Source organism: Schistocerca piceifrons, chromosome 6 (genome assembly GCF_021461385.2).
Source record: "Schistocerca piceifrons isolate TAMUIC-IGC-003096 chromosome 6, iqSchPice1.1, whole genome shotgun sequence".
NCBI classification, from domain to species: Eukaryota; Metazoa; Arthropoda; class Insecta; order Orthoptera; family Acrididae; genus Schistocerca; species Schistocerca piceifrons.
Genome location: NC_060143.1, coordinates 514,715,474 through 514,859,652, shown reverse-complemented (window position 1 = coordinate 514,859,652; position 144,179 = coordinate 514,715,474). Strand labels below are relative to the sequence as shown.

The following is a 144,179-nucleotide window of genomic DNA, read 5'->3' as shown; positions in this document are numbered from 1 at the left end:
TTTAATTTGATTGTTTTGACTGATGTACGGTACCTTATTATAATGTACTTTTTCAGCCGTGAAAAACTAAGGCTCGAAACAAACACATGTGACATCACTGAAAACGCAATTGTGTCAGGAAAAAATATTTTAAAAGGTCTATTTTACTGCATACAGTTAACTACAATAAGGCCGAGAGCAAAATAAATAATTAAAGACTGACTGTGGTGAGATGGGATGAGGAATAGTTAGAGTGGTGGCCTGAACAATTAGTTTAGCATTTCAATAGGTGATTACTGGCTGTGGTCAGGTAGTGCAAATGAGGCTTTTTGTACAAGGAAAATTCATTGGATGTACATGCCCAATTACACAGCGCAGCCTGTAGTAATACATGAAACCGCAATATACATGAAATACTGAAAAGTTTAGTTAAATAAATAGATTTTTTTAATTTCATAAATTGGATTGACAGTGTTGGTAGACCGCTGCTACCACAATTGTCACAAAAGTTGCAATGAATTTAAAAAAGCTGTGTGATTGACGGAAAACACGGACTTCATGTTTTTTTTAGAGCCGTTTATTTTATTCTTCATTACGCGTTACAGACTCTTCCTCTTTTCAGAAGAGGTGCGACGAATACAGCAACGAACAAAGTTATATCGTGTAGATGAAACACACGTGTCTAATACAAGCTATGCAGCTGTTACATATCTGCACAGGAGTTATTTTTGACAGACGAATAATACCATTTTACATAAATGTTAAATGTAACTTTGACAAATATGACGAAAATCGTCGGGGAAACGAAGACGTTAATCTAAATAGCAGTAGTGACTAAATACGATGACCTAACATGGGCAAAACTTACAATGGAATGATAGGAACGGCCTCTTGAGCCTGCTATGCAAGCAGCCGATTAACGGATGGCGGGACTGTAGCGGCGCTGCATTGCAACATTATTTCATCGTTACCATTAGTTAGATATTTGCCCATAGTAAAAGCTAGTGTTAAAAATGATACATCAAATAAAATATGTACTCACAAATTTTTTAATATCAACCTATATTTAGTATAGAATAGAAACAGACGAAAACTGTACATAACGTGAATCATGCAAAGTAACATGACAAGCCCAGAACTATAATCTCTTACAGTCCTCTAAGAACAAAACAGAAGTGCAGGTAACAGGTTCAGGATAGAAAAGGATTAAACAGAAACACGTGGAAGGGAACCCATCAGATAGTTTTCACCAAATTAACGTGTAAGAAAATCGTACTGATCAGTTAAATTCCAGATTAATAACAACATGGAGCCCATTAGAATTAGAGTGACATATAAGTGACAAACTACTGAAATTTACCAATACAAACAAAAGGAAACAGGATTCAATAAACACAAAGCATCTGAGTTTACGAACAGTAAGAATGAAATTTAAATTGTTCAATAAATGGAAACTACCTTTGCCATATACAGAGCACATCCGATTTTATGAAGGTTAGTAGAGAATTAGAACACTCTTCTTTAATGAACAGTAAGAAGATCAACAGCTTGATTATAATTTACAAAAGTTCGTGAAATAATCCAGCTAAACTCCACAGCCTACAACACTGGCGGCAGTCGCTCAACTCAGGTATAGCTCCAAGGAACGAGACAAGTACTTAACTTTTGTTAGGTATGACAGACGACGCGGCAAAGTGCTCCTGCGGCAAGAACTTAGACCTCGGGCATAGGGCAGGATGCTGCCAAGGTAGCGGTCCGTAAGTCACGGTTGCTGCAAACAGCAAGATAGACTCCCGCGTTTCGCAATCGATTGAACATAAATCACACGCGAGGCAGTACCCTCAAACAATAATAGAATGTACACTAAAAAATGATGCGACTCGCTTTAACAACATAAATACAACTCGTAACCTCAGATAAAACAATTAACGGCAACCTTAAATAATCTAATACACACGCACACACACACACACACACACACACACACACACACACACACATATATATATATATATATATATATATATATATATATATATATATATATATGTGTGTGTGTGTGTGTGTGTGTGTGTGTGTGTGTGTATCGGATTAGGGGAAACTCGCTAAGATTGACAGAGATAATTAGAATGGAGTTTGTTGTACACAATAAATATATGCGCCTCTGTCTAGGTAAGGTGATAAGCGAGTACGTGTAACTGACAACATGCAGGTACAAACTGAGCAGTTGCAGTTAAACCCCCTGAGGCATGAATAAGCATCGCTAAAACACCTTAAGGAACACTAGTTAAGGTGAGCTTAATCAAAGCAGAAAATCTCACTCATTACTAGCCATACGTAATTCAATTATGACTAAAACACATCATTGTAGGTTACAATAAATATACTTTACTAAATCACAATTAGATTTCAGATTCATACCCAATACCTGATACAGTACCACGACATTGCCACCGGGTACAGTGCCTCTCACCGGTGTTACCACTTCATAACATCGCACCTCAAGTGGGTGTACACAAGTTGTTTACCAATTAACAGAATCACGTGGCTTCAAGGAAGACGCACTAGCTACTACTGGCCACTCTCAAGTCTAGGCACACTGCAGAACCAACAAATACACATCATTCACTGAACAAGACGATAACATTACGCCGGGTTTCCTTTAAACAGTAAAACTACAGGGTCAGAGTACCAATAGGCGGTGTGTAACGGTGCACTCTCCCCACCGACAATTATTATCCTTTTAACTTCTTCTCAAATAACAGAAGGAGGCCCCCGTCACCAGAGCTGCAAAGCATGACCTACGTCACCTTCTCTAGCGGCTGCTGAACATTCGACAAGTGGCTCGGCGATCCAGATTGGTACGTGCGTTGCCAAACCCAAAACAGCCCAACCAAACACCGCCGCCAGGTACTGCTGCTCCAGCCCTCCTCCTTCTGTCACAGGCCCTTCATAACTCACTCCGCCGCGCCGAGCATCCAAACTCAACCAGGGAAAACCAAAGATAAGGCAAAACGGAGGTGATTATCCATACCTGTTCCAGAGGTAGTTAAGCCAGCAAACCGAGCCGCCACGGTTCAAAAACAATAAAACATGTAACTAAAGCAGGCAGTTTCTTGCCCTAATTATGACAGAAGCAGCGTGCAGCAGTGAGCTATAGCAAACTTAGAGACAGGTGTAGTTCGCACCTGCGGACTGTTCCAGGATACACGTTGTTTAGCCGCGCGGGATTAGCAGAGCGGTCACAGGCGCTTCAGTTATGGACTGTGCGGCTGGACCCGGCGGAGGTTCGAGCCCTCCCTCGGGCTTTGGTGTGTGTGTTTGCCCTTAGGATACTTTAGATTAACTAGTGTCTAAGGATAGGGGCTGATGACCAAAGCAGTTAAGTCCCGTAAGATTTCACACACATTTGATTTTTTACATGTTGTTTAGAAGCGGGGTAGACCTTGATGGACGGTCACGCACTATCGCCATGGCGTCAGTGATGAGGAAGTGGTACTTTACTTCGTCTGATTTGTGAGTGTATAAGGAAACTTCTGAACATGGACACAAACAGTAATTCTGAAGTATCTGATAACGATACAGGCGATAATTTGGCAGAGAGTATATTTCCAAGTAATGGTGTAAGTGATGAATTTTATTTTCATATGTCAGGATCAGGTAATATTCTTATCTAAACTCACTGTCGTTTAATTCTGGATTGACAAGTGAACAAGATATGGTGGAACCTGATGGTAAAATTTACACCAATTCTTGTTCGAAAAATACAATGAGATCTGACATGTAAAAGTTACTCCGTTTGCTGTGGAAGAAATAAAAAGAGAGCCACTATGAGAGACTGATGAACAAATCAATAGTACTCCAGCTACGTTACAAAGTATTATGCAGCAGATTGGGGACAATAAAAGCAGAATTGTGAAAATGAAAAGGGGAAATAACAGTAGCGTTATGAATGGAATGAACTGTGGTGTAAATACGTTTAGTTCTTATGTTAGCAGTAAAATGAATGTACTGAGTTCTGAGATGAATGGTCTACATTATGAAACGAATGGCTTTGGTTTCTGGGATTAATGATGGTTTAGTAAACAGTCAGCGGAATTTCATACTAAGTTAAATGAATTTAAATACGAAATTAAGAGGTAAATGGAAAACAGATTTTCAGTTCCAAGAGAGTCAACGAAAAATGATATGGCACATCTCAGCGATAGTTCTAAATGAGAAAAGGTAGAGTTAAAAAGATTGTGGTGGTACTATTGCAATAGTGGAATCTGAATTAACAAACATTATAAAGCAAGTTGCCGAAGATGGCAAGCAGTTTCGGGAACAGTTACTTGCTAATCTAAAGAAAGCAAATAAAGCTGAAGAACAATGCAATAATGATATCAAATTTTGGAAACTAAAATTATGCAAGGAAAAGGTAAATGCGAACTGAATGATGTGCAAGTTAGAGCAAGAGTTACCAATTTGGAAACAAGCTTAACCCAGTTTTGTACAGCAATAAGTAACAACTTGGAAGAATATGATAGTAAACTAAAACGATTAGAAACGAGTGCAACTAATGGTAACGGTCAAGTTGTATATAGTGGTGTAGCTGAATCATCTGAAGTGGCATATGTTCACCACAGGCAGTTTTTGGGATTTGACCATAAGGAGTTCTGGAGTGATTTTGAGGATGTATTGCATTGATCATGGAGCAATAAGCAGAAGGCAGGATTTTTAGTGTTACATTTTCTGGCAAGACGTAGCAGTGGATAAATACGACGGCACGGAAAGTTTAAAATTGTCTTTCTTTGTGGAATATTTGGACAAATGGAAACAAATGGAAGTGCTTAATAAGTTTTGATCAGGCGAAAAATACAGTTCTAAGATAGTTTCCACAAAGAGGTTTGTGTAAAAGTGGAAACAACCTTTTACTACTTGGGTACTAAATTAGGAACAGAGCAAATTATTATGGGGATAGTAAACAGCTACCTTCATACCGCAGAAATAAAATAATATCTGCACCTAGGAATGATATCAGAATCGAATGCCTCAGAAGAAATTACCAACATCGACAATCAACTAGTGAACAGAGCAACATTCTGGACAACTAACAGATCGTAATGCGAGGTTTAATGGCAGATTATATGAGGAAAACTGGTATCAGCCGATAAGGGATTGCTGAAACGTACTTTACATGAGCTAGCAAAACCCTTTGTAAGTCAGCAGCAAGCTAACCATCATAGTAATGGCACAGCAAGAACAAGTACACAAAAAGAGCTGGAGGAAGTAATGATTTAGCACTTTTCAGAGAATTGTGGTAAATTTATGTGGAACTAGGCTATCAAGGAACAGACATTGATAAATAAATTTTAGAGCAGGATCATAATGTAAATGAGCAATGCCATGATACTTAGGATGTTATAGAGAATTGTGGAGAAAAGACTCTAAACGAGGAGACTGTAACAGAAACGGAATCTTTATATACAAGACAAAAACTTTTTCTGGTGGTGTAGAAGTTGGGACACATGTAGAATAAGCTGTTTTTCAAAACGGAAGTAGTTGGTCTGATAGTGATGAAGTAATAGAAGTAGACGAAGCTGGGCGTCTTTTGAAAATTCTGACAGCTTTAAAGCAATGGCTGCAGAATATGATAGGTTTAGACAGGGAGTATTTTTGATCATGATGTGGGATTCAACAGAATGGATGACAAGATTCATTGGACTAATCTGGTCCTCAAACTTTGGAAGAAATAGCAGGACAACCCAGAACTTAGGCTACATTTTTGATGAAAGTTTCCTTTACTAGGTAGTGGTTCGGATTTACATACGGTATCGAAAGATTTTGTGGATGTCTGATAGGAAATAAGAGGTTATTATGCCAGTTTCTAGGAAAGACATCATGTTAGTTACAGGAAAAGTAAGAAAATCGTCAACATGGAGTTATATTAACTGTAAAGATCCAAGATGTTTCCTAACAACTTCTGTACAGATCCAAGATGTTTCCTAATAACTTCTGTAAGGATCCAAGATGTTTCCTAATAACTTCTGGCTCAAATGTGCAGATGTGTTAAGAGCAGATTGTTTAAGAAATGCAAAGAACAAATGAATTTTTAATGTAACGAGGGTGTAAGTGCAGTGAGTGGGAAATATATAACTATTCCTATATCCAAAAATATGTGTAATGAAGCAGAAGAAAAATGGGATACACATGTATGATACTGATAGAAAGAAGAAGGTTAAGTAGTAATTAATTGGCCTCAGGCTACATGTGATCTTCAAAACGTCAGGTGTTTGACGAACACCAGGCAACCTGAGTTGTTGACAATATTATTTCAATTTTCGTTTCATATTGTCAGTATACCTTTTCTTCATTCAGAAGTTTCATTATCGTCTTTCATTTTTCCCTGGGTAAACTTTTTGTAATGAAACATGAATCAGGAAAAAGATGTGAATGTAGATATATAACTATTTGAAATTTCAGTACTTAAATACCTATTCATCTACTTACTAACGGATGAGTTTGGAGAAAGAGTGTATGAGTATGTAACAGTTATGCAGAATGAGATAATTACAATGGAAATGAAGTACAATGCGCTACAGTATATTTGTGTGTAAGTTCCAGAACAAAAGTAGTGATGTGTAATTGTTAGGTGTACAAATCCAAAAGAAATGTAGAGAAAAGGGTAAAAAAGGTTTTGTATTCTATATTTAGTGCAAGCTAAAGAGGTGATTGCAAATGCTTTTAGCATTTTACAGTCATTGCGGATTGGTATATGTTATGTAGTGTTTACGAAACAAGACCGTTTAGGTTTTTTTATTGGTAACGCCGCATAGCGCTCTATATGAAAATCACTGACTGTGCTATGGGCTGTATGTGGCTGGTTTGCATTGTTGTAACATTGTTATTGTAGTGTTGGGCACTTAGCTGTTAACAGCGCGTAGCATTCCACAGTTGGAGGTGAACCGCCAGCAGTGGGGGACGTGGCGAGAGAGATGGCGGAGTTTTGAGAGCGGATGATCTGGACGTGTGTCCATCAGATACAGTAAATTTGTATTATTGGATATCATGAACTGATACATATATATGATGTCCTTTGAACATTATTAAGGTAAATACATTGTTTGTTCTCTATCAAAATCTTTCATTTGCTAACTATGCCTATCAATAGTTAGTCCCTTCAGTAGTTAGAATCTTTTATTTAGCTGACAGTAGTGGCCCTCGCTGTATTGCAGTAGTTCGAGTAACGAAGATTTTTGTGAGGTAAGTGATTCATGAAAAGTATAGGTTAGTGTTAGTCAGGGCCATACTTTTGTAGGGATTTTTGAAAGTCAGATTGTGTTGCGCTAAAAATATTATGTGTCAGTTTAGTGTTGATCAGAATAAGTAAAAAGCGAAATGTCTGAGTACGTTCAGTTCTGCTCAGCTGTTTGAAAATCAAATAACGTAAGGGGTTTATCAGCACAGTAATTCATTAGCTTTTATAAGGGGAAGTTTCAGAATGTGTAATTTTATGATTTAAAGTTTCTGTGATGTTGAGAAAGAAAGTAGAAAGAGGAGATGACTAAAAAGTAAATGATTTGCAAATAAATAAGAAATTTGTTCCACCAGTAATTTGCTAGAGGTAGAGGCTGAGGTTAAAGTGCAGACGTATATATGAGTAATATGGGAATAGGGCTACTAATGTACTATTTTCCTTTTATTGGTGGCTATTATTCACTTTTTGCTGAAAAACATCAATACTAATCAATGCTTCTGTGGAATAACGTTAATACTGGCTGTATAATTCAAGTGCATCTATCTGAATGTCTGTGAAAAATTACTGATTGTGACAGAAAAGAAAGTAACTGCATGTAGGAAATGATATAACCTTCGTTCTTTGCAGTATACAAAGCTATGATTGATTGTCTATGACCTATTGTGTTTTGCTGGTACACACCTTTTCGTAAACCTGGTAAGAGGCTCACTGATACCTAATTGATGACAGAGGGCTGGACACTGCAACCAATAAAATGCTCCCATTGTAAGCGATGTTTAAGAGTGAGAAGGAGACAATCCTCATTGGGCTTCACAATAAAATATGTGTATAACTTAAGATTTTTCATAGGAAAAGCGAGTTTTTGAAATAGCTGCTTTGTTTAAATAGTGTGTTCATTTTAAAAGTGAGACTTCATCCATATTGCCTCTTCATATTGTAGATGACGTAATCTTCTAAACTTTGCTCATAAATGCTCACCACACCGATTGTTGTGAGTAGTTTATTTTGATATAGGAAAATATTCGTTGTCATAAAAAAGATACCATCGATAGTGGCTTACGTAAAATAAGCGTTACAAGTATTTGTTATGTTCCAATATGATAGAATGTGCGTAATAGAAACAGATAAAAAAGAAATTTAAGGTGGAAGAAATGCAGAATTTAAAATGTAATCTTTTGTTAAGTGTATATCCCTCATCTGAAAAAATGTATCACAACTTTCCAGACTACTGCAATTTTATCTCTGCCTCATTACACTGTGTGGAGCTGTCTACATCCAGTAGGAACCATAGTGCCTTACGTAAATTAAAGGTTATGATAGAATGTGTATAATGGAAACAGATTAAAAGGGAATTTAACGTGGAAATGTACAATTTTAAAAGTAATTATTTTGTTAAGTGTGTACTGGTACCCTTCTTTAAAGGAAACGGCAGAAAGTGATCATTTTGTAGAAAAAAAAAGTTTCGTTAAATGATTTCGATGTATCGCTATCAAGTCCAAGCTCTCAGAAATTTGATGTACTGTAACCTTTTAGTAGCTAAATTTCGTTAAAAATCCACAATAAATTGGTTTAGTTTCGTTTAGTTAAAAGAAGTATTTCCCCATAACCGTGTCATTTTATGTACCTCAAGTCTATTTGAAAGTAATCTTCTGTTTAGGAAGGGTGTGTCAAGTAGCAGATTATCCCAAGCAGTTATACCTTGCACTGAAGTATGCTGTCTCATAGTGAGTCGTCTTCTGTAGCAAGGAGAGAGAGTAGTTTTTCTTGGCTTCGTATCTGCGAAGCTGACACTGTGCGAACTAGGGCAGTCAGCCGGCTTGGCATACACCTGATATGTCATGCAACGTGCTATTGCACTTAAAGAAACAGTATTTGATATCATCGTTTTTCGTCATACTCTGTATGCATTCTCGTACTTATATTACAACTGCACTGTAAAAATGTTAGCCCATTATGCATATACAATATTTTACCTGAAACCCATAATATGGCCGGCCGGTGTGGCCATGCGGTTCTAGGCGCTTCAGTCTGGAACCGCGTGACCGCTACGGTCGCAGGTTCGAATCCTGCCTCGGGCATGGATGTGTGTGATGTCCTTAGGTTGGTTAGGTTTAAGTAGTTCTAAGTTCTAGGGGACTGATGCCCACAGATGTTAAGTCCCATAGTGCTCAGAGCCATTAGAACCATTTTGAAACCCATAATAAGTTTTCTGGTACTACAAAACTGAGCTAGTGGCCATAATTTATTCAATTATAAACTTACCTGATACTGTAACTAAAAATAGTTGGATTATACAATTTGTTTTTCTAGAATTGTGTTTGCTTTTATTACAAAAGCTTTTGGCTGTAAAAGTACGAGTTTCAAAATTATTATTTAATTATGTTTTATTGTGCAAATGATGCAGAAAGAGTGAGAGATAGTATGGAGAAAATATATGAATTGTGGACAGCTTACTTTAATGAAAATTCTGTGGAAGTATTCGTGGGAAAATACTTGTGCAGTCATAAATCGTAGCCGACCGAAGTGGCCGTGCGGTTAAAGGCGCTGCAGTCTGGAACCGCAAGACCGCTACGGTCGCAGGTTCGAATCCTGCCTCGGGCATGGATGTTTGTGATGTCCTTAGGTTAGTTAGGTTTAACTAGTTCTAAGTTCTAGGGGACTAATGACCTCAGCAGTTGAGTCCCATAGTGCTCAGAGCCATTTGAACCATTTCATAAATCGTATCTTATGTCCAGTGTGCATTCTTACAGTACAAGAACAGTAAGAAGAAAATTTGGATGTTAAATCAAATCCTCATCATTTAAGACTGATTATGCCTTTCAGCGTTCAGTCTGGAGCATAGTCTCCCTCATAAAATTCCTCCATGATCCCCTATTCAATGCTAACATCGGTGCCTCCTCTGATATTAAGCCTAGTGCTTCAAAATCATTCTTAGCCGAATCCAGGTACCTTCTCCTTAGCCTACCCCGCCTCCTTCTACCCCCTACTGCTGAACCCATGAGTCTCTTGGATAACCTTGCTTCTCCCATGCGTGTAACATGACCCCACCATCTAAGCCTGTTCGTCCTGATTGCTACATCTATAGAGTTCATTCCCAGTTTTTCTTTGATTGCCTCATTGTGGACACCCTCCAGCCATTGTTCCCATCTACTAGTACCTGCAATCATCCTAGCTACTTTCATATCCGTAACCTCAACCTTATTGATAAGGTAGCCTGAATCCACCCAGCTTTCACTCCCATACAACAAAGTTGGTCGAAAGATTGAACGGTGCACAGATAACTTAGTCTTGGTACTGACTTCCTTCTTGCAGAAGAGAGTAGATCATAGCTGAGCGCTCACTGCATTAGCTTTGCTACACCTCGCTTCCAGTTCTTTCACTATGTTGCCATCCTGTGAGAATATGCATCCTAAGTACTTGAAACGGTCCACCTGTTCTAACTTTGTTCCTCCTATTTGGCTCTCAATCCGTTTATATCTGTTTCACACTGACATTACTTTCGTTTTGGAAATGCTAATCTTCATACCATATTCCGTACATTTCTGATCTAGCTCTGAAATACTACTTTGCAAACTTTCAATCGAATCTGCCATCACAGCTAAGCCATCCGCATATGCGAGACTGCTTATTTTATGTTCACATATCTTAATCTCACCCAGCCAATCTATTGTTTTCAACATATGATCCATAAATAATGTGAACAACAGTGGAGACAGGTTGCAGCCTTGTCTTACCCCTGAAACTACTCTCAACCATGAACTCAATTTACCATCAACTCTGCTCCCTGACTATCTATGTAAAGACCTTTAATTGCTTGCAAAAGTTTGCCTCCCATTTCATAATCTCGTAGAACAGACAATAACTTCCTCCTATGAACCCGGTCATATGCCTTTTCTAGATCTATAAAGCATAGATACAATTCCCTGTTCCACTAGTAACACTTCTCCATTATTTTCCATAAGCTAAAGATCTGGTCCTGACAAGCTCTAAGAGGCCTAAACCCACACTGATTTTCATCCAATTGGTCCTCAACTAATACTCGCACTTTCCTTTCAACAATACCTGAGAAGATTTTACGCACAACGCTGATTAAAGAGATACCTCTGTAGTTGTTACAAACTTTTCTGTTTCCATCTTTAAAGATTGGTGTGATTACTGCTTTCGTCCAGTCTGATGGAACCTGTCCCGACTCCCACGCCATATCAATTATCCCGTGTAGCCATTTAAGACCTGACATTCCACTGTATTTGATAAGTTCCGACTTAATTTCATCCACCCCAGCCGCTTTATTGCACTGCAATCTATTGACCATTTTATCCATTTCCACAAATGTGATCCTATTTCCATCATCATTCCTATCCCATTGTACATCGAAATCTGAAACATTACTAGTCGTATTTTCACCTACATTGAGCAACTCTTCAAAATATTCCCTCCATCTGCCCAAGGCATCAACAGGCATCAACAGGATTCACCAGCAGTTTTCCTGACCTGTCCAAATTACTTGTCGTTTCCTTCTTACTTCCCTTTCGAAGACTGCTAATTACACTCCAGAATGGTTTTCCAGCAGCTTGACCTAAAGTTCCCAACCTGTTTCCAAAATCTTCCCAAGATTTCTTCTTGGATGCTGCAATTATCTGTTTGGCTTCGTTTCTTTAACATAACTTTCTCTGCCTACCTGAGTTCTAGTACGTAGCCATTTTTGATACGCCTTCTTTTTCCTTTTACAGGCTTCCTTGACTGTGTCATTTCACCAAGCTGTTTGCTTCATCCTACCTTTACACACTACTGTTCCAAGACATTCTTTAGCCACTTCTAGTACTGTGTCTCTGTACCTTGTCCATTCATTTTCCAATGACTGTAATTGACTACATTCAACTAACTGGTACCTTTCTGAGATCACTGTTATGTACTTGTGCCTGATTTCCTTATCCTGAAGTTTCTCCACTCTAATCCTCCTACATATGGACCTGGCCTCCTGAACTTTCGGCCTCACAATAACAATTTCACTGCAGATTAAATAGTGATCAGTGTCATCAAAGAATCCCATGAATACACGTGTGTCCCTCACAGCCTTCATAAATTCCTGATCTGTTATTATATAGTCAATGACAGATCTGGTTCCCCTGCCTTCCCAAGTATACCGGTGAATGTTCCTGTGTTTAAAAAAGGGTTTGTGATTACTAAGCCCATACTAGCACAGAAATCCAAGAGTTGTTTCCTGTTCCTGTTGGCCTCCATATCCTCTCCAAATCTACCCATAACTTTTTCATACCCTTCTGTTCGCTTTCCAATCCTGGCATTAAAATCACCCAAGAGCAGAACACTGTCCCTGTCCTTTACTCTAACAACTACATCACTGAGTGCGTCATGAAAACTATCCATCTTATCTAGATCTGTCCCTTCACAATGCGAATATACTGACACAATCCGAATTTTCTTGCTAGACACTGTCAAATCTATCCACATCAGTCGTTCGTTTACATACCTTATTGCAACTACGCTGGGTTGCATTTCTTTCCTGATGTAAAGCCCTACACCCCATTGTGCTATTCCTGCTTTGACTCCTGACAGGTAGACCTTGTATTCTCCCACTTCCTCTTCTTTCTCACCCCTTACCCGAATGTCACTAACGGCTAAAACGTCCAACCCCATCGTAAACCAAACAGAATATTATTTTTGGGGATAATTCGTATTTGTTTTAATTTATTCAAATATTGTTTCGTAAATTCAGCAGTTTCAACAGACTTTGTTTTCTGTAACCCTAATTTATTAATTATCAAGAGCGCTGGAGGGATGGTGGTGTTCTGACTGTCTGTCCATATCATGAGTCAATAGGAATTAAATAGGTTCTGCGATTAGTGTATCAGTTGATGAGGCACTTCCGTGTGTGGAAGAGTCACTTGTGAGCCGACTTACGATACAGAACATGTGGAATTAAGACTACGATTACGACAATCTTCTTTTATTTATGTTCTTTTGCCGTAAATACTACGCTACTATAGTTTTAAAACTCTCAGAGAAGATCTGAGAATTTTAAATGAGTATATTTGAAAGTTATCTGCATGCGAACTCTTATCGTACAACAGTTCCATGTGATGTGTTTCGTGAACATTCTTGGAACATTATGGCGAGCACTACTTATTCAGACTACCAGTGAACGACCCTATGAAGTGACTCGCAAACAGCTGTGTGTCGATGGCTGTGTACGACGTAGAAATTATTCGGGCTGACGTGTAAAATTCTGGCTGCTTTTGTGTGATGCCTTGCATTAAAAGGGTAATTAATTGAAATGATAATAATTGTGGACAGTAAATGTGGACTGATACCTACTTGAAACTTTTTCAGAGGCAACGAAGCCTAATTAATTGAACTTTAAAGCTTTTTGCGCGGATTGTTAGAATCCCGAGCGTTCTTAATTTTCGTACTAAAATACAAATGCTGTTTGCAAGCTTGAGCTAGGCGGCCTTCGTTTGGTAGGCTTCAACAAGCCAGTCAAGCTACTTGGGCTGAAGTTGCCGGATACAAAACACAAATGCTAACTTTTGGTTCGAACTATGATAAGAAGTAGGTGTAGAAGGCAAACGGAGGTAAGGATTCCCATTCCCACACCGCACATTGTCCACGTATATGGTTACAAGCTGATATTTAGGAGATCACCACGTAAAACAATGGCTTAAATTTAATTATTTATTCTTTTGCGTAGCGTTACAGCAGTCATGAACAACTTTAAAAATGAAGAATTGCAAGTTACAGACCAACATACTGGACGCCAAATGGCATCATTGGTACAGAGAAAATATGTTGCGATGAAGCCAACTGTGAAAACGTCACATACCACTTTGCCGCTGTCGGTAACACAGGAGTATATGAGCTGCCGTATATTGGAAAGTGGAAAGAAGGGAAATTGTCTTTCACGTCCGTCAAGAGAAACTTTATACATTTTTAAAAGACCGAGCAGAATTCAATGCAGTTTCGGTATTACCGATACCACCGAATGAAACAAGATACCGTGAAGCGTTGGATGCATTTGGTTTCCTTGTATTCTAGGGTTTTGTCCGCAGTTTTAACAGCTCGGCGCTATTTCTGGAAGTCAATCTAACCTCACAACTGAAAAATATTCCTAATGTTGTCTCTTCTTTATGGGCAGTTATGGGCACCAGTATCTCGACCTATCTTCCTGCATACACAGTTTCGAAGCAGCGGCACCAGTGACTGGCTACATAACTTTAAACTTGTCTTTGGCAAAGCTCTTTGTTCACTGCGGAAACGTGTGACATTTCTAAGCTGTTACTGGTGCCAGAGATCAATCTGAAAATCTCTTATGTAGTAACTCATAAATGCACAGTAAAGAATGAAATGACTGAGTGTGTCATTAAAGACATAGCATAACGCTACTTAATTACTAACATCACTTTTATGCATTCTTTTCTTTGGACTGTGTAGCTCTCCTGCGAACCTTGCAGAACACCTTGCAGAACACTCCTGAAAGCCCCAGGCTCTGGCTAAGCCATGTCTCCGCAATATCCTTTCTTTCAGGAGTGCTAGTTCTGCAAGGTTCGCAGGAGAGCTTCTGTTAAGTTTGGAAGGTAGGAGAAGAGGTACTGGCAGAAGTACAGCTCTGAGGAAGGGGCATGAGTCGTGCTTGGGTAGCTCAGTCGGTAGAGCACTTTCTCGCGAAGGGCAAAGGTCCCGAGATCGAGTCTCGGTCCGGCACACAGTTTTAATCTGCCAGGAAGGTTCATATCAGCGCACACTCCGCTGCAGAGTAAAAATCTCATTCAATGTGAACCATATTTGCAGGAACTGTGATATTCCTCAACGTTATTGGCCCGATTATATACTGAAATACTGAACATTTACCGGGCGTCTCTCCTAAGTGGCGTCAGGTGAATTTACTCAAGTGTTTCTGCATATATTTGCGATGTGTAGCTCAATTCAGCCAAACAATTATTCTTCGCCACATTTTTCATGGGACGCCCATTTTCAGCAGAAAGTTACGGCTTGTTTACCATTACAAACAAATTGATTTTTAAAGAAGGAAATTTTCGTGCTCATTCGACAGAGCGATACCATATTAGTTTCGTGAGATATTTCTTTTATCTGTATGTATTAACAGGGTGAGTAAATCACGAAGAATAAACGGCTACCTATCAGCGACTCTGTAGCCCTTATGTTTGGCTGTAGTAGTCAGCGTGATCCAACATAGTGCTGGTTGTTCTTCGAGTTTTACTGTTCATGTTAATACGTATGACAGAACAGATATCGCTCTAGACTGATGTGGGTCACGTGTAATCCCAGTTTAAAAATAATTTTGTTTGTAACTGGAAACAAACCGATGCTTTCCGTTAACGCTAGGCGTCGCACGAAAGACGTGAGAAGCACTGTCTCTTTGGATTGAATCCAGCTACACAATGCAAAAACTAAACTGCAAATCCGTGCTGTAACACGAGTGACAATGTGGCTGCCGAGTCTTAAGAGAAACACCATGCACTTGTTTGAGGTTCATTCAGTACATTTTCATCTCACTTACCTCTTTTTTTCCGTAAAGTAACGCATGTTCTAGAACAAAATTTCGAAACACGTTCGGCAGACGTGATCCCTTTCCCTGTCATTTCCCTCGCCCTCGACATCCCGGGAATAGAAGGGCTCTGGTTGTCAGTCAGCTGTACTGCACACCCGGGCAATAGGCGACTGCAACGGGGCAGGACAGTCACGAACAACCGGTGAGCTCGAAGTTTAAAACCTGTACATTCAGGGGATCACAACTACATACTATCAGCCCAAATTTTCGCACTACATCCATTGCTGGAGCTGATATCTTGCAAGTATTCTTTTTTTCAATAAATATGATATCAAGTTGGTGATTCCTTCAGGTATGTCTGCGTGCAGTCCTACGACGCAAGTAATTTTGGAAGACGGAAGTGCCCACAGCACACTCATCATGAGGTGTGTAAATGACCTAGAAAGTGAAAGTAAACGTTCTTGATCATTTTTCACGGTCAACTGAGTAAGAGGGCACAAGTCATCGTACGAAGAACACTAGAGAAACATCACAGAACCATCACCTACCTGAACTACTCCATCTACACACTACGAGATAACCACGTCATTGGTATGTACTCGACGCCTTCCTTCATTTGAAGAGAGGCTGGATCGCAAAACGTTGGACCACGCTTCGCGTCTCCATCCACCAATTGCCCAGTTTCTGTGTTCTTTGTCCCTCTGCAGACATGCCACAACATGGGCCATTGCGAGCCTTGGACTGCTGAGGGGTACCCAACTATAAACATTCGTTGCATGTATTTCCCTTCACACTGTGCTCTCGGGAATTTTGTTGAAATGAACGTTCATTCATCGAGAGGAGCAGTTTTTGTCGTGTTTGAAACTTAAACTCACTGAGAAGGCCCCATGCTCGTTTCTGGTCATTGTCACTTAGCATCATTTTACGCCCACCATTGTTATTCCATGTTATGTAGCTGTGAATTGTAGACTGTTCCATGTAGACACGATGAACAGTCTATGTTGATATACCTACAAATCGGGCAACTTTACTCACACTGCTGGACGTACTGTCACGTGGAAAGATGTGGGAACACGTAGTACACCGAGGAAAATTGTCAAACGTGACTGTTTCGGTGGTCTGGGAGTTATAGTGTGGGATAGCACAATGTAGCATGAGCGTACTGACCTCTAAATCTCTGAAAAAGGTACACTCATCTCTCAGCGTTATTGAGACACTATACCCTTTCCCCATATGTGTATGGCGTACTGCATTCCACCGTGACTTCACTGTTACGGATAAATGTGTCCGACCGGATCGAACAGTGCTGGTGCAGGAGCTTTCATAACTAGAAGATATTCGGCAAATGGACTAGCCTGCCCTTTCCCACCCCCAACCCCCCACCCAGCAAACTCCGATTTAAATATATAAATCCCATCGAGTACATGTGGTTTGCATTGGGGAGACTTACAGCAGGACCGCCGAGTGCACCAAAGAACGTACAGTCCACAGCTCGTGGTCTCGCTGTCGCGTTCTCACTTCCCCAGCATGGCGTCCCGGGTTCGATTCCCGGCGGTGTCAGGGATTTTAACTGTTTTGGTTGGCAGGAGAGCCAACACCGTGTTACTAGAAGGAGGCCGAAAGGCACGCGTTTTAGCACACGCAGGCTGGCGTGAGGTCTGGAACAGGACAAGGAAATTAGAATTTAGAAAAACGGACGTAGCTGGTGGAATACTTAACTTTAATCCATTAATGGTGAACGTCGGTCTGACGGGCCATGATTCACAAGATCCATAGTAACTGATAATGGCGCCTTGCTAGGTCGTAGCAAATGACATAGCTGAAGGCTATGTTAAACTATCGTCTCGGCAAATGAGAGCGTAATTTGTCAGTGAACCATCGCTAGCAAAGTCGGTTGTTCAACTGGGGCGAGTGCTAGGAAGTCTCTCTAGACCTGCCGTGTGGCGGCGCTCGGTCTGCAATCACTGATAGTGGCGACACGCGGGCCCGACGTATACTAACGGACCGCGGCCGATTTAAAGGCTACCATCTAGCAAGTGTGGTGTCTGGCGGTGACACCACATTCACCTGCCACGAGATGACTGGGTGTTTGTGTTGTCCTCATCATTTCATCATTATTCATGCGAGTGTCGAAATTGGGCTGAGTAAAGGTTAGGAATTTGTACAGGCGCTGATAACCGTGCAGTTGAGCGCCCCACAATCTAAACATTACAATAATCATCATCATCATCAAAGAACATACAGGGGTTGTCTTCGGCCGGGCGATGTGACCGAGCGGTTCTAGCGCTTCAGTCCGGAACTGGACTACTGCTGCTGTTCCATGTTCGAATACTGCCTCGGGCATGGATGTGTGTGATGTCAGGTGAGTTAGGTTTAAGTAGTTCTAAGTCTAGGGGACTGATGACCTCAGATGTTAAGTCCCATTGTGCTTAGAGCCCTTTGAACCATTTGGTTGTCTGCTGGAGGAGAAATGGAATGCCATACCACAAGACCTCCTTACCAACGATGTGGACAGCATGGGAAGTGGTTACCGAGGATGCATTACTGTCCGTGATGATCATACAAAGTACCACGTCCCGCCTTTTGTGACATCTTTGGGACTACAATAATAGCGATGACTTCAGTGTAATTACTGTCTTTGAATGAACGTTTCATTTCTGTTCGTCTCACTGCGTACTTCTTTCAGTTATCTTCTGTACTATGCTGCAGTAGTTCTTTCTCTGTAGGGTCCAATTTTCATCGAGCTATGTTACTTAACAGTGACACATCATGTTTTTTTTTGTGTGAAATGGGACTTAACTGCTACGGTCATCAGTCCCTACGCTTACAGACTACTTAACCTAAATTATCCTAATTACAAACACACACATCCATGCCCGAGGGAGGACGCGAACCTCTGCCGGGACCAGCCGACACATCACGCGAAAGTTACTTACATGCTTATGTTTTTCCCACGAGCCTAGTTTCGGACTTCAGACCTGTCGTTGCGTTTGGTAATGGAATGAACACGTAAGAAAATTTATGTACGTTCATAGGGGTGTCAATATAAGAAGCTGTAAAAAGATGCAGAATTCACGAATTATGTGCAACATATACAAGAACCAACAGCAAACAATAAGAATGGAAGAAAGAACTGCTCAGTTTAAGAATGAGCTAGGACAGGGATGTTATCTCTCGTTTCCACTGGACTATACATAGAAGAAGGAATAACGAATATAAAGTTTCGACATTGGAATTAAAGTTCAGGGCGAAGATTCCGGAGACATTGCTGTTATCAGAGAAAGCAACGAAGAAATACAGGACCTGTTGAATAGAATGAACAGTTCAGCGATTACAGATTATGGACTGACAACAAAGGGAACAAAGATGAAAGTAACAAGTATCACAAATGAGATTAGAGCTAAACTGAACTTCGAAACTAGGAATCACGAAGTAGGCGAAGTGAAGATGTTTTGCTGCATTTGGACCAAAATAACTCATTGGGACGTCTACTGCCAAGACATTCACAAAATCGTTGTAATAGATGAAAAAAAGTAACGTTTATCTCTATTACTATTATTATTTCATTTCAGTATACACGGTTGTCGAAATTGTAGACTCTCTAAAAAAGAAATAATCTTTTTTTCATTTTAATGTTTGTACAATAATTATGTATCTATATTTTGCAATTAACATCTGTGGTCGACGAGTATAGAAATCGAAGCAGACAATGATAATTAAAAAAGATAACATTAAATTGCCTTGAAATAGTGGAGGTTAAAACATTACTCTGTCTTTCTTCCTGTAGCCATGAAATTTGTAAGAGCCTGTAACGCTCGAATGAATGTTTGGTTAGCTTTCTTTTGTTCCCTGTTCGAGAAAGACGCCATTGGAGGCAGAGGAGTGTAAAAGGTGTGTACTTTAAATTTATGTTGATTTTAGAATGTAGAGATTTTTAAAAACACTTGTAATAATTTATTGCTAGGTTGCCCAGTATTTCATATCACATTTTAGCCGTTTACAGCTTATTTAGAAATTTTCATGAAGCAGAGCTGTGCAGCGATCCCGGGAGCCGCTTCTGCGGCAAATTCAAATTAAATTGAATGAACGCAGTTTTCCCGCAATTACGTGGGCAGCGAACGGTAGATTAAAATTATTTCTTTCAGCTTCCCGGAGACCTCAGAGGTGAATGGTGGATTTTATTATGTCATTGTCTGGTGCACATGAGCAACTCTATTACAATATCAGTGACGTAAGTAATTTAAGTAAATCTGTGGAATAAAATTTTACTTGTGTGATATCAAAGGCTGTTGGGATGAAACCTGTTCTGGATAATAATACAAAAACCAAATTTAATTTTTAGTCTCATGCTCTCGTGTTAGTCATGGCAACCGATAGTGTTCATATATTAAAAAATCCACTGCAACCATTGCGTTTAGCGAACATAGCATACTGTAACTGCTGTACGCATAATAAGAGTAATTTCCGGTGCATTTCAGAGATGAAAGTAGAGAAGGACATGTTTAATTTCATAATTAGTTACGGAACTGATACCGTGATCCGTTTCCAAGAAGCCAGATCAGGGTTATATTAAAATAGTTTGCAAGACATTTTTGGGAATTAACGCTTGTTGCATAGCATTATGTAGTAGTGAATCACGGATTGTGGCAACATTGGAAAATATATGAATCGAAGCGTTTGAAATATCGTGCCACAGAAGGAAGTTGAGATGCACTGATAATAAAAGCAATGATGAGGTTCTCCGCAGAAATGATAAAAGAAAACTTCATAGGGACAACCCTTACCATGCAGTTGTGGAGGATGAAGGGACACACGATAAGACATCAAAGAATTACGTGTACGGTACCAGGAGGAGCGGTATACGGAAGACAGAGATAAATAACATGAAAGAAATAACTGGGGACGTAGGATGCAAATTTGCTGATGAAGAGTTTGGCTCAAAAACTCTTGGTCGGCCGCAGCAAACTGGTCAGAAGACTAATGACCTTCCAGCTTTACCCTTTGCCAAAGAAACTTAACCTGCTATGAAAACGTTTTTCGGAGTCCTCTGCCGGTTACAGAAATTGTTGATAACTTAAATTATTAAATGAATCAACATGTTATGATGTACAAACGTGACATTCAGACGATAGCAATGCTAAATCATTTAAAAAAAGTACTACAGATATTAAAATAATTTTTCAGAAACATTGCAACCTGAAATGACGTTTATTCCTTGCGATTTCAGCATTCAACGAGTTTTGTGACGGGTAGCGGTCTCTGAGACACAGTCACGGTCAATTAATAGCCAATGTGTCTTTAAATAGTTGTAACCAACTAGCCTTACCTGACCATAGAATATACCCAGACGTTTGTTTCCCCGCCAGCCTCAACGGAACACTCCTAATCCCTGGTAAACTCATCCCCACTCCCCACATTCCTATCTCTTTTCCAAAAGCTTGGCTCGAGTTCTACTCTTCTCTTTTTCCATACCATATTCTTTCCAAAACCGTATATCCAGCAAACTTCCCTCCCTACTAGTCATGCTCAGTAGTGTAATCAAAATGCTCCGTTTTATAAATAAAATATTCAGTTGGCTATATTTCCAAAAATTCTGTATAATTTACGATATCTCCGATGTGCCAGCGATTGTGTTAATAATGTAGAAAACATACCACATACATATTATATATTTTCAATTTATATACAAAATGTTTGCATATTTGTGTATTCTGTCGGCTGAAAAGTGGCAATTAACAGTTCCCAGCTAAATATGCAAACAGCGGCGATGGAATGAAATAGCAATAAAAACAAACATTCTACCGTTGGGGTTTATTCAGCACTTTCGTGAAGCTCTCAAAATTTTGGAACCCTTCCGCCACTTACAAATGAAAAACTGTTTTCACATAAAGATCACGAGGCAACATGATTTGTGAAATTCGAGCGCATATAAATCCTACGTACAATCTGCTTTTCTCTGTAGAAAGACAGGAAAGTGATACATGTACAGCACTCAACAAACCAATTTGTCATTTGATGAAAATTAAAAGTACACTTCGAAAAATATTGATTTTCACACTCAGTGAGCGAGAAACTTTTTATGAATGGCCTTATAACACGAAAGTAAAGGGAAGATTGATTGGTACAAAAGGAATAAGCGTTGCAGGAGAAACCTGTTCTACCACTGCTAACCCACAGTTTTTTCACGCAGACACGAAATGAAACAATCGCGTATGTAGGGGGCACTTTTCACTCCTCTGAAATCATTTTATGCCCGCGTAGATTTTTACTGCTGTGGCGGTGCTGCGTGCTTTTATTATCAAAGCGCAGGTGCTATTCCTCCCGTGCTCTCCCATACCTGTATCGTCTGCCATCATTGCGTCATGCGCCGTTAAGCCGCGTGGCCGCTGCCAGCGATAACTGAACGACGCACCAGGGAATTCTGGGATCCAGCGAGTCGTGTTGCATATCGTCGAATTTCGCACCGCCAGAATGAGCCGGCCACAATTGTGCAACAAATGTCGTTAAAAGTAATGCACGATAAAGCTTTCTCATTACTGCGAACAAAAAGCGATTAATTTATACTGGCGGGCGGATTTTGTATACGTCGAATGAAATGAAACAGTTATATGTGATTCTACTTTATTTCAGTGCTGCGTTCAGAAAAAAAAGAGAGGAACGAAAGAGGCTATCGATTGCTCGCTCGGCGGTCCGTAGAGAAAACGTTGGCCTACAGGAAAAGACATGTTGTTTGCGACTGTGTGAAACTCCAGGGCATTGTTGTGAAAGGGCTTCTGAAAGTAGCAAAATAATTTATTCAGGAAACAACTGTAAGAAACGATCTCTGACCTGGTAGGGAATCCATCATTTCCTTCATTTCTTTATTTGTCCTTCACCGGCTAACGGCCATTTAGCCAAGGAAATCCAACTCAATCGTGATCACTAAAATGTCATTGAAACAATCCCTAATATGACTCCCTCAAATTCGTGTGACCACTGTTATATGCAGTTTTGACATCTTTTTCTGGCTGAGACTATAATTTGGTCCCCAATCACTATCGTTTATCCTTCGTGAGCCAGTCGGCAAATTATTTTCCTTGGATGTCTTCTGGTAGCTATGCTCCAACAATATACGATGTCACCAGACCTTTTTGATCCGTAAAAATTGGAATAGCTTCAAGCAAATCATTGTTACTGGAAACTGGGAATTCTATTACCAGATCAAGACTCTATCCTCCAAGTGTTTCGCAGTGGCATTCCTCAACAGAATTTTCTGTTTTCATCATTTTATTCGGAATTAAAAGGCTTGAAGCCCTAGAATTTTTCTTGAAATCAGTTCTACTGGATAATCAGAGGAAACTCAAGAAATATTGTTGCAACCGACATGTGGAACGTTTAAGTATAAGGGTGATACAATGGAACATTTTGACGATGAGGAACGCACTGCAGCATGCAGATCATACGTGAGATATTGTGAGCTCTGGAAGAGAATGGTTTAGTTCATGCCAGCCACATTGGATTCAGAAAACCTCAGTAGTACGAAATCCCACTCTCACATTTCTCAATGAAGACTCTGAAAGCCATGGATGTATCAAGTCAATCAACTGCATGCAATATTTCATGACACCCGATAACGTTTTGAGACAGTATAACGTCCCTTATTGATGACGGTAGTATATACGATATCAAAGAAATGTTCGACTGGATTAAGGATTTCTTGGCACGGAGGAAAAACCGGATCCTCATTGACTGAGAGTCATTGAAAGATGTAAAAGTGAAATCAGGTATTCTGAAGGGAAGTGTATTCGGACCCTTTCAGTTCGTTTTGTATATCAGTCATTTGGCAGACAATGTCAACATTAAAATCAGATTTTTTGAAATTGCTGAAGATTTGAATATTGAAGTACACCTGAAACAAGTTGCGCAAAGAGTCAAGTAAATCTTAATATGTGGTGCAAAGATGAATAAATTACTTCAGATTTTCAGAAATGTGAAACTGTGCGCGTAATGTATCCCTAAAACATCCAAGGAGGCACGCTAGGTATGAATCAGTATATGCAAATACCTGAGTATCAGTTTCTGGGGGAAATACACACGCCTACGTTGTAGGTTAAGATGGTGGCAGATATTGGCTCATAGTTAGGACACAGGGAATATGCAGTCAGTCTACAAATCAGATCGTCGTTGGCTCCTTTCTGCTACTCCCCATTTCTTTCATCTATTTTCGGTTCACCCTCAACTGATATTCTGTATTCACCGAACTGTTCGTTCAAATGAACAAGTCATGTAATTTTTCTTCACTTTCACTGTGGATAACACTGCCATCGGAGAATCTCATCATTGTCATCATTAATACTGAATTTTTATCCCATTCTTGCAACTTTTTTTTCATCACCGCTTCCTCCATATAAACACTGAACATTAGGGCCGAAAGACTGCAGCTCTGTTTTACTCCGTTTTTAATTCTATCAGTTCCATCCTGGTTTGTGAAAACATTTTGTACTAGCTAAAAAACACGGCGTCTCCCAGGTATTTATTTATAGCCATGCCAGAGAATTCATACAAGTGAATTTGTCGTTGACTTGTAAAGCTTGCCGCGCTGGATTAGCCGAGCGGTTTGGGACACTGCATGGACTGTGCGGCTGGTCCCGGCGGAGGTTCGAATCCTCCCTTGGGCATGGGTGTATGTACACTCCTGGAAATTGAAATAAGAACACCGTGAATTTATTGTCCCAGGAAGGGGAAACTTTATTGACACATTCCTGGGGTCAGATACATCACATATCACACTGACAGAACCACAGGCACATAGACACAGGCAACAGAGCATGCACAATGTCGGCACTAGTGCAGTGTATATCCACCTTTCGCAGCAATGCAGGCTGCTATTCTCCCATGGAGACGATCGTAGAGATGCTGGATGTAGTCCTGTGGAACGGCTTGCCATGCCATTTCCACCTGGCGCCTCAGTTGGACCAGCGTTCGTGCTGGACGTGCAGACCGCGTGAGACGACGCTTCATCCAGTCCCAAACATGCTCAATGGGGGACAGATCCGGAGATCTTGCTGGCCAGGGTAGTTGACTTACACCTTCTAGAGCACGTTGGGTGGCACGGGATACATGCGGACGTGCATTGTCCTGTTGGAACAGCAAGTTCCCTTGCCGGTCTAGGAATGGTAGAACGATGGGTTCGATGACGGTTTGGATGTACCGTGCACTATTCAGTGTCCCCTCGACGATTACCAGTGGTGTACGGCCAGTGTAGGAGATCGCTCCCCACACCATGATGCCGGGTGTTGGCCCTGTGTGCCTCGGTCGTATGCAGTCCTGATTGTGGCGCTCACCTGCACGGCGCCAAACAAGCATACGACCATCATTGGCACCAAGGCAGAAGCGACTCTCATCGCTGAAGACGACACGTCTCCATTCGTCCCTCCATTCACGCCTGTCGCGACACCATTGGAGGCGGGCTGCACGATGTTGGGGCGTGAGCGGAAGACGGCCTAACGGTGTGCGGGACCGTAGCCCAGCTTCATGGAGACGGTTGCGAATGGTCCTCGCCGATACCCCAGGAGCAACAGTGTCCCTAATTTGCTGGGAAGTGGCGGTGCGGTCCCCTACGGCACTGCGTAGGATCCTACGGTCTTGGCGTGCATCCGTGCGTCGCTGCGGTCCGGTCCCAGGTCGACGGGCACGTGCACCTTCCGCCGACCACTGGCGACAACATCGATGTACTGTGGAGACCTCACGCCCCACGCGTTGAGCAATTCGGCGGTACGTCCACCCGGCCTCCCGCATGCCCACTATACGCCCTCGCTCAAAGTCCGTCAACTGCACATACGGTTCACGTCCACGCTGTCGCGGCAAGCTACCAGTGTTAAAGACTGCGATGGAGCTCCGTATGCCGCGGCAGACTGGCTGACACTGACGGCGGCGGTGCACAAATGCTGCGCAGCTAGCGCCATTCGACGGCCAACACCGCGGTTCCTGGTGTGTCCGCTGTGCCGTGCGTGTGATCATTGCTTGAACAGCCCTCTCGCAGTGTCCGGAGCAAGTATGGTGGGTCTGACACACCGGTGTCAATGTGTTCTTTTTTCCATTTCCAGGAGTGTATTTGTCCTTAGGATAATTTAGGTTAAGTAAAGCTTAGGGACTGATGACCTTAGCAGTTAAGTCCCATCAGATTTCACACACATCTGAACATTCGTAAAGCTTGTTTATAAATAACTTCTCAAGGAATATGACTCTGAAATGAACAAAGAGCTTGTCTGCTCCACTAACACGGGAGAGAGCGACGAGGATTTGACGGTGCAAAAACCAAAACCAACTGACACTTAGGTGCACGTCTGTAACATGTAACGGCGGACATCACGTTTTGTTTATGGTGATGGCATAACATAAGCTCACCGAGAGTACTACACTTCTAAAGCGAAATGGTAAATGTAAGAAATAAACGGGATTCGGGTTATAAAAACTTGATCGCCTGCCCCACTTCTATGAAGCTACATTGGAAAGAAGTAACTTTAACCCTCTTTGAGCGTATCTGCGGAGCGAAATGTTGCGTGACGCTTTTAATCAGAGTTACATCGCTCCTCCCTTTCAGAAGCAGTTTCCAGAGAGCGAGTTAAGGTTGGAGGTTGTACTGACACAGCAAGTCGTACGATTTGCACTGGATTTCAGAGACAGCAAGGTCCTCAGTTACATAGCCGTTCCTTCTGACACGACACGAGCGTTATCAGGCATTTTTCTTTGTAAACAAATCGAAATAAAATTATCTTAATTTCAAGGAGAATGTTGAAGTGCGCTGTACACCAACCTCAGAGATATAATTTGTGTAGATACTCTAACATGCTTCAAACTGTACTCCGGTAACAGAGGTGTGCGACATAGAAATTGTTTCAAATTTATTAAGTGATTTGTATTGTGTTTTCAACGCTTATTTCGGGAAAAGTAGTGAAAAAATTCCATCACGTACACTTATTTCACAAACTTCTTGTCTATTTTTAGCTATTTCGATATTTCAGCTCTCTAGTGAGGCTGAATTTTGGTTTTAAGGATCTACATAATCTGTTATTTTGCTGTTTTATGCTAGATATAAGTAAAATAAAGAGTATTTAGGAGAAAAAAAGCAGTATTTTCATGTCAGTGCTTGTCTGTTGCGCTGCCCCTTCCCCCACCATCACCAAGGACCGAGCTTCTGCTATTGTCCTTCAGTTCACAGTACCTCGTCACTCTGTGTTGTTCATGTGTTGCTGTTACTAAAGCTTTAAAGTAGTCACTGTTTTCATGCGTTGTGAAGTTGTTTTATGGACAATGGACAATGGCTACCAGAGGATGTATAAACTAGCCAGAGTGCTTCTGCTACATTTGTGGTAACTATACAGTTAAAAAGCAACAAAGAAACATTTCCGATTTTGTTGAAAAAGTATATTTCGCCTATTTTGGTATAAAGTTAGGCGATCAAGATAAGCCTTGGTCCCCACACAAAGTTTCTTCAGTGAGTGTTGAACAACTGAGGCAATGGTTTCAACGTAAAAAGCAGTCCTTACGTTTTGAAATACCAATGGTTTGGAGGGAGCCCAAAAACCATAGTGATTACTTGCAACGTACGAGGTTTCAATTTGAAAAAGAAAAAGGATATTTCTTACCATAACACACAATCAGGCACTCGCCCTCTTCCTCATGGACCTGAAGTACCAATACCCTCTCCTCCAGATTCTTTGGATGACGCAGATGAAATGAAATTATCGTATGGCATTGTTGGCCGGGAGGCCCCATGTGATGAAGTTCGGCCGCCGTATTGCAAGTCTTTTTTAGTTGACGCCACTTCGGCGACTTGCGAGTCAGTGATGATGAAATGATGATAAGGACACACAACATCCAGTCATCACGAGGCAGAGAAAATGCCTGACCCCGCCGGGAATCGAACCCGGCACCCCATGTGCGGGAAGCGAGAACGCTACCGCAAGACCACGAGCTGCGGATGGATTGTGTATGATCAAGAGCCGTTGGCTCAGCAAGGTGATAGTGAAGAAGACAGAGATTGCTACGATCCTGGCACAACCGATCCCATTATATTCTCACAATATGAACGATTTAGTTAGAGACCTAGCCCTTACTAAAGAAGCGCAGAAGTTTTAGGATCCAAACTGAAACATAAACATATGTTGGCTCTGGGTACATCCTATGCTTGGTATCGATCGAGGGAAAAGGAGTTTGTATCTTTCTTCACTCAAGAAGGTAACCTGGTGGTTTGCAGTAATGTTCCTGGACTTACGGTACGTTTCAAAATAGAATATGTTCCTGATGAGTGGAAACTTTTTCTTGCGTCTTCAAAAAGAAGCCTTAAAGTACTACTTCTACACAATGACAATAGGTGTGCTTGTATACCAGTTGAAAGCGCGTTTCACTTAAAAGGATGTTACGAAAACCTTGAACTGGTTTTAAGCAAACTCTGCTATTCCGACCACAAATGGACACTATCTGGTGATGGAAAACTGATTTCACTGCTGCTTGGTCAACAAAGTGGCTATACAAAGTTCCCTCGCTTTGTCTGTGAATGGGACAGTAGAGACAGAAAGCAGCACTACATAAAAAAAGCTTGGCCCTTGAGAACAACCCTACAGGTACGGGTTAAAGATGTTGAGAGGAAAAGCCTTGTGGATCCGAAAAAGGTGTTACTTCTACCACTTCACATTAATTTGGGGCTGATGAAACAATTTGTTAAGGCATTGCCAAAAAAAGGGGAGTGTTTCAGATATCTTTGTAGAAAGTTTCCTGGTTTATCCGAGGCAAAGCTAAAGGAAGGAATCTTTGTCGGACCAGACATTAGGAAACTAATGACACATCCCAACTTTGTGGACAAAATGGGAACAAAAGAAAAGGCAGTATGGACATCTCTTAGATTAGTTGTTACCGGTTTCGTAGGAAACAAAAGAGATCCAAACTACAAGACAATAGTCGCAGACATGCGCGGCAACTTTAAGAAGCTGGGCTGTTAAATGAGCATTAAAATTCATTTTCTCCACTCATCACATCTTCACTACTTCCCTGCAAACCTTGGTGATGTAAGTGAAGAGCAGGGTGAAAGATTCCACCAAGACATCAAAGAAATGGAAAAAATTAAATTTTGTTATTATGCCCAAAAATACTCCCTTTTTTGTGAGAAAAGCCTGACGTGATAGAAAAAAGATTGATTCCATTTTTGAAATCAGTGCTGAAAAGTACATAAAAGTTATCAAATTTCAAACAACTTTCAAAAAATACTTTTTTGCAGACCTGAGTAATTAATGTGAAAAGCTTGGTAGGGTACAAAGCACACTCAAAAAATACTAACACATCTTATCGACATATGTACAGCAGTGTATTAATACACAAAGAGTATATCCTAGCCAAGTAAATTCAATCATTGTTTGTGTTCGTAAAGATAAGATTGGAACACATAATTCTGTCAGTGTTGTAAACTTTCGATAATTCTTCTGTCATTCATCAGAAAAAAAAATCCTAGCGAATAGATCAAATATGAATCAGAGCTATCAAAATAAACAAAGCAATGTCGCTAACCTTTCAGTAGACAAAGCAAAATCAGTAATTCCGTATATCCTAGCCAAATAAATTTATTCTGATTTGTATTCGTAAAGATAAAATTTCGGTGATTACTTCTTCCATGACGTAAACTTCCGAAAGTACGTTTGTTACTTAATTTAAAAAAGCTAACAGCGCTATCTATTGGCTCATTTGTGTACCAAGACAGTAACAGCACTGTCTATTTGATCTTTGGTGCACCACGCCGTGATCATTAAATATCCAGACTAATGAGCTAAGCAGAAGATTTTATATCGAACTCCAATTTAAAATATGTTTTACATCCGTGTTCCGAGTTTAATGAAATAAAGCCAATATATTGCCTCAAGCTACGCTCAAGTTACCTTTGAATACCCCCCATGAAAATTAGTCTAGTAGTTATGGACAAAGGCGTATTCAAACAGATAATCAGGCAACAGTTTTAGATAGATTTTAATCCATTACTGGCCATTGTCCCTTTTTTGGGACGCGTGTATTTTACTTATTTCTACGTAAGCAATGGAGCTTTTAGCATTCATTGTTGCACCTGTAGGTTCAACTAACTGCTATAATGTCTGTAAATGTAAAATCAATAACCTGTTTTCTAAGTACTTCACGCAATGAAAATTATAAAGTTGCTGATTTTTTGTTCTCGCACTTGGCAGCACTGTATGTTGTCTGGTAGTTCCTGGACGACAATGAGCTGTGATTTAGTTGTGTGGGCGTGTTTGTTATGAACATATGGATGTCCGTGTAAGATCAAGTATACTTCAGATTTTTTCAAGTAAGTGCAATATCGATTATTTTATGCGTCCCAATAATGGGACAATGGCACGTTACACTACCATTTTTTGTTGATGTGCCCTATTCTTGTATACATGTATTATACAAAGAAGAATTGCATTTTACGTTCTTTATATCTCCTTTTTTCATATTCTATTCAAATTTTACGATTCCAGCAGGATAAAAACATGCCGCGTGGACTTGTACTTGAAGAAATTCTAGCAGAACTAGAAAACCGTCAAGAGAGTGACGATGAAGATAATGACGTAGAATTGGCGATTATTCCACCCGATGCAGATGTAATAACAGATGAAGAAGACATTGACGAAAATGTACTGAACAATGAGTCTGTTGTACAAGATGTAGCCGGTACTTTAGAGCTCATAACCAGCTCAGATGAAGCTAATGCTACAGTTGTACCTCCAGAAGCCAAAAGAAGGAAAGCATTAGGAGATGGAGCAGAAAGTGGTACGTTAGCTACAAAAAAATATAAATGTAATTGGTATAAATGTCAACCAACGTACGCAAACGCTAGTGAACCAGGGAAGAGCAACGAATATTATGTTGCGGAATGTCTAGCAAATAAGACAGTGCCCCAGGTGTTTGAGGATTTTTTTTCTGAGAAAGTAATGGATACTATTATTGAAAAAAGTGAAATCTATGCTCGCCAACATAACACAATAAATTTTCTGCTAACCAAAGAAAAACTAAAATCAGTTATTGGCATACTACTTCTAAATGGTTATCATAAGCTTCCGCATGAGAATATGTACTGGGAACAGGCTTCTGATGTCGGTGTTCCTTTAGTCTTCAACTCCATGTCAAGAAATAGGTTTCGGGAAATAAAGAGATTCATTCATCTCAATGACAACTCCAGAATAGATAGAAACGACAAGATGCACAAACTGAGGTTGTAATTTGAAATGCTGAAAAAGGACTTTGGTAAATTTGGCGTATTTCATTCAGAACTCTCAGCTGATGAAATGATGGTACGTTATTATTGCATACATTCAGCTAAAATGTTTCTGAGGGGAAAGCCTATCAAATTTGGATATAAAATTTGGTGTCTTACAAGTTCCAATGGCTTTCTTTATAATTTTTCGCCATACTGTGGCAAGACTGACAACAAACAGGAGCCTTTAGGTGCAAGGGTATTAAATGAACTAACCAGCATGATTCCAGAATCAGAGTATCCGAATTAGAAGCTTTTCTTTGACAACTTTTTCACCAGTGTTGACACACTGATCACACTCGGAAAGAGTAAAATGAAAGCTACGGGAACAATAAGAGAGATCCGGACTAACACATGTCCTTTGATTGACTCGAAAAGAATGGCAAAAGAAAAGGAACGAGGATTCTATGACTACATGTTTGACAAAGAGAACGAGGTTCTGGTTGTGAAATGGAGTGGCAACAAAGCAGCATGTGTAGCGACAAATTACAGTACTATTACTCCTCTGAGTTCTACTAAAAGATACTCACGGGCAAAGAAAAAGGAAATATCTGTTACAATGCCACATCTCATTGAAGAATACAATGCCCATATGGGTGGCGTAGATCTACTGGACAAGCAGATGTCACTTTATAGGATGAGGATAAGGTGAAAGAAATGGTGGTGACCATTATTCACACAGATGATAGATATCTGAGTAGTAAACACATGGCGCGCATACCAAATTGCTAACTCTAATGAGAAGCTCTCACTTTTGGATGTCCGACGGAGAATAGTGATGTTTTACCTATCGAAGAAAACAGGATCAGTACCAAAACGCAGAGGACCACAAGGAAGCAAATTGATGGGAGGACGGGTGAGCACAGATGTACGACTAGATCCAGGAAATCATTTCATTGTGCCAAGTAAAACACAGAAGAGATGTGCTTACTGCAAGAAAAAAATAACAAAAATTTGTGGTAGGTGCAATGTTGGTATACACGACAAGTGTTTTGCTTGATTTCATACTGAATAGACATTCAGTAATATTGAAACATTCTTTATTTATTTTTTGTGTTGTTTCTTACAATATTATGCATGGAGAATAAGGTTGTGAATTTGGATAGCGCATTTGGCCAATGTCCCAAAAATGGGACGGTCTGTAGTTTTTGTTCTAATAAACTGAAAAATTTCAGAACAACATTTTATTCAATTAATCACTCAATGTAACGTATTTATGTATAAAAGTTTGCAAAAAAAGATCAGATAGAGTTTTCGCCAGTAATGGGTTAAGTCACGATATGTTTCTTGTGATGCGAGTTATATCAAATGAGGCATATGTGTCGTCCCAAGCTACGCTCAAGTGACCAAAGAAAACCCCATGGAAATTCGTACAGTAGTTTTGACGAGTAGCGTGTTCAAACACGCAATGATTTCTGAAATTCTTTCACGTTATTTCATCGCGAGTTCTCCACACCTCCGTTAAACAGTGACCACGTATTTCACATTATTTAGCAGAGTGCAGTTTGAAGCATGTAAGAGTATCTACACAAATAATATTTCTGTGGCTTGTGTGCAACACACTTCAACATTCTCCTTAAAATTAAGAAAATAATGAGCATTCTCTTCTCAATAAAGTCAAATTTTCACGTGATAGCTAATCACACACACACACACACACACACACACACACACACACACACACACACAAACACACCTTATCTGGTATCCCGACAGGACTGTAATTATAATACACAATGCACCGTCTCCTGCAATACTTCTCATCACTTTGGGAGATGCGAGACTTTAGAATGATTTTCTTTCAAGAATTAATTTTTACCGCATGTTTCTGTACCAATGAGTGAGGCAACTTTTTAAAATCATTTGTCCATATGGTCATAAAAGTGTGGCGTGAATTGACCCAGCAGACAGTATCAATCTCTTCTTTGTCTGATGTGAGATGAGCCAATCTTATTCTTAAACAATCTTTAGTGCAGTGATTCACTCTTTATGGACCGATAAGAAACGAAGAAAGGAAGTGAGTATACTTTAAGGGGTACTGTTACCTGCTGTACTCTACCTCTTTCCGACGTGTGATCGTCGTTCAACGGTGTGACGTCTCCTTCCCAAGTACTTTTGGCACTGGTAAGGACAAAAATGTTTCGCTAAACTCAAAGCCGCTGCTGGTTCTACTGCTGAGAGATGTTTTGATGCTGATGAACAGTTACTGTCGTTCGGGGAGAAAATATCCTGATTACCATGTCGTTGTTTTGGCGTTCAGTTCGAAAACTGATTTGCTGGAACCCTCCACGCTGATCCGTCCCATGTTGAAAACAATATCTTCGTCTACAATTTGTAAAACCGTTCCATCAACGCACACTTTCATCTATTACCAAAATACTTCCCGATGGATCATAATAGGTCCTATCAACCAATTCCTTCTACTAGAGAATTTATCTCACAAATTTCTTACGCCACCGATTGCATTCAGAACCCTCTCATTAGTTATTCGACCTGCTCTCCTCATCTTCTGCATTTTTCTGTATAACCACATTTCAAAAGTTTGTATTCTCTTTCTGTCTGTATTGTTTCCGTATAGGGTTAAATTTCAGACAAATACTTTTTCCACAGCAACTTTCTAACAAATAAATTAATATTAGATGTTAAACTATTTTTCAGAAATTTTTTCCCGCTATTGTAAGTGTTCATGATTTATCTGTTTCTGCCCCCGTCAGTTACTTTGCTCCCTAAATAGGAAAATTTCTCTGCCACTGATTTTAATACTCTCACTTGATCACGATCAATTGATTTATTACGTATGTGTGTGAGCACAGCTGGTCTGGGGGAAGCGTCTGATAGTTAATCAAAACGTCCTCAGTCCCACATTAGAGCCCCGCCACTGTTTCAGTTTAGATTAATATGGATCAGCAATTGCGGACGAAGACCTCCGACGTACGAAGTTACCCTCATCCTGCCAAAAGCCTTGTCAAAGCCGCGGTGGAGTGGACAGTCAGGGCACTCTTGCCACTGGGTTCGGAAACTGCCCCTAAAAGGAGAAAGAATCAGCAAAGATCAATGGCATGAGGATGACGAAGGCAATGGAAACCATCACGTTAAAGTTACATAAGGTTTGTCCACAGGACATGTGGCCTGTAGTTGAAAAAGTGTCGTGGTGATCTCTCCACTGGCAAAAGATTCCAGATTAGTCCACCATTTCGATATCTTGTGGGGGGTGCCAAGTGGAAGGTAATCAACAGGAAAAGATAAACAACGAAAGGATGACGTTCTATGAGTCGGGGCGTGGAATGTCAGAGTTTTTAACATTTTAGGAAGCTAAAAAATTGAAAAGGGAAATGATAAAGTTCAATCCAGATATAACGGGTGTAAGTGAAGGAAAATGGGAAGAAGACAAGCATTTCCGGCAACATGAATAAGGGGTAGCATAAACAGCAGCGGAAGATGATATAAATGGAGTGGGATTCATTAGAGTAGAGAGAGTTACTGTGAACAGTCAAGTGATTTCAGAACAGCGTACCAAAATGACACAGTAGTTCAGATATACATACCAACGTCGCAAACAGAAGATGAAGAGAGTGATAGAGAAAATACAATTCAGTACATAAAGAGTCATGAAAATCTAATGGTTATGGGGGACTGGAGTCCGGTTGTAGGAGAAGGAGTAGAAAAGAGTTAGAGGAGGATATCGGCTTCGTAGTAGGAATGAGAGAGAAGAATAAGTTCTGCAATGAATTTCAGTTAGTAATAGCGAATACTGTGTTCAAGACTCAGAAGGGGGAAGGTGTACTTGGAGAAGGCCAGGAGATATGGGAAGAGCCTAGTTAGCTTACACCATGGTAAGGCAGAGATTAAGAAATCAAATGTTGGGCTGTAGGGAGTACCAGGAGCAGATACAGTCTCAGATGAGAATTGAGTAGTGATGAAGAGTAGTCTGACACTTAAGAGAGTCGTCCATAAAATTCCGAGGGAAAGAGGATGCAGAGGGATGATGAGACATGTTTGAATGACGGTGTGGATGTGAACTCTTAGATAAGGAAGGTAATCAACAGGAAGAGATAAACAACGAAAGGATGACGTTCTACGAGTCGGGGCGTGGAATGTCAGAGTTTTTAACATTTTAGGAAGCTAAAAATTGAAAAGGGAAATGATAAAGTTCAATCCAGATATAACGGGTGTAAGTGAAGGAAAATGGGAAGAAGACAAGCATTTCCGGCAACATGAATAAGGGGTAGCATAAACAGCAGCGGAAAATGATATAAATGGAGTGGGATTCATTAGAGTAGAGAGAGTTACTGTGAACAGTCAAGTGATAGAATTGTTCCATCAGAACAGGAAGAAGAAAGGACGCCCCTAAGAACAACAGTCGAGGTAGAGCCTACTCCAACTAGCCTGTTACTGTAGGGAAGAAAGTGAGTAGCACAGAAGAGTATATCAGCGATTGTGAGAACTGCCGCTGTCCCCCACTAAATAGTTCTCCTACAAAAATGCTGGATTCACTTCCTGTCTTTCATATTTTTTTAAGCGCAAATGCTGCACACACACACACACACACACACACACACACACACACACACGACTAAAAGGCCTGTCACGGAATTAGACCCTTCCCCATTCCTGCAACCTACAGACGCTAATCGCTGTGATGCGTTCACCTCACAGCTCTGTTGCCGCATATACACTATTAACAGTTGTGAGGTAACGGGCGAGTTGTGGTGCCCTGAAAATATTTTAAGTTCAGAGTTGGCGTGGCCGCACAGGCCGTTCGGTAAACCGGAGCTTGTCAGCAACTGTGTGGTGCTAAACATGAGCCAGAGCACGACGGGTTGCCCCAGCACGCTGTCCAGGCCGACCGCGTGGCTGGGAATTCCATGGGAATGGCCTTTGTGTCGATGAAGTAGATTTTTATGCCGGGAGTGCCAAAGATGGCGGACTTCGTGAAACCATAATGGCAGACATTTCACAGTTCATGCAGAAATTAATAATAGCCAGAGGAATCATGTTACCTTAAAAGCAAACACGTACACAACCATTATTTGCACGTCAATTCTGAAGGTCTAATCAGATTTTCAATATCTTTATTAGTTTGAAGTTTAGTATCTGACTGTAAATTATGCAAATAACACCCAGCAACGAATTTACAAAATCTAAATGTTTGATCCGATTGTGTCGATCGACGTGTCCTTAGAAAGCTGTTAGTGTAAACCTAAATTGGCATGAATTACAGGCATGTAACGTGAATAGTACATGAGTTATTGGAGGTCGAAGTTGCCGATTACTATTGATCGCATCAGGCCATAAGTACTCCACAGTTACACGATAAAACGGTAGCAGCATGCTTAAAAATATATTTATTCGTCTATGTGTTTGTTTATATCCGATATACACTATTCACGAAGAATTTGGTCACATATTTAGGAATATTTATTTCATATTTAAGAATATTTAGGAATATTAATTTAATTTCAAGTTATTTAAATGTAAATCCAGTATTTCGTATGTGTTTCAATATTTTTGTGAGTGTGCGTTGATTTGGAGACATGGCGGAAGCACTCTAGTCAGTCACAGCACTCGTTACTATGGTAGGCGACTACCGAAGTCAGTGGAGACACTATATGGAAGTGCGGGAGGAGCATCGGTTCGCGCAGGATACAGTTCTGTACGGGAAGGCGCGACAGATGATCGCATGAAATACGTGGAGAGTGTTGAGCAGTTTGGGCGTGGTCGCGGTATATAGAAATGTTTCGTAGTGCCGACTTGTGCACATATGAGATTTCCGTGGCATCTGCAGTGAAGACGTAGTACGCGTTTAGAAGTGAATACCTTGCGCGCTGTGTTGTTGTTCATAACTAATTATGTCATGTGTTTCCCCGTTATGCAAATTATATTATATTTTTTTGCTGGACCATCGACACCAATAAATGTTTTGCAGTAATAATCAGCATTCTTAAAGGTACTTCTGCTATCGTACTCATAATTTAAAGTTGTTAAAAATAGTACCTGCATATTTTATTCAATTTCAAGCTTTCATTTATAAATTTCTATCTGGCACTTTAGATTCGCAATGGCTCAGTGATAGGAACCTTCAAGCAATCAAGTCATGGGTATATTCATATTGTGTAGTGTAGACTCAGCAGTATTTGGCTTGTAATGCGGCAACTACGTATCCCAGCCCCTAGACAACGGAACGAAACAAAACTTTTAATATTTCAACTATGAGTCTGAGGGTATGTGGTTGAGGGCCACATTTTTTTGAAAGCCCGCATTTGGAAGTTTCTCATCCAGGATTTGTGTCCTGCAATGTGGTAATTCCTTTGCTCTCTGTTATTCAGCGTACTATACGAAGTGTAAACAACCGTTGCAAAACCAGTAGAGATTTCTGTAGAGTGAACCTCTCACAAAACACAGTGTGAGATCGGTTTTTTTTTTTCCGGAAGTAGGTTTCTGGAAATAGTTAAATTACACAGTAATTTCCACAACTAACATATGCTATCGATAGAGGTCCTAATCTATCACGTTAAAGGCAATTTTCATAGATCCTCAGAGTTTAAATAACATGAGTGCAGGGAACAGTACTGGTTAGCGCATTTAACTGACAGCGTCATCGGATATGGTTGGAACATGCGGTAACCGGCAGCAGTACAACGGGAGCGTCTTCGGATACTCCATGGCAGTCTTCAGTGTCGACTTCCACTACAACCGACAGCATCGCTATGGCAGAGGGAACCATCTCAGATCAGATAAGTGTCTGCGCAAATAGTGAGATAGTGTTTAACTCTGATGTTATAGCTCCACTTATTGATCTCCCGAATATAAGACAGTCAACCAGTATGTATAATTGTGAAAACGGAAGTGAGCCAGTTAGTCTGAAATCAGAGCGCGAAAGTGTAACTAGTAGGAATTCAGGCAAGGGGGAGATATGACATCTCAGCTACTGCAAATGATCCAGAGATTGGGAAATAATATGAATACAATGGCAAATAATATCAGTAGAATTCGAAGTGATATAGGTACATTGCGAACAGATATGGGCACATTGCAAACAGTTACGGATACAGTTCGGACTGATATGAGTACAATGTGAAATGAAATAGGTTCTGCTATGAAAGAGGAAGTTGAAAGAAATACGGGTAACCTTGAAAAAGAAATGGATGATAAATTAAAATGTGCCCAAGTTGATATGGGGAAAGTTACAGACGAAGTTGTAATAGTAAAATCTAAAATCCAGTGGAAAAAGATCTTGGGGAAAAATGGATAAGATACAGATGGAACTTGGGGACAAAATAAGTGACTGTATAATAGCGCAAGATGCTCATAAAAACAATATAAATTTAGCAATTAGTGACATTGCCAATCGTGTAGGTGAGGTAGAGAAAGAAGTGGGCAAAATTAAAGATAAAATAGAGTCCAGTATTACTAGTGAAAATGAACTTAAAAACAAATGCAATAGATAAAATGTTATTTAAATTAGTTAGCCGCCCAGCATGTCACAACGGTTATAAATATCCCTTGGGCAAATACCGGATCTGTGGAATCCTACACAGATGACCGAAGATATCACCCAGTACATTTACTGGCTGTGTGTAGAGATGCTTTTGTTCACGGCATGTTGGACGAAGCGGTAATAAAATACGTTAAATGGTATTTGGAGGGAGACCCACAGTCTTGAGTAAATGTTAAATGTAGTTTGTGCGAATCGTATGAAGAGTTCGAAAAGTGTTTTTTGAATAAAATTTGGGGTGAGGCAAAACAGATGCGGATCCAAAATGAATTTTTAAACGGACCGAGTTACAGGTACGGTAATGGGACGCTGAGAGATTTTTGCAAGCGTGAACTTGGCAAGCTTATGCATGTGAAACATTCGTTGGGGGTTTTAACGGAAATCACCATATTAAAAAGGCGATTATCCGATAATTTGCTGTAGGATCTTGTCCATAGTCTATGTGACTCCGTGGGCGAATTTCTAGAATTTGTAGAAAAATTAGAGAGGGCTTTGAAGTTCAAACCTCAGAGCAAAACAGGTGATTGGAACTTATCAAGAGGGGAATCCAAATAATCATCACCAAAATAATAATCGTGAGAGAAATCAAAGGAATTATCAGGGAGATAGTAGCTGGAATGAGCAGAATGGTCTGAGAACGAACGGGAGTGTTAACTTCTGTGAACGGGACCCAAGTAAAGAACGAAGATTTGACGGGGAAATTCGCGCGAAGTTCAATTGCATAACAACCGGTCGGGAAACTCATGTTAGCCACGTCTCAGGTTCGGGGATGGCGATCTGAACAGGCGATTAAAACGGCTCGAGATAACATTAATGGCAGAAATGTTGATAGCTTTGGAGAAAGGCAACAAATATGTAACATCGAGTATGTTAAAGAGGAAGGCTATATAGGTGGCTCTTTTAATAAAAGCAGGCGCGAATGGCGGAAGCATAGATTTGTGAGAGATTTAAGTAAAAGTAATGGGAATAAATTTGCCGGGAATGATGTAAGTAATGGATGTGTAATGAATGAGTCGGCAAAGGATGATGAATGGAAAGATTCAGTGGTTCAAAAAGAAGTTAAAGAGGATATGAATTCTGTGACAGCAAATTGTGTGGAGAATTCTGAAGAGGTATTAGCAATATTGGCAAATAGCAGCAACTGCAGTAAGGAAGGCGTTGTAGTAGCAAGTATTTGTGAGTCGACGAAAAGCGTTGATGTTAGTAAAGGCGGCGTAGCTTTGGTCTCTCCAGCTGCAAGAGAGGGTGATTGTGTTTCGGCAGAAAGCGTCAATGTTACTAAGGGAGGCTTAGCAATGGTCTCGCCAGCAGTTGAAGTTAAAAATGTATCCGCAGAGGTAGATAATTTCTGCGTAAAAGATCAGAGTAATGGTAATTCATGTAAAGATGTAAAAGCTACTGGTATTGATACTTCGGAGGAAGGAATTTACACATTTCTTGTCACGAATGAAGGCGAAAAGGAACTTACTGATGAATAAGTGGATCTAAAACGTTTGTCAGAGTGCGAATGTGAGAATGTATGTGAAGTAGGCTCGGGGGTTAATCTGTATGAAAAGTGTGTAGAAATGGCAGTGTGTGCAGATTTTTGTCCCATCACAGCGGAATGTAGCAAGTCTGGAAGTCCCAAATTGTACAACAAGATAGCAGCAATTTGTGTAATGTTGCAGCAGACGATAAAGTTGTGTACAATTCATGTAAAGTTAGTTTGTCGACGAAAGAAAGTAAGGTTTCTGATGTGAAATTATGTAGTGATTTAAATGGTGTATCAGCAGATAAGGTTGCTGAGATGAATATTTATGGTGATGGTGGTTTAGGTATCGATGTACTATTTCAGGAAGAAAAAGTGTTTAACAGTGAATTGGTGTGTAATTACGTTGAAGCTGCAAGTGTCGATAGTTTGGAGGGGAAAAACAATAAAGTTGTGCATGCTGTGGCTAGTGAATTGGCGAAAGGTGTGGAAGAACTAACAGAAAATTTAGAGAGTGCTGAAGTAAATAGGGTGGATGGGAGTAGTTTGTGGAATGAAGTTCGTACGAATTGGAATATGGAGTGTGATTTTAGTGTGACTGATTCGCGTTGGTACGGTAGAGCACTACGGTCGTTACTGTCACACATGTGGAAATGAGAGTTTAAAACTGCTAAAGGTTTAGAAACTGGAAGGAAAGATTTTGTGGCGAAGGGAACATTTAATGAATTATTTTGGGATGAACATGAGATTGAGGGATGGATAGAACAGAATGTGTGTATGCTAGAATTGGAAGAGAAGGGACAAGACGTAGAAAATGATTTATTAAGGGAGAAATGTCTAGAACGAAAGGAAATGGTAAATTTGCAGCTGATTACTGAAATTAAAGTTGACAAAGAATTGGTAAATGCACTTCTAGATTCAGGTAGTAATGTGTTAGCGGTGTCGGAAAGTTTTATGAACGTGATCAAAAATAGGAAACCAGTAATCTTCCCAGTCACTAGCGTTCAGATTAAAACGCCAGTTGGTGGTATGAGTAAGCCAATAAGACAATAAATACTTTTAGAATTTATATATGGAGAAAATAAATTCGAGATAGGATGTTTTGTACTGAGTGGGCTAGTAAAGGAGGTAATGTTAGGAACTGACTTCCTGTGCAAGTACAATACTTCGCTTAATTGTGTAGAGAAATACCTAGAATTTGAATTTCAGAATGAAAAAGGGCAAGTAAAATTTAAAAGACTTTTAACAGGTGAAAATCAGATTGTTCATGCCATAGTTACTGAGGGTTGGAGTGATGAAGTCGATATGCGTAACAGAATTAAGGAAATGATTGATGCGGTCAAGGTTATATCAGAAGGGGAAAAGAAAGAAATTCATGCGGTGTGCAAAGATGTGCGGGGAGCACAAAACGACGATCCTGAGCTGAAACACTTTAAGGTGAATTTCGACAGCAAGGGATGCAAGAAAGTACCAAAATATTTTAAGATACACAGGGGAGTGTTATTCCGGCAGAAAGATGAAGAGACAGACAAATGGAGACTGTGTTTCCCCGATAGGTATGTGGAACAGTTAATAGACTATGTCCATTTAAGTTACGGACATTATGGGGCCGAAAAGTACACTGAACTCATCGAGGAATACACCCAGGTAAATAACCTGGGCAGACGAGTCCACGGTCAGCTGGCGGCATGTGACCATTGCCAACAGGTTAAATACTGCACGACCGCGCAACAGAGGGAAATGCAAAGCATTATATCTACTAAAGTGGGCGAGTTACTGGCTTTGGACACTTTTGCCCACTACCCACAGGCCATGGTGTCATGAAGTACATCTTTGTTGAGGTGGACGTGTTCTCTAAGTTTACTGAACTGTATCCGACACGGAAAGTGATTACAAAAACTTTGATCACCAAACTGGAGAAGGATGTCTTAAAGGATATTGGAAAACCAGTAAGGTTGTTGTCTGACAATGGATCAGAGTTTACTTCGAACGACTGGAACACGTTCATGACGACCAGGGTGTGCTACATATCCGTATATCCATCTACCAACCAGCGAGCAACCCGTGTGAACGGTATATGCAGGAAAGAGGACGCTTATGTAGAACATATGCCAGCAATCGTAATTCCAAGTAGGTGGAGTATGTGAGCGTGTTTGAGGATGCACTCAACAGCGTAAAAAGTAAGGCTATAGGATACTCACCTTTTGAGGTCATGATCAAGATGAAACCAAAGTTCCTACTCACAAATAGGGTAGAATTTTCGTCGCGAAAAGCTGAATCTGCTGCTGAAAGAGAGCAGGCAATATCGGCCCACATGAAAAAGTTAGCCACTGAAAGGAAAAGGCGACACGATGGACGATACCAACTTATGAAATACGAAGTGGGGGACAAAGTGCTTGTACGCACCAAAGAGCTTTCCAGCAAAGTGGACGGGGAGATTAAGAAATAATTCGAATTATACTATGGACCATTTGTTGTGGCAGAGTGCCCTCACCCAAATGCATACCATTTAAAATACCCTGTCTAAGGGAAACCTTTGGGACTAAGAAATGTGAAGGAGTTGAGGCTGTATATAGAGAAAGGGGAGAAATGAAAAGCTGTTCTAATTTATAATTAGTGGTAGTAATTTTGGAGTGGTAACTTTATATGTTTTACTTGGTGATTCATTAGTAATTTGTTAGTTTATTTGGCACTCTACGTGAGCAAGAGGGGAAAGTATAGGCACTGAGGGTACATTGAGGTCAGAGAGCTCATGGATTTATGTAAAATATTTATTGATTTATGCTTTCATAAGAGTGTGGCAAAGAATTTAGTGGTCAATTTGAACGGTATTAAAATTCTAATTGTATGTACACTATATTTTTGGTGCGTGGAGGTAGAAAGGAATTATTAAAGTCAATTAAATAGAACTTGTGAGAATCTGAGCTTACTGTGATTCAGTCGTTTGCCTTGTGACTTTGTTTCCTAAAGTATCGTTTTCCGCTGGAGGGAATCTTTAGCGAGGATCCTGGTTGGGTTTGGGAAATGGTTTGTTGACAGGTTTCTACTTTTGGCTTTCGTTGTAGACGGACTTCTCACGATAAACGGTAGAGCTCGGAACTCAGAGGCAGACACGATTTCTGCAAAGCATTTGGTCGAAAGACTGGTGTGAGTTGATCAATACTTTGTGCTAAGATCCGTGTGAGTGTGTGTAGTGCGACGGAAATCTGTTGCAAGAAGCCGCCTTAGCGCTGAGTGAGTGGCACAAGAAGTGCTTACAAAATCGCACAAAAGTGAAAGTGCATTTAATAAATTTTATTTCTTGTCCAAAAAATTGTTATTCGTAACTGAAATCCAGGCGTTTGTTTAATATGCCGGTTCGTTCATAATTTGTGTTAGTTTAAGTTTATTTCGAAATTCACGCTGCTCCCACACCATTACAAAAGTTTTCTAAACACTGTTGGCCTGGTTCTTTAAACATTTAATTCTGTTCTTTGTAATTTGTTTTATATGTAATTGTATGAACTGAAGGGTGCTACTTCTGAACATTCTGGCAAGTTAATAAGTGGAGGTGTGTAAGGTGACGGGCGAGCTGCGTCGCCCTGAAAATATTCTAAGTTCGGAGTTGGCGTGGCCACACAGGCCGCTCGACAAGCCAGTGATCCTCAGCAACCATGTGGAGCATAAAATTAGCCGATGCTAGAGGGGTAGCCCCAGCGCATAGTCCAGGTCAACCGCTTGGCTGGAAATTCCATGTTGACGCTCTGTCGAGGAATGGGATTTATGTCGATAAAGGAGATTTGTATGCAGGGAGTGCCAAAGATGGCGGACTTTGTGAAACCATAGTGGCAGACATTTCACAGTTCATGTTGAAATTAATAATACCCAGAAAAATCATGATATCTTAAAAAGAAACATGTACGTTACCATTATTTGCACGACAATTCTGATGATCTAATCAGATTTTCAATGTCTTTATTAGTTTAAAGTTTAGTATCTGACTTTAAATTATAATAGTAACACCCAGCAACGAATTTACAAAATCTAAAGGGTTCATCGATTTTGTCAATCGACGTGTCTTTACAAGGCTGTTAGTGTAAACCTAAATTGGCATGAATTCAAGGCGAGTAACTTGAATAGTACACGAGTTATTGGAGTTCAAAGTCGCTGATTGCTACTGATCGTGTCAGGCCGTAAGTACTCCACAGTTACACGAAAAAATGGTAGCAGCATGCATATAAATACATTTACTTGTCTCTATCTTTGTGTATATCCGATATATACTATTCATGAAGAAATTAGTAAAATATCTACTGTGTTTTAGGAAGCACAGAGACATTAAGCTGCTGGCTTTCTTTGTTTCTATTCCTTTGATATATGATTATTTGCTTTGTTTATGTATTTAATAATGTGTGGTGGTGGTGGTTAGTGTTTAACGTCCCGTCGACAACGAGGTCATTAGAGACGGAGCGCAAGCTCGGGTTAGGGAAGGATTGGGAAGGAAATCGGCCGTGCCCTTTCAAAGGAACCATCCCGGCATTTGCCTGAAACGAATTAGGGAAATCACGGAAAACCTAAATCAGGATGGCCGGAGACGGGATTGAACCGTCGTCCTCCCGAATGCGAGTCCAGTGTGCTAACCACTGCGCCACCTCGCTCGGTAAATAATGTGTGTTAGAGCGTGTTTATGGCCAGCCATAGGCATATTTACTTAATTTCAAGCTATTTAAGCGTAAATCCAGTATTTTGCATGTGTTTCAATATGTTTGTGAGGGTGCGTTGGTTTGGTGACATGGCGGGAGTGCTCTAGCCAATCACAGCGCTTGTTACTACGGTAGGCGACTACCGAAGTCCATGAAGAGACTGGAAGTGATTGAGGAACATCAGGTAACACAGGACACGGGGGTGTTCTGGACGGGTAGGTGCGATGGATGGTCGCGTGAAATACTTGGAGAGTGTTAAGCAGTTTGGGCGTGGTCACGGGAGATACATATATTTCGTAGTGCTAACTTGTGCACTTGTGAAATTTCCGTGGCATCTGCAGCGAAGACGTGGTATGCGTTTAGAAGTCAATATCTCCTGAGTTGTTGTTCGCAACTAATTACGTGAAGTAGGAATCTATTGTTTCCCTGTTATTCTACTTAATTGCTGGACCATCGACACCAATAAGTGTTTTACAGTAATAAACGACATTCTTAAAGGTACTTCTGCTGTCGTACTATTCATTTAAAGTCTTCAAAAATAGTACCTGCAGATTTTATTCAATTGTAATCTTTCATATATAAATTTCTATGTTACATTCTAAAGTCGCAATTGCTGAGTGATAGGAAGTAGGACCCACATATTTGTCATTTGTTTCACATAATACACTTTTACCTTACCACAACATTAACATTACAATTTAAAACTCCTTAAAAGAATCAGAATTGTTACCAATGCTTGAACAGGCTTAAATCTTGAAAAACAACCGTAACAATTGCACCATTAAGAGCAGGACATGAATATCGGAAGTACAGAGTTTGTAACGTTCGCGCGTGGGGCACACGATACTCCTTAAAGCCTGTACTATGGTGACGGGTTTCACCTTATGAGAAAGCATTTTTGTGTAGATATTGACCGCGTGTACCTGAATGGTGGCAAATCAGACTTACACCCACTCTGTAATAACAATGATACGTCAAGCAAGTCCGAAATGCAACTACACGTCAGGACGGAAAAGAAACAACACAGAAGATGCTACCAATTTGTTATTTATACGGTCGCCAGCCTAATTAGGCATTAACTGAGTTTCTTCCCTGTACAAGTTGATGTACGTTCATGCAAAACAACACGTAATAACACTGCATAATATGGTAAATTTTAGAACCAGAAAATCTACTGAACTGATAAATTCACTTTCTATACTGATATGAATAAACCATAAATACATAACACCACACTACAATGTTTACTACAAAACTTCGTGGTGGCTATTGATCTGATTAAAATCGGGCATAGGTTACACTAGAAATAGCACTTTCGAAACACACACACGATGTCAATTTTGATAAAGGTAAAACACTTATATATTTTGGTTTCTATTTTGACTTTGACTTTGCTGGTCAAATCAGTTTAGAACACTTCAGAATTCAAATGTATAAAAACGGGGTGGGGGGAGGGGGGACCCTGAAACTGTTATGATCACTGTATTAAAACAATTAATTACTGAAATCATTATGCCCTCAAGATTTCCAATATATGAGTTACAACTCTTTTTATCTTATTTTCTGCTCATTTAAATACCATTATATCTGTCTCGAAATAATTAAACTTCATTATTAAACCAATTTCAAAATTATCTTCGAACTTTGTCAGACCTTTGTTATTCGTCTATTAGTTCATTAACAAAAAAAGTTCTTTAAACATCATTGTAACATAGCTAGGTTTGCAGGTAATTATTATTAACATAAACTTTAATTCTTCATTTCGGGACACTCGGATTGCACAACATTTGGAAAGGACCGTGTCTAGGTTAGTTGTGAGGATAATTAAATGATAGGACAGTTCTGGTAAAATTTAAGTTGTTATTGAACAGTATGGAATAAAAGTGACACTGGTCCACATGAATACAGTACTAAAAGTTTCAACCTGTTTGTATCGATGTGGCGGTTGGCGGGGAGCGAGATGCCGAAGCACAGGGCACACATACGACAACAGCAATGGCTCTTGATGTATCGGCACTTTACTTTTTCATAGCGTCGCAATACTTTTCCATTTAGTGCCTATGGAATTTTGCCATGCTGTATAGGCGTCGGAACGGCATATCCGAGGTTCAATGAAACTACGTCTTCCAGGAAAGCCTTCTCGATCCAGAACGTGTTGCTCAGACCAATGTCCAACTCCGACTACAACTGCTGAGCCCGTTATACCGTGCAGCGCCCGAGTACATTTTCCCGCGCTCGCCTGCCATCCACCTTTTACCGCTCCCTTACAGACAGGGTATTCACCCGAGGTTTTGCATTCTACATATTCTAATACATTGCCTACGGATGGACCAGACGCACAATTACAATTTTAACATCTTACAACAGTTTCAACATTTGTTACATTTGTTACACTCCAATTCTATTACAATATTGCTTGAAATTTGACGTAAACATTAATATTCACATCGAAAATTGTTTACAGTTTCTCTAACATAATGGCATGAAACAAAACAGAAATGAAATCAGAACATCGATTACACTAATTTATCGAAAATCAGAAGAAAAATTATTATATGTACAATAGTACAGCGTTGTTTTTGTTACAAGTTCTCGAAACAGGAAGTGTACACCAACTGGCCGTGGATGCAAGCAGGTTCAATAAACAATTTCATCACCGAAATGAACTTTCAATAACAGCTGTTAAATATACTAACAATCTGGAAGCTTACATAACCGTTACACAATCGTACAACATTCATCCAAATATGGGTACGATCGCAAGACACGTTACTGATTGTAGCTGTTGGAAATTTCCTTAGCGGTGCATAAGCCTCAATAAGAAAATCCCTTAAGGGGGGGGGGGGGGGGGGACGTCAAACGGGCCGACTTGGAGCAGGAGAGGCACCACAGGACATTTTATTTTCTACTGTCTATACTTTTACAAATAAATTCATACAACTTTGTCAGCATGACCAGCGAATTAATAAGTTGAAGCACATTCAATTATAATTTACCTCAACTGGTACACACCAGCAGCAACTTTGATACAACCTTTAATAACTATACAACTACCCAGAATTCAAAGTAGGCTGAGAGCTACGGCAAACGCATATCACAGCCAACAAGGAACGAGCAGCCAAATTGCACAGTAAGTTTAGTAATTGACGACTGTGGTTCAAAGTAAAGTTCGGTAGTTTATATTGATAAGTAACAGGTCTTAAACCTAACGTGCCGGGAACTAGTAACCAGAATGCGAGCTTTAAAAGTAAAGTTACAGAGATATAATGAGGAAGAACCCCAAGCTTGGAAAACACGCCTTCACCTCCTGAGCTCTTTAAATTCAACAAACAGATCCAACTACTGCTTGCCGAATAAACGGCGACACTTCACCGAGGCACGCATGAAACTATCAACTTTACTTAACTTGAGCCTCCAAGACGCGAGTGCCACAACACCAACAAACACGCCTCTGCTCCACCCCAGGGAACAAGAAAGCGTCGTTTTCCACCAAAGCCGTCCTGCCAACACGCATGAAAAGGGAAAATTAACCTGCGGAAATAAAGCATCACACGAACATGGCGGAAAAAGGTAAATGGGAAAGTGGGTTGGTTCAAATGGCTCTGAGCACTATGGGGCTTAGCATCTGTGGTCATCAGTCCCCTAGAACTTAGAACTACTTAAACCTAACTAACGTAAGGACATCACACACATCCATGCCCGAGGCAGGATTCGAACCTGCGACCATAGCGGTCACGTGGTTCCGGACTGAAGCGCCTAGAACCGCACGGCCACACCGGCCGGCTGGGAAAGTGGATACCAATATAGTTAAACTTAACACCCCTTAAGAATTACTAGGATTCACGAGTGATCATATCAGCGGTTGCTGGTACAGTAACACAAACATACGCCTGTACCACCTTGCCTCCTATGCAGAACCAGCCACAACTTATTCTCTTCACGACACACATCACAGAGAATACTGTTGCACGACGTCCGCGCCCGGTATCTGAGTGGTAAAAAAAAAAAAATAAAAAATAAAAAAAATAAAAAAAATGTCAATCCTCAGGGCCCGGGTTCGATTCCCGGCTGGATCGGAGATTTGCTCCGCTCAGGGACTGGGTGTTGTGCTGTCCTAATCATAATCATTTCATCCTCATCGACGCATTAGTCGTCTAAGTGGTGTCAAATCGAAAAACTTGCACCCGGCGAACGGTCTACCCGACGGGCGGCTCTAGTCACACGATATTTCTTTATTTACTTGCACGACATATGGCCTAGAACACAAATTGCAATTACTAAAAGTGACTGATGGTCATGTGCGCAAACATTGGTAGGCGTTTTGAAATAACAGGCCCAATTCCATATAACACAGGCATGGCCTGGCAATACAAGACTCAAAATAAGAAAACATCACTTAACTCCATTCAGTTGTGAAGGAGCCGCGACATGTAGGACTCCAGCCAGAGCGTCATTGCCTCCAACCCACACAGGCGATCGTCGAGGTGGCGTAAACCTCCAGTTTGCATTGTAAATTGGGAACTTGCCGACCAGCTTGCACAAGACGTCCGTCTTTGTTCGCGCCGCCCACCCTTACCAAGTCTTCTCGAGACCTGCCCCGGACAGCCAGAGTCCTCCAAAAGCCACGTGCCCCTCAGCCAACTGACCACTCTGCAGGCCTCGCCAAAACACATACACAAGCACACACACACACACACACACACACACACACACACACACACACACACACACACACACACACACTCATACACACTCACACACACACACACACTTCGCCCAAAGATCTAGCTCGCGACACACGATCGATTCGATATCGGCAACCTAAGTAGTTGGTAGCGCCAGTGGAATGACGTACCGCAGAGATTATGTTTTTCGCACTTGTAACATGACAGACAGTTCCAGTAATGCTTTGTGTTTTCAAGTAAATTGTATCTTACGTACTCACATGTGTTGTGTTGTCTGAGATATTGTGCATGAAGGAAATTTCGTTCCGAGATGATTTATGGACTTCATTTAGATGTAAGTTCACATGGCTCTGAGCACTATGCGACTTAATTTTTGAGGTCATCAGTCGCCTAGAACTTAGAACTAATTAAACCTAACTAACCTAATGACATCACACACTTTCATGCCCGAGGCAGGATTCGAACCTGCGACCGTAGCGGTCGCTCGGTTCCGGACTGTAGCGCCTAGAACCGCACGGCCACTCCGGCCGGCTTAGATTAAGTACCGGGTGATCAAAAAGCCACTATAAATTTGAAAACTTAATAAACCACGGAATAATGTAGATAGAGAGGTAAAAATTGACACACATGCTTGGAACGGCATGGAGTTTTATTGGAACCAAAAAAAAACAAAGTTCACAAAATGGCCGACAGACGCGTGAAAGATCTCTTGCGCTCGTCGTTTGGTGATGATCGTGTGCTCAGTCGCCACTTTCGTCATGTTTGGCCTCCCAGGTCCCCAGACCTCAGTCCGTGCCATTATTGACATTGGGGTTACCTGAAGTCGCAAGCGTATCGTGATCGACCGACATCTCTAGGGATGTTGAAAGACAACATCCGACACCAGTGCCTCACCATAACCCCGGACATGCTTTTCAGTGCTGTTCACAACATTATTCCTCGACTACAGCTGTTGTTGAGGAATGATGGTGGACATATTGAGCATTTCCTGTAAAGAACATCATCTTTGTTTTGTCTTACTTTGTTATTGCTATTCTGACAGATGTAGCACCATCTGTCGGACATTTTTTGAACTTTTGTATTTTTTGTTTCTAATAAAAGCCCATGTCATTCCAAGCATGTGTGTCAAATGGCTCTGAGCACTATGGGACTCAACTGCTGTGGTCATCAGTCCCTAGAACTTAGAACTACTTAAACCTAACTAACCTAAGGACATCACACACACACATGCCCGGGGCAGGATTCGAACCTGCGACCGTAGCAGCAGCGCGGCTCCGACTGGAGCGCCTAGAACCGCACGGCCACCGCGGCCGGCAAGTATGTGTGTCAATTTGTACCTCTCTATCTACATTATTCCGTGATTTATTCAGTTTTCAAATTTATACTGAATTTTTGATCACCCAGTATAATAAAAGTTAAAATCTTATAGTACTATTACATGGGCGTAGTAAAATATGATATACAGGCCGAATCACCTAAAACTTGCACCTCATGTATTGCGAAAATGAAAAGTGCTATTGATGTGCAGTTTTCACAGTATGGATTGATAGTCAGGGGCTCGTATTGTTAACAAGTAAACAGATTATAATAACACTTAGGAAGTGTCTTTTGTGCAAACATTCAGTTCTTTTAAGTGGAACACTGTCCATTGACATATACAAAGAGTAGGGTAAATTAGAAGACGTAGGAACGTTGTAAAACACGGTATCTAATAAATAACTCGCACTAGAATCCTGCAACAAACACCACTGACATTATAATTTACCCTACTTTTAGTCTGTCAACGACAACAGGCTTTAGTCCAATTAAAAATATGTTTACACACTTCCTCAGTGTTATTACAATATGTATATTGGCTAACAATACCAGCCCGTGACTACCAATCTATTCTTGAAAACCACACATTAATAGCATTTTTCATGTATGTTATATTTGCGGCGCAAGTTAAGGTGATTCGCCCTGTAAAAATGCAACTTCAGCGGAACACTTGATAATGGCACCTACACCGAAACAAGCTTGCCTTTAACACTTTTAACGTACAAGATGTGAATAATTTGCAGATTAGTTTGTCAAAAATATGAAGGAGACGTTATATTTTTGACTTGTTGGAAGCCGTGGGCGTAGCAGAGAGGAAACTGAAATGTAGTTGTGACCCTTGTTTCTGATACTCACGATTGAAATTGTCTGTGGGAACTAATTTCGTATGACAACCAATCTGTGGCACTTCAAAACATTAACAGCTTTCTGTTACGTTTTAGCTATCTGAAGAAAATAATAAATGATATTACAGTGTTGTTCACTCTGAATGGCTTGTCGAACGCCATTGTCAAGCTGTCAGTCAAATACTTCACTCTTTAATATTTACGTTATGTACCCTTCTCCAATAGACGAATTAATTTCTTTTAGCTTCAACTACAAATACATTCTTTCTGCGCAGTTTAACTTTTTAATACTTTTAATGCTGAATCTATGTTAGGATTCGTAAGGTTCGTTCTCATAAATAGGCTTTCTCAATAACTGCACTCTCTTTTCTCGTCACCAGTGAGTTGGTTAAAATAGAGACAGATGTCAGAGAAGACATTCCTTGGGATTACGTAGCCCGGCTGATATTGCAGTAAAATCTGTCACCGAAAGACATTTTTCCATCAAAACGGCCGACGGAAGTGTCATTCACTTGCTGCAATCCCATTTAAAATGATCGTTTCAACAACTTTTTGGGTTATTTTCAAAAAGTACCCATATCCGAGGCTGTGGTTAAAAAGCAACCTAAGCGTACAGCGCAAATGTTACCGAACATTCTGTTTTTTATGACAGCCTTACGCACAACTGTATTTTCACACGAGCACACGGCTACGTCATTTTTTCATCACTTCCTTTGGCTGTTCGGCTGGAAACAAAATTTCCGTCAGCAACCGCTGGTAACCAACACAAAATGGACGATCTTGTCATTTTGATATTTCCTATGTTTAATACCCTAAACAGGAGACTAGAATTCAGCGAGATATGGTTTTTGCTCTGAGACCACTGTTCGACAGTTTGCTATGTGTTGAAATTCAGAATAATGATGGATGGACACTACGAGGGAATTTTGTGTACTGTTAGTGCAAAACGCTGTTAATTGTCTTCAGTATACGTTTCCGTTCCAAGCCTATTTATCGCAGTGCGCTCTATTATTTTATTTCACGCACAAAAAGCGGAAAATGTGCGAGTGGCCCATAAAATCGATCAGATTCTGCCTCATTAAGCATCAGTCATTTGAGCATTTTACTGTGCCCTGAACACATACCTGCCGAACAAATCACAGTTCCATACACATTGGTATTTAACTATCACAATTCGCAGTTCTCATGAGAAAGTTTCGCTTTAAATTCCCACCTCCCACACATTTCAGTTTTTTTTAATCTATGGGTTTAACACAGCACTAACATGCATTTGCATAATAATACGGTAGGCAAAATTACTATTCCACACCATGCACGTCGTCTTCACTTAGCCACGTACAACCAAAGCGGTCTCCATGAAACCACTTCCGAATCCAAACACAGTCTAAGCTCATCTCCGATATCAAAGATTCTCACGATCACATTAAATTATCTAATCATCGCATCCATCTCGCACCACAGCAACTCAACTTCTCTTCTTTTAACAAGAAAATGTCAATCTTGACAACAATTACCACAGATAAAGAACATCCCTAACAGGGCCATTGCACTACCTCAAATGGTTCTTTTTGCAATGGCGATTTTCACTAAGTTTTAGGCATAAATGTGAATGAAGTTGTGAATTTGATATCTGGATATGTCTGGATATGTACTCGGTTTGAAAAGGATGGAAGCTGGCCTGCTGTGCAGTGGAGGCAGCATTATTTAAGAAGGATTTTGTACTAACATGTTTTGAGCAAAAAATGAGTGACGTCAGTAGTAGAATATGTGGTGTCACCGCCAGACACCACACTTGCTAGGTGGTAGCCTTTAAATCGGCCGCGGTCCGTTAGTAAACGTCGGACCCACGTGTCGCCACTGTCAGTGATTGCAGACCGAGCCCCGCCACACGGCAGGTCTAGAGAGACTTCCTAGCACTGGCCCCAGTTGTACAGCCGACTTTGCTAGCGATGGTTCACTGACAAATTACGCTCTCAATTGCCGAGACGATAGTTAGTATAGCCTTCACCTACGTCATTTGCTACGACCTAGCAAGGCGCCATTATCAATTGCTATTTATCTTGTGATGCATGTACCGTCAGACCGATGTTCACCAATTATGAATTAAAATTAAGTATTCCAGCAGCTATGTACCTTTTTTGCTAGTCTCAATTCCTTGTCATTTTCCAGACCTCACGCCATCCTGCGTGAGCTTAAACGCGTGCCTTTCGGCTTCCTCTCATAGTGACTTGGCTGTCTTGCCAAGTCACTACAGAATATACACAGTGAAATTATTAAGAAATACGTCGCTTTACTAGTTTTATGTATTTTGTGAAAGGACTTATCGCCGTTATGGCTTAATGAAGTACATAGTTGTACTTGGAGTTTTTGTTCTCATTTACGAGTAGTTATGTTTAGCTCCTCATTTGTCATTCTTTACCTTTATAAGGGTATACTCACATTGCACATCGTGAGTTGTGTATTGCAGGTGCATTTTGTGAAATATGGTAAGATACCGTCTTGCATCGTACATCGCAAGTACAGTATATGATATTTGATTTTTGTCAGTCATCATTATCTTAATTGTAAGACGCTGCAGAACAGACGAGCTTTTCCTGCGCACAGGTAGGCCAATAAATTTAATTACTATCAAGCTTCATGTCCATCGTAAGACACGCTGACTGTGAAATAAACTTGTGAGAATAATGTCGTATCATTTCAGAGCCTTAATACCACAAGAATATTTCGGTAAAATGTTACCTTGGGAAATTTAAAGATTTTTTTTTTTTCAGAACGCCAGATGCGTTAAATTTTACGTTCTTTTGTCGTGTAATTACTATAGCAATTCTGATACAGTAATTGTTTGCAAGACTAAAGATTAACAATATTTAGGGCCAACATTTGGGTCTGTATCATTTTGTTTTACAGTCAGATACCATATGTAAGTTTCACTGAAAATGTATTGCTTTCTCGCCGGTGATTGTTTAATGTACTGACGTCTGGATTTCGCATTGTGTATCGTGAGATTGATATATTTTCGTTCATAATTTAATTTTAACCCAGTAATTTGCCCTGCACTGAGGTCTTCGTATTTCGATGTCAAAATACACTCCTGGAAATTGAAATAAGAACACCGTGAATTCATTGTCGCAGGAAGGGGAAACTTTATTGACACATTCCTGGGGTGAGATACATCACATGATCACACTGACAGAACCACAGGCACATAGACACAGGCAACAGAGCATGCACAATGTCGGCACTAGTACAGTGTATATCCACATCCAGCTTTCGCAGCATTGCAGGCTGCTATTCTCCCATGGAGACGATCGTAGAGATGCTGGATGTAGTCCTGTGGAACGGCTTGCCATGCCATTTCCACCTGGCGCCTCAGTTGGACCAGCGTTCGTGCTGCACGTGCAGACCGCGTGAGACGACGCTTCATCCAGTCCCAAACATGCTCAAGATCCGGAGATCTTGCTGGCCAGGGTAGTTGACTTACACCTTCTAGAGCACGTTGGGTGGCACGGGATACATGCGGACGTGCATTGTCCTGTTGGAACAGCAAGTTCCCTTGCCGGTGTAGGAATGGTAGAACGATGGGTTCGATGACGGTTTGGATGTACCGTGCACTATTCAGTGTCCCCTCGACGATCACCAGTGGTGTACGGCCAGTGTAGGAGATCGCTCCCCACACCATGATGCCGGGTGTTGGCCCTGTGTGCCTCGGTCGTATGCAGTCCTGATTGTGGCGCTCACCTGCACGGCGCCAAACACGCATACGACCATCATTGGCACCAAGGCAGAAGCGACTCTCATCGCTGAAGACGACACGTCTCCATTCGTCCCTCCATTCACGCCTGTCGCGACACCACTGGAGGCGGGCTGCACGATGTTGGGGCGTGAGCGGAAGACGGCCTAACGCTGTGCGGGACCGTAGCCCAGCTTCATGGAGACGGTTGCGAATGGTCCTCGCCGATACCCCAGGAGCAACAGTGTCCCTAATTTGCTGGGAAGTGGCGGTGCGGTCCCCTACGGCACTGCGTAGGATCCTACGGTCTTGGCGTGCATCCGTGCGTCGCTGCGGTCCGGTCCCAGGTCGACGGGCACGTGCACCTTCCGCCGACCTCTGGCGACAACATCGATGTACTGTGGAGACCTCACGCCCCACGTGTTGAGCAATTCGGCGGTACGTCCACCCGGCCTCCCGCATGCCCACTATGCGCCCTCGCTCAAAGTCCGTCAACTGCACATACGGTTCACGTCCACGCTGTCGCGGCATGCTACCAGTGTTAAAGACTGCGATGGAGCTCCGTATGCCACGGCAAACTGGCTGACACTGACGGCGGCGGTGCACAAATGCTGCGCAGCTAGCGCCATTCGACGGCCAGCACCGCGGTTCCTGGTGTGTCCGCTGTGCCGTGCGTGTGATCATTGCTTGTACAGCCCTCTCGCAGTGTCCGGAGCAAGTATGGTGGGTCTGACACACCGGTGTCAATGTGTTCTTTTTTTCCATTTCCAGGAGTGTAAGTGTTATACATTTCTCAGATGCCAACCGGACAGTTATGAACACGAGTTTAAGTATTAACAAAAAACGTTTCGTAGCCTATAAACAAAATAATATTTTCAGATCAAATTATAATTACAAGCTAAATAATACTTGCGCATTTGAAAAATAACCTACAGTCTGTCACAAAGTATACATTAACAGTTAGGCCCTGGAATCGTATTTCTGCTGTGTAACAGCTCGCATCAGTTCCTTTTATGTTCGGCTCACCTGGTACGTTCGTGGGCCAGATTTACGATGTTTCAAACGACCTACGGCTAATAAACGTGTCATAAACTTCCTTCTTCATGCGGGGCATACCCCAGTGTCCCGAAGTATGAAGCACCACCACGATTACAGAATGATCATTCTATAGTCGTTGCGAACTGTGTCCAGAAGTATAACTCCACCAACAACCGAAAGGCAATCTTTCAACTGTGGCACGATTTGCAATGATGATCTTGCGGAGCCAGTATTGACGATAACACCACAGATTATGCGCGGGTTGTTTTGGAGGCTATTATGGGAAAGTTTTGCATAGCATCCTTAACTGTTATGTCGATCTGGAAGCAGACCTCTGCTCTTGGTTGGGACACCTGAGCATGCGAAATAACACATCGACAGTAGCGTGTTTAGCTGTGGTCTTGTAGCCTATTTCGCAGTTTTAGCTATATTGTCCGATCTGGTCTTTTACTATGTGCGATCGGAATGCGGACAGTAGTGGCTAATGATAAGTGATTAGGTGGAACTATTCTCCATAGAGATACGTGCGGAATATCATGGTGTCGTACATGGTCGCTAACGCTTCCATTTCTGTCTAGGAGGAAACCCACCGAAACATGTCAGCCTTTTTGCAGCAGGTCTGATAGGCTGTTCTTTGGGTGATGAATCAGCTGCAAGATGAGTGCTCACGCGGGTTTAAATGACAACAGACTAGTTGAATCGGAGAATTTCTTAAATTTTATATTGTCCCTATGAATGGGAACTGACCGTCTGAACTGTGCACTTTCTTTAGTTGCTGGTTGAAGCAATGAGCATTGGTAGCAGCTAGTGACTTAAATTTCGCATTAAAGTTTATTTTGTTCACCTTATATTAAAACTCTTTTACTTTGGTGCTGTTGGTGACTTCTTGATTGCCTTTAAATTATCCTTCGTTGCATGAATTCTGTATCTGTTTAGTGTCTCAAGGATTCCACATCTGTCTGGACGAGCCTGGTCTTGCTCAACGTCGCGTAGGCCAGGTGCCTATAGTCTCTTGAACAGAATGTATAGTTTGGATAGGTTTTCTCATTGATTCTCTGGTGACGACGATATCGTCCAAGAAGTTTACACATGATGGTGTGTCGCTTGACAGTTCTACGTATCGTTGAAACTGGGCAGATGTTCTGGCGACGCTGAAATGCAGGTGCCGAAACTGGTAGAAAGGCATCCGTAGTTGTGTTAATCAGAGGTCAAACTTTGAGGAGCACCGGCCCCCAAATACGTGGGGAAAGAGGTCTTCCATGGCTAGAACTGAGTAAATATTAATAACTGCTTGCAAACTGTTACTCTGAACTCGCGGTAAGGACATAATATCCAACTGCTTTAAAATTACATGGGCGACAGTTCTATGGTCCAGTCCTGGTGAAAGTATGGCAAGAGATTCATTAAAAGTACCTCTAGCAACTGAAATGGAATCGTAAAGAACTCCAGGATTGCTGTGTGGCGACCGCTGTGGCTGAGCGGTTCTAGGCGCTTCAGTCCAGAACCGCGCTGCTGCTACGGTTGCAGGTTCGAATCCTGCGTCGGGCATGGATGTGTGTGATACCCTTAGGTTAGTTAGGTTTAAATAGATCAAAGTCTAGGGGACTGATGACCTCAGATGTTAAGTCAGGTTGTTTGGATGTCTTATGAAGTCTGCTGGCAGTGTAACCTCGTGATATTCGGCCACGACGTAATGAACCGGTAATAATATATGTCTATTAATACAGCTGTGTTGGTTTCTTGTTAATATTAATTCTTATTCCGGCAACAGCTGAGGAGACCCCGCTGATCGTCATTTGGTGGTTGCCATATTTGTCTAGTTTCCTTGTAGGTTGCAACAGTATTGGTAACCCTACACGCTGGGCCGGCCGGGGTGGCCGAGCGGTTCAAGGTGCTACAGTCTGGTGCCGCGCGACCGCTACGGTCGCAGGTTCGAATCCTGCCTCGGGCATGGATGTGTGTGATGTCCTTAGTTTAGTTAGGTTTTAGTAGTTCTAAGTCCTGGGGGACTGATGACCTCAGCAGTTAAGTCGCATAGTGCTCAGAACCATTTGAACCATTTTTGAACCTACACGCTGGAACGCTTTTCAAGTGGCTAGTGCTGGATGCACCTATGTCAACCTAAAAAGTCTTCTTTGGCTGTCAGTTCTGACTGTGTGGAACTCTCAAACGAAGAGCTGGAACGAGACAGGTGCGAAGTCATCACCTCGTACACTTCAGAGGGTGACAGTAATTGTTACTTAGCTGTTTACGAAACTCTGAATGATGCGTAGGACATCTTCCAATTTTGGATCCTGGAGTTCTCAGAGACTAAATAACAATTTCGCCTGATACCGAGAAGATCGGCTGCCGATGTTGTGTATGACTGGTGTAGCATTTGTTGGTGATCAATCAGCAAGGGAAGACAGTTCATGTCTTCGTTGACTGTAATAAGTAGCCAATAAGCTACACATAAGGCACATAGGACAGAGCTGTTACTGACGTTGACTTTTGCTGCAACTGAAACAACTCGGACTTATAACAGGTAGCCTTAAATATCGAAGATATGGGACTCAATCCTCTTTTGATTCCTCATTCGGTGGGAACGGCGAAAGTGTCGCTCACGGGGATGGGCCACGAGAAATTGTCTTCCAGCGAAAGCTGGCCGCCCGAAATGCTTACACAGTGGGTCCATCTGACAATTGGTGCGCTCCTTGAACCACTGTCATTCTTGCAGGGTCGGTTTGAGCCGTTGTTCCTGTAACAGATTGGCCGAAACCGGGTCCATCTTGGGGTCACTTTCTCCTCATCGCTGGTATTTATTGCAAGCTCATTACTCTACGCAGCACAACAACCTTTAGTTTCCGAAAGTGTTCAAATGTTCAAATGTGTGTGAAATCTTATGTGACTTAACTGCTAAGGTCATCAGTCCTTAAGCTTACACACTACTTAACCTAAATTATCCTAAGGACAAACACACACACCTATGCCCGAGGGAGGACTGGAACATCCGCCGGGACCAGCCGCACAGTCCATGCCTCCAGCGCCGTAGACCGCTCGGGTAATCCCGCGCGGCCCGAAAGTGTAAAACGCTCACCGTTAGTTAGGCAGTTTGTACATAAGCAGACTCCGTAAAGCTCTCCGGGCTAGAGGTTCACTCACAGTAATCTCTATTTACCTTGGAGTTTAACCCGTAAGCAGAGTCTAGGTCACAGTAATGCCAAGAACGGCGTGCGAAAGTTGAAGCGGACGGAGCACGGCGTGAAACAAACAGAAACTCACTCTTCTTATGTGTGCAGGAAAAGTCGCTTATTGTGCATGTGTGATATGCAAGACAAGCTCTCCAAAAAAAAAAAAAATGGTTCAAATGGCTCTGAGCACTATGCGACTTAACTTCTGAGGTCATCAGTCGCCTAGAACTTAAAACTAATTAAACCTGTTATATAGCTAGGGAAGGCCGAAATGCACGCTATAAGCTCACGCAGGATGGCGTGAGGTCTGAAACAGGATACGTAATGAATGCTATAAAGAAAAGTACGTAGCTGCTGGAATACTTAACTTTAATCCATCATTTGTATACATCGTTCTTGATGAGACATGCTTCATACGATAACTATCAATTGCTATGGCGCCTTGCTAAGTCGTAGCCTTTGACTTCGCTGAAGGCTATTCTATCTTCTCTGCAAATAAACGAGGCTTCGTCAGTGTTGCATCGCTAGCTAAGTCGTCCGTACAACTGGGGCGAGTGCTAGTAAGTCTCTCTAGACCTGCCGTGTGGCGGCGCTCGGTCTGCAGTTACTGATAGTGGCGACACGCGGGTCCGGCATGTACTAATGGACCGCGGCCGATTTAAAGCTACCACCTAGCAAGGGTGGTGTCTGGCGGTGACACCACAAAACCTAACTGACCTAAGGACATCACACACATCCATGCCCGAGGCAGGATTCGAACCTGCGACTGGAGCGGTCGCTCGGCTCCAGACTGTACAAGCGCTCTGATAGAATTGTTTCAGAATAGCGATTTTTAAAATTCTCTCTACTTTATTCACTTTGTTGAGTTCCTATTCGCCTTATTTTGTTGCGGTTCTTCACCAATCGGTTTTTTAAGGTGCCAAATAATGACAATAAAACAGAAGCAATATAAAAATCTTGATAGGTGAGGAATAAAAGACTTCTTTTCTCATTTGATCATGTACTGTGTGTTTCTTCCACTTTGTTAATCCTCTGTGGTAAGACACGAGTGACCCGTTGAAATGGCATTTGTTCGTTTAGTTCTTGCAGTAAGATTACTGTATCCTGTATGACGGTAATCGAAATGAATAATCTGCGGCTATATCCTGGGTGATTGTTTAATACACTCCCATTTGTGTAGTAACTTCATGGATAGCCGATGCGCGTTCCTGTGGCGGGGGTTGGGCATCCACTTTAAAACTTAGGTTTGCACAACCAGTTGCGATTTCTAGGCGACTCCTCAGCCACACAACAGCACTATGGCTATATAATGTCAATATTTGCTTTCCATTTGTGGCTAGGATTTTAAGAAGGCGTTAAGCCTTTTAAAATTTTTTGTCTCTTTTAAGTTATGTAACAGTTTAAAGACAGTTGTCTATATAAGTCGTCGCTCCAAGGTATATAACTATCTGAGACTACTCTGTATTTCCACTGAGAGTGCGAAGTTTTTGCAGTAGATTTAAATTTTTGCAGGAGAAGCATAATGCGCAACAGAACTGAACAATCTTTCTTTCAAATCTGTATTTCCCACCCATTGCGACCCTTAAGAGGAGGTTTACTATCTTTGGCCCGAAAAAGCATGTTTTTGAGAATTTTTTTCTCGGTATGTGTTATAGATATCAGTGTCAAATTTGGTTAAAATGTTTATTGATACACTCCTGAAAATTGAAATAAGAACACCGTGAATTCATTGTCCCAGGAAGGGGAAACTTTATTGACACATTCCTGGGGTCAGATACATCACATGATCACACTGACAGAACCACAGGCACATAGACACAGGCAACAGAGCATGCACAATGTCGGCACTAGTACAGTGTATATCCACCTTTCGCAGCAATGCAGGCTGCTATTCTCCCATGGAGACGCTCGTAGAGATGCTGGATGTAGTCCTGTGGAACAGCTTGCCACGCCATTTCCACCTGGCGCCTCAGTTGGACCAGCGTTCGTGCTGGACGTGCAGACCGCGTGAGACGACGCTTCATCCAGTCCCAAACATGCTCAATGGGGGACAGATCCGGAGATCTTCCTGGCCAGGGTAGTTGACTTACACCTTCTAGAGCACGTTGGGTGGCACGGGATACATGCGGACGTGCATTGTCCTGTTGTAACAGCAAGTTCCCTTGCCGGTGTAGGAATGGTAGAACGATGGGTTCGATGACGGTTTGGATGTACCGTGCACTATTCAGTGTCCCCTCGACGATCACCAGTGGTGTACGGCCAGTGTAGGAGATCGCTCCCCACACCATGACGCCGGGTGTTGGCCCTGTGTGCCTCGGTCGTATGCAGTCCTGATTGTGGCGCTCACCTGCACGGCGCCAAACACGCATACGACCATCATTGGCACCAAGGCAGAAGCGACTCTCATCGCTGAAGACGACACGTCTCCATTCGTCCCTCCATTCACGCCTGTCGCGACACCACTGGAGGCGGGCTGCACGATGTTGGGGCGTGAGCGGAAGACGGCCTAACGGTGTGCGGGACCGTAGCCCAGCTTCATGGAGACGGTTGCGAGTGGTCCTCGCCGATACCCCAGGAGCAACAGTGTCCCTAATTTGCTGGGAAGTGGCGGTGCGGTCCCCTACGGCACTGCGTAGGATCCTACGGTCTTGGCGGGCATCCGTGCGTCGCTGCGGTCCGGTCCCAGGTCGACGGGCACGTGCACCTTCCGCCGACCACTGGCGACAACATCGATGTACTGTGGAGACCTCACGCCCCACGTGTTGAGCAATTCGGCGGTACGTCCACCCGGCCTCCCGCATGCCCACTATACGCCCTCGCTCAATGTCCGTCAACTGCACATACGGTTCACGTCCACGCTGTCGCGGCATGCTACCAGTGTTAAAGACTGCGATGGAGCTCCGTATGCCACGGCAAACTGGCTGACACTGACGGCGGCGGTGCACAAATGCTGCGCAGCTAGCGCCATTCGACGGCCAACACCGCGGTTCCTGGAGTGTCCGCTGTGCCGTGCGTGTGATCATTGCTTGTACAGCCCTCTCGCAGTGTCCGGAGCAAGTATGGTGGGTCTGAGACACCGGTGTCAATGTGTTCTTTTTTCCATTTCCAGGAGTGTATTTCCTCTACAAACTGGAATTTTTTCGACCGGAAATGTCGAAGACAAAAGGCGGAAGTGCCGTCGGAGAGAAACCAAATTTCGATGTAGACCTCCACGCGCAGTATGTTACAGGTCAGACGGCTCGTCCGAAATCAAAATTGGGTTGACGTTAGCGAAGCATATAATATTCTTTAGGAGTTGTACCTCGCTTAAGTTATTTGGACCATAGGAAACAAAATGGCGGCCATTAAAAGAAAACCGGGTTTTTTCATCGATTATTCGACTTCGTCGGCCAAGTAAAAATATTTATAGTTGATGGATCGGTAAAACTCCCAGACAATTAAATTAGCTTAGTCGGAAACAAAGTATCATTCCAATCGGTTCGGTAGATTTGAAGTTACCATACCACGCGATAAAGAAAACGTCATTTCGAGAAAAACGAGTTTGAAGTTTTCACTACATAAAAATGCAATATTATGCAATGTACGTTCGATCTGCTATTCCAGGTCCATAAAATAGTCCTTTCTCTTCCTCATAGAGGGCATTCTGCTCGATCTGGGCCATCCTGCGCTGTTCCAGAGCCGCTCGTACGGCCGGTGGCAAGCTATTTTCGCCCGCTTGAATCCGGTGCTCATCCGAATGCTTGACGAACTGCGTCGAATAGAGTCCCAGGGTTATGTCCATCTTTGTCATGGTCTTCTGAATTGCTGAATGCCCTTCATTTAAGCTGCTCACTGCCAGGAATGTCACAAACTCCACAGTTTTCGCTTGAGAATGCAAATGCTTGGGGGCTAACATCCAAACACACGCATTCAAATTTTCATTTGAATTTTGTGTGTTCCCTCCCAAGCACCGGTACAACAACTAGTCCTCCGAAAGAAAAAACTGGTGCGTGAAAGTGGCCGATTTCAGGAAGGTGCATTTTTTTGTTCAACCGCGAATAACAAACATTTCCGTTCCGTATTCTAAAAACCGTTTCAGGGTGAATTCTGAGCACTTTTATGGATCCAAAAATGCAAGTTAAAAAATCGATTTTTTAACCAAAAGATAGAAACGTCCCCTTGAGTTTCATATTTGACTCAAAGGTGCCTACAATCTGTCTCTGTAATTGTTCGAAAGCGTGGCACCATGGTAAGTCACACAATGGCACATGACGCTTCCAACAGCAATGCAGCGACACCTGCGAAAAACGGCCAGATCTCAGAGGTTCATGTGACGTGTAAGGTGGGTTAGTGATGTCGCATTGACAACGTCACGCCACTTTCTTACTTACTTTTCATCCCTTCTTTTGACGCCTCTAGATGGAGGGAGAAGCGCCCCGCCCCATATCGAATTCACGTGATCATGGAAAACATACCAGGCACGTCGTCGTTTAGGATCGGAACGGAAAGGTCGCGGGGTGGAGGCATAAAGGGCGTCAGTGATACCACCCATTCCTGTGCAGCGTTGATTCCCCCTCTGCAGTGAGCAACAGGAAGTAGTCGTTCACTACTTTTGACACTGCTGACACACTCGACCGCTTAAACCCTTCTGTAAGGACATTATGGGGCTACATCAACATGAAATGCGATCGTACCAACTTCGAGAGCAGCGCAAGCAAAGCTTTTGTTCTTGTGTACAGGTTGGAACCAATAGATAGCGTTAAAAACCATTCAACGAATCCGCAAAGTGGTCCGAGGCAGCTAAGGGTACTTGGCTTCTTTAGCGCTCTGTCTGTACTGGTATATTTTTCAAATTCTCAGTAAATGAGGATGGATGGCACCGAGGGCTTTGCCGATCAGCCGTTCTTAGAGGGACTGTTTGCCGTTACGTCCCAGGGCTCCATCCTTTTGTACCCTTATTGAGAAAGGATGTACGCGCTTTTGAGCCAAATTTCAAACTTAACTGCCGCAAGGGGTTTCGAAAAAGTTCTCTTGTAGTTTTACAGTACAGTGCGTATTGCTCTAGTCTACACGGGTTTGCTGTACCATTCTTTTTACATCGTCAATAGACTGTCAGATATAGCTGGCGTTTCAGTCTTGTGATTTTTCTTACTTACTTTTCATCCCTTTCTTACTTACTTTTCATCCCTTCTTTTGACGCCTCTAGATGGAGGGAGAAGCGCCCCGCCCCATATCGAATTCACGTGATCATGGAAAACATACCAGGCACGTCGTCGTTTAGGATCGGAACGGAAAGGTCGCGGGGTGGAGGCATAAAGGGCGTCAGTGATACCACCCATTCCTGTGCAGCGTTGATTCCCCCTCTGCAGTGAGCAACAGGAAGTAGTCGTTCACTACTTTTGACACTGCTGACACACTCGACCGCTTAAACCCTTCTGTAAGGACATTATGGGGCTACATCAACATGAAATGCGATCGTACCAACTTCGAGAGCAGCGCAAGCAAAGCTTTTGTTCTTGTGTACAGGTTGGAACCAATAGATAGCGTTAAAAACCATTCAACGAATCCGCAAAGTGGTCCGAGGCAGCTAAGGGTACTTGGCTTCTTTAGCGCTCTGTCTGTACTGGTATATTTTTCAAATTCTCAGTAAATGAGGATGGATGGCACCGAGGGCTTTGCCGATCAGCCGTTCTTAGAGGGACTGTTTGCCGTTACGTCCCAGGGCTCCATCCTTTTGTACCCTTATTGAGAAAGGATGTACGCGCTTTTGAGCCAAATTTCAAACTTAACTGCCGCAAGGGGTTTCGAAAAAGTTCTCTTGTAGTTTTACAGTACAGTGCGTATTGCTCTAGTCTACACGGGTTTGCTGTACCATTCTTTTTACATCGTCAATAGACTGTCAGATATAGCTGGCGTTTCAGTCTTGTGATTTTTAGTAAAAATTACTCTAAAACGGTCGTTGGCTGCTGAAAAAGTCTCGTAGCTGTCTTCGGAGATTTTTCCACATTAACAACATGTTTCGGGCCCAGCTCTACCAGGACTTGGTCTGAAATAAATTTTGTGATGTTTGTCGGAAATTCTCTGGAGCTGTTTTAGGACGTCGAATCATATGCAGCCTCTAGTCATCCAGAGATCGTTACTAGCTTACTTTTTCTCAAAATGTTGCGGAGTGTAAACCTCTCTGTTGTTTATCCCATCATTGCGTAGTTCAAAATGGCTCTGAGCACTATGGGACTTAACTTCAGAGATCATAAGTCCCCTAGAACTTAGAACTACTTAAACCTAACTAACCTAAGGACATCAAACACATCCATGCCCGAGGCAGGATTCGAACCTGTGACCGTAGTGGTCGCGGGGTTCCAGGCTGTATCGCCCAGCACCGCTCAGCCACTACGGTCGGCCCATCACTGCGTGGTCCTTTCATCGCTTTACACATTGCTTTCATCTTGGTTTCCTTTCTTGCAGCCCGCACTGGTAATGGCTCGTCTTATGTGCAGCCATGGACGGACGGAACCGCCTAGGTCACGTAATGCCGCCGTCGCGGCCTGGGGTTCATATGAAGATCATCGGTCTCCTCTCGGTTGTGTACCGACAGGGCGACAACTAATCAAAATTTTGAGACTACCTCCATGATGTCACCGGAGACATCCGTAATAAGCTCCATGTTTACGTCCATTGGCTCTACAACTGCCTCTGTAGGCCCTCTTTGTTGTTATGCCTGTCTCCATAACTGGCACGCAGGGTAGCCGCGCGGTACAGGGCGTCCTGTACGGTTCGCACGACTCCCCAAGTCGGAGGTTCGAGTCCCCCCTCTGGCATGGTGTATGTGAATTCGTAATTGACCAAACTGCTGAAGTCATCGTGCATGGATGTGTGTGTGTGTTGTCCTTAGCTTAAGTTAAGTTTGAATCTGCCAGAAGGTTTCATACCAGCGCACATTCCTCTGCAGACTGAAAAATTCTGGAAACATCCCCCTGGCTGTGTCTAAGCCATGTCTCCGCAATATCCTTTCTTCCAGGAGTGCTAATTCTGCAAGGTCTGCAGGAGAGCTTCTGTGAAGTATGGAATGTAGGTACTGGCGGAATGAAAGCTGAGTGGACGAGTCGTGAGTCGTGGTCGGGTAGCTCAGATGGTAGAGCACTTTCCCACGAAAGGTCACGAATTCGAGTCTCGGTCCGGTACACAGTTTTAATTTGCCAAGAAGTTCTATATCAGCGCACACTAGGCTGCAGAGTGAAAATCTCATTCTAGTTGAAGTAAGATTGAATAGTGTGGAAGATTAGGGACCGATGACCTTGGCAGGTTGGTCCCATAAGATCTTACCACTAATTTCCAAATTTTCTGCATAACTAGCGTCATATTTATGCCTCTGTTTGTAGCTGGAATGCAGATCTACTATAATGCATTGACCATTCTGTTTACGCTAGGATACCAGCCTTTCTGTTCCCTTATTCACTATTAGACAAGGACTTGGATTACTCCTGTATGTTTTTTTCCTTGTACTCACTTGACCAGGAGTCCTGTGATCCCTGCCACCGCGTGTCACTAATTCGCCCTAACCTAGCCCATTAACGGATCTAACAGTGGCACTCAAACCAGTCCAACAATCGCTTTTCTTCCTGATTACAACATCGTCCTGAGTAGTCTCTGTGGTATCACGTATCGATACCTTCCCAAGGGCATCAAAGTATGCAAAGCAATTGCAAGTTTCGGTCAGACGCCGACAGAGGTCATTCGGGATCCGGCGGAAACAATGCTCCTCGCCCGATGAGCGACACCTCCCGCGACTCTGGACTACGAGCTTCCTCTGCTAGCATATTAAAATCTGTCAGTTGCTGTCACGTTTTCGTATGAATCAGCTGTACAACGATTCGAATTAACGATATCCAGTTTTACGGCGCTATACGATAAGTTTGTCGATTTGAAAAAAGCGTATGGGGCCTAAAGATCGCAAAATGAATTACCGAAACTCGCTGCTTTAAAAATAAAATAAAATACCTAAAAGTGTACGGCTGTTGGTAAAGTTTATTGAACTGAGATCCAGCCATTTATATCCATTCGGGCGGACTTGGGCAATTCCAGCAGGATAATGCGACACCCCGCGCGTCCAGAATTGCTACAGATTGGCTCCAGGAACACTCTTCCGAGTTTAAACACTTCCACTGGCCGCCAAACTCCACAGACACCAACATTATTGAGCATGTCTCAGATGCCCTGCAACGTGCTGTTCAGAAAAAAAAAAATCACCACCCCCTCTTATCTTACGGATTTATGGACAGCCCTGCAGGATTCATGCTGTCAATTCCCTCCAGCACTACTTCAGACATTAACCGAGTCCATGCCACGTCGTGTGCGGGGCAAAGTCAGAACATGCGGGGACCAAGCAGCAATCGGTATTGTAATTGTCAACTGTCGAAGCTGCGTTGGTAAAGTACCAGAATTTGAAGCGCTGATAGAAAGCACCGAAGCTGAAATAGTTATAGGTACAGAAAGCTGGCTTAAGTCAGAGATAAATTCTGCCGAAATGTTTACAAAGGTACAGACGGTGTTTAGAAAGGATAGATTGCATGCAACCGGTGGTGGAGTGTTCGTCGCTGTTAGTAGTAGTTCATCCTGTAGTGAAGTAGAAGTGGATAGTTCCGGTGAATTATTATGGGTGGAGGTTACACTCAACAACCGAGCTAGGTTAATAATTGGCTCCTTTTACCGACCTCCCGACTCAGCAGCATTAGTGGCAGAACAACTGAGAGAAAATTTGGAATACATTTCACATAAATTTTCTCAGCATGTTATAGTCTTAGGTGGAGATTTCAATTTACCAGATATAGACTGGGAGACTCAGATGTTTAGGACGGGTGGTAGGGACAGAGCATCGAGTGACATTATACTGAGTGCACTATCCGAAAATTACCTCGAGCAATTAAACAGAGAACCGACTCGTGGAGATAACATCTTGAACCTACTGATAACAAACAGACGCGAACTTTTCGACTCTTTAAGTGCAGAACAGGGAAACAGTGATCATAAGGCTGTTGCAGCATCCCTGAACATGGAAGTTAATAGGAATATAAAAAAAGGTAGGAAGGTTTATCTGTTTAGCAAGAGTAATAGAAGGCAGATTTCAGACTACCTAACAGATCAAAACGAAAATTTCTGTTCCGACACTGACAATGTTGAGTGTTTATGGAAAAAGTTCAAGGCAATCGTAAAATGCGTTTTAGACAGGTACGTGCCGAGTAAAACTGTGAGGGACGGGAAAAACCCACCGTGGTACAACAACAAAGTTAGGAAACTACTGCGAGACCAAAGAGAGCTTCACTCCAAGTTTAAACGCAGCCAAAACCTCTCAGACAAACAGAAGCTAAACGATGTCAAAGTTAGCGTAAGGAGGGCTATGCGTGAAGCGTTCAGTGAATTCGAAAGTAAAATTCTATATACCGACTTGACAGAAAATCCTAGGAAGTTCTGGTCTTACGTTAAATCAGTAAGTGGCTCGAAACAGCATATCCACACACTCCGGGATGATGATGGCATTGAAACAGAGGATGACACGCGTAAGCTGAAATGCTAAACACCTTTTTCCAAAGCTGTTTCACAGAGGAAGACCGCACTGCAGTTCCTTCACTAAATCCTCGCACAAACGAAAAAATGTCTGACATCGAAATAAGTGTCCAAGGAACAGAAAAGCGACTGGAATCACTCAATAGAGGAAAGTCCACTGGACCTGACGGGATACCAATTCGATTCTACACAGAGTACGCGAAAGAACTTGCCCCCCTTCTAACAGCCGTGTACCGCAAGTCTCTAGAGGAACGGAGGGTTCCCAATGATTGGAAAAGAGCACAGGTAGTCCCAGTCTTCAAGAAGGGTCGTCGAGCAGATGCGCAAAGCTATAGACCTATATCTCGGACGTCGATCTGTTGTAGAATTTTAGAACATGTTTTTTGCTCGAGTATCATGTCGTTTTTGGAAACCCAGAATCTACTATGTAGGAATCAACATGGATTCCGGAAACAGCGATCGTGTGAGACCCAACTCGCTTTATTTGTTCATGAGACCCAGAAAATATTAGATACAGGCTCCCAGGTAGATGCTATTTTTCTTGACTTCCGGAAGGCGTTCGATACAGTTCCGCACTGTCGCCTGATAAACAAAGTAAGAGCCTACGGAATATCAGACCAGCTGTGTGGCTGGATTGAAGAGTTTTTAGCAAACAGAACACAGCATGTTGTTATCAATAGAGAGACGTCTACAGACGTTAAAGTAACCTCTGGCGTGCCACAGGGGAGTGATATGGGACCATTGCTTTTCACAATATATATAAATGACCTAGTAGATAGTGTCGGAAGTTCCATGCGACTTTTCGCGGATGATGCTGTAGTATACAGAGAAGTTGCAGCATTAGAAAATTGTAGCGAAATGCAGGAAGATCTGCAGCGGATAGGCACTTGGTGCAGGGAGTGGCAACTGTCCCTTAACATAGACAAATGTAATGTATTGCGAATACATAGAAAGAAGGATCCTTTATTGTATGATTATATGATAGCGGAACAAATACTGGTAGCAGTTACTTCTGTGAAATATCTGGGAGTATGCGTGCGGAACGATTTGGAGTGGAATGATCATATAAAATTAATTGTTGGTAAGGCGGGTACCAGGTTGAGATTCATTGGGAGAGTGCTTAGAAAATGTAGTCCATCAACAAAGGTGGTGGCTTACAAAACACTCGTTCGACCTATACTTGAGTATTGTTCATCAGTGTGGGATCCGTACCAGATCGGTTTGACGGAGGAGATAGAGAAGATCCAAAGAAGAGCGGCGCGTTTCGTCACAGGGTTATTAGGTAACCGTGATAGCGGTACGGAGATGTTTAGTAAACTCAAGTGGCAGACTCTGCAAGATAGGTGCTCTGCATCGCGGTGTAGATTGCTCGCCAGGTTTCGAGAGGTTGCGTTTCTGGATGAGGTATCGAATATATTGCTTCCCCCTACTTATACCTCTCGAGGAGATCACGAATGTAAAATTAGAGAGATTAGAGCGCGCACGGTGGCTTTCAGACAGTCGTTCTTCACGCGAACCATACGCGACTGGAACAGGAAAGGGAGGTAATGACTGTGGCACGTAAAGTTCCCTCCGCCACACACCGTTGGGTGGCTTGCGGAGTATAAATGTAGAAGTAGATGTAGATGTGTTGCAGCACTTCCGCATGCATGCGGGGGTCCTACACGTTATTAGGCGGGTGTATCAGTTTCTTTGGCTCTTCGGTGTAGGATGGCCGGCGGCAAACACTCACCCGCTTGACTTGGTGGTTCTTCGCTATGTGACACTACGCAGACGCCACCTAGTCGCAGCTCCGACACCAGTCTTCGCACATCCTCATCCTTGTTGACACCGTAATAGCTGGATTTATACATGCTGTCATTTGTAATGAGTCTTGGTGCCTTCGGCAAACAAAAGTTAAATGAATCTTCTGTTTACTGAGTTAACTTGTTTGCTAATTATGTCTGCTCCTGGCGACAGTTGCTGCTCCGTTCTGTAGCTCACCTCTCCTTACCATTCTTTTCACAACTGTCTCCACTTGGGCACCTAAATTGGGACTGTTTTATGTCTGAAATATTTTACGCAAGAGGACTCCATCATCGTCAGGCTATACAGTAGAGCTGCATGTCCTCGAGGAAAGTAACGGCTTTACTTTCAGCTGTTTGCATTACCAACTTTCACGCGGAATTTTATCCACATCGCAAGTTATGTTAGTATTCGATTTTTCTTGTGAGAACATTTTTGGAATCGCTTTTATCTACCATAATGCAGACTCACAAATATGTAGATAGAACATAGTATGTACTCAAAACTTATCATACTTCACCGTACCGTACACTGACACATGCCACTGTGTGTACTCTAGGGTACGTTTTCACAAGATATGTGTCTGTATTATGATGTGACGGTTTTGACTGTTGATCATACCAAAGGCAAAATTATGTTACGTCTACGACTTTGCTTAGAATGCTTTTTTTTCTCTGCAAGTTTGTTGCTGTACTGTGGTTGTTTGTCTATCAATTCTTGTTTCAAACATATCAACTGCTTTCGATACCGATCTCCTGTGATTGTTTCCTTCGTTTTCTGTAGTTTTGATGGCGTCTCTCTTCCACCACCGTGCTGGTTTTGACGTCAAAATCACATTTGATGATACAATCACAAATTGATTATATCTTGATGGCGTTATGTTTACAAGTTCACTAGCTTATTGTATGGCAATTACAACCTACCACCAGCACCACCATTTGCCACTAATTTCATCTACTGCGAAACGGCGGGAGCAAAATTGTAGCTCTAGCATGATAAAATGATTTACGATATAGACAAAAGTTCGCTTAAGTGCTAAAAACCATACCCAACCTCAATACGAATTTTCGATCTCATATCGTATGCAGGCGGTGTTCCACTGCTGAAAATACTTTCGGAAGAGGACGGACGGGAAAGAAACTGCACTATATCTTTATTTGTCAGGAATAGTTTCAGTATCACTGTTGCCCTCTACTCTGCCCATTATTTCAGTAGATAGATGACAAAATGACAGTATTGTTGACGTAAAGTTTCATTAGTCGAGCGTACTGGCTATAGTGAGACAGCAGCTCAATTTAGATTGTGAGGCAAAAATGACAACCAGAGTTGAAACTAAAATCCATGTTTATTTAGTTGGTAACCGATTGAAAGTGGGTACATAAGTGTACTTTATTTATTGCTGTTTTGGATGGTCATTTTACTTGTGAGACATCGGTTGGTTTGAGAATGGACATAGCCCGAAACCGGTCACCGACTCAATAAACACCCATTTTAGTTGGAACCATGGCTGTCTTCATTGCATCACAATGAAATGAAATGATCGTATGGCATTGTTCGCCAGGAGGCCCCATTCGTGGAGTTCGGCCGCCGTATTGCACGTCTTTAGTTGACGCCACTTTGGCGACTTGCGAGTCATCACAATAAATAAAGTGATATTGCATCCTCTTGACAAAGGTGTCTTCTGCTTTAATCCTATGTTGAGTTTATTTAAACCCTTTTTGCTATTTTATGCACCGTCTTTGATTAATAATTAACGCAGTACACACATGATACAGTTTTCAGTACGACTCTTAATGTTTTTCGTTGGGTTAAAGTAGTATGGCAGCACCGAGTTTCAGTGTCCCCCTTTTCTCCTCATCATCAGCATCAGCATGACACACCATTAAACACAGTCACCTACACGAGAAAGTTAAGACACCTGACAAACAGGTCGAGTGAGCCAGAAACGCTTGTATAAAAGTTTTAACAGTTCACTGAGATTCAAGGACATATTAAGCGATTAGACTCCGTCCGAACAGGTCTTGCAAAGCCCAACAGCACCTACTGACTGCCGTGTCATTCTCACCCGAAAGGCGTCACTGGATGCGGATGTGGAGAGGCATGTGGTCAACATACCGCTCTCCCGGCCATTTTCAGTTTTCGTGTCTAAATCTGCTACTTCTTAATCAAGTAGTTTGTAAGCTGGCCTCACAAGGGCTGAGTGTACCCTTCTGAATCCTGCCTCGGGCATGGATGTGTGTGATGTCCTTAGGTTAGCTAGGTTTAAGTAGTTCTAAGTACTAGGGGACTGATGACCTAAGATGTTTAGTCCCACAGTACTCAAAGCCATTTGAACCATTCTGCACCCTTCTTGGCAACAGCGCTCCTCTAACTTGGACGGTCACCCACCCCTCAACTTCAGTGATCTGACGGAAACTGGTGTTACCACTGTGGCAAAGCCGTTGGCAAGAATATACTAGGGCAGAAATAATTTATTGAGATTCTTAGAAATATAAAGGTTTTTTATCTGATGTCAACAGTCTTTTAAATCGCAGGAGTATTATGAGACGTAATCTAAAGAGCATAGAAAGACATCGTGAGATATCGTGGGGCACACTTCAGTTCTGCCAAGGTGGACAAGCTAGAGAAGCAGTTTACAGCTTCCGGGAGTTAATCGAAAAATTAATTACAAAATCCTTGAGGTTTAACGTAACATTTGAGCACCTGCAGAAGGCCTTGTACAATGTATGGAGGACTAAGATGTTCGAAGTTTTGTAGTTCGGGAAAAAATAAGCAAGCAAACTACAATACTTACTACAGTCTACAGGAAAGTAACAAAAAAAATGGATTTACGTTTGTAACGTTCTTTATAAAAGTTTTGATTTTTGTTTTCCAATAAATATGCAATGCGTAATCCTTGTCTTATTCAAATTTACTGTGTGATGTGTTATTGAGCGAATATGCTTAATCAGTTTTCCTGTAATCCAAAAACAATCGAACAACTTAATCTGTAAAACCAGTACATGATGTTCATAATTAAATCAATCTCTCTGAAATTTACCCGATCTGGTGAACACAGAGTTCTATGGCCCTGTACAATAAACTGATAAAATTCCCTCTGTAAATAACAATTAAATAAATTTTCCTTAACTCTGGAGTCGCAACCGATGTAATCTTGGTATTCTGTTCTCTCCACACTAGGCACAGAAAATATTCAGTTTTGGCACAGCGAGGTACAATTCCGGCCGTAAAATAGCTTCATACAAATAATATTTGTAGAATGGTTGATAAATCAATAACCTTGCAAATGTTCAGTGAAAATACTGGAAACTGGCTCAGAGCTGTGCAATGCTGCCCACACTGAAGTTGTTACAAGCATTACATTTCTGATTTTGGTACATTAATATTTTTCTGACTGATTGAAAAATGATTTCTTTAGAAAAATATTCATTGGGTTCAAAGAAACACGACATAGAAGAGGATGAGGTACTGATAAGTGGATATTCTAAGATCAAATGCTTCAGTTTGGCAGTTGTATTGAAAATAAAGTTTCTTCTTCACAAAATCTAATATGAAAGATTTTACATTAACTTCAAAATCAGTGAACTTCTCAATTGTTCTACAATTCTCAGTTAACTGTGGTAACTAAAAACACTTCAGTTGTTACATGTCAAAAAGTCTGACATCATTTGACAAAATAGATTCAAAAATTTAACTTCTCTGTAACAGAATTTCAGAACACACGAAATATTACCAATCGGGTACACTTTATCAACCTATACATTAAATCTGATGGAAAATACTTGGTCCCTGCATTCAAGGGTCAGTACTTTAAAATTCAGCGAAATTCACAAATTGCGTTGCTGCATGCTTAAAACTAAATGTACAAAATTTCATTACCTTACAAATTTGTTCCAGTTGCTTTAACTTTTAGTTAAATTATCATTCATCACTTCATTTTATAGAAACTGTATTATGCTGCGCCCACAGACCAAAAACTAAATTCTCACAGCTAGCCACTAGCTTTAAGCCTTATCTCCTACCTAACACAGAGTGCAACGGTAACTGCTAGTGCACACCGCACGCCATTACGTACAATCGATTCTGCCACTCAGGCAACATCTTTGGTCGAGTGGTGTCAAAAACACAGTCTCTTTGTACATATGACAATCTTTTCAGGTCATTTTTCATGAATAACATTACAAAATCGGGCTCCACGTACAAGTGGACCCCTCACACGTTTTAAAAGTTGTCGACTATATCGTACTTCCAACGGAAAATAGACGTTACTTGGAGCCAGTCAACGAAATAGATTACTTTATACAGATTATGGGTTCAAGGTACACAAAACTGAAAAGGAAGTGATGAAGAGCAATAGAAAGGTGACAGCGACTAGCTTAAAATTACAACTGAGGTGAAGACACAATAATAAAAAAGATGGAAAAAATCTTTCATGTAGGCAACATTATTCCACATGATTGTGGACGCTGGAAAGATATCTGAAAAAGATTCTCGCTCTCGAACAGCTCAGATTTTTAGGTCCATTACAAATGAATTCGGGTATTGGTTCTTGAAAATTTACTTTCTAAGACGGCGGGAAGTCTCTGATTTATGGAGCTGTTGAAGATCAAATGAACAGAAAATATCTAAATTGGATTATTAATGAAACAAATAGGCAGTGAAAGTGGCACATTAGCCGTATGCAGTTACAGGTTAGCACAATAGCTCCCATGGTATACAGAAATATTTAGGTTCGTTCTGGAGGTATCGATAGAGAGTGAAACTGTAAAGGTAGTAACGGATTCATTCAAAAAAAGATTGTCTGCCTGTGTGTGTGTGTGTGTGTGTGTGTGTGTGTGTGTGTGTTAAGGTAAAAAACACATTTAGAAAGAAGAGAGGAAGGTAGGCATGAGTAGAAAAGGAATACAACAATGCAACAAAATGGATGCAAACTGCGTATATTTCCGTCCGTGTGAGAGGGCTGGGGAGAGGGGGGGTTATACACCTGCAGATTTCGAAAATTACATCTAGCTGCACGAGACTACGTTTTATTCTTATTTGTTATCATCACACTGAGATTATCCTCATTCATCCATAACTACCAAAAGAGTAGTTGGAGGAGACAGCAACTGTATGACAATACATACAAAACAGTGTTTTTTCAGATAAAGTGCAAGAGTAATGACACGGGGAAACACAAAATTCAAACGGCATATTTTTACTGTGAGTCGCACGTATCGAGAAAACCTGCAATTTTTGCTACCACTGCAATCTCATTAGTTGTCAAGTCTGTTCTTTCTGACGTTCGGCGTGATAGAGACAAATAAAGGGAACGTCCGAGTGTTTTCACTGCGACAGTCTGACACAAATTTCCGCGACAACAGCTGCGGTTGACGCATATGTCAGTCCGCTGCGTGCACGAGAAAAATCTAATTCTGCCGCTCCCACCCAAGTGTCTCTGGTAAACTGCCGCCCTCTCTGTGTTTCGTTATTTGCAACGGAATTGAAAACTACGTGAACTGTACGCTGAAGCATCCTCTGGTAAAGTGGTTATTGACTGAAAGTAAATGGTCGCGGGATACATCACTCCAGACTGACAGCACAATTTCCCTGTATTCGCGTCAACATCGTGACTGGTGCGTGGTGGGAAATTCAGCAATATGTGGGGGACGGAACCCAGCTATGACGGAGATTAAGTATGCGTAAATTACTATGTGGAAAATGGACATTTGACGACGCACGACTAGCAATGAACGCATGCTTTTGTTCTACGTGCAATGTTCTTAACAGAAGATTGATCTGTAGTCGCTACACTTCGACGATGTAAGATATGAAACGCCAGTTACTGAGCGGGACCCGCGGAAAGAGGTTTGGAATAAGTGGGTCTGCTGTAGAGACCAGGATGGGTATAAGATGTAGGACTGGCTATATTTCATGTATCGCAGCGAGTATCGTTTTACTATTAAGTGTATAATTTCTCTATGGTTTGTCAATTAGAATATTTCAGAGGACCTGGTACCGAAAACAATACATGACCTACAATCATCCGGAAGTTAAACAGTTCATTTTTCATGTTGTGGAAGTCTAGATCGGTTGTAATATGCATCGACTGAGAGATATGCAGATGATACTGCACTATACTGCTTGTTGATTTTCATGGAACGTGTAAAATACAGTTCCCACAAATAAGTTTCGGAAACGATGTCTGCGCCACTATTTTCTTGGATTGGAATCTATTACGTATGCAGTTTTCTGACAGTAACAAATCGTACCTATATGGGCTGTACATGGTCCTCGAAAGAGAGAAAAACCTGCTGACCGAGATCAAATAGTAAAGCAGGAAAATTCACATGCAAAATACAGGCTTAAGTTAGGTATAATTATATTTCTGGACTAAAAATTAAGAATTTAAATCTTAGATTATTGGACTGACTACTGAAGCTGTACTACGGCGAAAATTTTTTCACTATAAGTACTTAATTTGTGACTGTTGGAGACCAGTTGATTTATGAGAGGAATACCGAAGTGTTAAGAGAAATATAGCATTCTAAAGCAAAATATCGATCACTCAGTAAAATCGTAAGAAGGTTTTTCCTAGGTGCACACATTTAACAAAATTTGAGGACGCTCTGAATGGTATGTGGAATCGGTAAGACAAATGTGGAACCAGAGTAAACTAGAAAGTGATACAGTTGATGGTGAGTAGGAACTGTATGGAGTCTTAGAACGTACAATATTTCATTTTAGTACAGATGATGGTAACTGAAGTATGAAATTTAAGTTACATATTGGAGGCTTCATAAAGACAAGGACAGTGCTAAGTTCTAGAGGTCAAGGAATGTAATAAAGGAGTACAGAAAAGCAAATAGGCACGTGCAAGGAGATTAGGACAGATAAAAACCATAGCGGAATATCACTTGCACCGATAGTGCTTCAAAGCACATAACTGCTAGCAGAGCGGTGAGCTGGTGTTTCCTATGAAGTATATATAACATTCAATGCGAAGAAAAATGTAACACCTGGTTTATCACTTACAGCCCTGGAAGAAGATGTCGGAAAATCGAAGGGATTTTGGGGAATGCAATGACGAGTTAAAAGAAAGAGCGATAATGTTTTGAGCACCAGAAACGGAAATTGAGAGCGAATCTTATATAGGTGAAAGTGAGAAGGTACAGCATGGGGCCTGTGGATGTTTACTCGATCATGTACCCCATTTTGGTACTATCGAAAGTGACGACACTGTGTCCACTCCAGTACGACGTTACTACAGGGAAGTTCAGGCACTCGAAATTACTGGCAACAGTTTCAACTGTTCTTATAGTCGTGCCCATTGTCAACGTGATGCGCATCTGGCGGTCGTCTACGCCGAGTGACGGAATGCCCAGCAGCGAGGAGTCTCTGGCTCTGAGAGTGAGTCGCTGCGCGGGTGCAGCTTCCGTCGTGGTGGTGGTTCTGGCGGGTGCGTCACCGCGTAGTGACCGTTTCTGCGACCTGCTGCAAGAGGTCTCTGACGTCGCAGCACTCGTCACGCTTCCAGTTCAGAGACGGAGGCAGATGCGTCGGGTCCTCATTTGTGCAACTATTCTACTGCTGATCCTTCACGCTACCATTGCTGCTTTCTGTTTCGAACCAATAGGTGCCGAAGCTTGCCTGCTCAGCGTTTGGAGCCACATAGCGATCGATAGCATGGTGGTGAAATTCGATGCCACCATGTGGATTCTAACAAGTCTACACGGATGCTACAATGATACTCTCCGGTCGCTGGACTGGTCTCAGTACGAAAACCTGAAACTGTGCCACAATCCGGCACTTCGTCCGTATCTTCCTCGCAGCGCCTCAGAGCGAGTGTATGGTGAACTCTACTCTCGTAAAGTGCGACATCTGGGCGCCAACTATTGGCAATTTGTGAGAGCATATAATACTACGAACAAATTTTTTGGATACCAGTTATTGTTTTACGTAGGGCAAACTTTTCTGTGGCTACTGATTCATCTCAAAACAGCCGTCACCCTATTGAAAACTGGCAACATTAATTTTGATTACTTTTCGTACATCTCGTTGGAATTACTTCTGAAGGTAAGCTATGACGGTAATGCTCTATAGTCAGATTCACGAACGAAGCCATCAGTAGTAGCTGTAGAGTTGTCCGTTCCTGCATTCAACTGACTATCTTTCTGTGATGTGACAACTTCCATAATTTTGTGCTGTTTTCGCTTTTACACTTAAAAAAGTATATTCTTCATGTGGCATATTTTACTTTTTACCTGTACACGTGTAAGCACCATTTATTACTGTCACATGCTATGACTACTTGCATCAAATTAACACAAAGTAACTCACTGATTAACCCGCTTAGTCACTTTAAATTTCTATTGAGGGCAATCTCCAAACCAATGTTTTCAGAAAGGCACATTGGTCTATCATCGTTTGTCGAAAATTTCGTCACATCATATACGCTTCTAAACACGATTGCCTTGGTTCGTGAATATGACAGTAGTATATAGCTAAAGTCTCTCAGTTCTTACTTCAATGTTATGTTACTAGCTTGCTGTAAGTTATCTAGAAAAGTTAATAGCTACGTCGAAAGTTAGCAGGTTCCATGTTCTACGGCTGATGTCGGTGATACCTCCCGCACGATACAAAGTGTACGCTCTCTATAGAAATGAAATAATAACCTCTACCCTCTACGATTACATTGAAAGAATGTCTGATCTGTGGAATGAGTGCTGAACTCGAATTGTCGTGTTGCGTGTCGTAAGTGTAAGTGCTGGGCTTACTCTGTGTTATTGTTAGAAAACTTTACACAAATGCCACTCCCAATACCAGTAAAGAGATACAGTCACTGCGAAATACATTGAGCCCCTTGTTCAAAACTAGTAACTTTGGTCAATATGCGCATAACAAATAAATTAAATTGTCTTACATCTAAAGCAGCAACGATGTATTCAGGTCTCTCATAAAAAAAATATAGATATGCTGACTACAGGCCCAGTGGTGTGCAAAGCTGGCCATAATACACACATCAACAAAGTTTTCCATCACCTCGATTCCGAGAGTTCCGGACCCAGTACTGAAAGTTGGAATAGAGGTCAACATAAAAATCATTTCCGCCCTTTTTATTGCTCATGAAACCACACATTTCATGTCGTACCGCCATACAGCGAGAACTACCTGTACCCCTAATACACAGTAAGCACGTCCTCTTGCATTGATTCGTGCCTGTAGTCGTGGTGGCATTCTATCAACAAGTGCATCAGGGATTTAGGATTCATTGCTTAAGGAGCTGAATTTATTTTGAAGTGACTCTATTTCTTTACTGGTATTGGGAGTTGCATTGCCCAATAAATTCGTGTTAAGCTTTCTAACTGTTGGTCCAGGATGTCCCACTCGTCAATGGCGATTCGGAATGGTTCGTGGGTCACGTCGCCCATAAACAGCCCGTTTCAGTCTATCCCAGAAATGTTCGATAGATTTCATGTCTGGAGAGCATGCTGGCCACTCTAGTTGAGCGATGTCGTTATCCTGAAGGAACTCATTCACAACATGTGTACGATGGGGGCGCGAATTGTCGTCCATGAAGACGAATTCCTCGCCAACATGCAGCCGATATGGTTTCTCACTCGGTCGATGGATGGCATTCACGTGTCGTACAGCTATTACGGCGTCTTCCATGGCCATCCAGCGGCAAACGTTGGCCCCACATAATGCCACCCCAAAACGGATGGGAACTTCCACCTTGCTGGACAGTGTGTCTAAGACTTCCAGCCTTACCGGGTTGCCTCCAAACACGTCTCCGACGATTGTTTGGTTGAAGCCATATGCGACACTCATCGCTGAAGAGAACGTGATGCCAGCCCTTAGTCGTCCATTCAGCATGTTGTTGGGCCCATCTGTACCGCGCTGCATGGTGTCGTGGTTACAAAGGTGGACCTTGCCATGGACATCGGGAGGGAAGCTGTGCATTATGCAGCCTACTGCGCACAGTTTGAGTCGTAACATGAGGTCCTGTGCCTGCACGAAAAGCATTATTGAACATGGTTGCGTTGCTTTCAGGGTTCCTCCGAGCCGTAATCCGTAGGTATCGGTCACCCACTGCAGTCGAAGCTCTTGGGCGGTCTGAGCGAGGCATGTCTCTCTGTACCTCCTCCATATCCGAACAAGATCCCTTTGATTCACTCCGAAACGCCTGAACATTTCCCTTGTTGAGAGCACTTCTTGGCACACAATTACAGTGCGGACGCGATCGAACCGCGGTATTGACCGTCTAGACATGGTTGAACTACAGCCAACACGAGCCTTTACCTTGTTTATGGTGGAATGACTGAAACTGATCGGCTGTCAGATCCCCTCCGTCTAATAACCACTGCATATGTAAGGTTGTTTACATCTTTGGGCTGGTTTAGTGTCATCTCTGAACAGTCGAAGGGACTCTGTCTGTAATACGATATCCACAATCAACGTCTATCTTCAGGAGTTCTGGGAACCGGGGTTATGCAAAACTTTTCTTATGCGTGTACTTGAAAGGCACATGAAATTCATTTGGCTGATAAATGAGGACATTTATGAACATCCAACGCCTTTGAAAAATATATGACCTGGACTTGGAGGTGCTACTGATTATGATGAATAATCAACATTCAGTTTTTTTTAGCAAAATTATATTGCAAGCAACATTTAACAACTGAAGTTACATTACTCACAGTTGATTCATAAACAATGAGGTTTAAACAGCAAGTATTATCTAACATCGTTAATCCAACATAAATGCCAATCATCAAATTACAAATAGCTCTGTTAATAAATCTTAAAATCATTACATAAATGAAAATCGAACCACCATTTTTATCAAAACCGTTTACGTACATTCGGGGGTTACTCAACAATTCCCAATTATCAGCCAACTCATCTATACTAACGCGCTGGCTAAAACAGAAATCATAATTGTTGAACATCTTTAACTTATTTGCCTGAAGATCTCTGCTTCCCTGTTCAACAATATTGGCATACCTACATTAATCTAACTGTTGATGGTTTCACACAGCACACCCCTAAAACTGCCTACACCACTGTCTTTCCCTCACAGACAACAAACTACAAATGTGCGTCCAGCGCTCTCTTACTCCAACTCTGTAATAATTTCACACCAGAGATCTTTGGCTCTGCGGTCACGCACAGTCAGCGATCCGCATTATCGAGCCTATCAGAGACTTTCATCGTTTATAGTATACCAGTCTCATTTTAATTTATTAATATTTTTATCTTAATCTGGTCCCACAAACAAGTGCGCCCTAGTATACTCCTTTCACAACTCTCCCGCCGGGTTTAACAAATGTAACGCATATTTGGAAGTACCTTGTACAACAAATGTGTGGTAAATTTATCTAACTCTATAACAGAATTAAGCTGGAAGGAATTAATAGCGTTCAGGTGCACTAGCATAAATCATAAGATGGTTATAATATCTACATCTACATCTACATTTATACTCCGCAAGCCACCCAACGGTGAGTGGCGGAGGGCACTTTACGTGCCACTGTCATTACCTCCATTTCCTGTTCCAGTCGCATATGGTTCGCGGGAAGAACGACTGTCTGAAAGCCTCCGTGCGCGCTCGAATCTCTCTAATTTTACATTCGTGATCTCCTCGGGAGGTATAAGAATATATTCGATACCTCATCCAGAAACGCACCCTCTCGAAACCTGGCGAGCAAGCTACACCGCGATGCAGAGCGCCTCTCTTGCAGAGTCTGCCACTTGAGTTTGTTAAACATCTCCGTACCGCTATCACGGTTACCAAATAACAGTGTGACGAAATGCGCCGCTCTTCTTTGGATCCTCTCTATCTCCTCTGTCAACCCGATCTGGTACGGATACCACACTGATGAGCAATACTCAAGTATAGGCCGAACGAGTGTTTTGTAAGCCACCTCCTTTGTTGATGGACTACATTTTCTAAGGACTCTCCCAATGAATCTCAACCTGTTACCCGCCTTACCAACAATTAATTTTAAATGATCATTCCACTTCAAATCGTTCCGCACGCATACTCCCAGATATTTTACAGAAGTAACTGCTACCAGTATTGGTTCCGCTATCATATAATCATACAATAAAGGATCCTTCTTTCTATGTATTCGCAACACATTACATTTGTCTATGTTAAGGCTCAGTTGCCACTCCCTGCAACAAGTGCCTATCCGCTGCAGAGCTTCCTGCATTTCGCTACAATTTTCTAATGCTGCAACTTCTCTGTATACTACAGCATCATCCGCGAAAAGTCGCATGGAACTTCCGACACTATCTACTAGGTCATTTATATATATTGTGACATATGAGTGAATTGTCTCGTAAACAATGTTGCTGACAAATAAATGACGCAAAGCAGTATCAGTACACAATCCTAATCGTCAAGATAATGGTAGAGGATTGGGCTAGAGAAAGGAAGAGTAATGGCTGAAAGCTATGAGCATGTTGAAGTGACTACATCATAAAGTCAACTTATTTTTGTTTTTTGGAGGTTCAACAGCTTAGTAATGACCAATGTGTATTGCATCCAGTGTACCAATACATCTGAACGTATTATTTTCCTCACTCATACGCAGAGGTAAAAGAGGTAGTCGGCAACAAATTGCCAACAACCGTACTCGACGATTCCCGTAATATTAGTAACGCGATGATCATCATCATCACTGCACTTGATAGTAGATTTTCTTCTGAGATCCAAGCAACATATATCGCCACTTATCTTGAAGTATGAATACCAGTATTAAATTCCTCCTATAGGATGAACTGAGGTAGTCGACTGGATAATGGAAGGTACAAAAAAGTAGCAAAGGTCAGGTAGTCGAACATGACCATTTCTACCTATGTCAGCATCGAGTAATTTAACTGATCAGAAAAAGTTCAATATACTAATGAAATTACAGACTGGATGAAGTAACAGGGCATTATATCAGAGTGAATAATCAAAACTGAAAATGAACTCTAAATAAGATGACATCAATAAGTGTGGCATGAGGCTGCCAATTAGACATAGAATAGCCCAAGGATTACACAGAACATCACTGGTTTATAACATTATACTGTGGCTCTCAGTGGCCTTGTGTACGCAATATTAAGAAAATGTAACAGTAAAATCAGCAATTGAAAGGCTCCTGGTGGCCTTGTGCTTGGAATAAATGCAAATCTTCATATTTAAATCAGTTCGATAGAAAATATCAATGAAAGGCTCCTAGCGGTCTTCCTAGATACATAAATCTTGATCTTAGTAGCTATAAAATGTTACAGACATCATATTTGTGGCTCAAAATGGCACTGTTTTACGTAGCATAAGAAAACTGAGAAAGTATAAGCTATACGTTGTGTAGCACCCTCGTGGGTTCTATTAAATGACTTATATCACAAACAATGTGCACATCTACAGCGAAGGCTATGGGAATGAATGGTAAGGGCAGTGCACTTTATGTGTTAAGAAAATTATTGACAGTCAATCGTCATTCAACTTGAGTCAAGAACTGCTATGGCCAAAGTAAAGAAAAAAATGTGAGTTTAGAACACGCTAGCACAAAGACAGGAGTACTAAGTGCAATATAGCTTAGTAACAACGTAAATTTAACAAATCACAGGACTTCAAGAGATGAATATTCTAAGAAGAGGGTGAACTGCAGAAATGGTGGAACCTGTAAATGTGATTAGTAACGTGAAAAAAAAAGACAGTCACACATGCTAACATAAGAAGGCAACATCATATGCGTCTCATAAGGAATGGTGAAAAAACATGTTTTTATGTGTAAAGCAACATTATAAAGTACGAAGAGTAGCTAACCTAACAAAACATGTAATAATAATTTATCAGACAATAGCATAAATGTGTGTACAATGATGGCAAAGTGGAGTAGCATAGCATAAAAAAATGGTACATTTCATGGTACCAGTAAAGACAAAATAGCATCAGAAATAAATGAGCATAAGCTAAATAGGCTATATAACTAAGGGCACATTAAGTCGCATAGTCCTCAGAGCCATTTCAACTAAGGGCACAAATTCTTATTATGAAAAACTGTTTGAGTTACTGTTTGCAGTGGTCAGACTACCTAAGGGATGTGATCCACTGGACACATGTCATAATAAATGTTGTGTCTTTCAGTTGTTGTTTTCATGTACACCCGTATGAAAACCGATCTGCCAGATTCTCACTGTTGGGCAGTTCGCCACTTAATAAAATGCTGAATAATCGATGGTACGTGAAAACCGGGTACCAATGGAATTTGTATAACAAGGGGAAATGCGTCAGGTACAAAAATCTGTATTTTGTCATATTATTATGATCACTCATATGTAAATCAGAATATGCATATATGAAAGCTGGCAATAGAAATACGCACATCCGTAAGAAGTTTGGCAATTAGCATAGTTCCTGAAAAGTAGCAAAAATAATTTATAACAAGCTGAACGGCGAAAAAATAAATAGTTGTGATATGTGATCATCAAAAATTGTATCTAGCTACGTGGAATGGAGCACCGCAAAATTTATTACGCAAAGTGCTTGACGTTGCTGATGTGATGATGGCCTCGCGATTTCGTAAAGTTTCAATGTGAACCACACTGGGATGTGGAATATTACGCATCCAAAAAGGTCCAGAAAATAAAACGTCAAATTTACTGCGACGTTTTCCTCTGTTGGGTAGGTAGTGAGTACCAATACTTTCTGTCCTACGCAAAATTCCTGGAGCTTACTCACCTGTTTTTGTTGACGTTTGCAGCCCTGTGCTGCACGCTTTATATTGATAAGTGCGATGTCTGTAATTTCATGGTGGCGTAATCTTGTTGTTGTAGGAGAGGAAACAATTTCACGAGTTTTGTTGGGTGGGTCTCTATTTTTCAACGCAAGATACGGCTAAAACATTGTAGATTGGTTTGTGTGGATTTCATGACGTACTGAAAATGTGAAAAGTGCATGTCCCAATCAATATGTTTTTTGTTAGAGTAGGAACGACAAAGTTTTCCAGTATCTTTCATGATGCGCCCTGATGGGTTGAAAGAAGAATGATATCTGGAGATAAAAATGGGTGTAATATTTCTAGCTTGAAATGTGCGTTTTTGTATTATTGATCGAAATTGCAGTCCATTGTCGGAGATTACCTTCTGAACATGTCCAAAATGAGGCAAAAAAGTTTAGTACAAGCATTGGAAGCAGTTATAGCAGTGGCGTTTCGTAACGGAGTGAAAGATACAAATTTCGAAGTTAGTTCTACAGCAACGAAAATGTAACAGAAACTTAATTAGTTCTTGGAATGGATCCAAATATATCAACAGCTGGCATAGGTCTTAATTTCATGGGAACAGTGGGATACACAGGGACAATGTGAGATTCTGTAAAATATTTAGCTTTTTGACAAAATTTGTTAGTCATTAAGACTCGTCGAATACGCTTTTCCACATTTGTGAAATAACAGTTCAGTCGTAATATCAAAAAGCGTTTACGAGCATCTTGATGGGCGCAGTTCAAGTGTGAACATCAGATTAAATTACTGACAAGTTCTTCAGGTATGCAGAAAGTCGTATTATCGCTGTCAGGGGGAGCGCGGTGAAACAGAATGTTACTGTGCACCGTGTACTAAGTTCTGATTGTTATCTGGCTCATGTTACGCCACAGACGTTTGATCTCTTTCCAGACATTGTCTTTGCTCTGCTCTGGCGATGTGATTTAATGATACTGAAATAAAATTTTCAAAGGCTACCTGCTTAATATAGAGAATGCTAAAATTAGTTCGACAAAAATTAGCAGCGATTTTTTGCTGGTACTGCACAGTGTTCGAGAAGGCGGATCTGCTACAGTATTCTGGGTTCCTGGGACGTGGACAATCGTAAAATCAAATACGTGCAAGTAAAGTTTCCAACGACTAAGTCTGTCATGTGTGAATTTAGCTGATAAAAGAAATTGAATAGCTCTGTGAACTGCGACACTGTTGTGTGTCTGCCGTATAGAAAGTGCAGAAATTTAGTAAAGCCCAAACAACACATAACGCATCGAGTTCAGTGACAGAATAATGTCTTTCAGACGATGTCAGGATACTACTAGCAAACGCGATGTACTTCTTAATAATTGTGGAATTTTCCTCTATTTCCTGAAATACATGGGCACCAAGAGCAGTCGAAAAGTGGAGCGTTAAGTAAAGCCTTTTTCCGATTGAGAAACTCGGACTGTTATTGGTCGTCCACGACCAGATAGCACAGTTACCAGTAAGATGATACAATGTGGGGGTATGTAGTGCGAGAGGGGTATGAAATGGTGAAAAAATTTATCAAACCGAGCAAGCTGCGAAGTTGTTTTTTGGCAGACAGAATTGTAATGTCTCGGATGGCTTGTAGTTTGTCGGATTCGGGCGTAATACCGCCTGCCGAAATTACGCGACCTAGAAATTTAAGGGGAGGCTTACTATATTTTAGTTAAAAAAAACCATCTTATTTTATATTGCATTTTTGGTGCCATAGAAGTGTTTAAAATCCACCCTGAAACGGTTTTTCCGAGGACGGAACGGAAATGTTTGTTATTCGCGGTTGAACAAAAAAATGCACCTGCTTGAAATCGGCATTTTTCACGCACCAGATTTTTTTCTTTCGGAAGGCGAGTTATTGAACCGGTGCTTGGGAGGAAACACACAAAATTCAAATGAAAATTTGAACTCGTGTGTTTGGAAGTTAGCCCCCAAGCATTTTTATTCTGGTGCGAAGACTGTGGAGATTGCGACTTTCCTAGCAGTGTGCAGCTTTAGTGAAGGGTATTCAGCAATTCTGAAGACCATGACAACTATGGTCGTCACCCTAGGACTCTATTCGACGCAGTTCGCCAAGCATTCGGACGACCACCGGATTCAAGCGGCCGAAATCCGCTTGTCACCAGCCGTACGACCGGCTCTGGAGCAGCGCAGGATGGCCCAGATCGAGCAGAACGTGCTCTATGAGGACGAGGAATTCATGTGCATTTATATATAGTGAAAAGTTCAAACGCGTTTTTCTCGAAATGACACCTTTTTTTTTATCGCGCGGTAGCATAACTTCATATGTACTGAACCGATTGGCAAGATTCTTTGTTTCCGACGAAGCTAACTAAATTGTCTAGGAATTTTACCACTTTTGTTCCTATCCATCAACTATAAATATTTTAATTGGCGGACGAAGTCGTTAAATCGAAGAAATAGCACTTGCTAGGTGGTAGCCTTTAAATCGGCCGGTAGTATATGTCGGACCCGCGTGTCACCACTATCAGTGATTGCAGACCGAGCGCCGCCACCCGGCAGGTCTAGAGAGACTTCCTAGCACTCGCCGCAGTTGTACAACCGACTTTGCTAGCAATGGTTCACTGCCTAATTACGTTCTCATTTGCCGAGACGATAGTTTAGCACAGCCTTCAGCTACGTCATTTGCTACGACCTATCAAGGCGCCATTATCAGTTACTATTGAGATTGTGAATCATGTACCGTCAAAACCGACGTTCATCATTAATGGATTAAAGTTAAGTATTCCACCAGCTACGACCGTTTTTCTAAAGTCTAATTTCCTTGTCCTGTTCCAGACCTCACGCCAGCCTGCGTGAGCTAAAACGCGTGCCTTTCGGCCTCCTCTAGTAACACGGTGTTGGCTCTCCTGCCAACCACAACAAAAACCCTATTTTTTCAAATGACCGCCATTTTGTTTCCTACGTCGTAATAACGTAAGCGAGGTACAACTCCTAAATAATCATATATACTTCGCTAACGTCGACTCAATTTTGATTTCAGACGAGCCGGCTGACCTGTGACACACGTCTCGTGGAGGTCTACATCGAAATTTTGTTTCGCTCCGACGGCACTTCCGCCTTTGCTCTTAGACATTTCCGGTCGAAAAAATTCCAGTTTGTAGAGGAAATATCAATAAACATTTTGACCAAATTTGACGTCAATATCTATAACACATCCTTAGAAAAAAAATCTCGAAGAACATGCTTATTTCGGGCCAAAGATAGTACACCTCCCCTTAGTGGAAGTCGTGCCAAAATGAGATTTACCAACGTTCACGGTAACACCTTCTGTAAGAAAAGTTTGCAATAGCATGCGAAGAACAAGATTATGTTCCAAGCACGCAGGTTCTGCAAGTAGAATGTCGTCAATGTATGTGGTGATTCTGTCTTTTAATTCATTTGGAAGAATGGTATTCGTCGGCCGGATGAAAGTGGCGGAGAGAACTGTTAAACCAAAAGGCTATTTACGAAATTGATAGCAGTAACCGAAACAAAGGAAAATAGATTATTTTCTGCAATTAGGATGCAGTTGGATTTGCCAGAATCCAGATTTTAGGTCAAGAGTAGAACAGATTGACGTTCGGTGAAATACTTACAAGAGCTCTTCCAGCGTTTGCGGACGATCGGTTTTGGTAATATTGATTTCTTTGATCTGGCGTGAATCCAACACTAGGCGGAAGGACCCATCTTTCTTGTTAACAGCGTGAGAAGGTTAATATATTGTTTAACGGCTGGTTCAATGACATCTTGGTCTAACATAGCCTGAAGTTCTAACTTGATCTCTATAGATGAACGGAGTGGAATAATGTTTTTCCTTAAATGTATCATGCGTTTTTACTTGGAATTCGTAAACAAAACTGGACATCGTTACCGGCACATTGTTAAATCATTCAGAATCCTGTAAAAGAATATTCTGTTACTGTTCGTCGGTCGAAGCTTTACATTTATTTACCTTACTGTTGATCGTCTGCACAACGTCATAGTCAAGTTGATCAGGGATAATGTTACTGCGGAAATACGTGTCTTTAAAGAATGTTGAATGTATTCTTAATGCTGAAATGACCTCCACTCGGTTAGTGCCTTGCTCCTCAGCTGACAAAGAATTCTGAAAAGTGACAGATAGTTGCTGCGTATCGGATTTCAATATAAGCAATGACTTCTTATGTTGAAAATAGCGTCATGCTCGACAAGAAAATAAATGCCAAATAGGACGTCGGTTGTTAAGAGAGGAACGATCCATAAATTACCATGAAATTTGTGATCAGCAAGTATAAAAGGTAGATGGGTTTGCAGTTTCACATCTACTCCCTTGTTGGAAACTGTGCCTAGAACTTTCGCTTTACCAAGTGGAAAACTAGGACAGGTATTGTCGGCGTTAAGTTTTTGAAATGCTGTTTCATTTATCACCGTTACAGGTGAATCAGCATCAATTGCTGCGAAAATAAATACAATTTCAACTATGGGATGAGAAATATTCTTTTGAGTCTTGTGTTTCCCTTGTAGTAGTATGTCCCTAATGTCGTCGAAAGTTATAACGTTTTACTCAACGGTATCATGAGTAACAGAATAAGAAGATGCGTTTTCCCACTGAACAGCGTCGGTAGTTTCTAGTCATGCATTACTAGTGGGCTGATTAATGCCAGAAGACAGCTGTGATGGTTCAGTTATTTGTACTGTACGGTTGATTTGGTCTGCAGCAAGCCGCCGTGGATAGAAACGAACGTTACTTTTATTAAGAATCAACTGAGATTGCTGAGGCTAATTGTGATGAAAGATGCTGTTGCCAAAATTACGCTTACATTGTTGATTATTCCCTCCATGCTTGTGGTGAAAATTTCATTGCTGTTGATCTTTGCGATGCGACTGCGACCATTGGTTTTTGTGGGAGAAGTTATTCTCTTGCGCTTACTAGACTGGGCTGTACAGGCAAAGCTGGGCGGTGGCACATTGACCATCGGTTGGGCTTGTAGACCATATTGTTGTTGAATATTTCCTGGCTGCAGCGGCCGCGGCAAGAATTGCGACTGGAAACTGTGATTGTTGGCGTCGCAATTCTGATTTTGTTGCTGCTGCTGAATACACTGGTTATCAAAATGTTGCTCTTTTTAGCATGTCGATAAAAATCGCTATCGGAATCAAGTCTTTTACTTCTCTTGTTATGGAATGGACGGATTTGCTCGTTGTAAGCGAATGAGGGATTCCCTTGATTGCCGTTATTAAAATTTTTATTGACAAATGAGTAGTCCGATTGCTGAATTTCTAATAATTGTAATAAGTCTCTGAATGATGAAACACTTTCCTTATGCTGTCCAATGACAAGGGAAATTCGTAATGAACGTGGAAGTTTTGATATGCATAATTGTATGACAGCAGTTTGGCTATACGGTTCTCTCTGGTACTGGATTTGATGGACCATATACTCAAAAAACTGAGTGATAGTTGCAAAACTGGAGTGTTCAAAGCTGGGTAAACTGATTAGTTGGTCTTTATTGCCTCGCTGAGACGTTTCCGATCATTAAGCAGATAGAAAAGTATTTTGAAACTCTTCGACGGAGTGACAATACCTTGCTATGGGTCTCGTATGCATCACGGTTGTCCCTCTAAAAAGCCACTGATAAATTCGAGCCGGTTTGGTGGCAGAAAAAAAAATTGCAGCACCCAATCAAGGGGATGCAGTTCTGTGTGGTTATTTCTAAATACCTAGAATTTCTTTACAGGTAGGAAATGTTTATAGTCGAATCCTTCGTACTGTAGATTTTGAGAAGGTTCTGCGGCATGAAAAAAATAATTGTGTGACGACTGGTTTGCATTAATGTCACGAACTCTTCGTAGTCTGCTCATATTACTGGGGCGTTGAAAAGTAGGTGACTGTTGCTGTTGCATGTTAGTTTGAAACTGACTACAAGGTGAAAAATTGTAGGTATTTGTTACTTCACGGTGTAAACTATTAACATTCCTATGTAGCGAACTGTTATGTGCCTCAAGATGGTTTAATGTTTGCTGCATCGACTGATATTTCTGAGATTCAGTACACGGAGTGGGAGCTGTGTCGTCTGATTTACAATTTGGTTTTCAAGTGTTTCTAATCATGCTGATAGATCATCACATATTTCCGTGAGCGTAAAAATGTGTGTGGAATTTTTGAATCTAAAGAATTGACTTGCTTCTGTAGTTTGCGTGTAGTTTTGTTCGTCTTTTTCAAGTCGGCTTTAATTGTGTCAGGATTCTGCACCTGCTCTATTTGTTCAGATTGGGTGTTTCACGACTCAATGTCAGCTGTACACTTTTCTTCAACTTTTTGTATTCGTTTTTGCTTTTCTGAGGTCTCTGTGTAAGCTTTAAGATGTGCATGTAATCGAGTGTCTTGTTGATCAATTGTTTCATTAACTGATTGTATTTCATCTGTAAGCTTTTTATATGTTTCACTACATTGATGTCTTAAAACATTAACGTCATCCCTCAAAGGTTCGATTCTGTCTGCGCATTGCCTGGCTACGTCTTCAGTTTCATCGCAAAGAAGTTTTTCACTGGTCTTAATGTTTGTATCTACCTGTCTGAAACGGTTATCAGTCGTTTTGTGTACGATTTAGGATCGTCACGTATGATGGGAAATTGCTCATTGAACTGGGTGGTGGTGTCAACTTGTATTTCTTGTATGATGGAAAATTGTTCATCATTTTTATTAAATCGTTCATTGAACTATGTGGTGGTGTCAGCTTGTATTTCTCGCATGATGGAAAATTGTTCATTGAACATGTGCACGAGATTTTGAAACATCGCTTCCATATTGCTGTGAATTGATGAGATATGTGCCACCTGTGTTCCACTTTGTGGTATGGAGACATCATCTAGAACCATGGACGTCTCGTTTGTTGCACAATTACCGTTAATGAAATCTGACGGATTTTTAAGAACACACTCAGTGCTATGCACTATTCTCTTATCTGACATACTATTGGCAATAAGTTTAATTAGGCGAAAAGTAGGTAAATCACTGACCTCACTCAGAAACAATCAAGTTTTGAATTGTGCACTTCAGCCATTTGCAGATCAGAGGTATCCGCAAAAAATGGTTCAAATGGCTCTGAGCACTATGGGACTCAACTGCTGTGGTCATACGTCCCCTAGAACTTAGGACTACTTAAACCTAACTAACGTAAGGACATCACACACAGCCATGCCCGAGGCAGGATTCGAACCTGCGACCGTAGCAGTCGTGCGGTTCCAGACTGTAGCGCCTTTAACCGCTCGGCCACTCCGGCCGGCAGGTATCCGCAGAACCGGAATCAAACGTCTGCTTACTAGTTACGTTAGTGGGTGAGTAACCTCCAGAAGTTCGCGTAGAACAAGAAGTATTAGTACGCACTCACTACCTATCCAACAGAGGCAAACGTCGTTGCAGTAAATTTGAACTATTATTGTGGACCTTTTAGGATAAGTAATATTCCCCATCTCAATACAGTCCACATAGAAACTTTACGAACGAGAAAATCGAGAGGCAATCATCACATCAGCAACGTCAAGCACATTGTAGAATAAATTTTGCGTTGGTTCGTTTCACGTAGCTAGATACAATCTTCGATGATCACATACCACAACCATTTATTTATTCGCCGTTCATCTTGGTATAAATTATTTTTGCTAATTATCAGGAACTATGCTAATTGTAAAATGTAGACTGGCAATGGCAAAAAAAGCGTTTCTGAAGAAGAGAAATTTGTTAACATCGAGTGTAGATTTAAGTGTCAGGAAGTCGTTTCTGAAAGTATATGTATTGAGTGTAGCCATGTATGGAAGTGAAACATGGACGATAAGTAATTTGGACAAGAAGAGAATAGAAGCTTTTGAAATGTGGTGCTGCAGAAGAATGCTGAAGATTAGGTGGGTAGATCACATAACGAATGAGGAGGTACTGAATAGATTTGGGGAGAAGAGGAGTTTGTGACACAACTTGAAAGAAGAAGGGACCGGTTGGTAGGACACGTTCTGAGGCATCAGGGGATCACAAAATTAGCATTGGAGGGCGGCGTGGAGGGTAAAAATCGTAGAGGGAGACCAAGAGATGAATACATTGAGCAGATTCAGAGGGATGTAGGTTGCAGTAAGTACTGGGAGATGAAGAAGCTTGCACTGGATAGAGTAGCATGGAGAGTTACATCAAACCAGTTTCAGGACTGAAGACCACAGCAACAACAACAACATGCTAATTGCCAAATTTTTTACAGATGTACGTATTTATAATGCCAACATTCATATATGCTTATTCTAATTTCCATATCAGTGTACATCATAATATGATGCTGCCTTCTTATGTTAGCATGTATGACTCTCTTTTTTTCAGGTTACTAATCAAATCTCAGGTTCCACTGTTTCTGCAGTTCACGATCATCTTTGCATGTTCATCTATTGAATTCCTGTGATATGTTAAAGTTACCTAACCACTAAGCTATATTGCTCATAGTACTCCTGTCTTTATCCTTGTATATACCATAATCACATTTTTTTCTTTGTTTTGGCCGTAGCAGTTCTTGACTCAAGACAAATTACGATTGACAGGTAAATTGTAGTGCCCTTTAATTAATCATTCCCATATCCTTCGCTGTAGATGTGCGCATTGTTTGAGATATTGGTTATTTAATAGATAGTTTTATGAACCCACTAGGTTTCTACACAACCTATAACTATTATAACTTTATGAGACTATTTGTCTAATATGTACTGATACAGAATTGTGCTTTTACCTAATACTGCTATTTGTGCAATTTGCCCTTGTAAAAGCCAACTTGAGTCACACATTCTCATTATGAATTATGCATAGGCCTCTGAGTGCCATATCAAATTATTGATAACTGATACTTTATGATATTTTTTCGGCTTTGAAGTTTATGCTACGTAAAACAAGGCCATTTTGAGCCACAGATACGATCTCTGTAACATGTTATAGCTACTGAGAGCAGCAATTATGTATCTAGAAAGACCACTAGGATCCTCTGATTGATATTCTCTATACAATTGATTTAAATATTAAGATTTGCATTTATTTCAAGCACAAGGCCACCTGGAGCCATTCAATTTTTGATTTTGCTGTTAACTTTCCTAAATTTTGGCTATACAAGGCCACTGAGAGACACTGTATGACGTTATAAATCAGTGGTGTTCTGTGTAGTCTTTGGTTAATCTATGTCTCATTGGCAGCCCGATGCCACGCTTATTGATGTTCTCTTAATCGGAGTTCACTTTCAATTTTGATTATTCACTCTAATGTAAAGCCTTGTTGCTTCATGCAGTCTGTAATTTCATTGGGATACTGAACTTTATCTGATCAGATAAATTACTCGATGTTGACATAGGTAGAAATGGTCATGTTCCACTACTTTACCTATGCTACTATTTTGTACATTACATTATCCAGTCTCCTACCTCTGCTCATGTTATCCAAGCGATTTAATCCTGGTATTCATACTTCAACATAAGTGGCTATATACGTTGTTTGGATCTCAGAACAATCTATACTATGATGAGCGGTGATTATGATGGTTACCGTGTTACTGATAATATGGGAATCGCCAATCACGGATGTTGGCAATCTGTTGCCGAATACCTCGTGTACCTCTGCACATGACTGAGGAATATAATATGTAGTTCAGATGTATTGGTACACTGGATGCAGTACACATTGGTCACTACTAAGTTGTTGAACCTACACAAAACAAAAAGAAATGGACTTTATGAGCAATCACTTCAACATTCTCATAGGCTTCAGCCATGACTCTTCCTTTCCCTTGCCCAATCCTATAACATTACCTTGACGATTAAGATTGTATACTGATTCTGTTTTACATGATTTATTTGTCAACAACCTTGTTTATGAGGGAGTTCACTCATATTATACACGTATTATGATTTATACTAGTGCACCCAAACACTTTTAATTCTTTAGAGTTTTATGATGTTATAGAGTGTCAAATTTGTTAAACCCAGCTGGAGTGTTGTGAAAGGAGTATACTGGGGCGCACTTGTATGTGGAACCAGAAGAAGATAAGAATATTAATAAATTAAAATGATACTGGTATACTATAAACGATGAAAGTCTCTGATAGGGTGGATAATGGGAATCACTCATTGTGCGAGACTGCAGAGCCAAAAATCTCTGAGCAGAAATCATTACAGGTAATGGAGTAAGAGAGAACTGGTCGCACAGTTGTAGGTAGCTGTCTGTGAGGGAAAGACGATAGAGTTGGAAGTTTTTGGGGTGTGTTGTGTGAAGCCATCAAGTATTAGATTAATGCAGCAGAGGTCTTCAGGTAAATAAGGTAAAGATGTTCAATTATTATGATTTCTGTTTCTGCCAGCGCATTAGTATAGATGAGTTGGCTGATGAATTGTAATTGTTGAGTAACCCCTGAATGTATGTAAATTGTTTTGATAAAAAGGCTAGTTAGACTTTCATTTATTTAATGCTTTTAAGTTTTCGAACAGAGCTATTTGTAATTTGATGATGTGCATTTATGTGGGATTAATGAAGATAGATTACACTTGCTGTTTAAATCGCATTTTTTGTGAGTCAGTTGTGATTAATTGAACTTCAGTTGTCAGATGTTTCTGAAAAGACCAACTTAACTCGCAACACAATTTTGCTAAAAAGACTCAGTGTTAGCAGTGAACCATAATCAGTACCGCCTCCCAGTCCCGATCATATAATTTCCAAAGACGTTGGGTTTTCTTAAATGTTCTCGTTTATCAGCTAAATGAATTTCATGTGCATTTCTAGTTTTGGCCACCACTGCACACTGCTGAGCCTATGTTAACATATTTATATATACAGTGTGGTCCATCTGAAGTTTATGATGAGATTATCTCGAAAACTATACATCGGGTGAAAGTAGTGGATAAGACAAGTTCGTAAGCTCAAAGGGGACATCAAACGGTACTACACGTGACCCACAGCCCCCGCCCAATTGGTTGGGGCGGGGGGCAACTTTTAAATCTTAAACGGGAAAACCCATATTTTATTGCAGATTCGGATTATCCATAAAAAATTAATCAAGTTTTGTCTGAAACATTTTTTTTAAACCATTGACAGATGGCACTGAAATCGAGAAAAATTCAAAATGTGGAATAAGTCTGATTTATTTAGAATTATCCAAGAAAGACGATCCAGATCGATAAAAAATGTGCATCAGTTCTTTCGTTACGCCAAATTAAGCTATTTCTGTACAAAAGTACTGTAACCTACTTTTAGCGGTACCCAGGAACAACGACGACGACGTAGTAAAATGATGTTCCTATGGGGTGCTTCATTATTACGAGTCCCCTTACCTCTCACTTGTTGGGGTGCTTTATTAGTGTGAGTCCCCTTGCCTCTCACAATTTCGGGTGCTTAATTAATGAAATTAGCCACGAAGAAATTATTCAAAATTATCTACATTTGCTTCATGCATAAAGTCAATCCGCTTTAGTCCGGAACCGCACGACTGCTACAGTGACAGGTTCGAATCCTGCCTCGGGCATGGATGTGTGTGATGTCCTTAGGTGTGTTAGGTTTAAGTAGTTCTAAGTTCTAGGGGACTGGTGACCTCAGAAGTTAAGTCCCATAGTACTCAGAGCTATTTGAACCATAAAGTCAATCGTGTGCGAAAGTCGTCCACAGTTTTGAGCAGCACATCCCCTGGTATGACTGCACATGCTCTTCGAATACGTTGCTCCATGTCGTTTCTGGTTGTGGGCTCTCTTTCATAATATTTTTTGACTAACCCCACAGCCAGCCGGGGTGGCCGAGCGGTTCTAGGCGCTGCAGTCTGGTACCGCACGACCGTACGGTCGCAGGTTCGAATCCTGCCTCGGGCATGGATGTATGTGATGTCCTTAAGTTAGTTAGGTTTAATTAGTTCTGAGTTCTAGGCGACTGATGACCTCAGAAGTTAAGTCGCATAGTGCTCAGAGCCGGTCGGCTTAAAATAACACACCAGACCATTTGTGTTGATTGTCAACGGGTTTGTGCCAGTGTGGATTGACAGGGGACCAATAATGTCAATCATGACAGTTTAATTCGTCATTGTTTTTGAACGTGGCTTTATTGGTGAACATAACGTATCTAAAAAAAATCATTGTCACCTCTTATCATTTCCAAGGCCCATTGGCAGAAATGCATGCATGTTTGCATATATTTCGGCGCCAATGCCTGTATCAGTGTGATATGATACGCATGATATTTATGTGCCTTCAAAATCCTCAAAACAGTTGATTTCGGTATTCCAGTTTGTCTCTGAATCGCACGACTACTAATTTCGGGATCCAGTTGAACACAGGCAAGAACCACAAGGGTACGAGCGTCATTTTCATTGTATCCGCAATGACGAGGTGGATGGTGCATGTATCCATTTCGAGCTCGTTGAATGCAATTTCGAATAATGTTTTCACTTGCATTTCGTTTGTTTGGGAAACGATCCTCATAAAATTGCGCAGCTGCAGCGTAATTGTAATGGCATTCACCCAAAATAAACATCATATCAACAATCTCTGTCGGATTCTAAATAAATCGGAGTTCTTCTCCAATTTAATTTTTCTCGGTTTCAGCGCCATCTGTCAATGTTTTAAGAAATGTTTCAGCCAAAACTTGATTACTTTTTTGTGGAAAATCCGAGCCTGCTATAAAAATGGGTGTTTCCATTTAAGATTTAAAAGTTGACCCCCACCCCACCCAAGGGGCTGGGGGATGGGGGTCACGTGTAATATCAATTGATGTCCCCATTTGAGCTTACGGACTTTTCGTACCCACTATTTTTACCCGATGTATAGTTTTCGAGATAACCTCTTTCTAAACTTTTGTTAACAATAACAGACACCACTGCACTGACAACATGCAAGACGACAATTCGAGCTCAGTACTCATTCACCAGATCAGGCGTTCATTCAACGTAATCGTAATCTCTCTCTTTTCTTTTAGAACGAAAGTTACAACCTGCAATGACAAGACTTCAATACTTTACTCCTGCTATAATATATTATCTCTTCATTCTTGGACCTTTTTTACAGTCATGCACATTGTGTACTGTAGCTCACTGTGCCTGCAATGTAACTATGTGTCTACGTTCTATACGAAATAAACAGGTTCGCCGTACTGTGCGTTGGCGTTCAAAACATTGGAGTTCAATCGATCGTTGTAGTAAAATTTAGTGAGAGTTTGTTCCTGTACTGAGTTATATACACCATGATATGTACTCTTAACTTAGCCTTTCTTTATATTAGCATCACATCTTTCCCCATTACTGACTGCTATTTGGGAACTTGGTGTACAATCATTCCAGATATAATTCGCCATGTTATATGTCATACACGCTGTATGTCCAAATACTCTGTCCTTGACAAATTCTTTATTCATTAACCTTCCATTTACTCTCTGATTACCCTTATCTTGATTAGAATGCTACTCAGTAGTTACTCGTCAGTAGCCAAAAGTCGAAAACAGACTCGAAATAAATCAATGTTAAACAGCCTCTAGCTATGCGTTTTACACGCATAACAATGCAATAGTTTCTAACAATATATAACCAAATAACAATAAAAGTTTCAAAGTAACCCTCAAAGAAAGAATGCTAGTGAAATTTTCTTTTTAATTAACTGTACGTCAAGATCTCGAGCCATGAAAAAACAATAAAGCAAATATCATAGACAATTAAAGGTATTCTGATGGAGAATAGTAAATGAAGAGACAATACGTCTGAATCAGAGGTTCTAGAAAGAGAGATTTCAATATTGGCTATGAATTTCGAAGGGGATTATAACTTGTTCGGTCACTTCTTTTGGGGCAAGTATTTCCGTCTGTCCTTAGGATAACTTATGACAAGAACATTTTTTTTTTTTTGCTGCGCATAAAAATATTCATACTGTGAGCAGTTCACTCGGCTCTTAACATTTCTTTACATCAATAAATCATGATAGAATTAGCTTCATTTCATTGTCTTTTGTTTTTCTCTTCCTTGTCATGCTTATCAATGAGTTTGAAACCATTTATTTATTTCTCAGTGACTATTCAATCATATTAATTAAGTATTGTAAATAAAATGCTGTCCGTTTCATTCAAGGACATTCTCTAATGAGCTGTACTCCCGAACAGTTTCAGTCTCTTTAGCTCATTATATTTACAGATATGTAGAAAAATGCCACAATTCCGTCTAACCTTGGCAGAAAGACAAATATAGTTACTAAACGCCTGTTCCTCTCCGTTTTTTCTCAAAGTAATGTAGCAGCGACGCAAGATATGCCATTTACCTTTCATTTTCAGTTTCATTTTAATATTTTCTTATACTCGTAATACCTACCCTAACACGTGCTTCCTCACTAACCTAAAGTGTATGATGATAAACAGCTCTTCCGTAGGTATTTTACTTCTGCTAACTGCGGTGCCAAATTTTTTGAACAGTTTTCTTCCACACTTTTAATCGCTATGTATCCCTGCTTTGTACACTAGCGAAATTTTTTCTACTTGTATGTTATGACGAAGGTATATCAGTCTCGGTTACACGTACAAATTTTTTGTAACATCCTTCAGAAAAAGTAAATGACCAGGTTTTGTAACATTTCTGCTAGTCTGCGCAATTTACCTTCGTTCATTAACTTTAGTACTTTATTTTATTCATTTTTATTTTACATGTCTAGTTCCGTAGGACCAAACTGAGGCGCAAATCTCCAACGTCATGGAACGAGTCAGAGCATGAAAATACAACAGATCACAGATAAAATAAAATCTTCATGAAGGCAAAAAAGGACAAGCCATGAATTTATGTAAACACAATCAACAATGTAACACAGGAATCACTTCAATTTTTCGTGGAACTCCTCTGCAGACTAAAAGGAGCGACACACGAGGACACTCTTCAGTTTCGATTTGAATGCGCGTGGATTGCTGCTAAGATTTCTGAATCCTTCTGGTAGATTATTGAAAATAGATGCAGCAGTATACTGCACACCTTTCTTCACAGGAGTCAAGGAAGTGCAATCCAAATGCAGATTGGGTTTATACACAGTATTAACTGAGTAAAAACTGGTAATTCTTGAGAATAAGCTGATATTGTTAACAAGAAACGACGGTAAGGAAGCCCAGTATCAGAAAACGCAGACTAATGAACAGGCGTCGAGAAGATGTTAATGTACAGGTGCCGATAAGAAGTTCGCTAACTCTCATCACTTATTGCCGAACCGCCCTTTCCTGAGTCAAAAATATCTTTTGAGAATGGGAAGAGTTACCCCAAGACGTTATACCATACGGCATAAGTGAATGAAAATAAGCAACTTACACTACTTTTCGTGTTGAACTATCGCTTACTTCATGTACTGTTCGAACAGTAAAAATGACAGCATTAAATCTTTGAACAAGATCCTGAACGTGGGCTTTCCAAGACAGTTTACTATCTATCGTAACACCTAGAAACTTGAACTGTTCAGTTTTACTTATCATATGCCCATTCCGTGAAATTAAAACGTCGGGTTCAGTTGAATTGTGTGTTAGAAATGGCCAAAACTGAGTTTTACAGTGATTTTGAGTTAGCTTGTTTTCTACAAGCCACGTACTACGTCATGAACTGCACTATTTAAAACAGTGCCAATGTTGCACACAACATCCTTTACTACCGAGCTAGCGTCATCGGCAGACAGAAATATTTTAGAATCACCTGTAATACTAGAGGGCATATCATTCATATAAAACAGGGAACGTGAGTCTCCACAGTACTGATCCCTTGGGCACCCCCCCTCCCCTATTTGACTGTGCCTCATCCAGACCCCACATCATGGCCATTCTCAAGACTGTGGATAATGACCTGTCGCTGTCTGTTTTCAAAGTAAGACGTGAACCAGTTGTGAGGTACTCCCCATATTCCATAATGATCCAACTTCTGGAGCTACACTTTGTGATCAACAAAATCAAACGCCTTAGTTAAAGAAAAAAAAATACCTACTGTTCGCAACATTTTCTTTATTCCATCTGGTACCTCACGGAGAGAAGAGAAAATAGCATTTTCCGTTGTTAAAAAACTTCTAAAACCGAACAGTACATTTGATAGCAAATAAGGTGAAATAAATTTTTCAATCATCCAACGTGAGTTACAACGTGTCAGGCCTTAAACGTTCATTTAAAATACTTACCTCAATATCGCTGTTACGAATGTTGTAATTATTACCTCGCTTGCAAAATTTTACCTTTAGCATATAACTCAGCCGTATTAGATGTTTCAACAAGTACCTGGGCATTAGAAGACTACATTATTATGTTGTATGATTCATCCCTAGATTTAGTGTACGCTTCTGATTTTGCATGCTGCAGTTGTTTAGTGAAATAATTGCTGCTGCTTTATAACATTGCTACAGTTACTCATCAGATAAAATCTGAAAAATGTAATGACAGGCACCACCAACTGCACAGAATAAAATTTAACCACAATGAGTTTCAATCCACAACGATCATTTTCAAATCACATTTAGTGCTCAAGTTGAATGTTACATTTGTCTGAGGAAGAAAGGATTATAGAGCAACAAATATCATCCATCCGTGCATGACATTGCACGGTTCCACCATATTACAAAAACCCTCACGCGAAAATGCCATTTTTCATTTTTCATACTTCGACAAGGAAAATACAAAGGCTCAATGTCGATACAGTTGGGGGGCAGTGAAGCAAAAAAGAAAGAAGACATCAATTTCATGTCAGACGAGTATAGGGTAATAACAACAGCATCAAAAAATAGTATAACGTGAAGAAGGTTTCGATATGAGACGAAAGGCAGGACGGAGAGAGTTACTGTGAACAGTTCAGGACAGGGTTGTTCCGACCAGAATCGACAGCAAACCAACACCAACAACAATATTTCAGGTATACATCCCAACGTCGCAAGCTGAAAATAAAGACAGAGAGAGAGACAAAGTATATGATGATACTTAATGGATAATTCAGTACATAAAAGGAAATGAAAATCTAATAATAATGGGGGACACGAATGCGTTTGTAGGGGAAGAAATAGAAGAAAATGTTACGGGAGAAAATGGGGTTGAGACAAGGAATGAGCGAGTAGAATGATTGATCAAGTCCTGCAAAAAAATTCAGCTAGTAATAGCGGATACTTTGTTCAAGAATCACAAGAGGAGGAGACATTCTTGGAAAAAGCCGGGAGATACGGTCATGGTCAGACAGAGATTCCGAAATCAGATACCGGATTTTAAGGTGCACCCAGAAGGAAAGGGAAACTGCGAAGATTCCATTGGTTACAGAAGAAACACACACAGCAAAAAGTTTTGGATCACCTCGGTTCCGAGAGTTCCGGACTCTGAACAGAAACTGGAATAGAGATCAACATAGACATCATTTCCCATCTTTTTATTGCTCATGAAAACCACACACTGCATGTTGTACCACCATACAGCGAGACCTTCAGAGGTGGTGGTCCCGATTGCTGTACACGCTGGTACCTCTAATAGCCAGTACCACGTCCTCTTGCATTGATTCAGGCCTATATTCGTCGTGGCGTACTACCCAGAAGTTCATCTAGGCACTGTTGGTCCAGATTGTTCCACTCCTCAACGGCGATTCAACGTAGATCCGTCGGAGTTGTTGGTGGGTCACGTCGTCCATAAACAACCCTTTTCAATTCATCCCACGCATGTTCGATAGGGTTCATGGAGAACATGCTAGCCACTCTACTCGAACGATGACGTTATCCTGAAGGAAGTAATTCACAAGATGTACACGACGGGGACGCAATCGTCGTCCATGAAGTCGAATGCCTCGCCAATATGTGCCGAAATGGTTGCACCATCGGTCGGAGGATGGCTCTCACGTATCGTACAGCCGTTACGGCGCCTCCCATGACCACCAGCGGCGTACGTTGGCCCTAAATAATACCACCCCAAAACAGCACGGAACTCCCTCCCAGCTGCACTCGCTGGAAAGTAAGGCATTCAGCCTGAACGGGTTGCCTCCAAACACGTCTCCGATGAATGTCTGGTTGAAGGCATATGCGAGAATCATCGGTGAAGAGAACGTGATGACAATTCTGAGAGGTCCGTTTGGCAAGTTGTTGGGCCCATCTGCACCACGCTGCATGGTGTCGTGGTTGCGAAGTTGGACCTCGCCATGGACGTCTGGAGTGAAGTTGCGCGCCATGCAGCCTACTGCGCACAGATTGAGTCATAACACGACATTGGCTGGTCGCTGTGTCCGAGAGGTTCTAGGCGCTTCTGTCCGGAACTGCTGTGCTGCTACGTTCGCAGGTTGGAACCCTGCGTCGGGCATGGATGTGTGTGATGTCCTTCGGTTAGGTTTACGTAGTTTCAAGTCTAGGGTACTGATGACCTCAGATGTTTAGTCTCATAGTGCTTAGAGCCATTTGAAGCCTTCGTAACATGACGTCCTGTGGCTGCACGAAAGGCAATATTCAACATGGTGGCGATGTTGTCAGCGTTCCTCCGAGCCACAATTGGCAGGTAGCGGTCTTCCACTGCAGTAGTAGCCCTTGGGCGGCCTGAGCGAATCATATCACAGACAGTTCCTGTCTCTCTGTATTTCCTCCATGTCCAAACAACATCGCTTTGATTCACTCCGAGGTGCTTGGGCATTTCCCTTCTTGAGAGCCTTTTCTGGCACAAAGTAACAAGGCGGGCGCGATCGAACCACGGTTTTGACTGTCTAGGCATGGTTGAATTACAGCCTACATGAGCCGTGTACCTCGTTCCTGGTGGAATGACTGGAACTGATCGGCTGTCGGATCCCCTCCGTCTAATAAGCGCTGCTTATGGATGGTTGTTTACATCTTTGGGCGGGTTTAGTGACATACCTGAACAGTCTGTGATACAATATCCACAATCAACGTCTATCTTAAGGAGTTATGGGAACCGCGGTAATGCAAAACTTTCTTTGTTGTGTGTATTTCAGTTTACCTATGAAAAAATGGAAGATCATGAATGTTCAGGAATACAGAAATAACAGTGGCTAAGGAATGAAATATACAAGATGTGCAGGAAAGTAAGACGAAATTGAGGTTTGAATAATGCCAAGAAATCGAAAAAGATATGATCGTCTGAAGGACTGACTCAGCATATAGAAATGTCAAAACAACATTCGGTGAAATTAAAAGCAAAGGTGGCAACATTAAGAAGGCAACGGGAATTCCAGTGTTAAATGCAGAGGAGAGAGCGTTCTGGTCGAATGAGTATATTGAAGGCCACTATGAGGAGAAGATTGTTCGATCTGATAGAAGAAGAAACAGGAGTCGACTTAGAAGAGACAGGGGATCCAGTATTAGAACCAATACTTAAAAGTGCTTTTGAAAACTTAAGATCAAATAAGGCAGAAGTGATAGGTAACATTGCATCAGAATTCTAAAATGTTCGGAAAGTTGCAAACGACTGTTCACTTTGGTGTGTAGAATATGTGACTCTGGCGAAATATTATTTGACTTTCGGAAACACATCGTTGATACAATTCCGAAGATTGGCAAGAGCCGACAAGTACGAGAATTATCGCACTATCAGCTTAGCAGGTGAATCATCCAAATTGCTGATAAGATTAATATATAGAAGAATAAAAAAGGTAATTGATACCTGAAGATGTGTTAGATGATAATCAGTTTCACTTTAGGAAATGTAAAAAAACCAGAGGGGCTTTTCTGACTTTGAGGTTGATAGTGGAAGTAAAACTAAAGAAAAACCAAGACCAATTCACAGGATTCGTCGACCCGGAAAAAACTTTCAACAGTGGCAAATGATGCAAGATGTTCGAAATTCTATGGAAGATTGGGATAATCTACAGGGGGAGACGGGTAATATGCAACATGTACAACAGCCAAGAGGGAATAATACGAGTGGAACAGCAAGAACGAAGTTCTCAGGTTATAAGGAGCGTAAGACAGAAATAAAGTCTTTCGATTCTGCTGATCAATCTATACATCGAAGAAGCAATGACAGAGAAAAAAGAAACGCTCAAGAGTGGGATTAAAATACAGGGTGAAAAGATATCAATAATATGAGTCACTGATGACATTGCTATCCTCAGTGACAGCGAAGTTGAATTACAGGATCTGCTGAATGGAATGAACAGTCTAATGAGCAGAGAATATTTATCGACAGTAAGTCGAAGAAAGATGAAAGTAATGAGAAGTAGCAGAAATGACAACCGCGAGAATCTTTCGATCGGGATTGATGGATCACGATTGATTGTCACGGTCTATATGTGCTTAAAGAACTCTGCTACCTAGGCGATAACCAATGTTGGTCTGAGCAGACGGGACATCAAAAACTGGTAAAAAGTGCATTCTCTGCCGAGAGAAGTTTACTAATATCAAACATAGCACTTAATTTGAGGAAGAAACTTCTGAGAATGTATGTCTGGAGCACAGCATTGTGTAATACTGAAACATGGACTGTGGGGGAACCAGAAGAAGAGAGAATTGATGCAGTTGAGAAGTGGTGGTGCTAGAGACGAATGTTGAAAATTTTCTGTGCTGACAACGTAAGGAATGGGAAGATTCTGCGTAGAATCTGAGAAGATTGGAATATATGGAAAACACTGACAAGATGAAGGGACAGGATGATAGAGAATCTGTTAGACGTCAGGGAATAACTTCCATGGTACTAGAGGGAACTGTAGAGGGTGAGATCTACAGAGGAAATCAGAGGTTGGAATACATCTAGCATATAACTGTCATCACAGTATAAGGGGGTCGCGTGTGTTGGATAGCATTTGGCCTAGAGTATATTCACCGGAAGATACAGGCATACTGCACAATATCATTAAATATACAGAATAATCATTCCCGCCAACTTCTGCGGTTCTGCAAAACATCCTTCATCTTTATGCCATTACTTACAATCACTTATTATATACATACGAAAACACAACATTAAAAACATATTGAAAATTACTTCTGCCAGCTTCTGTAGTTCTGCTAAACACACCATTACATGGCTACGAAGTCTTTCGCGACGTATTTCTTGAATAAAAATCTCTCGGTGTACATGCCGCGTCAATTCAGAATAAAACTCCAAGCTTTCGACCACTACCTCCATGGTCGTCGTCAGGGCTAAAACTGACTGTCGTGAACTAGCGATATTCCCACTTTTATAAGCAAAGGACGGCTTCTGATTGACTGGAATACGTCATAGCAACAGCGATAAGGCGCGTAGTGAAGTGGTGCCCTCTACTTCCATAGATGTAGTTTCTATCCCGCGTTGCTTGCAGCGCCATCCCTTGAATCAGGAGGTAAAGTGCGGGAAGTTTTTCTCTGCGACTTTTCTTTATCCAGTGCACTCTTCCACGTGTTGCTAAGTGCATAGCCGTTATCTCTGTTAAAGTTACTATCGCTAAGTCTAATTTCGACTGCTTCCCGGATCGCAGAGTCCCAGTAATTCGATGCGTGGGCTATTACTCTGGTTTCTTCAAATAAAATCTTATGCTTGATAAGCAGGCTATTTTCAGCCACCGCCGATTTTTCCAAATACCTGTATTTCAGGTGGCGCTGGTGCTCGATGCAGCGGTCGGCAACGGTTCTTACAGACTGGCCCACGTAATTCTTGCCGCATTCGCAAGGAATAGTATAAATTCCCGGAACTCTTAAGCCGAGACTATCTTTGACTGGTCTCAACATTTCCTTAATTTTCCTCGGTGGTCGGAAAACTGGTTTTATTCCTTGCCTCTTCAGGACTCTGGCTATCTTGCTCGTTGTAGCACCGCAAAAAGGAAGCAGCGCTGTGTGTTGGTCCTCTTCTTGTATATGGCCGGCATCGTGTCTTACTTTCTTGGACAATACTGATTTAATTTCACCGGCAGAATAACCATTCCTCTTGAAAATAGTCGTCAAATGGTTAATCTCGGGACCGAGGTGGCCCTTGTCGGAAATAGTACTGGCTCTGTGTACTAAAGTATTCAGCATAGCTCTCTTCTGAGACGGATGATGGAAGCTGTGGCTATGCAGATATAAGTCTGTATGGGTTGGCTTCCTGTACATAGAATGGCCCAGTCGTCCATCCGGCTTTCGCTCCACCAAAACATCTAAAAAAGGTAGCTTCCCTTCCTTCTCTACCTCCAATGTAAATTTTATGTTTGGAGTATACCATTTAAATGTTCGACGAACTGCTGCAACGTGTCGCTGCCGTGTGGCCAGATTAAAAAAGTATCGTCGACGTATCTGTAGAAGCATGATGGGCGATGGTGAGCACTGCTCAACGCTCGTTCTTCAAAGTCCTCCACGAAAAAATTCGCTATTGCTGGTGACAGTGGCGAACTCGTCATTTCATAATAATTTCCACTGTATAAAAAGTAAGTGGTCGTCAAGGTATGTCGGAACAACTTCAAAATTTCTGAGGTAAAATGAGCAGCCAACAGTTGTAATGTGTCATCCACAGGTACTTTGGCGAACAGAGAAACATTACATGTTACATAAGAGACTAAAAAATATATTAAACGTCTTGAAAGTTTATTCAGGCCACCCTCTGCAGCTCTGCAATACCTCATAGACATCTCACAAAAGAGAATACAATTATACAGAAAAATAAACTTTATTGAAATTACTTAATTCCACTAAAGTCCACCTCTGTGGTTTTCAAAACACATCAAATAGTAAACTTATTCTTACTCACTTTGCAGGCAATCTCCTCCTGCCTCTAATATTAACATTTTACAAAAGCATTTCTTCACACATTAAACTGGCAACTCACTTCTGCCTCTCACCAACATTTTACCACAATCTCTCAAATTTTTCAAAAAGTTCCGCAAACTACTCACATTACAGAATTGTTTTTCAGCTCACTTTCGTCCTACACCTATTCTGGTTAGTATTTTAGTTCTCTGCTTGAAACACTATCTTTCTTATGCCTCTACAACTCTAATACTTTATATCATTACACTTACAGTAGGGAAGAAGGAAAGACGATAGCAAAAGTTCTGAATGATGAAGAGGTAGGTTGTCAACACGAAATGAAGAGGAAGTAGTATTGCCAACAACTCAGAATGCTTGGTGTTCGTCAAACACCTGATGGAAAGAATGTACGTCCCCTGAGGCTACTTAGTTACTGCTGTTTAAATGTTGCTGTATTACATATCTTTTTAAGTCCACTAAGTTTCTTATTCCCAATCGCTTGTATGATTTTATCTCGACATAATGACTTTTTCTTGTCGCAGAAGGATCTGCTTCTTTCCGTTCTACATTTTCATTAATATCGTCAATGTTTTCTATGGTTCGGCAATAACGTATTGGCAGATATTGGACGATAGACCCTTGTCCTCCATCAAAAGGAATGGATATATTTTGCCCATGTACTATTACTACCACCTCAGATTTTCAAAATCTAACTTTCCTTTGTATTTCATCAAGAAATCAGCACCTACCAACATTTCAACACTAAGACCTTTAATAATCAGAAAGTTTTGTTCAATCTGAATACCTCCAGTAGTGATGGGTATCATTAATTCCTGTTTTACTACCTTTTTACTATTACCAGTAGCCACAATAATGTTCAACCCACTTACTGGCATCATAACTATTCGCTTACTTTCGGGTAAAGCATTTAAAAATTCCTGTGACACTGCACACACCTCAGCCCCACTGTCTATTAAACACCAAAATTTTTCATTGAAAACTGACACCTCTATTACGGATTGTCTAGGATCTATTTTCATACACTTAGATTCAGGCTCGTCTAGTAAATCCTGCACCACTTCTCGTCTGTCAAAACCTACCTTTACTGGATCCTTCTTCACGTTATTTCTACTACTGGTAGCTTTGGCTAAACTGCTCGGAATGAAAAAAGCGTCACCTTCTCCCTCATCATCATCATCATCATCTGAAATATCCTCTGATTCTGCAACCCTTCCCCCAGTGTTGTTAGAATTACCAACATTACCCCCCTCTTCCTCCTCTCCAAATTCTTCGTCTTCACTTTCCGAAATCACTCGACCTACTTTATTCAAAAATTCTTCGACACTTTCATCCTTTTCCTCCGGTATTTCCATAGTACTAATTCCACAGTTTATAGGTAGCCTCTCGTCTGGCTAGCAGTGCTGATTCACCCCCACCTCCTGATCTAAGTCTTCACTTTCTGTACATAGTTCCTCTTTAAAATTGTTCCTGTGGTCTTTATTTGAACTTTCCCTTTCACTAAATGCTTTTGAATTTCCTAGATCAAACATAGTAAGTGTCACTCTCCTTCGCCATACTGTTTTCTGTCATGCTACCCCCATGCTGTTCATTGGGTGCCGCTAGTGGGTTTAATTTGTACTGTTTCTGTCTGCAAATGCTAGCGCTATTACAGACTGCTACTGATTTCCCCCTTGTGCGCTGTCGTTGCATCTGACATTCCTGTCAGTGAGTGGGCTGCGCCTATACTTACGTCATCAGACTGCAGCTGACGGCAGTCAAAGTACCAAGCTCGGTCGTTGAACCGGCTCACAACAGCACCTCCTCTACCTCTATAATTGTTCGCTCGCTGCACGCCGATGCTGTTTACATGAACTTCATCTCTGTTCTCATTGGATCTTGCGGGAGCCTATAATCTCTCCCAGCACGCTCTTCCTCTTTCAGAAGGTTCTCAATTCTTTCCAAATAGTGAACAGTGTCATCCCTAGGTGCAGAAATTATTTTGTTACTCCAATACAGCAGCAACTTGTTTTAGATTCTCATAATTATTTGCTCCGTTTCCACTTTAGAATTCAAGTATGATAAAGTAGTAAACCATTTTTTTTACAAATCATTTAACACTTTCCTTCTTAGAATCACACTTCTCCCCAGGCCAGAATTTATTCAAAACCTCCATTTATTTTCTTTTTCCCCAATACTCATCGAAAAAAGTATGTCTGAACTCCACTAATCGGTCATACTTATCTCAGGCCAAGTATCCCCAAATTCTTGCCTCACCCATAAAATTTGAAATAATGGATCCTACCATTTGTTTATCATTCTAACATTTAGGAAAAGCAGCCTTAAAATCACTCCAAAATTCCGTTGGATCAACATTTTTACTAGGATCAAATCTCAAAATTGATCATGTGTTACAAAAGCAATTTCAGATGATTCTACTACACCATTAGTTACTACACAGCCACTATGGTTGTTAACATTTTGCTCAACTCCGGTTAGTCTACCCTCATGCTCACACAATTCCTCATTCACATTGGTACTGAATTGCTTGATATTAGTTTCTATGTTATTAATTTTGCGAGCCACTTGCGTACCAACCTTAGCACACACATCTTTTCCATCTTCAACATGACTTTGTAATGCAACATGGCTATCCTTACAGTGTTTTTCCATATTCTGAACCTGTGAAACCTTCCCGTCTCCTCAATAACTCTTTTGTTATTACGCAATATCCGTCTCCTCTATATATCTTTTGTTCATGATAACCCTCCCTTTTACAATAACCTATGTAACCTTCCCTTAGGATTTCTATCTCTTGCTTAGTAATAACAAATGAAATCTTCCCCTTGAAATTTATTCTCTTTCCCTATCTTCACATACAAATTTAATTGCTGCTTATTAAAAGTGATTTTCTGATTATTTCGATGAAACATAGAATGTGTCGTCGTCGTCGCCCTCAGTCGTTACTTGCAATATCCCAAAACTGTTCCTTACCTTTTTTAGTGTTACTGGATCGCCATCTGACTGCTACATCGAACTGCGACATGAATACACTTACTCTGGCTTACTATACTCTATTAACTGCTGGTGGGCTCTCATAATAAGTGGCTGAATTTATTACCAAAGCTGACGTTATTCTTTAATAGCAAAGCTGACGTTATTCTTTAATTAATTTGACTGAAGTTACGTAATTCATAGTTACTTCTTGACAACAATAAAATTTTTGCAAAATTTTACATTGATGGTTTTTGGGATGGATTATAATCAGTAATGCAACATTACTGGCAAAAATTAATTATATTCTGAAAACGCTTCAAATGTTTGCTGTTGGTAATGAAATGAATTTACAAACGTTCTAATGGGACTTGCTTTTTACAATAATCTTACAACTAGCATTTCGCAAACATACCTTCAGTAGTCTTGAGTTTCGCAAAGAAAATAATTCAATAATATTAGTTCCTCTTATGATAATAGTTAGCTGATGTCTCTGTACATCCGTTTATAATCTCTTGTAAATCATAGTTGGTGGCTGGCAGGCACACCGCTCCTCTCAACCTCTCACTTCAGACCTGCTACTGACTCGCTTCACATCTCGCTTACTACTGACATCCTACGAACGCTAAAGTGCGGTCTCTCCTGCCAATAATGCTTTCTGGTGCAGACAATCTCTGCTACCATTACAAAATGTATCAATTCGCGGTCTTTCCCGCTCTTTTCTTAAAATGTATCCATACGCGGTCTCACCCGCCATTTTTAAATTTATATCAATTTGCGGTCTCTCTTGTCAACAATACTTTGGTGCAGACATTCCCTGCTACCACAATTATTTCCAACATGGCAAATATTAATCATTGCTACTTAAACCTATTAATGAAATATAAACATATCTCATAAATTGTGATTTGACAATAGACAATAGAAATATACACGTCTTACATAACCATCCACTGGGTTTCCTAAAAATTTTCCTACGTCGTTAAGTCATATGGACATGACGTAAGGAGAAAATTTGATTATAGAAATATGTGTAGTAATAAGTAAGTTAATGATAGAATATTTCTTTCAACAAAACACATACATATACTGTCATAAGAATTTGTTTTTCTAAGTCCAACAAAGAGAATATTCAAAAGAACATACATCAAGAAATACAAATAATATGAGTCAGAAAGTTGGAAGTGTACATCAGGTAGTAAAATTTATATGCATATATTTCTAATAGTAATGGATGCCAAACATTAGAACATAGTTTATGTTTCATTATAAATTGGCATCTATTGGCACCATATTCAAGGAAGGGAAAAAAAGGATTCGATAGCATGGTCAGAGCACTGGCAACTGTCTGTGAACTCACTCAAAAGTCCGTTTCTTTCCCTCACATAACACAACACCAGGTTTCGCCATGTGATTCCGTCGTCTCTTTGATCCATAGTTTTACTGTAACCAAACACTAAGTTAACCATCGAATTGCCTGAATTGCCGCAGCTACATCAGGTACAAGTTTGAACTCCAATTGTCCATTAGTAGTGATGGAGTGAATCTTGGTATGCAAGCACCTATTGACGTACATCATGACTGTGGTGTGCATCTTGGTATGCCGACACCTCATAGAAAACATCGTAGATTGAAGTAACGTGGTTCACTATTCACTTTGTTTGTGCTCCATAACCATGGAGATGCGCAGGAATTAAGGTACAGATATAATCATTTTGTCAAAAGGTTCACGGATATGGTTGATACCGTTATTACCAAATTTTACATCATCTCTTTCATCTGTGCTCATAAAATTATTTATTTTACGTTTAAAAGGACAAAATATGTTACCTTGTCTGACTGTAGAAAGTTTTTATAGTGTTAAACAATTACATAAAAAACACATTTTCCATCTGTAGTGAATTCAGAATACAATACATATTACATTACGTGACAGTCAATAACATAAACAAATATTTCTGTAAGTGGAATTTAGTATTACATTTAGGCATCAACATTTTAAATAAAATAGACAAGTACCTTAATACAAACTATGTCACTTTCTGTGACTCTAAATAAATCATAATCTGGTGCACGTATAAATAATTACATAAAGACACTGTTACCTTACTTCACAGGTTGTGAATTCACAATTTTTGAAATATGAAATTACATTTTGACAAAATATGTCACTTTCTGTGTCTTCAGTACGTTCGGTAATGTGTTTGTCAGTTATGAGTCATATTGTCAGTCGAATATATATTATGTTTGAGTTGTGTAGCACACATTGTCATTGTTATTTAAGAGAAAACATTTGTATTTTACGCAGAGTGCGAATCGGTATGCTGACATTTGGTGTGATCTGTTTTTCCTATGTATGTATCTGATGTAAAAGATATCGTATTCAATGCACAAAAAATTTTTCGAATAGCAAAGTACATACAGTAAGCAATTTAATGTGGTTTCTCCATCCGTAGTGCTGCGCTGCGCTGTGTCACCTGTTATCAAAATAAACCATTACTAAATTATATTCCTTACATACTAACATCTTCATTCTCCTCTCTTCTTTGTACCTCGTGTCATCTCTCTGCTTAGCCTATAATAAAATATTCATTGTTAATAATCATCAGCGCACAGCATGACTTCAATACGTCTCTGTATTACCTATGACAAAATATTCATGGTTAATAATCGTCAGCGCACGGCATGACTTCAACAACTCTCGGCATGACCAGTAACGCATTTATCCACATTTCTTCGTATTCAATATTTATATTATAATTAAAACTATGTTTATTTTGGTGAACTATGACAACAATGCTGCATGCACGGATTAAAGAATACATCTAATTGCTACTACTGTATGAAAACTATTTGTACGTGTTACACATTTACATTTAAAGGAGTCCTGTTAATAGCTTCACTTACCATACATAATATGAAATAAATGTCCTGCGAGAACGCTTCTAAGACTGCTATTAATGTTCAGTGTATTTATCTGCGGTCGAATCGAGATGACCTGTTGTGAACGTAAATAACCCATCAGTAGCTCACTGTATTCGGGCTTGCTGGAATGTGTCAAAAAGCTCATTGTTATACTCTGTCAATATGTATCCCTGTAAGAAGGTTTTTCTGTTTTAAGAATTTCTTTATGTTTGACATATGATGGTTTCCTGTCGATTTTTTTGTTCTGAGTGTCTCAATGTGTACTACATCAACGTGCAGAATATTTCGAATTCTGTACGCTCCTGCGTATAGAAGTTCAAATTTTTTGCATCGTTTCTTCCCTTTATGTGACAGATAGTGGGTACGAACTACTACCTCATTGCCAATCTCGTACTTGCGTAATCTACTTACCCGCTTCTGCTGTCTCTTCCGACGATCTGCGACTCGTTTAATGTTCGCTAGTGCCATGTCTACTATCTCACAATGACGAAGTCTACGCTTTCTTTGGAAAAGTAATCATTTCAGTAAGTTTATTCGGTGGGTCTTTATTCGTCAGTATTACAGTTGGTGAGAGCATCGTTGACTCATTAGGTATTGCATTTATAACTTCCTGAAACTGTGAAATGTATTCGTCCCATGTTGTATGCTTTCTGTGGCAATAAATTCTACAAAGTTTCCCGATCTCTTTCATTATCTTTCTGACGGGTTAGAAGAACTGTGATATCTTGATGTGTAAATTGGTGTTATGTTCTTACTCTCTAACATTTGTTTCCATATGTCTGACCTAAACTGTGGTCCGTTATCCGAAATAACCTTCTGTACATGTCCTACTATTGATAGAAAATCTCTTACAAATGCTCTTGATACTGATCTAGCTATTGCTTTCCTTAGTGGAGAAAATGTTACAAATATGGATGTCAGTTCTACGGCTACTAGAATATAACTATAACCTTTACTTGTTCTGGGGATTTGACCGAAAAGATCTACTGCTGTCATGTGTCTTAACCGGTACGATGGGATACAGTGGTGGAATATGTGATACTGTAGATGATTTAGCTTTCTGACATATCTTGCAGGATGCTATAACTTTGCGAATGTGTTTTTCCATAACGTTGAAGTGACAATTTTGTAGAAGAATTAGAAAGCATTTCCCAGCTCCGTAAAGTGCATAGCTTAGGTGCGTATACCATATCAATTTGTTTCTGATCCGTTCTGGAATGCATAAAAGCCAATTGTTGCCGTCTGGGTACGAGCGAATAAACAGAATATATTGATGTATAGTGTAATTATGTCTGATTTTTGCGTTGCTCTTGTCTCGCCAAAGAGTTAGAATCTCTTTTAGTGTGTCATCTTTCTGCTGTTCTCTCTCTATGCTCTGTAATACTGATGATATAAAGTTTTCGAAAGCTACTTGTTTGATGTACATAATACTATGGTTGTTGTTGCAGAAGGTATTTTCTTTCTCTAGTCGTTTATGCTGAATAGATCTCGACACTGCGTCGGCAACAATATTCTGCGTGCTTGGAACGTATACAACAGTAAAGTCGAACTCTTGTAGATATAATTTCCAACGGCTTAATCTATCATGTGTAAGTTTTGCTGGTAATAATTACTGGATTGCTCGGTGATCGGTATATACTGTGGTGTGTCTTCCATATAGATAATGACGGAGTCTCTTAAATGCCCATACAACGCATAGCGTCTCTAATTCTGTTACAGAGTAATTGCTGTAGAAAGTATCCTGCTTGCAAATGCAGTATGTTTAACGATTGTCTTACCGTCCTCCTCTACTTCCTGGAAAATATGTACTCCTAATGCTGTAGTTGAACTATCTGTTGCAATGGAAAAGTTTTGTGTTGGGTCAGGATGCGATAAAAAAGGTGCCCTTAGTACCGCTTCTTTCAAATTCTCGAATTCAGCTTCAGTATCCCCATTGCATGACCAAATTGTGTTTTTACTTGTGAGCTGGTATAGCAAGGGTGTGTCTAATGCTTTATAATGAATGAATTTTCTAAAATAATTAATAAGGCCCAAAAAGCTCCGAAGTTCCTTCTTATTTGTTGGCACGTTGATATCTTTCAATGCTTGCAGTTTGTCGGAGTCTGGTGCAATACCTGTTTGTGAAATGCTATGACCTACAAATTTTATTGAGGCTTTTCCAAATTCAGATTTACGGAGACTTATAGTTACGCCGATCTGCTCGAATGTATTCAGTAATTGTTGAAGGGTGTGGTTGTGCTGTTCCCAATTTTCTGCTGCGATTAGGATGTCATCTACATATGTAGTAATTTTGTTTTTAAGATCCTGTGGGAGAATTGTATTGATGCCTCGTATAAAGGCTGCAGACGAAATCGTTAGTCCACATGGAAGTTTACAAAGTGGTAACATTCACCAAAGCAAAGTAATGCCGTATACTTTCAGCAATTTGGATGTAACTGGATTTGCCAAAATCCTGATTTGAGACCGAGGGTGGTATATATAGTGGTGCCATGAAACTTTTGCAGTAACTCTTCTAATGTCTGTGGTCGGTCTGTTTCTGTAATGATTATTTTATTAACCTTACGTGAATCTAAAACTAAACGGAGTGATCCATCCTTCTTTTGAAGGATGTGTAATGGATTTATATATTGGCTTGCTGCTGGTTCAATTATACCCGGATCAGTCATTGCTCGTAACTCTTTCTTAACTGCTTCTGTGTATATATGCGGGATTGGGTAGTGTTTTGCTTTGAAAGTCTCGTGTGGTTTCACCTGAAATTCGTACATAAATCCTGTCATCGTTCCTGGAACATTGTTCAAAAGTGCTTTATGTTGCACAAGAATATTTTCTAATTCTGTGCGCTCTGTGTCGTCTTTTGCTATACTGTCTCCAATCTTACGTGTAATTGTCTCTAGTACATTATACTCCTGTTCCTCTGCCATGTCGTTATTATGTGTATTCGTGTACAGTGTGAGATAACAATCGTTATCTTTAGAATCTGCAATAATCTCGATCCTGTACATCTTTTGTTCTTCTGAGGATACTGTGTTTTGAAATCTCAATACCACTTCACTGTCTTCCTTCTGTAATGTTAGGTATGACGATTTAAAGTCAATCTTTGCGTCGTACTGTACGAGAAAATTCAATCCTAATATTATATCAGTCGTTGAACGTGGAACTATCCAACAATTACTGTGGAAAGTTTGCCCCGCAAAAACAAACGTTAATTGTGTCTGTCTTTTGCCTTCAATGATTTTTCCTGGAAATGCTCCCTTAACTTTAGTTTTGTGTAATGAGAATACTGGGTAATCATTATTGCTATTGCATCTGTAAGATGTGGCTTCGTTAATTACGCACATTGGTGAGACTGAATCAATTATTGCTAAAATATTTTGTGACTTTAAATTTATCTGAATTATTGGGTGGCACATAGTTTTCTGCATGATCTGTTTTTCGTGTAACAGTGTGTCTCGCGCGTCGTCGAATGTAATGGCATTCTCTACCGTTATCTTTTCTCTGTCCTTATCCATAGTGTCGTCATTTAGAGATTCATAACAGGCTATCTCTAGTCATAAATGTTCTGACATTTCATTTTCTGTTGGGGAGGGTTATGTGTTTTCTATGAGCTGTACTGTTCTACCGTTTTCATTATTAGCGGTAGGTGGCGGATGAAATCTTGTGTCTGGTACACTCATACGATAACTTGGTTGTTGTGCACTGTTTGAATTTCTATGAAAATTATCATTGTAGAATGTAGTTTGCGATCGGTGTTCGTTTTCTCTCCTTCTGTCGTCATAACTGTGGTTATAGGGCAAGGCACGCGCGTTTCTCTGAAAAGGCTGTCTTTGTTCATTTTGTGTATTTTGCGGCTGACCCATGTAATTGTTTGCACCTGTCGCCTTTTCTTGGCGATGAGTCATGTGAAAGTTTGACCGGTTCGGCATTTCCTGACGTATATGTGTCTTGTTATTTGGATGGCTTTGTTGTTGTCTAGAATTGTAATGTACATTGTTATTATACTACTGTTCATTGAATCCCTGTGTGTATTCCCGATTAAAGTTTTCAATTTAGCTGCAAAAGCATTTATTATGATTGTTATTGCCAAAAAGTGTTTGCTCAAAATTAGTATTGTTTGTCTGATTTGCGTTATGTCGTGAAAAGTTCTTATTAACAAATGCATAATCTGCCTGGTGTACCTCTAGCAATTGCAGGATGTCTCTAAATGCGTACACGCTGTCCTTTTGCTGGCCTGTTAATAATGACACTTTTAAAGCTCTGGGAAGTTTTGAAATACACAGCTCTATTAATGCAGATTGAATGTATGGCTCATTGAGGTATTGGTTTTGTTCAACCATATACTCGAAAAATTGTGTGATTGTTGGGAAAGTAGAATTCTCGAAATTTGGCAGACTAATTAGCAGATCTTTAATGCTACTCTGTGTGGTATCTGACCAATATGCTGCTAGAAATGCTTCTTGGAATGCTTCTAATGAAAAACACTCTCTACCAATTGGTCGAATTCTTCTCGCTGGTTCCCCTTCAAGAAAACTAATAATAATTTCTAGCTTATGTTGAACTGGCCATGGTGGTGGGAGTGCCGCATTGAATTGTTGGGTCCAGTCCAGTGGATGTATTTGCGTCCAGTCGTTTTTAAATGTTTCAAACTTTCTCACTGAAAGTAAATGCTTGTGGTCGAAACCGTCTTATCTTTGTGTGTAACTATTTTCGTAATGTTGTGAATATGAATTTGTGTGTCTTTCTGCCTGGTTAAGATCTCTTACTCTCTGAAGTCTACCAACATTATATGTATTGTGCATCTGAGGCATGTCATTATGGTGTGTGTTCAGTTGGAATTGATTGTTTGCAGTTGTTTCTTGTGTGTCAGCTATTCTTTTGCAGTAAAGAATTGATTTACGGATGCAACAAATTATTACGTGATTCTAGGTCTGCGATTGTTTGTTGAACATTTGTAATTTGCGTATCTTTACTATTAGAAATCCGTTCAACTGAGACTGGTGTAGTGTCATCTGATTTACTGTCATTGTTAGTATCTAACAGGTCTATTCTTGTAGTGAGTTCGTTGATCTTTTCTGTCAATTCGTTTCGTAATTTACGATTACTTCTGGTTACTTACTTAAAATCTGCTTTCAAATTTTCTGAGTCTTGATTGATTTCTGTGTGTTCCATTTTGTCAGTTAGTGTCAGAACTTCTTCTGTTAATTTATCCCTAATATTCTGGATTTCAGTGTCTGTAGAAATTTTCGCCTCAATTGTGTGTGATTGGATTACCGTGAGCCTTTCTTGTATTTGAATATTTGTCTCATTAACCGTTTCGATTTCTTCCGAAATCGAGTGTATGTGATTGTCCACGTAAATTTTTCCCTGAGCAAACAGTTTCTTTTTGTCGTCCTGTGGCTATTTATTGATTGTTTGTGATAGTTCTTTTCGTTCTTTATTCTGCGATCGCACCAGTTTGTGGTGACGTATCAAACATTTTTCTGTGTGATTGTTAAAACGTTCATCAATGTGAGCGTTTTGTTTCGAAAAGTTCTCTGTCATTCTTTCTCGTATACTTACCGCGAATGCTTCTTGTTATCTGTTATTTCTTTAATCTTGGCGTGTAGTTCTTGGTTTGATTTTTCAGCGACTGCTTGAATTTCTACTTGGATTTCGTGATTTAGATTTTGGTACATTTTGTCTAATTTCTGATCTGTGCGTGTGCGTGCTGCCTTGGTTTCGTTTTTTAAGTCTGCTAATTCTTGTACCCTTCTGTTAAAGTTTTGATTAATGTCTTGTCTCATTTGCAGCAAAAATGCCATTGTTGGATCCGTTTCGGATTGACTTCTGTGTGTATTTGTACTCGTTGTTAAAGGTTGTACATCTGTGTTCACTTGAACATCCTCAGACGATTGTAATCGTGTCACCTCTTCCGTGGTTTCGGAATTTTTGTCAATAGAACTGTGGTATCTGTTACGCAGATTGTGTAATTGTGTACCGTTTGAATCTGTTTCGGCACGTAATGGAGTCACACTGTTTGACTAAGTGGTTTCGTTACTGAAACTATTAAGTCTGCTACGCGTAATTTGTGGCTGTGTAGCGTCTGTTGTATTTAAAACAAATTATTTTGCACTAATGTCTCATTATCAGTTGGCATATCTGAAGTTGATTGCTCGTCAAAAGATTCCATATTATTAATATTCTCAAATGTCTGTTCACCTAACGTTTCACTATCGGGTTTTTCACACGTATTATTTCTGTCTATTCCTGAAAAGCATTTCTCGTCAGTATTTTCTACACTTTTATCACTTTGAGAACGAGTAATTATTCTGCAGGACATTGTCTATAATTAGCACACGCTACAAAATATATCATTGTTTACAGCGGATGCAACACTGAACAAACACATTTCAACGCAGAATCAATAGAGCAAACAGAATTGCCGATGGGCTGTGAATTGAAGATATACAGTTTAGTATAAGCGTTGCGCCACTTAACACTATCTTATTCACACAATTGTCAGTATATTCATTTCCACAGTAGATTCACTAAAGAGTCTTACCGATTGGATTTCGCCAAGTGAAACCTTCCCGTCTCCTCTATATCTTTTTTGTTAATGATAACCCTCCCTTTTACAATAACCTATGTAACCCTCCCTTAGGATTTCTATCTCTCGCTTAGTAATAACAAATGAAATCTTCCCTTTGAAATTACCTCTTTTTCTCAATCTTCGCATACAAATTTAAATGCTGCTTATTAAAAGATATTTTCTGATTATTTCGACGAAACATAGAACGTGTCGTCGTCGTGGCCCTCAGTCGTTACTTGCAATATCCCAAAACTGTTCTCTACCATTTTTAGTGTTACTGGATCGCCATCTGACTGCTACATCGAACTGCGACAGGAATACACTTACTGTGGTTAACTATATTGACGCCTAGTGGGCTGTCATAATAAGTGGGTGTATTTATTACCAAAGCTGACGTTATTCTTTAATAGCAAAGCTGACGTTACTCTTTAATTATTTTGACTGAAGTTACGTAATTCATAGTTACTTCTTGACAAGAATAAAATTTTAGCAAAGTTTTACGTTGGTGGTTTTTGGGATGGATTATAATCAGTAATGCAACATTGCTGGCAAAAATTAATTATATTCTGAAAACGCTTCAAATATTTACTGTTGGTAATGAAATGATTTTAAAAACGTTCTAATGGGACTTGCTTTTTACAATAATCTTACAACTAGCATTTCGAAACATACCTTCAGTAGTCTCGAGTTTCGCGAAGAAATTAATTCAATAATATTAGTTTCTCTTACGATAATAGTTAGCTGATGTCTCTGTACATCCGTTTATAATCTCTTGTAAATCATAGCTAGTGGCTGGCAGGCACACCGCTCCTCTCAACCTCTCACTTCAGACCTGCTACCAACTCGCTTCACATCTCGCTTACTACTGACTTCCTACGAACGCTAAAGTGCGGTCTCTCCTGCCAACAATGCTTTCTGGTGCAGACAATCCCTGCTACCATTACAAAATGTATCAATGCGCGGTCTTTCCCGCTCTTTTCTTAAAATGTATCCATACGCAGACTCTCCCGCCCTTTTTAAAATTAGATCAATTTGCGGTCTCTCTTGTCAACAATACTTTCTGTTGCAGACATTCCCTGCCACCACAATCATTTCCAACATAACAAATATTAATTATTATTACTTAATCCTATTAATAAAATATAAGCATCTTTCATAAGTTGTGATTTTACAATAGACAATAGAAATATACATGTCTTACACATGTACATGAACTTTATTTAGTTCAGAACCTACTTGCTATTCCAGTTGTTTGCTATCCTCAGCAGCTTAAATTGAACAGTCAATTCATCTTTTACTGTTTCAACAACCTGGTTGCATTCTTGTTTTATCTGATTGATTTCACAATATTACTGAACAAAGTTATATCATTTTTCCAAGTATCCCCCAGATTCGAAATTTTATCTTCCACCCTAGCTTCCATTTCTATTGACAAGTTAGTGAACCCCTGATCAATTTCACCATGTAGCTCATTTATTTCAGAACTTAGGGAATTCCTTATATCAGTAACTAAGTTACTCATTTTAGTTTCAATATGAGAACTTAATGATGATTTTATTTCACCACCTATTTCCTTCATATTAACATTCATCTGATTCATATTCTTTAGAATATTTACTAACATATCTGAAACACCATCTCTTGGTTTACAAGCCACTGATACTGGCTCCTGCTTCGTTTCTTTTATAGTTACAGGTATGTATTTAGCATCGACTTCTACGATGCCCAGTTCATTATCTACACCATAGTTAGACGACCTTGACTGAGGTAAACCACTGTCCTCTGTTTGTGATACATCAAAACTGACATTACCGATCATGGAATGATTTTAGTAATTTACAATGCCTAAATCTACCTTCAGTTCCTAGTCTACTGTCTCTTAATCAGTTTCAGCTATTCAGCAAAGTTTCTTGGCACACACACACATAAAACTCTAAGTAGAACACTACTTATCTTTTGCCTCTTCCAGCTGACTGTATGGCGAGACGAAACAGCGGGTCCATATACCAGGCGCTGCAATCCAGTTTACAGGACCAGCACTCCATATACGGCTGCCAGTTGCTCCGTCCACCTGGCTGCTAGTGTAGAAAGCCGGCTCTCGAAGTTCAGCAGTTGCCAACATAGCCAGCCACCTCGTTCTCCTCATTGCCGTCTCCCGACGAAAGTTCATTTAACTCGCGCCTATTGTCCTACTATAGTTCCTTCAGTCACATGTGTGAATACTTCACGATCTCACTTGACACTGCTGCGTTTATAAACTTCCTACGCATCCGGACTATACCATTGTTTATCCCGGGAGATAAAGACTCAAACTGCAGCGGGCTGGGGTTTGAATTTGTTGTTCATACTACTGCTCACTTGCAATAGTTTCACCTACCTCACTACGGCGTCAGTTCACCATCCCGTTTCTCTGTAAACGTAGGTATTATTAGTACGTCGAAAAAGCAGCGTTGATAAAGCTTTTCTTTAACAGAAACTGCTCGCCAAATATTCCATATATGAATAAGAAACATGCCATGCGGAATTTGCACACAGGCCAACAGTTCACACGGCTAACTTTCCAATAAAACAATTACAAAACTTCCAACATTCAACAAAATTGTTCGAAAATGCAACTCCTTTCATGGCAACACAATCTAGGCGCAAGAATCCAATTACTTCTTCATTTTACGCATAATGAAGACTGAAACGTTCAACATGACCTGAACTTCCAATAGCTGACTAGCGACTCCCCAGATGGTGCTTCTACCACAGCATATCTATCTAGCAGTCCTCGGGAACAGCTTAATTCTGATGGCCCATCATTTTGGCTGCCCAGTCAGAACAATTATTCGAGATCATACTCGCGCCAAAACTGGCCCGCGCCAATCATCATTCACGTGTGCAATTACGTCTTTCAAACATGCAAATACTAATAAAAGATGTGATGAAACCAAATTAAAAGACAATGATTCTTGGAAAAAATTTTAAATATGATTTTACTTTCAACTGTTATTCTGGCTGCCTCCTTAGAAAACCCAGTACACTTAGACATACATCATCAGCAAGTGGGCACAAACATCTTTCCCAAGCTATGATTACGTAATGTATTACATAAATTTAATCTTGAAATATAATTTATGTCCCACATACACACTCTCACTCACTCTCATTTACTCCCACAACAATATTAGATACGAATAATAATTTTGTCTGATTTCTAAATTACGAATATGTAAAGTAGTTAAAGATTTTTAATTAAATCTTAATTAAATAATTCTGTCAATTGAGAGTTCTGGTCATGTTTTCATATGATAATAAAACGTAAAGTATTATACGAGGGCTATCCACAAAGTACATTACGTTTTGGAATTAAAAGTAAATAAAGTATTGGAAATTTTTTTTATTATATACAGATGAAAGCCACATTTAAATACTACTTTTCTACATAGTTGCCATTTAAATTAAGGCACTTATCGTAGCGATGGACGAGCTTGGAAATTCCTTCGTCATAAAATTCGGCCGCCTGCGCCTTCAACCACGTGGTTACCTCTTTTTGGACAGAAAAGGTGTGATTTTTGTGCATTTCCAGGAAAGAGGCACTACAATAAACTCCCAAAGGTATTGCCAAACTCTGCACAACTTCAGAAGAGCAATACAAAACAAGCGCAGGGGAAAGTTGGGCTCAAAGATCTTGCTGATTCACGACAACGCCCGGGCCCACATGGAAAATGCCACTCGTGAAGTTCCCGAATCTTTTAAGTGGGAGTTGTTTCCTCATCCGCCGTAAAGTCCCGACCTGGCACCGAGCGACTTTCACTTATTCCCAGCAATGAAGAAGTGGTTGGCTATGCAGCGTTTTGATGACGACGCACAGCTTCAAGAAGAGGTAACCACGTGGTTGAAGGCGCAGGCGGCCGAATTTTATGACGAAGGAATTTCCAAGCTCGTCCGTCGCTACGGTAAGTGCCTTAATTTAAATGGCAACTATGTAGAAAAGTAGTATTTAAGTGTGGCTTTCAGCTGTACATAATAAAAAAATTTCCAATACTTTATTTATTTTTTATTCCAAAACGTAATGTACTTTGTGGATAGCCATCGTAGTTCCTAACTGAATTTCTTTTAGTCTAAGTGTCGGTTTGGGATGTTTTAGGTAATTTCCTCTAACTTCGAAGCTATGGCAGACAGAAGGTTACTAAAATGTAGACTTTCACGGCCGGAAATGTCATGTCCATTATAATTATCCGGGCTGTTATGCCGTGGTCGATTGATGAATTCTGTGTCAATTCCCAACGTTTCGTCCCCGTCTGCGGGGGACATCTTCACGGGGGTCTGTAGCTCTACATTTTAGTATCAGACGCCTCTACGGGGAGGAGATGCCAAGAGAAGTGCGACGCCTGGAAGGAATCCAGAAGAAGAGAGTGCAGCTTCTTTTGTGTTCCTTCACATTCCTGTCTCGTTCCAGAGTCGTAGGCGTTATACCGAAGTTTCTGAAGATAAAGAGACTGTTCTATTCGGGAAAGGCACAACGCATTTTCAGACGCACTGGGGAGACCTTACTACGAGAGCGCATTCAGCAGACCCGACGAGACTTGGCAAGCACAAACTGTAAGTTAATGTCTCTCCATATTACTAACAGTAATAAACTGTGCACCGGTGACTGGGATAAAATTGATAGAGTACTGCATGATACCATGGGGAAGCGTATGTTGACGACGTCTAGTAGACAGAAGAAGAAGTTTGATAATTTGCTACCTAATCAGACTGTTCGGCATTTGGACGTTTCCCGGACCGTTATCAATTTATCCAAACATTCGTTATCTGACGATGAGACGACTTTCCTTGCCAAGGGAGGAAATTTTGCTGTTAGTTCGCGTTTTGTGGCCATGGAAGAAATTATAGTCAGTGTAGAAGCAGGAATTCGCAGTGTGGATTCTGTAACAGCTGAAGAAATCCGTATAGAAACAGTGAGAATATTAGCCAATGCAAATCCGCGGAAGACTAATATAATTGTGGGTGAGAGAAGAGCTTTAAAACTCCTGAATGACGACGATAGTATTTTGATTCTCCCAGCTGACAAAGGAAGCGCAACTGGGGTTTTGGATGTGGTCGACTATCAGAGTAAAATACTGATATACTGGACCCACAAGCATATAGGAAGCTGAATAAGGACCCTACTAACAACGTTCTTAGAACTGTGTCGCGGTTAATAAAAATGTTCTCAATTGAAGAGAGTGTACATAAAGGTCTCTGAAATTCGGTTGCGCTACCACCGAGGCTTTATGGATTGCCAAAAATTCATAAAGAAAATGTCCCGTTAAGACCGATACTAAGTGCCATAGGTTCGCTCACCTACTCGTTAGCCATTTCATGAGTGTACGGTGAATATGAAAAATCCGGTAAACCATCAAATCTCCCACGTCGCTGGGGCCAGATCGGGACCAACGGCGACTGAAAAGTATCATTAAACTTGACAGAAGTGCAACGCTTCCGCAAATTGCTGCAGATTTCAATGCTGGGCCATCAACAAGTGTCAGCATACGAACCATTCAACGAAACATCATCCATATGAGATTTCTAAGGCCCGCTATTTTACCCTTGATGACTGCACGACACACCACTTTACGCCTCGCCTGGGCCCGTCAACACTGACATTAGACTGTTGATGACTGGAACCACATGTTGCCTGGTCAGACGACTTTCTTTCGAAATTGTATCGAGCGGATGGACATGAACAGGTATGGAGCCAACCTCATGAATCCATGGACACTGCATATCAGTAGGGGACTGTTCAAGCTGCTGGAGGCTCTGTAATGGTGTGGGGCGTGACAGTTGGAGTGATATGGGACACCTGATACGTCTAGATACAACTCTGACAGATGACACGTACCTAAGCATTCTGTCTGATCACCTGCATCCATTAATGACCACTGTGCATGGCGACAGTTTTGGGAAATTGCAGCAGGACAATGTGACACCCGACACATCAAGAATTGCTACAGAGTGGCTCCAGGAACGCTGACCACCAAACTTTCCAGACATGAACATAATTGAGCATATCTGGAAAGCCCTGCAACGTTCTGTTCAGAAGAGATCTCTACCACTCACGTACTCTTATGGATTTATTGACAGCCCTGCAGGATTCATAGTGTCCGTTCCTTCCAGCACTACTTTATATTTTAGTCGAGTCCATGCCACGTCGTGTTGCGGCACTTCTGCGTGCTCACGGGGCCCCAGAACGATGTTAGGCAGGTGTACCAGTTTCTTCGGCTATTGAGTGTATAACTAACCTGGGCAACGTTAACAGACTGAATAACATAAAACTTCTGACCAAAACACAAAGTGTGATTGTCACTAAAGTTACAGAAGAGAGAAGATGAAGAATTAAGAAAGATTGCACAAGAAGCTTTTATTCTTAGTCGTTTCAGTATTTCATCAAATTGCATCACTGGTAATTAAAAGAGACTCTACTCGCATATCGGCCACAAACAATTCACTGAGATAGTTTGTCACTAACATTTCCTTCCTGCTATCTTCATGAGTTACTGCTGGTCACATCTCCACCTGTTGCACCGGACCATGTGGACCTCCATCCATCATGTCTGGTTGACGGACCGACCGTACTGTGGCTGATACCTTTCTCAGCTTCCCAACAAAAAATTAGATGGTCCCTCACGGTGACTTAAATGCACTCACTGTTTTGGGTGATACACACAGTGCAGTTGCTCGATTTTATTGTTTAACTAAACAAACAAATTTATGACAACTGGTATGATTCAGTGTATGCAGTTTCCTGACAATCACTTTTTGTTGATAATGTTTGATCCGAATTCCTTTACTCTGATTATTTTTGGTTTACCTTCGAAGTGTAGGATGACATGAGAACGATTGGCAGCAAAGGAGAATCACATTTTAAACTGTCATACAACGGCTGGTCCTCTATAGTTACCACTAAATTATATAAACTTTATTTTCAAGATATGTCCATTTATCAACGTATTGAATTTATAACGGAACTGAATTCACTGGGATTGAGTGAATGTAAGCCGTGGGAGAACAACAATGAAATTTTAGTAACGTGACGTAGAGTAGTGATTCTTTCAGAAAATCAGGGCTAAAAGTGTAACAAGTATCCCGAACTGAAAATGGATCAGTATACCATTACCCAGTATGGCAAGTCGTGTCTCTTCCTTGGAGCCACCAGTAACTAGGCCATCCGAACACGCCACCAGGACTGATGCAAACACTGATGTTTACTACCCACTTCGTAGCACTTACTTTACGACAGGGTAAGGTACAGTCTTCCGCGAAATTAGTTGCTGCCGAAGAAACCCTGACACTAGTGTTTCGATACAATAACAGCTAAACAGTGTCAAATGTTACAAGATGTTCGAAATTCTGAGGAAAATAAGGGTAGGCTATGTGGAGAGACGGATAGTATATAACATGTACGAGAGCCGAGGGGGAATAGTGGAAGTGGAAGACCAAATACGAAGTGCTCGGAATAGAAAGGATATAAGACAAAGATGTAGTAGGTGAAATTAACAGTATAACGAGTACAGAATTTGAACTGCGAGTAAATAAAAAAAGAAATGGTTCAAATGGCTCTGAGCACTATGGGACTTAACATCTGAGGTCATCAGTCCCCTAGTACTTAGAACTACTTAAACCTAACTAACCTACGGACATCACATACATCCATGCGCGAGGCAGGATTCGAACCTTGACAGTAGCAGTCGCGCGGTTCCGGACTGAAGCGCCTACAACCGCTTGGCCACCGCGGCCGGCTAAATAGAAAACTACCAGAGTAATGTGAAGTAGCAGAAATGAGAACAGCGAGAAACATCAGGGTTGATGGTCACGAAGCAGATGAAGTAAATGAGCTCTACTACGTAGACAACAAATTAACTAATGAATGACGCAGAAAGAGCATCAAAAACAGACTAGCACTGGCGAAAAGGGCATTCCTGACGAAGATAGGTCTACTAGTTTCAAACATAGGCCCTAATTTGAGGAAGAAATTCCTGAGAATCTATGTTTGGAGCATGGCATAGTGTGTTAGTGAAACATGGACTACGGGAAAAACGAAACAGAAGAGACTCGAAACACTGGTATTGTTATAGACGAATAAGTTGATAAAATCAACCAACCAGTTGCAAAACAAAGATTTGTTAGCCCTTCACCTGAGTTAGGTTATTTCTAAAAATATCTTCTTCAGAAGGGGTAGGCCTTGTTACGTCACATGGTGGTAAATTACATCAGCTAAAGCCGAGCGGCTCTTGTCATATAAAATTAATACAAAATCCAGAAACACCGCATGCCATGGCTTAGGACAGCAGACATATTACATGTAGCGTATGTTAGAATTAATGCTCACATGTATTCGTTCACTGATAAAGGCTCTTGTCAACATAAAATTATAACAGGAGTCGAAGAATAAAATATTTACATAACGTAAGTATATACCAAGCCAGAGACTAAGGCCAACTGTTCTACTCTTCGCCTTCAAGCTTTTATTCAGTACTGCACTGTTGTGTCTATTGTTTGATTTCCGTACAGTATTGGATCTACGTTAAAGATGTATGCATTCTCTGGGAGTTACCCAGTTTGATAACAGGTACGCCTTTCTACATATAATCTATATATAAACTTTGTAAAATACTAGGAAGTGGATGGCACAGTGTGCTTGGAAAGGTACGATATGTTAATGTTTGGTCCGTTTGAGTCGTGTCTGGAGACTGGGAAAAATGACAGCTTAAATGTCTCTGTAAGAGCTGTAATTACTCTGATATCATGTGCCTGGTCTCTACTAGTGTGATACGTAGAAGTTGAGTCTAATCCGTGTATGATTAGCACCGGGAGACGTGCAATAGTTTACATTCGAGTTAGAGTCCAGGAAGCGTGTTCATTTTGAAGCTAAAGTGACATCACGCGAAGAAGACAGATGGGCCGATCGTCAAAATAGTGTCCATTAAAGGGAAACAAAAATCCGGTTGAATGCCTCAGTCAAAACGCTGTATAAATTTGAACGATAAACTCAGTATTATGTTACCAACACTCTCTCAAAACATTCTGGGGAGGAGAAGATTAAGGAAAAAATATTTTATGCGTCGCTTGATTTGTTGGCAGAACTTAACACGGCCTAGTCGATTTGCATACTTGAGATTTGTGGAAAATTGAATGGATACTCTTTCCAAGAAAGTGTAGGACCTTTCTCTCTCTCTCTCTCTCGCGTCCATGCGCGCGCGCGCACCCCACCAATAATTCCGCTCCTGTGCCAACCTCTTCATCTCAGCGTAGCACCTCCAAACGGCGTCCGCTATTATTTGTTTTCTCTATAGTTTTCACCCTCTACAGCTCCCTCTATCGCATCTACATCTACATCTACATCGATACTGCGCAAGCCACCGTACGGTGCGTTGCGGAGGGTACCCTGTGTCAGTACTGTTCATTTCCTTTCCCGTTCCACTCGCAGACAGAGTGGGGGAAAAACGACTATCTATATGCCTCCATACGAGCCCTAATTTCTCTTCTCTTATCTTCGTGGTCCTTACGCGCACTGTATTTTGGCAGCAGTAGAATCGTTCCGCAGTCAACTTCAAATACAGGTTCTCTAAATTTTATCGGTAGAGTTTCTCGAAAAGAACGTAGCGTTTCCTCCATACATTCCCATTTTTGTGACTGAAGCATCTCTGTAACACTTACGTATAGTTGGAATCTAACGGAAACAAATCTAGCAGCCTACCTCTGAATTTCATCGATGTCTTCCTTCAATCTGACAAGGTATGGACTCATAACACTTGAATAGCATTCAAGAATAGGTTGCACCAGCGTTCTGTATGTGATTCCGTTTACAGGTGAACCACTCTTCCCTCAAATTCTCCCAATAAATCTAAATCCACCACAGTTCTCAAATGCTCGTTCCATTTCATATCGCTTTGCAACATTACGCCCATATATTTAAACGACTTGACTGTTTCAAGTAGAACACTAGTAATACTGTATCCGAAAATTACACACATAATCTTCCTACTCATCTGCATTAACTTGTTTTTTTCCTTATTTATAGCTAGCTGCCATTCATCAAACAAACAGGATATTTTGGTTAAGTCGTTTTTTACCTTCGCCCACTCACTCTACTTCGACACATTACCATACACGACTGCATCATCAATAAACTACCGCGTATTGCTGCCAACCCTGTCCGCCAAATCATGTGTGCATACAGAGAACGACAACGGACCTCTCACACTTCAGTGGGGCACTCCTTACGATGGTCTTGTCTCTGATGAACACTCGCCGTCGAGGACAACATACTGGGTTATGTTATTTATGAAGTCTTCGAGCCACTCACATATCTGTGAACTTATTCAATACCCACGTACCTTCGTTAACAGCCTGATACGGGGTATCGTGTAAAATGCTTTATGGAAATCTAGAAATATGGAATAATCATCTTGGGATTGAAACTCTTTTTTTCTGTGTTTGCTTTAACAATATGAATGTTTTTGGATAGGGTCTGCCTTTAGCAAAACACAATTTTGTATCTAACCCAAACATGTTTCACTGCAGCTGCAGCATCTTCAGTGGGCTTTTATTTTTCATCTGTTAAAGATAAAGAATATTCTTTACTGTTTGTATGCATGTAAATATTATTTCTTAAATCGTAATTACAGATGTTAGGAAAAACACATAAATTATGAATTCATACCTTTTTACCACATGGTGTGGTTTTTCTGATGTGTTGTGTTTCTACAGTGATTGTTTTGTTCCACAGTTTGGCATCTGGAACCATTTGCATCTTACAGGAAATAAACTGATTTGAAAACTGTTATTTCTATGCCTGAAATTAATTAATTCAACGTGTGTGTGTGTGTGTTTGTGTGTATGGTATTTGCCTGTTGTCCTTCATCCATAGTTCTCAGTATATACGTGAGAGAATGCCAAGCTGTGTTTCACACGAGCTGTACTTTCTAAAACCATTTAGATTCGTGGACATAAGCTTCCCAGTCTTAAGAAAATTGGTTATAATCGACATGAGAATATGTTCAAGGATTCTGCAGCAAGCAGAAATCAGAGATATGGCTCTTTAATTTTTCGAATCCGTTCTTTTACCCTTGTTATATACTGGAGTCACCTGCGCCTTTTTCCAGTCGCTTGGGATATTTTGCTTGGCGAGAGATCCCCGATAAATGCAAGCTGGGTAAGGGGCTACTGCCACACAGTACCCTTTGCAAAATCTAAATGGGATTACATCCGGACCTGGTGATTTGTTTACTTTCAGATCTTTCAGTTGTTTCTCTAGGCCAGGTATGCTTATTACTATGTTATTACGGGAGTCTGTCCGGTGGTCGAATGAAAGTATGTTCGTAAGATCCTCCTGTGTGAACGAATTCTTGAACGTGAAATTTAAAACTTCGGCTTTTTTCTAAGGTGTGACGGTGGTAATTGTTGTATAGATCTTTTCACTGACGCCCGAACCTCTGCTAACCCTCGCTTGTCGTCATTTGCGCGTTCCCTCTTGAACTGAGAGTGCAGCAGCCTCTGCTTCCTCAGCATCCCCCGAATTTTTTATTAAACCATGGTGCATCTTTTCCATCCCTCATCCACTTACTAGCCACATGACTCTCCAGACCACCATTTACAATCTGCTCAAACTTTGCCCATAATTCCTCTACATCCATCTTACCGGAACTAAGTGATGCCAATTCACTGTCTACATGAGATACTAATACTGCTTGCCTGCTGTATTTAGCAGAAACACTCTCCCAACCTTCTTGTCTGATTTATTAACTTTCGTTATCATAGTTGCTATAATGACATCATAATCGCAAATCCCCGTTTCTACACTGACATTGTCGATAAGGTCCAACCCATTTGTAGCTACATGGGCTAAGATATTTTCATTTCTTGAGGGCTGCCAAGCTAGGTGTTGAAGACAGTTCACAGGAAGCGCGTTCAACAGTATTTCGCATTTCTGTCTGTAACCTCCCCCCTGCAGTGAATCCATAGACATTCCAGTCTACATTCGATAGGTTGAAATCTCCTCCAACTAGTATTGCATGGTCTGCGTATTTACGCGCTATTGACCCTAAAAATCGGGTGGCCGGTGAAAACAACCAACAATTAACTTGGTTTCACCTACACCTGTTATTCGTTCGGGTTTCAGCCGGCCCTCGGTCCAAGGAACAATTTGAGCGCGAGAATTGTCCTGGAGGACAGTATATTCGGGAACTTTATTACGAATACTTCGACAGTTTACTGATAAAATTATGAGTCGAAGTGTCTTTATTCTGAATGTCATTCGGCTTCCCTTGCTACATAACGCCTAGCAAATGTTCATCAGAGCATCTAAAAAAAAAAAAAAAAATCTGAGCAGAACATCCTCATTCCTTACCTTATCAGTCCACCTAATTTTCAGCATTCGTCTGTAGCATCACATCTCCAGTGCTTCGATTCTCTTCTTCTCCCGTTTCCCCACAGTCCAAATTTCACTACTGTAGAATCATATGCTTCAAACGTACATTCCCAGAAATTTCTTCCTCAAATTGAGTTTCCATACTAGTAGGCTTCTCTTGGCCAGGAATGCCCTTTTTGCCAGCGCTAGTCTGCTTTATGTCCTCCTTGCTCCTTCCATAATGGGTTATTTTGCTGCCTAGGTAACAGCATTCCTTAACTTCTGGTGATTCCTGCCAGTATGTTTGCTCTCCATGCGTTTTGGTGGCGCTAAGCTTTAGGAGTAAACGTATATTTGTGCTGTTCGCATTCGTTCTCATTACTCATTTTGTGAAATCTCTATTTTAAAGTAGTGGCCAAATTACTGATTATAATGAGGTCAATTTAAAGTCGTTGATGTTGGCTACAATACTTTTCCTTGAAAGTACCGTTTATGAGTCAGTAAAAAATTTATCTATTTTCAAACATAATTACCGATGTCAGAAACTGATTTAGTTTCGTGACACTGCCACGTGTTACTGGAGAAGAGAACTAAAGTGCTTAGTGCATGCCCCAGAGCCCACACACACATGCACACTGCAACTCTTTATTGCATTTGGCGGTCGCTGATACATCAGTTACAAAATTGCAACGACTATAAACGAGTTGATTAGCGCGAGGCGATTAAAATAGTCATGGAAAGCGCTTATGTAGTCAGCTTTAGTTTCCACAGTACGCTACGTTCTGGAAAAGATGTAATAACTTTTGTGGGACCCAGTAATTTGTTAATAATCGCGTGCTGAATATTATTTTCTTCTATATAGAGTTGAATGTTGTCAGACACGTTCTGTTTCATTCCTTTGCATTAGTCAGGGCACCGGCAACCATGCCTCCGTTAAACCAAAACACTCAAACGCTATTCCGAACTACCTCTGGAATTTGTTTATACTAACTAACTCTACATAAAATATTCTTGTCCAAACTCTTGAATTTTATTGAGGTAGTTCAGATTTACCATGCAAACTACCAAGGACAGTCAGCTTTTTTCATGCATATTGGCATTTTTCTACAGATCAGTTCCTTATACAATTAAACAAATATTCATGGTCTTTCTACTAATGTTCTGAAGTGCTAATAGTACACTACTGGCCACTAAAATTTCTAAACCACGAAGGTGACGTGCTACAGCCGCGAAATTTGACCGACAGGAAGAAGATGCCTTGATATGCAAATGATTAGCTTTTCAGAGCATTCACACAAGCTTGGCGCCGGTGGCAACACCTACAACGTGCTGACATGAGGAAACTTTCCAGCCGATTTCTCATAAGAAAAAGCAGTTTACCGGCGTTGCCTGGTGAAACATTGGTGTGATGCCTCGTGTAAGGAGAAGAAATGCGTACCATCACGTCTCCGACTTTGATAAAGGTGCGATTGTAGCCTAACGCGATTGCGGTTTATCGTATCGCGACATTGCTCCTCGCACTGGTCGAGATAAAATGACTGTTAGCAGAATATGTAATCGGTGGGTTCAGATTGATAATACGAAACGCCGTGCTGGATCCCAACGACCTCGTATCACTAGCAGTCGAGATGACAGGCATCATATCCGCATGGCTGTAACGGATCGTGCAGCCACGTCTCGATCCCTGAGTCAACAGGTGGGGACGTTTGCAAGACAACAATAATCTGCACCAACAGTTCGACGACGTTTGAAGCAGCATGGACTATCAGCTCGGAGACCATGGCTGCGGTTGCCCTTGACGCTGCATCACAGGCAGGAGCGCCTGCGATGGCGCACTAAACGACGAACCTGGGTGCATGAATGGCACAACGTCATTTTTTCGGATGAATCCAGGTTCTGTTTACAGCATGATGATGGTCGCATCCATGATTGGCGATATTGCGGTGAACGCACATTGGAAGCGTGTATTCGTCATCGTCATATTGGCGTATCACACGGCGTGATGGTATAGGGTGCCATTGCTTACACGTCTCGATCACCTCTTGTTCGCATTGACGGTACTTTGAACAGTGTACGTTACATTTCAGATGTGATACAACCCTTGGCTCTACCCTTCATTCGATCCCTGCGAAACCCTACATTTCAGCAGGATATTGCACGACCGCATGTTGCAGGTCCTGTACGGGCCTTTCTGGATACAGTAAATGTTCGGTTGCTGCCCTGGCCAACACATTCTCCAGATCTCTCACCAATTGAAAACGTCTGGGCAATGGTGGCCGAGCAGCTGGCTCGTCACAATACGCCAGTCACTACTGTTGATGAACTGTGGTATCGTGTTGAAGCTGCAGGGGCAGCTGTACCTGTACACGCCATCCAAGCTCTGTTTGACTCAATGTCCAGGCGTATCAAGGTCGTTATTACTGCCAGAGGTGGCTATTCTGGGTACTGATTTCTCAGGATCTATGCACCAAAACTGCGTGAAAATTTAATTACATGTCAGTTCTAGTATGATATATTTGTCCGATGAATACCCGTTTATCATCTGCATTTCTTCCTGGTGTAGCAATTCTAATGGCCAGTAGTGTAGTAAAACAGCACACTTTCATGCTCAAATACTCGTACATGCTGGCAAGCAGAGTTGAAATAGAGACTATAGACACACCGAATACACAACGTAGTGGTGGAGGTGTGAGGGCTGCTGTGGTTTCCGACAGGTGTTACTGATCTGGACGATGGCGGAGCAAGGCCAGCGCGCGTGCAGCCTGGCCTGTGGCTCTCGATCGGCAGTCTGCGGACACCTGCGGCCACGCACGCCGGGTCGCCTACCCGCCCAGGCGCAGCGCGAGCTCTCGCTGCTAGCCGACTGCCTGGCACCGCCGCAAGGAGTCGACTGCTGCATCTCCGCCGCTGGCTTCTTCGGCGTGCGCCTGCAACTGCTGGGAGACATGGTCGCTGGACTCACCATGCTGCTTGTCATACTGCTCCAGACACACGTCTGGTGATCAGGCACCAAAGTTTCTTGTGCTCTGACGATTTAATACTGGGTGCACTGCATTTTCCGCTACTTATCAATGACATTTCACCTGCGCTTCTAAAATACTGATGGCAGTGCGAAGAATGTTTCTGCGGCATATGAACTACGTCTTTCATTCATCCTCCGATCACATCAAAAGTTGGTTAGCAATCATTTTCAAGGAACTGAAACTAGTAATATCCCAGATGGAATCAAATTATCCCCAAGGAAAAGAGAAATAGCGATAGATCTCTGCAGAATTTTGGAAGAGCAATGAATCTGGGAACGACAACTACAAAATTTAAAATTTCACGACTGCGAATTTTACACAATAAAATAAGCCGTTGTGCCCTCGTCAAAAGTGATTCTTTGTTAAATCCAATGTTTCGTCCATATCTGCAGAGAGAACGTGTAGAAAAGTGGTTGTAGTTTCTATGAAGGTCTGATGGACGGAGCGATTCGAACTTCGGACGAGTTTACAGCCCTCCTCCCCCACTTCCCCCCCTTCCCCCCATGAAAGTACCCTTCACAGATGGGGATGAAACACTGGATTTCTGTAAGAAATTCATTCTATAACGGCACAACAACCGGATTACTTTAATAAATGGAAACAATAGACAATAGCAGCATGCACGAATTCTCTTTCCTTCACGGAATTCAAAATTTGGAAAAATATTACAACGTTAAACAAAACCAAATCTAGTACTTTCTTTAGATATTTCGAATCCTTAAACGTGGTGACGTGGTTCAAAATGACACATATAGTAATGACTAGAGATGTATCAAGCTAGCCACGAAAGATTGCGAAAGACATGTTTGTTGTGTTCGTCCATTTGGTCCTGGCAGTCTTTCCAGTGCTTAATTACGATGAAAACCACTGGATAGATAAGATGGTCAACACTGCTACATTAATTGATTTCTTAGTGCCTAATCTCGCATGTCAAATATTACTCATCTTCCACAATTGTAATACAAGGTCTCATACTTCCGGCAACTTGCCTAAGAATGACATTAAATATTTCTCCACCTTCTTCCACGTTTTCACAGTTCTACTTTTGAGAAGACTAGCAAACAATCAATTTGTATTCATGAGAATGATTATTATCTCACTCTTGGTACATTTCAACTCTCCTCCTGCTCTGCAGTGAACCGTTACTTCTATTGATGCTTTCTACATTCCTATGTATTTTTTGCTCCTCACCCGCATCTAATATGTTAATGTAACCCTACTATTTCGTGTTGTTCTACAAGCTTATCAACGTCTGCCCCACATCTGATTCCTCAACTGACGCCATAAAATTCAGTTGTCTGTCGTTATTCTCATTGCTCAGAAACGTATAGATGAAATCAGATAGCGCAGTGCTAACTACAGCGTTTGAAAATATCACACATTCATTATTACACCTATTATTATTAATATAATTATTATTACTAAATACTAATATATTAAATTATTATATACTACAACATGTACCATGTATACTTAGTTAAATTACATCTAGTATTATCGTTATTAATTCTTCTTCTTGTACTGCACATACTGAAATTAAAATTTACTAAGGACATCCAGGCGTTAGTTTTTTATCATAATCATCACTAGAAATGTTCGGTTTTGTCAGGATTATTGAAAGCTCTGTACATGTTCCTACAGTGATTTAAGAAAAGTGATATTTCTTGGAGTGTTGCACAGGAAATAGTTTGTTTGCAGCTCATTGACAACAGGGAATCCGGCATTCTTCAAAAGCTGAAAGCAAAGGGTTTATCCTATTTATGAATACCTACTAACATAAGTTCAAATGTGATAATTTGAGAAAGCAGTCTGACATAACGCACTCCTTTTCCTGTGTGGAGCTCTTTAGAGTTAATGCAAAAGTATACGTAATTAATGAGTGAACTTTAGCTTCAGGTATTACCTACCATGCAAACCACCAAGCGAGATGTAATAATGAGTAGGATTCACTGGCGTATGTACGTTGGTTCACATCTCCGCCCAGTCATCCACATTTAAGTTTTCCATAATTTCCCTAAATCGCTTTAGACTAATGTTGAGATGGCTCAGTTGAAATACCGTGGTCACTTTCCTTTTTCTTTAAAAATCCTAATTCACAGCTTGTAGTCCATCTATAATGACCTTATTGTCATTTACCTTCCTTTTCTTTTATTTATTTGCTCGCTAAGCACTCGCTCTTCACTCGTGTAGACTGTATGGTCTGCGCAGTTTTTTTTTCGTTTCTTTTATCGAGTTTTTCTGTTCTTACAAACTTCCATATCTAAGCTTTTCACGCTAATTAAGGCCATAGAAGCAACGTCTTTCCCGAATGTTCTTCTGACCTAAAAGCGATTCTAGTAGATGCAGTCCATGATGTTTCTTAATCATGCCTTTTGTTGTTCAGATGGTTCAAATGGCTCTAAGCACTATGGGACTTAACATCTGAGGTCATCAGTCCCCTGGACTTAGAAATACTTAGCCTAACTAACCTAAGGACATCACACACATCCATGCCCGGGCAGGATTCGAACCTGTGACCTTAGGAGCAGCGTGGTTCCGGAGTGAAGCGCCTAGAACCGCTCGGCCATGCCTTTTGTGTTCTTGTGGTATTTCCATAGTAAGTTTTATCCTCCGTCACATTCCTTATATCGAACCAAAAAGTGAAATAACAGTTTTCATTGATTAGCTCCAAACTTACTTTTAATAAAACGAAATCTTTTCCTAAAAAGTTTCATCCCCTATTTCACCCCCTTAGGTGTTCACTTTCAACAAATGCTGAAACACATAGTTTTTTTATTTATGACTGAGAAACAAAATACTTATCTTTATAGTTGTATCTTCAAGACTGCCTTAACAGCTATATATTTTCAAAAGCTCTTTAATCCTTTACGTCACCCACTAGGGAGAGGAATTTCGACAACCATTCCTAAACTATGCGTACATTATAAGATCCACATCCTAAGAACTTGTCCTTAGCGGTTTGGGCTAGGCGATGATGAGTCATTTAATCAGTTTGGCCTTACTTCAGCTCCTTCTGGCCTGAATTTCCGAAAGCAGTGAAACATGTATTTTTTTATTTGTAACCGAGAAGTCAAATTCAATTTTTCATAGATTTAGCTTTAAAATGCTTACATAATAAAATATTTCATAAAATATTTCATTCTTTATTTCCGAAAACACTGAGACACGTACGCTTTTGGTTGAAACCGAGAAGTCAAATGCCAATTTTTGTAGATGTAGTTTTAAAAATAGTTTAGTAATTCTTTAGTCATGGTTTATTTTCAAAAAAGTGTCACTCACTATTTCATCCCTACAGGGGTTAAATTCCCAAAAATGCTGAAACACGTGGTTATTTATGACCGATAACCAAAAATTTTAGTAGGCCTAGTTTCGAAATCGATTTAGAAGCGAAATATTGTCAAAAAGCTTTCCATCCCCTAATTCGAAAAATGTCTTACTAAACGACGCCTGCAGTATAAGTTTCCATCCTTAGTGGTTGGGACTGGGAGATAATGATGAGTGAATGAGTTGGTGAGTCAATCCGGACATTACCTTTTGCATATAGAGATTTTTACAGAGAACGGATATACCAAATACAATACTCAGACTTGGACCTGTTAGGACCGTTTAGAGAATTTCTCTTTTGCTTTGAGCATAGAGTACCTCCCGACCCATAGCACACAGATACAAGGGACAATCAAAAAGTTTCCGTTTGAGGGCGTTGCTGCAACGTATATGCAACATAGCACCGACACTTAGTCAAGGGATTAAAGTCTTTCCGACGTGGGTATGGTAAATGCTGAAACGTGAACTATGTGGACGTTTTAACCAAACGAGCGAGAAAAGGACCAGCGTGCTGTTATTCTTTTCTTGGCTGTCGAGGACAAACAGCGGTAAATGAAGAATATTTAGGGCAGCATGTATGTCGAAAACCACCGTTCTGGACCAGTGCGATAAGGCGTGCTGTTGCTTCTATATAACGCACCACCTTATATCATAAATATCGTGGAGTAGAAGTTGTGCCAAATGAAGTGGCAGACATTCGCGCTCCAGTGCTATAGTCTTGATTTCTCCCCATAACATTATCACGCCTTCGATCCCCTAAACAAGGCCTTGAATGGTTGACGATTCCTGTCGGACGTTGATGTGCATCAGACAGTCGTGGACTTCTTCACGCAGAAGGACACAGTGTGCTACCAAATGGCTACCGTCAAATTCGTGCCCTCCTGCTCAGGGTGATTTTGCTTGATTCACATACCGATTCTTGACTGTACGTTCTTCGAACGGACACTTTTTGATCGACCATTACGTTAGGACCTCCTCTATGCCCAGCCCTAGCATACATTTGTCTAACATGATTTACCTGCAATTATGGCGTAGCCTAAAAATTTTAAAACAATGTCACACATCTTTACTGCAATCCCAATCGGCTCAAAAGCGCTAATCAGTCTTACAGATCGCTCCCACCGGGCAGAAAGGCAGTATAAATCTACTCCTAAAACACGAAGGCAAGCACCATTCCACAAAACCAGAAACGGCTGACCTCAATGGTACACTTACTCCCTACGACCGACTTCCACCTTTACAACATAACTGTGAAATATCTAATGCTTTGAGTTACTCTCTATAATTCATCTAAATGTCAAAAATAACCCCTCTCTCTCTCCAACCCATTACGTTGGTGCATTAAGTTCTTAGAGGTTCGGTTTCTCACGTTGTTATTTCGGTTGCTACGGGCTTATTGACCGATTTTCATTTTTTATTTGTGGTTCACTGTTGCTCTTTGAGTTCATATGTTGACATTTTGTCATGTTGAGGTAGTGAGGTGAGCCGTGGTCGGTAGTAAATGAAGTACCAACTGGAGAACTCTGGGCATTTCCGATTTATTCTTCTGATTAAGTTAAGTAGAGGGGTGACAGCAGCAGGGGCAGAAAGAAACATTTATGCCGTGTGTGGGGATAACACCACTGGATAGAACACAAGGATGTGGATCGTTTTGAGATTAGTGACTCCCCATGTACAAGGAAGACTTTCGCGGTTTGATGGGGAGCATTTATACGCACTAATACACAATGACCAACGTATATGTACTCGAGAATTGGAACATGTGATGAACTGTCATCATTCCACCCTCGTGCGATATTTTCATGCACTGAGGAGGGTTGAAAAATAGGTTGTGTGGGTACCGCATGATCCAAGCCAAAATCACAAAAATATGCATCTCTGCTTGTTCGCCGTCAACTGGCTCGTGAACGACAATGTCCATTCCTATTCTGTATTGTTAGTAGCAAACAGAAACGGTGTCTTTATGATAAAAGAAGGAAAAAAAGGAACGGTTGAGCCCAAAGAAAACTGCAGCTCCCCGACAGAAACCTGCGCTCATTCACAAAGGATGATGTAATGCATCTGGTGGAAAGGCGACGATGTGACGTACTTCGAATTACTTCCCCGAGTCATAACAATTACTTTTGACATTTATTGTCAACTACTGGGTCGTCTTGCAGACGCATTTCATAACCATCGACCAGAAATACTGCCTGAGTGACGCTACTCCACGAAAACGCCCTCCCGCAGTCTGCTAGACTGAGCAAAAGCATTATATAGGCGTTGGGTAGGGGTCATTGGCCGTCAGCCTTATTTATCTGGTACTACGCCCTCAGATTTTCATCCTATCCGACACCTATCGAACAACCTCCTAGGACCTTCTTTTTTATGAAAATGTGCTCCGCACATGATTAGAGAAGTTTTTCACTTAAGAACCTCGTGATTTCTATACTCGCAGAATCTAAAATGTACCCGAGCGTTGCAGACTGTTGTAAATAGTGCATTTTTTGTTTTGTTTTTTGTTTTATTAAATCTTACGGGTCATCAGTCCCTAAGCTTACACAATACTGAACCTAAATTATCCTAAGGACGAACACACACACACCATTCCCCAGGGAGGACTCGAACCTACACCGGGGCCAGCCGCACAGTCCATGACTGCGGCGCGTTAGACCGCTTCGCTAATCCCACGCGGCGGACACAGCATCTCCAAGGCAGCGATGAAGTGGGGATTTTCCCGTAAGACCATCTCACGAGTGTACCGTGAATGTCAGGAGTCCATCAAAATATCAAAAACCCGACGTTGCTGCGGCCGAAGAAAGGTCCTGCATGAACAGGACCAAGAGAACAGGAAGAGAAGAGGAAGAGAAGAGGAAGAGAAGAGGAAGAGAAGAGGAAGAGAATCGTTCAACGTGACAGAAGTGCAACGCTTCCGCAGATTGCTGCAGATTTCAATGCTGGGCAATCAAAAGTGTCAGCGTGCGAAACATTCAACGAAACGTCATCGATACAGGCTTTCGGAGCCGAAGACCCACTCGTGTACGCCTCGCCTGGACCCCGTCAACACCGACATTGCCCTGTTGATGTCTGGAAACATGTTGTTGGTCGGACTAGTCTGGTTTTAAATTTTATCGAGCTGATGGGCGTGTACGGATATTGAAGCAACCTCATGAATCCATGGACCCTGCATACGAGCAGGGGGCAGTTCAAGGCGATGGAGACTTGTAACGGTGTGGGACGTGTTCAGTTGGAGTGATATGAGGCCCCTGATAAGTCTAGATACGTATCAGACAGGTGAAGAGTACGTAAGCATTTTCTCTGATCACTTGCACCGATTCATGTCCATTAAGTATTCCGACGGGCATGTCCGAAAGAACAGATACCCTCTTCATATACAGGGTGATCAAAAAGTCAGTACAAATTTGAAAATTTAATAAACCACGGAATAATGTAGATAGAGAGGTAAAAATTTACACACATACTTGGAATGACATGGGGGTTTATCAGAACATAAAAAAACACCCCGTATTTGCTAGACGCGTGAAATATCTCTTGCGCGCGTAGTTTGGTGATGATCGTGTGCTCAGCCGCCACTTTCGACATGCTTGGCAACCCAGGTCCCCAGACCTCAGTCCGTGCGATTATTGGCTTTGGGGTACGTGAAGTCGGTGTATCGTGATCGACCGACCACTCTAGGGATGCTGAAAGACAATATCCGACGCCAATGCCTCACCATAACTCCGGACATGTTTTACAGTGCTTTTCACAACACTATTCCTCGACTACAGCTATTGTTGAGGAATGATGGTGGACACATTGAGCATTTCCTGCAAAGAACATCATCTTTGCTTTGTCTTACTTTGTTCTGCTAATTATTGTTATTCTGATCAGATGAAGCGCCATCTGTTGGACATTTTTTGAACTTTTGTATTTCCTTGGTTCTAATAAAACCTCATGTCATTCCAAGCATGTGCGTCAATTTGTACCTCTCTATATACATTATTCCGTGATTTATTCAGTTTTCTAATTTATACTCACTTTTTGATCACCCGGTATATATATAGTTAAGGCTCACCGGCCATTTGACGATTTTCTTCTGTGCGAATACACAAACAATGCTCGAACACTTACGGGAGTCGGCGGTAAAGCCGCGAGTAATGAGTATAATGGGCAGGGGCACCATGAATATAGTGCGGGACAATAAGTTGCAAATATGGGTCTCACTGGAGATGTGACAGAGATAAGTCCCTGCAGTAGCACTCACCTCTGTGTCCTGGGTGGCTCAGAAGGATAGAGCGTCTGCCATGTAAGCAGGAGATCCCGGTGGGGCCCCCACATTTTCAACTGTCCCCGTCGATTTATATCAACGCCTGTACGCAGCTAGTGGTATTCATTTCATTGTAATTTCCTTACAAAGAGCTGCATGGTCACCGATGGTATGGCTGAAAGAACAGATACCATCTTCATACATGAATCTTTTTTGATGTGTGTATATTCACCCTCGAGAAATGAACGACATGCGACGCGCGACGACGCTCAATTATCGACGCCTTTTTAACCAAATTAGGGCCGGAATTGCAAATCAGCGCTTGCGATCCCTCAACATCGTTCAGCGGGCGTATAATGCCAATGTATACCTTGCGTCCCGCATACCGCATGTCGCCCAACGCTACCCTTTCCGAAACCCTTGGCTCGTAGCATTATGGCAGCGCTGGGATACTTCGTCACCGCTGGTGTGTTACTGAAGATCAGATACGTATCTCTTACCCTCCCCAAGGAAAAAGGTGGTCTCGGTGTAGTTAACGTCCATGATAGGGCAATTGCCCTCTATGTTAGCTCACA

The 144,179-nt window shown here is 41.0% G+C and overlaps 1 protein-coding gene across 1 annotated transcript; it reads left to right on the top strand.

Annotated features, from left to right (window-relative positions):
- Positions 1-30,253: 30,253 nt before the first annotated feature.
- Positions 30,254-30,982, top strand: LOC124803425 (piggyBac transposable element-derived protein 2-like). Its single transcript, XM_047264608.1, has one exon. It carries the CDS (start codon positions 30,254-30,256, stop codon positions 30,980-30,982), a length of 729 nt encoding a protein of 242 aa, XP_047120564.1.
- The last annotated feature ends 113,197 nt before the right edge of the window (positions 30,983-144,179 follow it).

Coding starts and splice junctions, on each gene's coding strand:
- LOC124803425 (XM_047264608.1), top strand. CDS start 30,254: ATGCCGCGTGGACTTGTACTTGAAGAAATTCTAGCAGAACTAGAAAAC.